Here is a 144,179-nt window from a genome sequence, read left to right as displayed (position 1 = left end):
AGAGCTAGAGGCAGTTGCAGTTCCTCTGCTAAACTCTTCTTCATTTATAAGAGGCCTACTTCTATATATTCTTTGGTTAGTTGTATTGGTTGTAGTTACAAGGTGAGGGGTGTGGGAAGTCTTTGTATTAGAATCGAGAATGGCTCCAAATAAATTTCGGACCTCCTGAGAAGCTTTCCTACAAGGTACGGCATCTCCTCCCCGACAAGCCAAATGTAATTTGAGTCGATTTGTTTTGTTGACAAACTGTTTTCCACACAACTTACATTTCAACTTTATCTTTCCATCCTAGGAGTAGGTTTCGACTCCATAATCCCAAATATCCGCCGATGCATCATCTTCCGATGACGTATCTACTGTATATCTGGTTAGCTTAGGATAAAAAAAAGAGTTATGAATGAACGCAATTACCTAACAATATAATAAAAGATTTAAACAATATTATCTAGTTGAATAGTACTAATGAAAAAAGAGAAATATTCATCCACCCATAAAACTTCAATGTAATTGTTTTAACAAAATTACAAATAACATGATATAACAAAATTAGAAGGCATCAAAATCATATTGCAGCTGCAGGCACTGTCTCTTCAATCTTGTCACTCTCCTCTTCATCGAACTCCTCATCAATAGAGGTTTCATTCCCCCACATCGGACGCAGCCAATCCTGAGTACAAATGAGCGCTTCAACCGATTCAGGTGTAAGTGAGCTTCTATACTTGCTTACGACCCTACTCCCCATATTAAAAGCGAATTCTGAAGCCACAGTTGAAATTGAAATTGATAATATATCGCGTGCCATTGACGAGAGCACAGGGTACTGCAACTTACTAGATCTCGTCCTCCACCACTCCAAAATGTCAAAATCATCGCCCTTGTTTAGAACTAGAATATCCTCCTTGAGATACTCTTCAAGTTCTGATCTATGCATCTGTGCTTGAGTCCCTTTCAACTGTGTATAGTAAGACATAAAATCATCTGTCGTGTCTTCTTGCGATTCATCAACAGCAGAACTAGAACCCACATGAGGAGATTGTTCTTTTGCGGCACACGCATGCAAATTGTATAATTCACTGGCTGCACTAGAAATCTTTTCGGCCTCAGCAACACCCATGACACCAAACAACCTATTACATATAAAACCAACCATAAACATCTTGTACCGGGGATCAAGAACAACCGCAACACCCATTAACAGACTACACTCAGACCAATACTTATCAAACTTTACTGGCATACCTATGGTCATGAAGTGTAAAAAGTCTTGTCCACTACTACTTTTACACAAGGCATCTTTTACCTTCCAAAGTTCAGGCAGAAATATATTTGCTGTTGGATACTTGCAGCCTAAAAATTTCTTCGTGCTGTTGTAAAAAACAGAAAGGAACTTACGAACTGATTCAGCTCTTGACCAGTCATCTTCAGAAGGTAGCCAAATATACGCACTATCATGCTCCGCATAGTGAGAGAAGGCAGCTCTAAAAGCTATCGCTGAATCCAACATGTCAAAAGTTAAACTCCAACGTGTCGTGACATCTAACTTCATTGTTCTTTGAGTTAACAAATTCAACCGCTTCACGATCTCATTCCATGCATGTAATCGTGAAAGTGACCCCCGTATGTACTTCACACTCTCTCTTATATTTTCGATCGTGGGATCGATTGTTTTAAGGCCTTCTTATACAATTAAGTTTAGGATGTGGGCACAACACCTAACATGAAATATCTTTCCACCAAAATACAAGTCACCAGTGGCCTTAAACTGGTTGCGCAAATTCATTATCACACCATCATTTGCAGAGGCATTGTCTAGTGTAATTATCGAAATCTTCTTCTCAATTCTCCACTCCATTAGACATCTGTGTATGCAGTCTGAAATCATCAAACCACTATGAGGAGGAGCAAGATAACGGAAGTTTATTATTCTCTTGCAAAGCTTCCATTCAGCATCAACGTAGTGAGCAGTTATGGACATATACCCCTTTCGTTGATTGGATGCCGTCCACAAATCTGATGTCAGGCTAATTTGGGAAATTGTGGCTAACTCTCCTTTCAACTTGACCTTCTCGCCTTCATACATCTTCATACACACCCTCCTGATTGTTGTACGAGAGACCTTCTCGTATCTGGGGTTAAGGCATTTGACTAGTCCAACAAAAGCAGCACTCTCTATCATCTGAAATGGTCTTTCATCTGAAATAATTAACTTAGCCGTCTACTCATTCACTGACTCTTTGTCATACTTGTAGATGGACACTGATGGACCCCCTGTAGATTGCGAAAATGAAAGTGTTTGTTGCCTTAGCCCACTTCTTGCTTTTTTAAGACACTTTGCTAGATATTTCTTCAATGTTGTGGTCGAACCATTTGCTTGCTTAGCGTACTGACTCTTGCAGTGTTTGCATTGCATCTTCACTTCACCGTTCTTCAGGGTTACTTCTTCAAAATCTTCCCATACTGCCGACCTCTTTTTCGTATTTCCCGCAACATATGACTGTGTGGTACTAGTATCAACCATATCGACGGGCACCTCTTCATGTTCAACACCTAACCCTTCATGTTCAAGGATCATCGGTGATGTAATTGATCGACCACTAGGGGCCGGGGACAGGGTATTGGAAAGACCCTCGCTTTCCATCTAATAGTTGAAATATACTAAATCATATTAGCATTAGCAATCTAATGCTAACAGAGTTATACTAAATCCTAAATTAGTTACCCATCCAAGGTTGGATAGATTGTAATACTTTCATATTCTCATTTAAACATCCACGCCAAAAATCTGGCAGCATCTCCCCATACCTCTCTAGATAAGGTGATCTTACGTTACATTCCGATGTCAAATATCTAAAGCAATGTAAAGATATTTGGCATTGGATACGAAACGAAAGAAACATATCCAGAGAGAAACGAGGAGATGGACCGCAGATCAGGCATGAACATTTAAATAGGTTATATGAAAGCATACTATCTAACCTTAAACTATCCAAAAAGGGACAATTTGAGCGATTTCTATGTCACCAAAAACACACTATATCTATGTATGGCCACATAGAAATTCTTAAACGGATAACTAATTATCTAACTTACAAGTAACAATTAAATCCTAAATTAATTACTCATTCAAGGTTAGATAGATTGTAATACTTTCATATTCCCATTTAAACATCCACGCCGAAAATCTGGCAGCATCTCCCCATGCCTATCCAGATAAGTTGATCTTACATTACATTCTAATGCCAAATATCTAAAGTAATGTAAAGATATTTGGCATTGGATATGAAACGAAAGAAACATATCTAGAGAGAAACGAGGAGATGGACCGCGGATTAGGATGAACATTTAAATAGGTTATATGAAAGCATACTATCCATTTAACCTTGAACTGTCCAAAAATGAGACAATTTGAGTGATTTCTATGCCACCAAAAACACACCATATCTATGTATGGCCACATAGAAATCCTCAAACGGGTAACTAATTATCTAACTTACGAATAACAATCACAAGTCATAACTATAAACCAACAAGTCACAATAATAATTTAAGAAGAAAAATGTAATACATATTAAGCTAACTATATAATGAGAAAAGCGAAGAAGCAATGTAATACAATTAGTTAATTATACAATTGTTAGCCCTACAAGTACCTTTAGACATGCAAGTTATATAATGTTTTCATGATTTTGAAAATGATTTTACCTGGCCCATTTGAGCAGAGTATCAGCTTGATTTTTGTGCTTCTAAGAAAATTGAGTAGGGGTGAGAAGTCACTGAAACCAACTATTTGGGGTCAGCCCCTAATCTACGGTATAACACCCAAAATGCACTGATGAAGCTGTATTTGGTCAATTCCCTTATTAAAAGCCACTAGAAATTAATTTAATAACCAATTGGCTAAACACTAGTTCCTTCACAAGCTTGTTCAATTACAAGCATTCAATTGCATGGTGGGTGCACCACAAAATCCAAATGAATCCTTTGATATGTATATTTAATCTATCCCTTAATCTGGTCCAAATCACCAACTAAGACAACTGGGACCCTTCGAAGAGATCCAGATCTACAGTATGGAAGGCAGGAATCTAGACATATGATTTAGACAGGTGAATTTGATCAGGACAGTTGGATTATCCTAATTTGCACCTGATATCTGATCAAGTAGCGGAGCTTTGATCTAACAGCATTTGTAACCATCTGGTTGCATTAATGGGCCACGACACAACAATTCCAACAATTCAATGATCTTAATCATGCTCAACCTAGTGACTGCTACCTGTGAATGTGGAACATTGTACATTTTGATATGCCTTGGCACATGTACAACCCAGGAATTAAAATAAAAATTCTCTAATAATGTTGAAAAGCTAACACTTCGAAAGAGAAATCAATCCACCATGAGAAATTGAGCATTGCATCTGAAAATTTCACAAATTTCTTCAAGAAAGTAAAATTTTCCTTAGTCCTGAGATAAATCTATAGCACTAGCAATAAACTGAGTCCATCACTGAAACTTGGAAAATTCAAAGATTCTAAAGAAACATGACAAGATAAAACATTCAAAGCTAGTTTTCAGATATATCAACTGCAATCATTGCTCTCACTTTACCTCAGCTGTAACTTAAAACATTCAAAGCTAGTTTTCAGATATATCAACTACACTACAACTCTAATAGATATTTCATAATCTATAATCAAATAGGTAATTGCCATAGCCATAATTCAATTTTAGTGACCAGCAGGCAAAAACCTGAGATGCCATTGACTAGAATACAACCCATATGATGTGCTTCCACGAAAAACCAAAAAACAAAACAAAACAAAAAAAAAAAATAGAGAGAGAGAGAAAGAGAGAGAGTTTTCATGTCTTTTTCCATGAAACAAACAGAAGTGGAAATAGCAATAATAGCAAAACAAGGCAATCATGTCTTATCAATTATAATGATTGGCAATAAGACCCAAAACCCTGCATGCATAAACCAAATGAAGTGATGAAAATTCTATGGTTGTTTGCCTCCTTGGAATCTAGGAATCATTCTATGAGAAAGATATTTTGCTAATTATGTTTAAGTATTGAGAAACTAATAATCTAAGGATTTTGGACACTGTGTTTGGGTGTGGGGAGGGAGGGAATTTTAAAAAATTAGACCGTTGGGAGGGAATATGTTTCCCTGGAGTTCACAAGCTAGGTTTTATGGAGAAAACAAAAAACACCTCTTTTTCTTGAAACCATTTCTAAATACTTCCACGGAACCAAACACAAGAAAAGATCACAATTACGGATCCATTTCCATATGGGCTACTTTTAGAGTAGCTAAATAATTAACAACTAAAACAAGATATCATCTTTTGGAATTGCTCTTTATTTTATCTTCTAAGCTAGTCATATATGCCGGCCAACCACTGAATCATCATTTTTGGAATCATGCCCTAAAATGATCTGTAAAAACTGATGGACGGCATGGATACAGAATAGATACATCAAGGTGGGCCTCAGGGTAAGGGCAGCACCGTCTTGGGTGAGGTCGGGTCTCACCTAATCCACTCACCTTTCTCATACACTGCATCACACCCCATGAATGGATTGACCTGATTTTTTGACCAGATCATGTTCATGGGTGGGCCTATCTGATGAGCGACACATGCGAGATGCCAATCGCGCATGTGCCACAAATACTTACTCAATCGTTCTCAGAACAGATTCCCCTGAGCACCTGCCTATATTTTATAGCCACTGATTATTAATTTATCTAACTAATGCATAATGCCCTAACTAGACTGATAGCCTCTACTTCCAATCATGTGTCTGCCATACACCACAAGTGGCCGAGATTAACAAACCGCTCAGTCGTACCAAAAAAAAAAAAGAAAAAAGAAAACGAGTAGACACTTTGCGCCGTATGTCCTTTGACACTGGTGTGGATAATAAAAGGAATTTTATCCCTAACTTGGACACCGGTGTGTCCTTTAAGACTGGAAGAACGGCGTGGATATCTGTCAAAACAGATGAACGGCGTGGATATAAGGCAGATCACATGCATCAGATTCACTCCACAGTTAGGGATTTATTAGAATAAGAAGAAATAAGAAGAGGATTTATAAGAAAAAACTATTAAAGATTCAAAATAGAATCCTCACCAAAACCTGATTCAATCAAGGAGGAGGAGAGGAGACTGGCGTCGGGCGACGGGCAGGTAGCAGAACGAACGTTGAAGAAGAAGATGAGAATGGAGAGGAAGAAGATTGTCCATCGGGCAAACAGCAGAACGTCAGGCAGCAGCGCTCGTCCGTCGTTCGGGTGCGGTTAGGGTAAGAAAAGAGGAGAAATGGAGAGGCAGTAAGAAAAAACGAGGTTAGATAAGTTAGGGTAAAAAAAACTGAAAAAGATCTTTTATAGCACCCACCCGCCGTTCGGGTCGGGTCTGGTCGGGTCGGGTCGGGTACATTCGGGTCGGGTATACGGGTCGGGTCAGTCCGGACATAGGGCTATCCAGACCCGACCCAAAAAGAAACGGATCTAGAAATTCCAACCCGATCAGGGCCGATCTTGACCGTCGGTTCTGTTCGGAACGAGCCTAATCGGGTCTGATCGGGTCGGATCCGCCGGATCGGGTCAAAAATGTGCACCTCTAGTTCATTGTACAAATGTTCATTAGTCTCTGCTCAAACAAGATGTGTATTGGTTATGGCATCAGGTGGGGTCCCTTGTGATGTCCTTTCGGGGGATCCATTCCGTCTATCCTATTTGTTACATCAATTTAGGACACTGTCGAAAACGGAGTAGTTTAGTTAATCAAGTGGATTGCACAGTCCCACTGAGTAGCGAGAATACTCACGGTTAAAACTTAAATTATAACTCTTATGGTGTTGCCTTATTTACAATTCTACCCCTTTTCTTTTTTAAAGCTTTTGCCATCCGTAACTCATGAGTCTACCGTCCAAATGTGATGAAATTTGACAGGTGATCTTTAATTTTCACTCTCTTTCCGTCGCCTAAATTTGAACCCTGATCTCTCAAGGATGACTAAGATTCTTTTTTAATGGATAATATATTTCAAAATTTTAAAATAATATTTGTACTCCTCTAATTAACAAGTTACCAGGCAGTTTATACCTAAACCTTAAGATCTCCGTGATGATCGGTTTGCCATGATGTTTACATGGCCCGTTTGGTGGATCCAAATATGATGGATGGTCAGATGACTTGTTAATAATAAGGGGACTTGATAGTTAGCTCTCTAGCCATGTATGTCAGTGGATGTACGGTCAGTTTCTAAATGAATAGTTATAAGGTGTATTTCTGGAGTGATTAGGGGTATGACACGTATACTGTTAGATTTAAGTAACTTGTTCACGTGTGTAAGTTCTTCAGATTATAATTCTAATGGTGGGTTAAGCATATGCATGTGGGGTGAGCAAGATGAACGGGTCGGAATCTCGATCTAATAAGTGTATGGATGGATGTAGAGGCCAAGTAGCTAATTTACTATAATCTAAGGGCTGAAATTCGACATTTATGGTTAATTTATGATAATTAGGCTTGATATAAAATTTCACATGAAACGGATCATGGGAACTATATGATTTAGAATTCGGGGGTCTATGTTAATGGTATTTTCGTTATTATCGTTGATCCAAGAGTTTTGTGAAATCTAATGGTTCTACATGGTCCTATGCCCATTTATAAACAATTCTTACAAAAGGACTTACATCTAACTCATTATAGATAAAGAGTTATTCACAATTTAGTCAAGAGAAAGTACGTATACCAGACCACATGATCAACGGTCGGATGACTTGATTTATGGATGGAGATCATTCTTAATTGGTCTAATTCATATTAAAGGATGGATGTAGGGTTAGGTTGGCTACATAGGTACCGTATATGTGTACATAATAGGTTAAATTCATTGTAATACTCGAGTACTGAAAGTGCGGGGTGTTACAATCTACCCTCCTTAAAAGAATTTCATCCCCGAAATTCAATACTTCTACAAATGGGACGAAGACAATCTGTTTTCTGTGTCTTTGAGCGTTCACGATCAACTGTTAGGACTAGGGTTGTGTACATACTCACTGTAGATTATGTCTCCAAGTGGGTTGAGGCAATTCCATGCTAGAATAATCACCATCACACGGTAATTACGTTTTTAGAAGAAAATATTTTATCTCGATTCGGAACACCTCGAGTTATTATAAGTGATGGAGGATCTCAGTTTTGTAATAGACCTTTTTAAATCATTAATGAAGAAATATGGTATTTTGCACAAACTGAGAACCCCCTATCACCCTTAGATGAGCGGTTAAGCTAAAATATCCAATAGGGAGATTAAACAAATTTTCAAAAAAATAGTTAACCCAAATCACAAGGATTAGTCACTTCAACTGACTGATGCATTGTGGGCTTACTGTACGGCATATAAAACTCCTATTGGTATGTCACTTTATAGACTTGTCCATAGGAAGGCTTGCCACTTGCATATAGAGTATGAACATAGAATGTATTGGGCTATAAAAAATCTCAACTTCAATCTTAACAAAACCAGCTCACCATGCAAGTTACAACTGAATGAACTTAAAGAAATCCAGAGCGATGCTTATGAGAACTCTAAGTTATATAAGAACATGATGAAAGTGCTTCATAGTATGAACATTCTTTTAAAAACCTTTGAACCAAACCAAAAAGTTCTCTTGTATAATTCGAGAATTCATCATTTTCCTGATAAATTGAGATCTCGTTGAACCAGTCTCTTTAAAGTTAAAAAGGTTTATCATTATTGGGCTGTCGAGATAGAAAATTTGATGAATGGTAATATTTTCTAAGTGAACGAACATTGCCTTTAAACCATTCATTGAGAAATTTCATTTAAAGGATATGTCAATCCCTCTGAATGATCATATCTATCAAAACTGACCTTCTAGTCTGATAGAGGTCCATCTATCGATTTATTGCTTTCTTAGGATTAGATAAGAATAGTTTAGTTTCATTTTTAATTTAGTGTTAACCCCTTAAGATGGTAGAGAATTCATGCTTTTACATTGATCTTCCTAAGGTACTCTCTCTCTTGCTCATCCCCTTTTATTTTTGTTATCTCATGTTATAATGCATTGCATATCTTTTATATTGAGGACAATGTAGATTTTAGGTTAGGGTGATATTAGATAGAACTAATTAGGATTTTTTAATTTTGACCAATTTTTTTTTTAAAAAAATCAATTTTCAGATTTCAAAACTCTTTTTGAAGATTGGTATTTTGTGTATATGAATATATTTGAGTGTACAATGATAAGATATAAAGACAATTTTCAAAGTCTAGAATCTAGTTGATTAGTAGATTTGTGAACAAAGTTCTTTTCTATGAATTAATTAATAGAAAATTACAACATCAATTGATCCTAGTTCAACAATTCACATTTAACTCATAGTCTTTCAAAAGTTAACTTGAACTCTTAGTGTTTTAACTTGATAATTACTTAAAAGTGTTAGAAACCAAGTTTGGAGATCCTTGTCTACCTTGATATGAAAAGAAGTAAAAGAACCATCTTTTTTATAAAAAAAAATAGTTAGAATCGAAAATGGCTACCTATTGCATGATCTTAAATGAGAGAACAAAGAAAAGCAATGAAAATAAAGAAAAGAAAAGGAAGAAGAGATGATAGTGTGAAAGTCATAAATGAAAAATAAAAAAGCTAGAAAAATAAATGAAAAGGAGATGGGTTTCGAAATCAATAACTTATGTTGATCTCTCCCCTTTGAGGTGATCATCATAGTTAACATTATGGAGAGAAGACTAACTTTTATGGATTATAAGATGAAATTCACTGTGCATACTAGGAACTTAATGTTTGGATGCATTTTATTAGTTGATTGATAAAGAAAAACTTAGCTTAATGGTTTATTAGTGATATTAGATTCCATACCAATATATTTCATCCTTGTATCTTTGAATCTGACTTACATATGTATAGGATTGTACAAAATGTTGTTTTTCTTTAAAATGTTTGAAATTTGGGTTTTGGAGATCAGTTATTTGCATGTTTTGCTTAGGACTAGCAAAATACTAGTTGGGAGTGTATTAAGTGTGAAATATTGTATATTTTTTCCTTATTATGTATTGGTTTTTATAAGCATAGATGCGCTTAATTTATCTAATTATATATGTTTTCCTATGCGAGGTGATTTGGAGAACTAAGATAAAAAGAATTATTAAAGGGAAGATTTGATGCTCAGAGAATGACCAAAAGAAGATTTAAAGATTTAGAGGTAATTAATGAAGATTTCAAATGTCAAAGATCCAAGAAAACCAAGTGCAAATGAGAAAGAAAAGACTGACGAAATCACAAAGCATAATAACAGAAAAAATAGACTGTTTGATCCCACCTAAGATTGGTTCAACCCAACCAAATGTGTACAGAATAGTCAAACAAAAAACTATGATTATTAGACATTATTCACCTAGACTTTAGTTGTGACGAAGCCAGGTTTGATGCCACCTAATGGAGGTTGTTACGAACTAAGGAAGATAGAGACTTCATATGAAAATTGGAGAAATTCGGTTGTAATCGAGAGACAAATTCAGTGCGATCAAAGGTTAATTCGGTATGACCAAAGGCCTTAGTTGGCTACAACCGAAGTGTAACAAAAGTGTGAAAATTAAAATTGGTTTCAAGTTGATGTAAACTTTTTCTATATAAATGGGTGATTCTAGGTTTTTTAGATACGAATTAGGGTAGAAGGGATAGAGCAAGGAATTGTGGAGTTTCAAATGAATCTTCATTCTTGTCAAATCCTTCGATTCTATTAGGTTTTTATGTTATTCTTTTTTAGTTTTAGTTAAATCATGTTTTTGATTGGCTAATCTCTACACTATGGCTAAGAGGTGAAGCTTGTAGTTATTCTTAATATTTTAGTTTACTTTGATTCAAGTATTTGATTTGAACGTTGAATAATTCATTGATATTTGGTTTGAATAAAGATTTATTAGTATTTTATTTTGATCCATTGTTGACTTTAGACACATTAGATGCTTAGGAATAATAAGAGTAATTTCTTATTTATTTTACAAGGAATTGATCAGTAAAATCCATTGATCTATCGTAGACTACAGGCACAATTGATGCTTTGAATTCCCTACGATCAATATTTTGGTATATTATATGGGAACTATTTCAATTGAAGTTCAAATCTATTTTTATATATGAATGATGAATTAACTGCTCTATTATCCGACTAGATAGCATACGACTTCGGTTCCAGTTGAGTAATCTAATTGAATTAAGTAAATTAAACATTAAGATATAGTTATAAGTGAATCCTTAGTGTTTTATCTCTATTTATTTCCTTCACAATTACTCCTTAAATTCATATACCATTAATTAGTTTAGTTGTAGTTCTAGCTCTAAAGTATTATAGAAATCGCACAATCATAAGTCCATGTGGGTACGACCTCGGTTTCACTGAGTTATTACTACATCGCAACCATGCATTGGGGTTAATTCGATTAGCCATTAAGACATGCAAGTGACTAAGGTTTTTAACACTAGAGGAGTCTTCTGAAGTAGATTCAGACTCCTTCGTATCATCCCACATTACTGTCGTAGCCTTGCCTTTAGATGTTGTTTTGCTAGGGAAATCGGGGTCAATATGTCTATAACCCTCACAGTTGTAACATTGGATAGGCTTATGTTGTTTAATAGATTTTCTCTTTTGTTTCTCAACCGTTTTGTCTTTCTTATCACGACACTTCCATTTACTCAATTTGAGGATTTTCTTAAATTTTCTTCCAAATTCCTCATCCTCATCATCACTGTCACTTTCAAATTTAACTGTCTTAAGCCTATGTAAATGCTTATGAGATGTTTTGAGGACGGTAAGTTTCTTTGCTCTAGAGTGGGTTTTAAAGTATAGTTCATATGTTTATGAGGAACTTAAGAGTTCTTCTACTTTCATCTCATCTATGTTTTTACACTCTTCTATTGAGATTATCTTCAGAGTAAACTTATCCGATAGGGATCTAAGTATTTTCCTACATGTAATCTCTTCTAGAATCATCTCTCCTAAACCCTATATGTAATTGCAAATGCCATTTAATTTAGAGTAGAATTCCATGAAAGTTTCACTCTTCCATTCTAATATTTTCTAATTGGGTCATTAAGAGTTGAAGCTTTGATCTTTTTATTGTGCTAGTTCCCTCGTGGGAGACTTCAAATATGTCTCACACTTCCTTCCCCGTTTCACATGTGCATATGCGTTTAAATTCTTTGTGAAAAACTGCATAGTAAATAGCATTGAGTGCTTTGTCATCATAGGTATACCATGTTCTCTCATCAGCACTCCATTTTGATTTATCTTTAGAAGCGCTAATGGTTCTACCATCAACCACCACTTTTATGTGAGCATCATCCATCCTTGTTATACAATTGCCTAAACCATAGGGTCAAGGGATCTTAGAAAAATCATCATTCTAGCCTTCCAATAGGCGTAGTTAGACCCGTCAAAATATGATGGTTGTGTGATGGCACACCTCTTGGGTAAACATGACTCTTAAGCCACTTGGATCAACTTAAGGCAGTTAAGCCCTTAAAGAGATACCCTCTTTGATACCAATTGAAATTATGCGTGGTGGGCCCATAAGCTATGCGCTTGGAAGCTTGGCAAAACTAAGGAATGATGGTTATGTCTTAGAGAAGAGGTGATTAGAACCAATTTAAAAATTATGCCTTTTAAACACGATTGCATACTTAAACTAATATGCAATTTAGACTATGACAATTAATACTAAGGCTTCAAGCCATTAGAGGGTCCAATTACAAAGACTATAAAATGATATGGCAATTAAGTAATTAGTCTATAGATATGATAGTGTACATGTGTGTGGGGGGGATGAGCTAACTATCAATACCTAACATTCATCTAATCATGTATATATATAATTAAACATTCACCACATAAGTATAATTAAACAAGTGCTCAAATAAAAATACAAAATACAAGATATATAGTGGTTCAGTTTTATACTCCACTCCCCACGGACGCGTTCAATCAATGAGTGTATTAGATTTACTATCGAAGGTTTTAAATTAGGTTCACCTCTAACCTTTATAACCCTACACAAGGACCCTAGTGTACACTGCTGTTGGAGGCTCCCATAAGAGACTTTAGTTGGTTTTCTATAAGCTAATCAACAACATCGGTTCTAATCTAAGGACTTACGTTTACTCCCACTGGATGCTCCTTCAGAGATTAGTACATACGCACTCGTATCCGGTGACTTACATATGGACTTTGATTTATGCCCTACACAAGAGCCAAGGTCCTACACAAGAAATTAGATTTAGGCCTTACACAAGAGCTAAGGTCCTACACAAGAGCCAAGGTCCTACACAAGAAATTAAATTTAAGCCTTACACAAGAGCCAAGGTCCTACACAAGAACCTGGTCAAGTTTAGAAATTCAAACTCTTACACTCAATCCTACATAAGAAATGACTATATACAAACTCTTACACTTGACAACTTACTTGTCGGACTGAGCCCCTTTTGCAGCTCCTTCTCAGGGTGGTTAATCGATGCTCTTCCATGCTTTAATTAGCTCCCCTTTTCTCTCCCGATCATGATGCCGATTTTTTTCCAAGAATTCAGTTCCAAGATCAAACACATTGCATGTGATACTCCAATGCGGTAACCAAGGTGATAGGACATTGGGTAGAATGTCCTACAACTAATGGGAAGATGTAAAACCGATGGGATTCTACTTGATGAAAACTCTAGAGGTTGATAGACACTTGGGTTTTCCAAGAAAAATGGTGTATAAACTCTAAAGAGGGCTTGAGATCATGATCTTCTTGTAAAGGAGCTTAGAATACTAATTAAAGTAAATAATCACTAAGAAGATATCATGTATCTCATTAGGATAGAGCTTAGGAATTTAGGTAGAGCTTGGGATGCACTGAGGTCTCTAAAATGCCAAAATTCATCATCTCCACAAAGATCCGGGTGCTAGATTTATAGGAAAATCTCCAACGGATCTATAATTGCTAGTCTTCAGTCGCACCGAGGTGTGTTCGGTCACACCAAATTTGAAGTTCGGTTGAATTCAATTAGGCAGGAAAGTTGTTGGATAGTTTTAGGCTCTTTCAGTCACACAGAGGGTGGTCTTCGGTTGCATCAAAAGTGATCATCAGTGAGACTGAAGGTGGCACTCGATTGTAGCCTAATTATCCAAAATTTCACCTCAGATCGCTATCCTGTTTTAGTTGTTTTCAATCGAATCGAAGGTGGGTTCGGTGGGAACGAAGGTTGCTGAAATTGTGCAATTTTACCACCAACACAGGACCTTTAAAGTTAATTTAAGGATGTTGAGGCATGAAAATTGATCAGAAGCAGAAAGAAGATTCTTGAAGAAAATAAAATTCTACACCATTTAGTTGTCAGCACATAACAGAAGTTACGTTGTGTGGCACACAACAGAAGATAATTTAAGGTAGCATTGTGCGGTGCACAATGGGCATATCCGCACAAGAAGTGTGTGTGCACAATCAATCTTTTATAAAGAGCCCACATGTGCAGAAGGCTATAATTACACCACTACCCCCATAGATCGTTCGTTCGAACAATACCAAAGTAGTAGAGAGAGATCCAGACTTCAGAAGAATTCAAGTACTGGAAGTACCTGTTGTGCGTCTCACAACCAGTTGTCCACACAATAGGGATGGAGCACACAACTAATTGTCCACACAACAAGGATGGGGTGCACAACCACTGATCCATGCAAGTGGCTCGCACAACAGCCATGTGCGCACAATAAGTCCACTGTGTGGACAGTCAGCCTAAGAGAAGCATGAAATCGATCAGGATGAAGGGATGAATATCTTTCTAGCACAACGATATCTCCATATTGAAGATCATGATGCGATTTGAAATACTGTAAAAATTAATAATAAAATTAGGACATTTGATATTTGTATTGCATTATGTAAATACCTTACTTTGGAATCAAAGGAGAAAAAAGATGTAAACGAATTCAGAATAAATAAAATATAGTAATTGTTCTCTTCATTCTTCTTTTGTTATTATCGAGTAAAATAATTATCTCAAATTAAATACATTTGTTTCTTGTTGAAACAAAATGGCGACTCTGCAGGGGACTTTTATTTTATTTGATATTAACATAGGAACAATACAAATAATTTTCACTACTATCTGGCATCGTACAGACACCAAAATGATGACTCTTAGTGGGAACATCCTCCCTTTCATCTCCAAAGTAAAGTATGTGTTTATTTAAATACTGATCTGCATTGTTTTTTTTAAAAAAAAAAAAATCAAGAAAGAGAAAAAAAAACTACAATCAACTAATGGCAATCACCACGAATAAGATGGTCTTTTATCTTACATCGACTGGATTTGTTATAAAATACGCCGACAAATGAACTTTACACTGTAAGGAAGAGTTTACGCCAGTCAAATGCAAGGAATCTCGAGCAACTGTCGCAGTCGTGACCGCCTCACCATTGGCGCAAGAGGATGGGAACGATTAGATCATCATGTCACACTAAAGATCAAGAGCCCGAAACACCTCGACCGCCAGGACGAGTCCATCGACGCAAAAAATCAAAGGGCCAGTGACACGAAACGCAGACAGAAAGAACCCCGAGCTCAATCCGCTGACAATATACCCCAGGAAATCCATTCCTTCGCTAACAACGCGTGATTTCTCAGCTTTGCCTGCTGTAGGAATTCAATGGACAAAGAAACAGAAAGGTAAGTCGCTACTAACAAGCCCATCAGTCCCCTCATCACCTCAATCAACCGAGTGCTATGGAAGTACAGGAAAATTGAATAAAATTCCTCTTTCGGTAAGCCCCATTATATTAATATATTCATGTTACACTCCAACGATAGCTTCATTGGGGAACAGAGAGGCCGTCGTATGTATGGGTAGAACAAGTCAAGGCCTGTCGTTAACTACAGAGGATCGTATGACCGAGATTGCACAAGCACGGAGAACAATGATGGAGGAATGCAGAAATCACTGGGAAGCCTTAGCTACTCTCGCGCACAATATAACCCAAATGACGGCTCCTTCGATGTGGGCACCACGAATGGATGAGAACAGCAACATGAATGCTCCCAACCACCGAGAGCAGGATCACTTGGGTCTGCTCCTACAACAAGGGCAATAACTCAAGAGGAAGTGTGACAGGTAGTTGAAGAAGCCGTTAGAACGAAAAAAGAGCACGAGAACACCGGAAGATTTAGATATCAAACGCTGTGCCCAAGAGAGGTGGAAAATATTCATTTTTCAGTTAATTTTAAGCATCCAGACTTTCAAAAATTCAACGAAGACGGATTACCAGAGGAGCATCTCATGCATTTCATTACCAGCATGAGAAACTTCTCTACGGTGGCGCAATATTACCTTCGGTTGTTTGGTTCTTCTTTGACCGGTAAGGCGTTTCGATGGTACTCTGGTTTATCACCAGGATCAATGCGGACTTGGAAGTAGATGTAAGATACCTTCATGTCAAACTTCTTTTCGTCAGAGCGTGATGTCAGTATCAAAGAATTAGCTTCGGTACAATAAAGAGAAGGAGAGCCCGTAGAGAAATTAGTAGACAGGTGGAAAACATTAGGAGCTTCTTGTAGACAGTTGCTAGAGGAGAAAGAACAGGTGAAAATGTGTTTGAACTCTATGGAGATAGGAATTGCACTTGGCCTCACCAGTGCTGATATCAAAACTTTCCGTGACCTAGCTACAAAAGCTTACTCTTTAGAGCTGATGACTAGGAAAATGCCAGCATTTCATTATGAAACAACCAAAAGGGGACCTAACAAGTTGATTATAAATGTAGTTGATCATGAAAAGAAAATTAATGATACGAGGGAAATAAGAGGAAAGAAGATAGACAGGAAGGAAGAATCGAATCATCCAGAGGCAGATTCAGTGATGAGAGACCCAAGTCGCTTAATTCTCATGAGGGGTTTGCATTCGAAAAAGATGTAGTCCCTATGATGAATCAATTGCTGAAGGTCAGCACGATAGAACTACCTCCGTCCAAACATTCTGAAGAAGCAGCAAAAACAAGAGAAAGAGACTTTTATCGCTATCATCGTTTGATAGGACATCCAACAGAAAATTGCTTTACACTAAAATGCATAATACAAAGAATGATAAACAGAGGCAAGATAATAATTGGAAAAGAGAAAGAGAGAGAGAGATGCAAAAGCAGTAGTGAATGTATTAACTACCCGAGAAGATACTCATGGAAGAGCAGGGAAAGAACATCACAAAGCAAGCAGTGATCACGACATGATTAGGAAAAAGGGTAATGAATCCCCCGAAACAGAAAGCTAAAACAGCAAAAGGAGAAGCAACCAAGGATTATTTTGACATCGACAGGAAAGAAGAGAAGAACGAAACAGGGAAAGTGACTTATGATGTGATAAGTCATCTAAAAGGTATACCGGCTCGATTAAGCGTTTACGACGTTAAGATTGTCAGAAGACTCTCGGCAAAGCTTGATTCAAGCCCTATCCGACAGTGATGTTAGAAACGCATTACTTACAGAAATGGAAAATGTGGAGAGCAGGGAGCAGGGGGATTGCATGCCAATAGTTTCCTTCACTGACGATGATTTAACCTGCGATAGAGAGCATAATAGACCGTTGATGATCGTAGGTCATATTCTTGGTAAGCAGGTCAAGTGACTAATGCTGGATGTCTACGGTGAATCTGTTACCATTAACAATGCTGAATGAATTGGGATACCGGCGCTCTAATTTACGCCTCAGTGGAATGATGATACATGGATTTAACCAAGATTGGCAATGCGCACTCGATAAGATTACAATAACATTGAAAATATGAGAGTTAGCTAAAAATGTTGTTTGCCATGTTATCAATGCAGTGACGACATATAACCTCATCTTGGGAAGACTGTGGATGCATCAGGATGACATTATACCATCTACCCTTCATCAATGCTTCAAATATTGTAAGGATGGAATACAACATAAAGTAATGGTCGATACAAGGCTGTATACAGAAGCCGAAACCTTCTTCGTCGATGCTAGTTACTATGATGGATTCACCAGATAGGAAGAAAAGGAGAACAATGAAAATGAAGCCCCAAGAAACACTCATATGAAGATGATAGGAAAAGAAGCTGTAAGGGCAAAATTGTTTGGGATAGCGAACTTGAAAAAGAAATTTTATTTCATACCGAAACGCGTGAGACAACCGGGATAGACTCCGTTAACATTATTATCACTCGAACAACTAGAAATCTTACAGTCAAACCATACAATGCCACTGCCATATGCTGAAAGGAACAATCCATTTCTGGCCATTCTGAAAAGATTTCATGTCGAATCTAGTGCGAGATATCCAGAGTTAATTGAATTTTATGCCCCTTCGGAAGTAAAAATAGAAGAAAATGTCGATAACAGTACAAGTGATGGGAAACTGACATTCGAAGATCTTAAGAGGTATTGTCCGGCTAACAGAAGAATCATGAAAAATATGGGTTTTGATTATGAAGAGACAACTGATATGAATTACGGGAAAGGAGTCCAAATTCTAGTCGAAGTCAATGAGAAAAGACAAGAGAAATTTCAGGGATTGGAGGCAGAATCTTCAGTAAATATGATTATGGCTGACTCAGTAAAAGAAATATATTCTGAAATAGTCAAACATCCTGAAAAAGCTCCGAAGCAGATGAACACGGGGGGCAACTGACAATTGACAGTTTGCGAGAAATAAATCTGGGAACGGAAGAAGAGCCATATAATACATTCATAAGCGCCAGCCTCCTTGAGTAGGAAGCCGACTAGTATATCAAGCTTTTGAAAGAAAAAAAGATGTATTCGCTTGGACATACGCATAAGTGCCGAGCCTAGAACCATCGGTAGCAAGGCATCAGCTGAACATCTCTAAAGATAAGAGGCCGATTAAATAAGCACAAAGGCGATTCCATCCAAACCTAATTCCTCTTATGGAAGAAGAAATAAATAAACTGATAGGAGAGGTTAAATATCCTAAATGGATATCGAATGTTGTCCCAGTAAAGAAGAAAAGCGGACAGATCAGGGTATGTGTTGATTTTAGAGATTTAAATGAAGCTTGTTCGAAAGATGATTTCCCGTTACCAATAACGGAGTTGTTAATTGACAGTAAGACAAAATATGTTGTCATGTCCTTCATGGATGGTTATGCCAGCTATAATCAGATAAGGATGGCTCCTGAAGACGAAGAAGCCATGATATTCAGAACTTCATTGGGAACTTATTGCTATAAAGTTATGTCGTTCAGTCTCAAGAATGCCAGCACAACATATCAAAGAGCAATGCAGAACATCTTTAGGACATGATGCATAAACATGTTGAATATCATGTAGAGGATTTGGTAGTCAGATCAAATAACCATGAAGAACATCGTGAACATCTGACTTTAGTCTTCCGTCGGCTCAGAAAAAAATAGTTGAAGATGAATCTGGTCAAATGCGCGTTTAGAGTGTCGTCAGGAAAACTCCTCGGCTTCATCATTAGACACAGAGGAATCGAAATCGATCTGGGGAAAGTTAAGGCTATCCAAGAAATGCCACCGCTGAAAACATTAAAGGAATTAAAAAGTTCTTTCAATGGGTTCTAGATCATTATTGTCTTTAACTTCCTTATCATCAACTTGATGGGTCAGATAAAATGGAAAAAAATCGATAGATTTCATGTTCTCGATTTTGTCAACAACTCAATCGTTTGTTTCCTTCACCATTTTTCACTTGAAATAATAGCATAAGGGAGGATGCTTAGGATTAACATAAGCCTTCTTGGGATCATTATATGTCCATGGAAAATATATTCCTAACCAGCTAGAAAAATAATGTTATGGGGTGAATGAAGATGTGGCCCCGACTGCCAAACTTAAGCAATGTGCAGCAATGTTTCCAAAAGCCCTATACAGGGAACATAAAACAGGAGGAGCTAGAGAATACTTCTTCTTGCCTTCCGCCATAGCTCCCGTAACAATGAATAAAGTAGGACGAATAGAATCTGACCATTTGGAACTAGGCAAGACGACTAAACTTAGCTAATACGCGAGAAAAGAGGCTAGTTCAGTTCAAGACTAAAAGTTGCAGGGCCTCTTATCCTTCATTTAGCAGATTCCAGCTATGGGGAATGACTGTCGAAAAATCTGAAAAGAACAAGATAGAGTATGAGAAAACATGTACATGTATGAAAGAATAAGAGAGAAGAAAGGAAAAGGGAAGGAATATCAAAATCATATACTGCAGATATCTTGAGAAGTGTGTGAGCCACTGAAGTGGAGATAGTTTGTGCACATCTAGAAAATGTGACATCTCTCTAAAGGGCTCGATAGTAGAGACAGAGATGTGAGGATCTCTTCCAGGAGTGACATAAGCGAATTCTGCATTGGTAGGGATGAATTCATCAAGGAAGAACCTGTAATGAGAAAACCAGTCATTCGATGAAGATCCCATAAAGTGATGCTTACTTCAACAATCGGTAGATGGAAGGAGTCTGTTGTAGAAGACCAGTGTTTCAAAAATCTTTTATAAAATCATAGTATCTTTATGAAAGAAGTCAGAAGTAGCTTCTATGGCGACGTATATGTTCATTGTGATAAGGACTTCTTTGTATTTCTGAAGGATGGCCTTGACCCACGAGCTGTAGAATTGACAATGAGATAGGAGACCATGTGTTCTGAATTCTTCTTTCCCCTACAGAGAGTCTCGATCATGGAAACGCTGCTAGACAGTTTCAAAGTAGTGAGTGAGATATAGAGTATGAGGATTATAACATGGAGTGAGGAAGCACATGTACAATATTTGTCCAGTCTTCTATACTAAGCATTTTTCTGCGAGATAACTTTCCAAAATCTTCGGTTCTTTTATGACCCAATTCGCTACGTATAATAGTCGGTTTTGTGTCATATGATCAGAGGGCTCACTCTGAATCATGAAAAGATGACATTGAAGATTCAAGGGAATGATGATAGTCTCATCCTTATAAGGATTCTTGAATTTGATCACATCTGCTTGAGATTGATCATATCCCAAACGTTCTGATAGTGTCTCTTATTATGATCTCTTATCTTTTCCTAAAAATTTTCATCTTTGCTATTTTTCTTCTTGCTCTTCGAAATGGAGGGAGAAGGGGAAGATTCGACAAGAGCAGGGTGAGAATTGTCAGTTTGAAAGTTAGCAGCAGACTTCAGCTGGTTCTCCCAGTCAGATTCGTGACCCTCTGTTGGCGGTCCCTCCAGCTCCCTCATTAATACGGCATGACAAATGGGATCAGCAAGACGTTGGATTCGATCAGCAAAATTGATAACTGGTGGATCTGGTACCTTGAAGAAGAAAGAGTAATTTTCAGTTGATCGAGACCTTTTCTGAGGACGATCTTCTGATGGTTAAGGGTTTGAAGATTCAACAACATAATCGTCAGGGGAAGCATGTGGTCTTTTGGAATGAGCCATTGAAGAAATAGAGAAAATTCAGTGAAGTTCGAACACTTAGCAAATTTTAGACAAGAAGTCCTGATTGTACAGAATTTGTTGTGCGCAGAGATGAGTTGTGTACGGGGGCGTGTCGTGCTCAAGGATGCATTGTGCGGAAGAAAGTAGCACACAGAAGGGATTAAACGCGAATTCTGAATGGGCAGAATGAGGCCAAGTCCTATTTATATAGTAATCATAGACCTCAGTTGTGTGCAAAGGGTCCTATTGTGCGCAAAAGGTCTGGTTGTGCACAAGCGGTCCAGTTGTGCGCAAGAAGGGAATAAAGCAATATTTGTCAAGATTGATCCTACGTTTTCACTTTAAAGATAGAAGAGATAAAAATTCAGGATCAAGGGGGCATCTGTTGAGGCATGAAAATTGATCAGAAGAAGAAAGAATATTCTTGAAGAAAATAAAATTCTACACCATTTACTTATGCAACGCACAACATAAGATAATTGAAGATTAGTGTTGTGCGGTGCACAACAGAAGTTACGTTGTGCGGCGCACAATAGAAGATGATCTAAGGTAGCATTGTACAGCGCACAATGGGCATATTTGCACAAGAAGTGTGTACGTACAATCAATCTTTCGTAAAGAGCCCACACATGCAGAAGGCTATAAATATACCACTACCCCCATAGATTGTTCGTTCAAACAATACCAGAGTAGCAGAGGGAGATCTAGATTTCAGAAGAATTCAAGTACTGGAAGTACCTGTTGTGCGGCGCACAACTAGTTGTCCACACAACAGGGATGAAGTGCACAACCAGACAACTAGTCGTCTGCACAACAGGGATGGAGCGCACAACCAGTTGTCCGTACAACAGGGATGGGGCGCACAACCATTGATCCATGCAAGTGGCTCGCATAATAGCCATGTGCGCACAATAAGTTTGCTGTGTGGACAATCAACCTAAGAGAAGCATGGAATTGATCGGGATGAATATCTTTCCAGCACAACGATATATTCATATTAAAGATCATGATGCGACCTGAAATAATGCAGAAATTAATAATATGATTATGACATTGATATTTGTATTGTATTATGTAAATTCTTTACTTTAGAATCAAAGAAGATAATGGATCTAAATGAATTCAGAATAAATAAAATATATTAATTGTTGTCTTCATTCTTCTTTTGTTATTATCGAGTAAAATAATTATCCCAAATCAAATGCATTTATTTCTTGTCAAAACAAAGGATGGTCAATAAAGGTTTTACCTATTGGGTTTAAGATCATGTAGATGTTTAGGTTGTTTTGAATCAATAGTTAGGGTCACCAAGGCACCGTATTTACCTCTTCCTTTCTCATTAATGCTCCACCTTTACTTATGTCTTCAGTCTTTAGCTTCCAAGGACTCAACCGACTACATGACATAAGGACTCACGTGTTTGACAAATAGGGTGCATAAATCAATGCACTGACAAATTGAAACCTTGTGGCTATGGTTAAAGTCTTCGGTGAGTGTAAGAATTTGTGGGAATATGATTGTGTAAATCTTTACCTGCATATGTACTAGATTAAATGTTATTTATTTTTTTAAAATTGGATGTGCTAATTTTTATTTTTATTGGATGTGCTGGTGTTTGCTTGTACCTCAAGTGTAGGGCTACGATGTGGTAATAATCTCAATTAGACCGAGGTCATACCCACATGGACTATATGTGTTGTGATTTCCTGAATTACTTAGATTTATAACTAGAGACTGAACTGAAAATTGTAATAAAAAGAGATGTTGTTGCGAATTGAACTATAAATAAAAGAAACACTAGAGCGCCAAGGATCCAATTGTACTCATTTTAATGCATTTTTACTTAATTCGATTAATACTTCAACTGGAATTGAAGTCCTAATCTATCCAGTTGGGTGATAGAGTAGTTAAAACATCATAATTAATTTCAACATAAATATGGGCATTCATAACATTGGTTCAACATATAACTGTCTTATTGATTTGATTGTAGGGAGTTCAAAGTATCTACCATACCCGTAGCCAATGGTAGATCAAAGAGTTCTATAGATCAAACAATCACAAATAGAGAAGAAAGCATTTAGAGAGTTCCTAAGCATCAACTGTGCCCGAAGTCGACGATAGATCAAAGTAATAATCTAAATACTTCTTAAATTCAACCCATAAATTATGAAATATCTAACATGAAATTCATAACTTGAATTAAAGTAAGAAAAACATTAAAATAAACTACAAGATTTACCTCTTAGCTCTAGCTAAGAGATTACCCAACCAAAGACATGATTGAAACTAAAACTCTTAAACAACAAATGGAAAACTAACTAGAACAGAAGATTCAGAGAAGATAGAAGACTCCTTGAAGTTCTCTAGCATATTGCCCTCTTCCTTCAACCATAATTCATGATCAGAAACTCTCAGAAGACCCCTATTTATAAGTTTTGCCTGAACCGATTCTGAAACCGCCTCAATTTACGCAGTCGGGTTACGCTTCAGTTGCAACCGATCGATTTCATTTAGACCGAACTTAGAACTTCGGTCGGATCGAATTATCCCACAATTGAATCGAATTAACTGCTTTTCACATCTGAACTCTCTGTTCACCTTTAGTCGTACCAAGTTTTCCTTCAGTTGCATCGAACTGGGATTTGGTTGAACCAAATTAGCTTTGAAATCATCATTCATTGCTAGACTATTTTGTACAACTTCAGTCAGACCGAAGGTCAAGCTGAACTGTCCGTTTCTTCTGTTGCTCCCGTGGTTTTTTTAATCTTTTCTTTCTCCTTTACACTTGGTTTTCTTAGATCTTTGGCATGCAATTTCTTCATTCTTGCCCTCTAAATCTCCAAGCCTCACTTTGTTAATCTTTTGAGCATTAATTCACCACTTTTAGCTTCCTTTTCTCAAAAGCTCTTGAAATCACGTCGTAAGAGAAAACAAGTATAAATAAATCGATTAAACACTATTATGTTCATAAAACCAACGATTAAATAGGAAAAAATATGCAATATTTCACACTCAACAGCTTGGTAGTTGTATGCCCCCTTAATGCAAGAAAACATCATTGGTTTATTGGTGTGGTCTACTCAATAAAGAAAGGTGACTTTGTTGGACAGTGCACACGGTGATTGGCAAGGCAAAAATGATTTATATGTTGCAGCACTGACAAAATGAATAAGATGGTTGTTTTATATAATTGACAAATGGAATTCTTTTTGGGAGCAACAGTGAGGTGTGAAGATGATAAACAATAACCCATAGCAAACAAATGGGAATGACTGTGGTATCTTCATATTGAAATATATAGACTTCTTATGTAGTGATAAGAAAATTGAATTTATATAGATTAAGTAGAAATTTATGTAATGTTATCAATGAAATGTATATTTAGTGATTGCTTTTAATCTTGTTTCATTGTATTTTATCCCGAAGGAGGATATTCCTAAATTCCTACGTACCATCTCATATGACTATTTGCAACATGTTAGGTAATATGAAATTTAAAGAAATCAAAAGCCGATGGAGAAGAATGTTGAAGAAGAAGAGCATGAGGTCCAGGAATTAGAAGCACAAAAGGGGAAGAAGACATTGGCAAAATATCTCGTATGAAGATATTATCCTAGAAAGAAACAAAAATAACTTTACTTATTTCATTGTAAAACATTAGATGATGTATCTAAGGCTGGTGGAGAAGAATGTTGAAAAAGAAGAGGATGAGGTCCAGGAATTAGGAGCGCAAAAGGGGAAGAAGACGTTGGCAAAATATCTCGTATGAAGATATTATCCTAGAAAGAAACAAAAATAACTTTACTTATTTCATTGTACAACATTAGATGATGTATGTTGTATATATGTTGTAAGGAAATACAATCTTTTGTACATGATTATGTATGAATGCAAAATAGAGGGTGTGGACGGATGCATGTGTACGAATATAGGATGAGTAATGTAAGCATGTTAAAAATTCCCTGAGTCAAAGTTCCCTTCGGTGTTGAAGTCTTATCTCTTATATAGAGGAAGAACTGTTGGAATTTATCTCTCATTGTATCAACATTATCATCCATTATGTTTAGGTCAAGGCTGTCATAATACAATAGCGACACATTTATTGAATATGAAGATATCATTTTCACATTCACAATACCTACAATTAAACAATAAGCATACAATTAAGTGGCCTAAAAGTTCCAAAGCATGTGAAAGTATAAAAATATAAAGTCACTTTAATATTGAAAATACACAATATTAATTTTATATGCCTATATAAAGAGTCAATGTTATTATCCATTATATAATGAAACAGACTCTTAGCCATTCTGAAATGGTTAACATTATCATCCATTATGTTTAGGTCAAGGCTGTCATAATACAATAGCGACACATTTATTGAATATGAAGATATCATTTTCACATTCACAATACCTACAATTAAACAATAAGCATACAATTAAGTGGCCTAAAAGTTCCAAAGCATGTGAAAGTATAAAAATATAAAGTCACTCTAATATTGAAAATACACAATATTAATTTCATATGTCTATATGGAGAAATGTGCACCTGATCCGATTGTGACCTGTTTGCTTGCTCTTGACCATCTAACGGTTGGCCTATTTTTGCTTGATATGTAATTTTAATCTTTCCTAGTCTTCCTGCAAATGTTTTTTGTTTTGGGAGTTCAATCATTTCATTTATTGCTTTAACTTCATTCGGGGTGTTCCATTGGCTCTTGTCAAGCACTGGGTAGGCCAACTCTTGTAACGATTGAGCCAATACTTATCACAAGCCACGATTACACATAGACAAGGCATCATCATCAAATTCAAGTCACCACATGTACACTTCATGTCTCTTATGCAAACTATGTCATTAATACCCTCTGTCGGGTGTGGACGGATGCATGTGTACGAATATAGGATGAGTAATGTAAGCATGTTAAAAATTCCCTGAGTCAAAGTTCCCTTCGGTGTTGAAGTCTTATCTCTTATATAGAGGAAGAACTGTTGGAATTTATCTCTCATTGTATCAAGAAGTTTGGTCACAGGGACTCTCTTGCATTTATGAATAGTGCATTCATGCTCTCTACAATGTTCGTAGTTATGATGTTATATATCTTTTCGTATTAAAGAATACAAATGCCCATCTTTTCTTATTTGTACTGATAAGCCACTGATATGCGATGGAATTTACTAATTGAATGCATTGCATCATCTCTAAAAAAATAGATGTCTTGAATGTCTTAACCACACTCCAAAAGTAATATTCTTTTACTAAATTGTCCTTACACGCTTTCTTCACGTTTTTCAAAATATAGTGCGCACAATATCCATTTATTGCATAAAAGAAGATGGCTGGAACTTCACTAACTAACCCCTTGTGATGATTTGACATAATAACAAGGCCTGACAGGATTCCGATTGCTCTTTATAAATTGAAGAGAAACACCTCCAGCTACTATTATTTTTCGATTCTCCAATCATGTATGTTACTAGATGGATGTGATTATTTTCATCCAATGTCGTAAACCATGAAGATAACACCTTTGTACATTCTTATTAAATGTGCTACATAAACACACAAAACCTTTCCAACCATCAGTTGGACACTTCAGATGCACAATCCAATTGCAATAAAGCATCTCTCAAAACTGTTTGTTTCTTTGTTTACCTGCAAATTCATCACAGTCCCTATATTTGCATTTCTCAACTCATGAAAATTCACCGGAAGCTCATTATAAGATTCCTTATAAGATCCTGAGACTTTTAGGAAAATCCTGCTTTCTTGCATCCTGATTGGTCCATGTCATCACTAACGTTATCAACATTGCTGCATTAATGCAGTGTATGATGATGTGGTCCAATTAGATTGCAACAAATAGGATTTTTCTGCTTGTTGCAAGCAGAGGATCCGAATTCTTTATTAATGTATTTTTAGTGTTGCAACTAATAATTGAATTGTTATAAATATTATGTTACATATATAGCATATTAGTAGTCCGACAGCACTGTTATTACACTTGAGATTTTCTGCTATTAAAAGAGAGTTTTTACTTAGGTGTATCGCAACACTCTATGTAGTTTCAAAACACATCAGAAGTAATTACTTCAAATGCCTCCACTTCAATTTACCTCCAAATTCAGCTGCCAAATGCAAATATTAGCTACTTGAATTCAAAATAAACCCATTGACCTCCAAATCTAACGCAGGAAGGACGTGAGGTTGATCACCATCTTCCTCAAGAAGATAACTATTTCGAATCCACGAAACTTATCTATACTCTTCATGGAGACTTCTCGAATCCACGAGGAAAAGAATAATAAAATTTAAAATAAATTCTATAAAATTCAGAATTGATTGATCAATGTCTCATTTTCATGTGTCCCTATTACACCATTAATATAAAAAACAAAAAAAACAAAAAACCTAAAATTTGTAATTACCAAAAATAGCAAAATTCTAACCTTAATAAAAATCCTAATTCTAATAAAACCCTTATAAAACCTAATTTCTAAAAATAAAAAATTTAAATAAACTTTTGTTAAAAGAGTCCTATCATAAAGTTATTTCAAAAGAGGAAGAAAATCTAAAACTATGAGAATATTAAAAAATTCAGAATGACTAAAAATAGTAATATTTTCCTAAAAATTTCTTTTTGAGCTGAAAATGTGCATTTTCCGATGAACCGGACAGATAGGACTCACTTTGTGGGTCGGTTTACCTCGGATGACCCATTTCAATAAAGATTGATAGGTTGTGCGGCCAGTAATAATACCTGATCAAAAGTTACAGTGAATTTACAGTACACCTTCTTTTGGCCGAACCATGCTAGGAATGTATTTGTTTCATTTTCTACATCAAAATCTGGGCTGCCAAACAATCCTTCACAGAAATCCCTGCCTGAGCACTTCAAATGGACGGATTGGATGTCACACCGATACACTTCCGTGGCCCACTGAGCTTCGTCACAGGGCTGCTTGTAACAGGGTTTGCAGGAAATTTGCGTCCACGTTGATCCCCACCAGATTCATGAAATAGATTTCTCAACGTGTGCAAGTTGATACGTGTGTCGCGATTGCCCTTTACGAAAATTAAAACAGTCGAGAATTCCCGCAGTCTCTCTCCCTTCTTCTCACTCGACATTCGAAGAGGAGCGCTACTCTGCACACTCAGTGCTCCGCTCATATCCTGCGCCCTCCCTCTTTCCTCAGAACGGTAAAAAAGCGAAAAAAAACCTAATTCCAGCCCTTCGAAAACCATTTTTCTAGAAAAGAATGAAAAATCGCTGGATCGTCATGAAATCGTCGAAGATTGGAGGCAGCGAAAAGAATCGCGGTCTCACCGATCACGTGCTCAGGCTCCATCAACGCCTTTCCAACGCCCTCAGCCTCGGGATCAAGTAATTTCCTTGAATTTCTTGACCATTTTCCCAAAAAATAAAAAAATAAAAATTCTGCAATCACGTTTTCGATGAAATTCGATCTTTTCATGTAAATTTCGTTATTTAAGGATTTAGGCATCTTCTCTTCTGGGAATTATGTAAAATTCATTGGGTATGGATGGACAACGTTTATCTTCCTGATCTTGGCCGTAGATTTGACTGTGTATGATGATCTGAACTGTCTAAATGGTTGGCACACCACAGATGGGCTACATCCTGGAAAACACACTGGTTCGATGGTCGTAGCCATCTCTGCGGTTGTTTTTTCGCCCTTCAAATGTAGACACTTCCATTTACCATGTTTCTTTTCAACCATCACTTTGCAAGGAGTCATGTAGGCTGCTTCTAGCCAGTCTGGGGCTAATTGAAGCTGGTCCACTTATTCTTAGGGCTTGAAAATGAGAATGTGATAGATGACGAGCAGGAAGGAGGCATAAAAAATGATCTTGACCTAGATCAAGAAAGTGGGGAGTCTCTTGTAACTCGGTGACTTGTGAGTTGTGACAGCACCAATAAAAGATAGCAGAAGAAAATTGGGTTCAAAGAAACATCATCATACCCAGGTCCAGTGTGGGAGCAAAATATGGTTTCAAGTTATCAAACTTAATGAAGAAGAAAAGTATGAGGTTGCATGGTGAATAAAGAAATGATCTTCTCATCAATGATATCTTGTTACTGAATTTCTTGAGTTTTAAGAACTCTGCCATAGCTAGTTCCATCGGAGAGAGCAAAATAGGGTGGTTGATGTTTGGTTAGCATGTGAAGCATGCCAATGGAGGGGTTTGTGGGGTATATAGGGTTTTGCTAATGTCCCCACCTTCATCGGGACGATAGCAACGTCTCAAATGCTTTTAGGTGAAATGTATTGTGGTGTGTCCAATCGTTGATCTCGGCCGTTCATTCATTCCTACAATTGGGGGCTAGCCATGGTGAAAAAAACTTGCTGATTGGATAATCATAATCCTTTGAATGGGACCAACTTGTTACAGCCATCTGTTTTTACAAGCTATAGATCATGCGGTTATAATTATCAAACCAAAGTGCTACTTTGGAATCATAAGCAATGCAAAGTTGGATCTATTGAAAAGATGTACAAGATGATGTTTGGACCTATTTTGTTTCTCTACTCAATCTTGTTTGTCCATTTGCCACATTATTGATCGCGTGTTTAGGATCGTCAATCTGCCTGATTTTTTCACCATGATTTGCCCCCAATTGCACGAATAAATGAACGGCCTGGATCAATGATTGGACACTCCATTTGTCACTTAAAAGCATTGGGGATGTTGCTGGCGTCCCCATGATGGTGAGGATGTATGCTGCTGACTACTACTAACAGTAAGGGATTCAAACATTTCACTGTGACACTACCTATGGATGCATGCCCGATGTTACTCAGAGGCACTTGGCTATACAATCATGAAATGATTCACACATCAAAAGGGCAAACATATATGTATTGAAAGATGGAATAAATTTTTCTCTAAAGCTATCGAGGGATTGTGAAACATAACAAAAATGTTGAGCATGTTGAAGGAACTGATGACAATTGTAATCATAATGATGGTATCTAAAACGCTGTTAGATGAATTGAAGTACCCAAATAAGTTGATGCACAACATGAAGAAGGCTGACATGACTAGTTTGGATGAGGTTGGATTACTTTTTCTCCTTTTTCTTTTTAACTTGGTTCAATAGGTATTGTTGTGTAATACAGGTTTGGAAAAAGTCGATTCATTTCAAGAAAATAATATTTGATTATATTGAATTCATTTTATATAGTTCTTTTGCCTATACTCTATTGTCCTCGCCATTTAGTTAGTGTGATTATTCAATCCATTGCAGACTCTAACTGCTAGGCGGTCTACCACCGGATACTTTATGTTTGAGGGAAGAAATTTGGTTACATGGAAGAGTAAAAAGCAGAGTGTTCTAGCCCAATCAAGCGCTAAAATCGAACTTGTGAGTTCGTGTGGATTAAGAAGTTGTGCAGGAAATGGGTTTTACAATGAACCTACTAATGCAATTATTTGATGATAATCAAGTAGCCTCCCATATTACAAACAATCTAATCTATCACGAGAGAATTGAGCATATTGAAGTAGACTGTCACTTTATACATGAGAAGGTTAGTGGAGAAGTCTTTACACCATACGTTTGGTTTCAAGATCAATTTGCTGATGTGTTCACCAAGGCTCTTAGTCGCAGTTAGTCTACCTGCATCTATTCCAAGTTCGCCATCGATGGCATCTATGCTCCAGCTTGAAGGGAACTTTTAACGAACACGAGTATGGGTTGTACAGCTATACGGCCCACCTAGTCTTGGCATTTGGTCTTATATACGTGTGTTTTTTGAAACTGTGATAATTTTATTGCCAAAGGCCAAAGGCCCAAAGAATTACAAAAAACAGGAAAAAAGGAAAAAACTATCATCACAAATCTGCCCAACTATCAGTGAACTGGTCTGCAACTATTGCCTTCGCTTCGATTGCCCATTCCATAACCATTCCCTTTGCCATAAGAAAAGTCTCCATCGAAGATCTTTTCTGATTCCTAAAACAGCTGTTATTCCTTTACATCCATATCACCCAAATTTCAGCCAAAAGACAAACACCATATTTCCTTCTCTCTCTTCCCTTTTCCCCTTTCATGCCAAGACAAAAAGAAGCATTCTATTGAGCCTGGCATAACCCAGTGTACACCAAACTTAACAATAAAGGCTTCCCATACTTGTTTTGCAAACTCACAGTGGATGAAAGATGGCTCACCGACTCCAAACGTCCCAACATATAATCTAAAAAACTCCAATCGACACGATCACACGCTTTCTCGATACCCTATTTGCATAAATCCCATTTTCTTCCTTTTCTATTATGTGGATCAATGACCTCATGTGCTATGAACACGCTATCAACTATTTGCCGACGTTCAACGCAAGCCCCTTGCAACTTGGATATTACTTTTCTGAGCACTGATCGGAACCTTGATGCTAGAATCTTTGCCAATATCTTGTAAGGGCTCCCCGAGAGACTAACCAGCCTAACAACCTTCAAGCTTCCCGCCCATTTTTTTTTTTTTGGGATTAGAGCAATAAACGTTGCCCCTAATTCTGCTACTAAAAATCCTTTTTAAAAAATAAATAAATTGGGTATCATATACGTGTTAAGTCTTATTTCTTAATGTTTATGGGCACTTTGGTCTCTCTTTATATTAATCTACATTGTCAATTTTTCTTGGTTGTCCACATGTTTTATAAATGGGCCACCAAATTTGTGAATCAATGTGATGCTATGGGACCCACCTAAGGGATGGCTAGGATCGTATCACTCATACGGGAACCACTTTTTTACTCTCTCATTCTCACTCACACACACACAGAGCTTCTTAGCTATTTAGGGTAAGGGCTTGTTCAGTCCCTACTGGGACCAAGGCTCTTAGGCCAACCCCTTCCTAGGCCTAGCCTGTTCCATTTCCACCCATGCCAATTGAGATGCCATCTCTGATTAGGGACCTTTTCTTGTGTTACTCTCAGCTACTTTTAATAATCCAAAATATGGTAATGGAATGGACAGCTATGAACTTGAAATCAATGCAATTTGGTTTGTAGATCGTCCAAGTGGGTAGCCCATTGAATGGATGTCCAGATTCATCATCATAGGTACCAAAGAGTGGTTCATAGCATTGGTACCATTTACTAAATGCTCTTGGCATGCTGGTAAGGCCCCACTATGCTATTGAGGGGATTCACAATTTCTAGATCATGATGTCTTTGTGGAGTTGTAACTCTTATCAATTTACAGCATCGCTGGATGCCCATTGCTTGCCTCCACATTCCTCCTTAATTGACCAAAATTCCCTTTGGGCATAGAGCTAGGTGTGCGACCCCATACTTCAACCTAGCTGGCAAATCTAATGCAGCTGGATCTTGGGTATCGTTGTTCCTTACTTTTTGCTTAATTTTCTGTTATTCATTCTTCTGCTATTTCAGCTTGCTTATTTCCATATATCTTGACGGATGTTAGCTAACAAGTAATGAAGCCCATGCATGTTGTTGCTGGCCCATTGCTTTCATCTGTCCTCTGGTGGAGAGCTATATTGATCACATTTTGACTGAAATGCCCATGTGGAGGCAAGCAATGGACACAACAAATTTGATTAGCATTGGTAGCAATCCTCATGTTGAAGGCTAAGTGTCATGATGGACTTGTACCTCACATGTTTTTTGATATATCTTGGAAATATACTTCCCTAAATCTATTTCTGAGCTTTGCAGAGCGGTTCTTTTGCATTTGCAGATATTATGATAACAAAGAGAGGAGGTGGCAATGCACAGATGTGGAGATACAAGGGCTTGCAGTTCGCACAATGACTGCATTTATTAGTTGCATTTCATCTGATATGTCCCAACATCCACTTGTGGAGGTACTTGTTTTGGTAGATATGTGAACAGATATTGTCACATGTAGTGTCTTACTTGGAATATTGAACATTAGTTGTGATCTTGTGAAAGAGGAGGGCGGCCAGTTTCTACTGCTTAGGCTGGGTTTGAAAATATTTTGGTGGCTATTTGAACCTAGTATTAGCATCTAAAGCATCCATGCTATTAAAAAGGAAAACCTTAACATTTATTTACCATTGAACTGCAGAGTCCCATCTGGAAAAACTGCATGATGCACGACATCATGACATTGTTGTATTGAGACTTGCATCACGACATTTTATAATAGATTGATTTCAGCTAAATACAAATGTCCATCCCATTGTTCTGATTAAATGGACAATAAATAAACATGTCTTTCGTTTCTTCTGGGCTTTCTCCATCCATCCCTTTACTGTGATAGAGATAAAAGGACGATCATCTTAGCTAAGGAAATTTTCCAGAAGGAAGACTTTCACACTTTTTGGGCAAAAGCACTATGGAAAGGGAGATGGAATGCCTTTTAAGCTGATGCCTCTTTGAGAACGTGAGCATGCAATGATAGTTGATCCTTCACCAGCTAATTGCTGATAAAAATGTTGGTTGATGTAAGAAGCCCAACCTGTGATGCCCAGATTTTAATACACATGCAGACGGGGTACAGTGAAGCGGGATACAACTCCATATATCAGCAATGAAGGATGTGGATACAAGTATCTCATACAATACTTCTATACAATGAAAAAATTAGCAAGAGTTTAGAGATAATGAAACTAATATTGTTTGATAATGTTAAATTGCATATGAGAATAACCCATACATCAGTCAATACTTGTATCATTAGTCATATGGTATGAGCCTATGCCTTGAGCATATGCAATTATTCACATATCTTAGGGTGTATCTGGGTAACATGAAAATTTTAAGTTAACCAGTATTTTCTAAAATTGATATGTTTTACTATTTAATTTTAAAGATGACATATTTGGTCTTCAAGGGAAAATTTTGCAAATTTTCTCTCATAATAAAGAAGAAAATTTCAGAAAAAGTAAAATTATCCATTGTTATGATTTGCAAAATCTTAAGTCTCTCTCTCACCATCCGATCAAAGTGGTTTTTTGAGAGAATGTAGATTCTAAGGTGGGACTGTATGATGGATTGTCCAAATCATTGATCGACCCAAGTGACTTTTAAGAGGGACATGCAACCAAAGGTGGGGCTCACACGATGGACAGTCCATATTAATGATTGCACCTCTATTATAATTAATGAAACCATCACGTTATTAGTCAATAGTCATTGATCGGATTGTTAAGATCATTTGATCAAAGTGATCTTTAGGGTAGGATGGTCAATTAAAGGTAGGCCCCACATGATGGATGGTCTAATCAATGATCAAGCCTTCCTTTGTTTGCTTACTAATTAATGAATACATCGAGCCATCATAGAAGGTCTACCAAAGGTGGAGGAGGAGCCTGACTGCAACCCTAGCTTCACTTTGGATGGATGACATTTACATAGGCCCCTACGGGTCACTTTGAAGACCCCACATGCATAGTACGTGCATCTGGAAGACCCCATAATGGGAAGATGCATGTGGGCTACAATCAAAGGAGTTTTCGACCATTAGATTGCGACTGTTGGCCCATCTGACTGTTAGATCATCATTTGCAGGCCATCGGATTGTTGGTCCACCTAGATATTGGACCACATGGGTCCATAGTGTAGGCATTTTAGTTTTATTTATATTTTGGACATTATTGATGGTTTAGATTAGGATTCGATGTTTTTGATTGCTTATTTGGTTTATGAACATTTTTTTAAGACTTAACAAGGTATTTATAAAATTTAAAATTTGAAATATAAATTTGTCTCTCCCCTTCGAACTCGAGCCCACAATTTTGAGAAAACAAAAATAAAGATTTCTTTCTTCCTCCTCATTGCATGTGACTTACAGGCGAAGTTCTACATCTTTCCAGGGATTGGAGAGAGGGTGCGAAGCCCAGACGGTGATCCTCAACTATCTTCTTCTTCTTTTTTCCATGGTATGTTTCTATAATTTCTTCTTCTTCCCATCCAAACCTTGAATCCCCATTCTTTTCTTCTCTTTCCTTCTTCCTTTTCTTCTTTCCTTATTTGAAATCCACCCAAATAGCAAACCCATCCAACCCTAGTTGTATGGGCCCTCCACTTACACAAGCACGCACGTGCAAGCATGTACCGTTGTCCATGTGGACAACCCTTTCTCCTTCCTTTTCTTCCTTCCCCCTGTTGTTCTCTCTACAAAACCCTGGCTATAATCCCTCCTTTCTTTCTCTCTACAAAACCCTGGCTATAATCCCTCCTTTCTTTCTCTCTAAACCCTAACCCTAGTTTCTCCTCAAATCACAAACCTAATTTTTCTATTTTGGTTCCCTAATTCCCAAATTGATTCCAAAACTCAAAATCACAAATCTATTGGAATGTTGGAATGATCCTATGCTAGAACGGTATTCCTGCATCTCATTGAGACCTTCCTTTCCTAAGTTTATTTTGATTGAGCATTATGGGATGATAATTTTGATTGGAACCAAGCTAATTAAATCTGAATTTTCTGTTTTGTGGTAGAATGCTTGATTTTTATGCTTGATTTCATTGTAGTAATATGAAATTTGGTCTCATCTAGCATATTAGGCTAGAAAACATTCATCCTATGTCTAGGATCACCTGATCAAAGTGACTTTTAAGAGGAACACGCAATCAAAGGCGGCCCCACATAATGGACGATTCAAATCAATGAATGGACCTTCTTGTATCCATTTTCCTAGCCATTGATCAAGTGTTTAGGATTGTCTGATCAAAGTTGACGATTTAAAGGTTGCTTCCACACGATGGACAAACCAAATCAATTATTCAACCTTCTCTATTATAATCAATATGTACTTTCCATTTTAATAGCCATTAATTGGTTAGTTAGGATCGTCCCATTAAAACAATCTTTTGGGAGGGATGGTCAATTAAAGGTGGGACCTATATAATGGATGGCCCAAATCAATGATTGGATTTTCTCTATTGCAATTAATATGGATTATCATTTGTCTTGGACATTGATCGATGGCTAGGATCATTCAATCAAAGTAGTTTTAAGAGGAAAGGGTAGTGAAAGGTGGGTCCCACATGATGGACTATCCAAATCAATGAATAGATTCTATTATAGTCTATATGTATTATGTAGTGTTTATTTCTTAGCCAATGGATGGTTTAGATCAATGATAGGACCTTCTCATTTATACAATATAGACTATCCATTTTTGTGACCATTGATTATGTACTTTGGATAATCCGATTGAAGTGATTTTGTGAATTGACAACAATGAAAGGTGGATCCCACATGATCCACAATCCAAATTGATGATAAGATTTAGGTGGAGGACTACATTGCTCGTCATCTGGCTATAAAGAAACAGTTGTTGCTTCCATAAACTAAGGGGTTCAATAGTGGGGGTTTGTAATCGGGTGACTTTGTATATCAAGGAGCGAGCTCCTTCAATGTGTGTGTGTGTGTGGGCTTTATTTGTTTGCTTCCTTTTGTTTTTCTTTCTTTTGTGTTTTATTCTCTTTCTCGGCCTTCGACCTTAGTAAAATTGCTTCATCTTTCAAAAAATAAAAAATAAAATAAAAAAACCAATGATTGAACCTTCTCTATTATAATCAATATGAACCATTCATTTTCCTAGATGATGATCACATGTATAGGATCACTTAATCAAAGTGAACTTTATAGGGAATGGGCAAAGAAAAGTGGGCCACACATGATGTAAAATAAATTATTGGACCTCCTTTATTATAATAAATGTTTCCCATCCATTTTCCTAGCCATTGATTTGGTGGTTGGATCATTTGTTTTTGGGATAGATGTGCAATCGAAGGTGGGCCCAACGTGATGGTCGACCCAGATTGCTAGAATTGGTCCAAGCATTGATTTCAATTGTCCATGATAATGAGTCCACATTTGGTTGCGTTTCCCTCAAAGAACAACTAAATTGTTTTATATATAAGATATGCAATTTATTAAAAAGAAGCAAGGAAAAAAATATCTGCCACTCACACATAAGAGCATCCATTGACTTAGGCATTGCCCATGCAATCCTTAAGAGCCTCAAATTGCTCCACCAAATATCTGCAGAAAAGGGAAGGAGACTTGGGGAGCCCAATCCCTAAACATAACAAGGACCCAGGAGAAGACTCCAGTCGCAGCAACCGAACAAATCCTAAAGTAGCGGTTGTTTCTTTCCAACCAGATCACCCACAACACGACGAGGAATACTACCTTCCATTTTCTTCTACCCATCAGTCCTTCAGGGTCAGTGGGCCACTCACACATAAGAGCATCCATTGACTTAGGCATTGCCCATGCAATCCTTAAGAGCCTCAAATTGCTCCACCAAATATCTGCAGAAAAGGGGCAATGGGTGAAGAGATGATCAACTGTTTCTTCAGAGCAAAATCATAGGAGGCAAATGCTAGGGATGCTCATACCACGTTTGTGAAGTTTGTCAACAGTGAGGACTTTGTTTCTTCCCACCAACCAACCAAAAACTGCAGGGGGGGGGGGGAGGAGCCTATTACAAAGGATTTATAGAACTAGTGCACAGAAAAAGCTCCAGATGGCTGAGGGCCCAAGCCCTTTATATTAAGCTCTACACAGAGATGGATGAGCCCTTTAATATTTATATTAAGTGACAAACATTGATAATGAATTAATGATAAAAGTTTAATTAAATTGTGATTTTAGTAGGTTGGCTAAACCCACATTTGATCATTGACCTATTCTCTTAGATGTTCAGGAAGATAGCTAAGGGCCTAAGCCCTTTCTCTTTGAGCTTATGTGGTTGGAGGTGGATGGTTTTTCTAATCTCATAAAAAATTGGTGGCACTTCTTAAGCGTTTCAGGCACAGCTGGTTTTTGATTTTTGGTTAGCTCGAAAACTCAAAGTTACTGAAGGGGAAGCTAAATGAGTGGGAAAAAAAAAGATTTCCTTCATCACTGGAATGATGCAGCAGAACGTATTTTGAATGATCTTCATGAGCTGGACACTAGGGAAGAGGGGGGTGAGTTAACCGACTAAGAATGCCAAAGACATGCTTCCTTGTTGGCTGAATATTCTAATTTTTTGAAGTAAGAAGAAATGAAGTGGAGGTAGAGATCGAGAGAAATATGGTTAAAGGAAAGGCGACAAGAACACTCAATTCTTCCATAGCATTGCCGATGTTAGGGCTTGAAACAATCACATCTGCAGCTTGGAGGTAAAAGGTAGTCAGATTGAAGCTAAAGATCAAGTTTGTTGAGCAATTGTGCAATTCAATGCCAAGTTACTATCTAGCGAGGGGAGGTGAAGACCTTTGTTGGACTATTTATCGTTTGATTTTGATTTTTATTTTTTCCAGCCGCGGATAGGGATTCTCTTGAAAAACCAGTGATGGAAGAAGAGATCAAAAGTGCGATCAATTCATTGGGCAAAAATAAGGCCTCAGGTCCATATGGCTACCCGATGCCTTTTTTTTTTTTCTTTTTCTTTCATGTTTTTGGGAGATAATCAAGAAGGATGTAGTGACCTTTGTAGTAGAGTTCTGTGAGAAGGATTAGGTGTCCAAGAGGATGGAGGCCTCGTTTATGGGAATTATTCCAAAGCAGGGGCATAATCACTTGGAGATTTTCGGCCTATTAGTCTGATTGGAAGTCTTTACAAGATTTTGTCCAAGATTTTCGCATCAAGATTTAGGACAGTTTTGGCTTTTGTCTTATTTGAGAATCAAGGTGCTTTTGTGGCAAAGAGACAAATATTAGATAGTGCTCTACTAGCTCACGAATGTATAGACTCAATGAATAAAGAGAAGAAAGGTGTGGTATGTAAGCTCGACATCGAAAAGGCCTACGATAATGTCAATCAGGGCTTTCTTGGGTACATGCTAAAAAGAATAGGGTGTGGAAACAAATGGATTCGTTAGATGCATGAATGCGTATCTTTGGCTAGTTTCTCAGTCATTGTTAATGGTTTTCCAAAAAGATTCTTTAAAGTGTCGAGATGTCTAAGGCAAGGAGATCCTCCATCCCTGTTCTTATTCATAGTGGTAGCAGAAGCCTTGAGTAGAACGTTAGCAAAAGGGCAAGAAGTGGGCCTTATTGCTAGATTCCAAGGAGCAAGAGATGGAGTTTGGATTTCTCAGATGACACAATTTTATTCTGTGATACTAATATGGCAATGATGGACAATCTAAGGAAAATTTTTGGGGTGCTTTGAGGATGTGTCAGGTTTTAAAATCAACGTAAGGAAAAGTAAAATGTTAGGTATCGAACTCTCAAAGGAGGAAGTGTCATCATTTGCTGGTGTATTCGAGTGTGATGTAGGGTCATTTCCTTCTTCTTACATGGCCCTCCTACTATGCATAGGGAAACCGGCGAAATATCTTTGGCGTGAAGTGATTTAAGGTGTCCCAAATCGGTTACGTAACGGTAATGATGGCTATCGTTATGTGATATGGGGCTGAAACGGCGGGGTAAAAAAAAGAAGAAATGTATCGGTTGTTACGGGGTCGTAACGGCCGTTGTAGGGCATAATGGCCGTTTTGGTCCCTGTAACTGTCGTAACGCTAAGTAACCCTAAAAGAAAAGGGAAACAAAAAGTGGAAAAAAAAAAAAAGAAAAAGAAAAAGAAAAAGAAAAAAAAACATACCCGATTTTCTTCTTCTTTTACTGCTGTGGGGCTGTTGCAGCTTCTTCTTCATTCTTCGTTCTTCTTTCTTCCCTTTACACCCCACACACACACACACACTCTCTCTCTCTCTCTCTCTCTCTCTCGATCGAAAAACAAATGGACAGCGTGGTTGTTTTTTTTTTCTTTTTTAATACACTATGGTGTACGTCCCTTAGTGCACATGCACGTTCGCTGTTTTGATATGGGGCCCACCTTGATTTATGTGTTGTAGATCCATGCCGGCTATCGGTTTTTTCAGTTCATTTTAGGCCATGGTCCCTAATGAAGCAGATCCAAATCTTAGGTGGATCGCATAGTAGGGATTGAATGTCCATAGTTAAAAACTTCCTAGGGTTCACTTTAATGTTTATTTTCCATTAAACCTGTTGATAAGGTCACATAGACCTGGATGAAGGGAAAACACAAATAACATCTTGATATAAAAAAATCTTTTGGTCCCAAAAAGTTTTTAAAGGTGGGAATTCAATCCCTACTTTGCAATCAACTTGAGATTTGGTTTTGCCTTATTTTTTGACCATGCCCTAAAATGAGTTGGCAAAAAGGATGGATGGCATGGATATATAAGAAACGTGTCGAGGTGGGTACCGCATTCAAGGCGTCGCTCATTATGGCCCACCTGAGATTTAGATCTGCCTGATTTTTGGGACCATGCCTTAAATGAGTTGGCAAAATAGATTAACGACATGGATATAAAAATACATCGAGATGGGCCCCACATTCAAGGCCTCACCCACTAGTGGTCCACTTGAGATCTGGATTTGCCTCATTTGTGGACCATGTCGTGTAAAATGAGTTGGCAGAATGAAATGGACGGCATGGATATACAATACATACATTGAGGTGGGCCTCACATACGCAGCCCTAAAAAATCGTACATGAGGCCAAATAGCACTGTACGTAGCGTAGCTACATAGCGTACGTTATAGCTCCGTAGTGTGTAGCGTTTGTAACGTACACTACAATGTATTTTTGTTGTTGTTAAAACTGGTGTAAAACTCACATTATAAAAATACTTAAAATGTAAAATTAAAGCCTAAACTTTTTTTGTTTACTTTCACTTAAAATGGTGGTGATCCTTTGTTAAAGTTTGTGTGAAACTCACATGCTAAAAAACCTTTAAAACTAAACTTAAAAGAAAAGTTTCGAAAGAGGGTTTATGAAAACCCCTCTTTGTATACATGACATTTGTATTGCACTTAATAATCTTAACCTGTGGGATTTTTATTTCTTTTCATACTTGTGAGTTGTGACTTGTTGTTTCAATTAGACATTATTAATTAGAGTAGTTTGCTTAGAAAGCTGATGTGATAATTATTTGATTCGGTTTATGACTTTATATATGGATTAGCTTTTGATAAATGATAATTAATAACTTGTTTGAACATGCTTATACTAGAGAAAATGAATAATCTGTTTTTATATATATATATATATATATGCTTTTTTCTTGCTATTCATCATATTTTCTCATTTTTAAATTAAAAAAATAGAAGTATCATGTAGCTTACGCTACACGCTATGCTATTTACGCTACACGCTACAGAGGGCTGAACACTACACAACATGCTATCGTTATTTAAAGCACCGACTGGCACATATTAACTTAAAATTAATTAATTAAATTATGGACTGTTGTTGCTAAGTTACAGTCTAAAAAATTAATTATTTGAGTGATTTTCACCGTTAATTTGTATACACTTGTTTTTTGAAATAAGACCATTTGATATTTTTTTCATTCTTTATTGTCCAATAAATGTTCACCAATCCATTAGTGGGATAAGTATCAATAGATTGCATGAATTTAAGGCTGATTTGGGACATTGAATGGTCCACCAAATTAGCACCAAATCGACAACACTATTCACCTTAATCTATTTCAATTTTTTCTTAAGATCTATTGGGAAAATACTATCAAATTGTTAGGTATATGAAATACATAATAGGACACAAAAGTCCATAACCTCTGTATGTTGAAATGAAATGTACGAGAGTCATAAGGTATGTAATACACCAATACTATAAATAATAATAAAACCTACAAATATGAGATGTTTTGGTATTACATTCTTTCTAATAAATTTATATTGGTATTATTTAGTTAAATAATTAAATATAAAAGATTTGAAGTTAATTCCAAGTTATCAGGTTCATAAATTCATCAGACAACTCAATATAACATTCTCACTAAAGATTGGACTGTTACACTACCATAAACATGTTCAAAATTATAAGTGAATGCATATTTGGAATATTTACAATTTTTCACATTTTCTGGATATTTTTTCTAATTTTTTGAGCAAAAAAAAAAAGGAGATTGATGCAAGGGCGTATCGGCCCTTATGCCGATTCAACGTATCCATAATGGTGGGCATCGTTACCGCTACGGGACACCTTGGAAGTGATTAAAAGGTTTGAGCGGAAGTTGTTAAGGTGGAAAAGCTGCCATATATCTCTAGCTGGTTGAATCACCCTAATCAAAGCAACTTTATTTAGTCTCCCCCTATATTTCATGTCTTTGTTTAAATGCCTAAAATTTGTGTTGGAAAAATTGGAAAGGCTAAGGCGAGATTTCCTTTGGAGAGGAGCCAAAAAATGCAGAAATTCCACTTGCTTAAGTGGGAAGAGGTTTGAAAACCTCTATCCAAAGGGGACGTAGGTATTAAGGTTTTGGAATCTACGAATGTGGCAATTCTTGGTAAATGACAGTGGCGATTTGGGTCTAAAGAGGGTAAGCTGTGGAGAGAAGTTATTGCGGCTAAATATGGTCTTCAAGAGGGAGGATGGGAGGTAAAAAGTTCCTCTCACTACCAAGCTTCGGGGATTTGGAAGGCCATTAATTCAGTGGGTTCCTTCTTCAAGCTGGGAGTGTTTTTTTTTCTCTTAGTAACAGGTATTGCATTCACTTTCGGGAGGATCCTTGGAGTTGAAATTCCCATCCCTTGCAAGCTTAGCCGCCATGAAGAATATTTCAGTTGTTTCTTGCTTCTCCTTGGCCCGTGAGAGAGGTGTGTGGTGTCCCCCGTGTAGGAGAGCCTTAACAGATGTGGAGGCTGATGACTTTGTTCGGTTGTTGGCGAGACTTCACTACTACCACCCTGTTCCAGATCATGAAGATTCTATGGCTTGGAAATGGTTGCCATCAGGCACATTCTCGGTTAAATCCTTTTATAGGATGCCTCGGGTTTCTTCATAGCAAAGAAGGGAAGAGTATTTTTCACGCCTTTTGGTTATACGGGGCTCTAACTAAGGTTGCTTCTTTCACTTGGCTAGTGGGACGAAAGCGTATTTTGACCATATACAATTTGCAGACGAGGTCTATGGTCCTTCCTAACATGTGCCTACTATGCAAGAGCGATGCAAAGTTGGTTGATCACCTCTTCATCCATTGCCCTTTCATGAGTCATGTCTGGACCTCTTTTCTGGCATCCTTTGGCATTGGGTGGGTTATGCCTCAATCGATTGTGGACTTATTTTGGGCCTGGCACAGTTTTCCCATTCCAAAAAGGCGACAAGTGGCATTGCGGCTTGTTGTATTAGCTATCTTATGGAATACTTGCCAGGAACGTAATTGCCGTTGCCTCCTCAACAAACAGGGGTCGTGGGAAGAAGTTTTGTGGCTATCTAAGATAGATGTCTTAGATTGGGTATCTGGGGATAAAGATGTTACCATTGATGATATTCTAGTTATTTGGGATGTAAAGTTTGGTTTTTATGGGGCTGTTTCCTTGGGTTGTATTTGTCTGCTTAACAGTTTCTCATTGGGTTGTATTTTGCTGTTTTGACGTTTGTCTTATCAGTGAGTCAATAAAGCTTTCTCGTTAATCTTCAAAAAAAAAAAAAGGAAAAAGAAAAAGAAAAAGTAGGTTGGCTAAACAGTTAATAAAACATAAAAATGGAGAAAATGTTATTAAATCAAGAATTTGTTATTTTTTGAATTATAGAAAATTGTAATTATGAAAGGTTTGCATGCCAAATGGACCCTTGGTATTCTATTCCACAACGTACTCTCGATTTATATTCTCCAGACCTTACCATCATTTAGAAGAGTAACATCCCATGTCAATGTATTTTTGTCTCTGCTATTTTTTGGCCAATATTTGTAGGACTTGAGATATGAGTTGATCTGCTTTGATTGGAAACCTTAATTTCATCCAGTTAAGTGTAGGAATTTCTGTTTAGATAACCCTTTTGATACTAAACTTGCCTATTTGATACCTTTTCAGGACTCAATTACCGATATGCTGGTTGCACTGGAAGGAATCCTTCAATCTGGAAATGAGAACGTATTGAGCATGGCAGTGAATGCAACAACAAAGTTGGTTGAACTTTTAGGCAATTCCCTACTCCAACGTCATGTTTTGGAGCTTGTTCGTCCTTTGTCACGCTTGTTATCACTGCGTAGATCATCAATCACAGTTTCATGTGCAATTGCTTTGAATCGCATCCTCTCAAAGCTAACACCTTTGAGACTTGAGAAATACAAAGAGGTGTGGGAAGTTGTGGAGGAAACAAATGCAGTTGGCAGCATCGTCCGTTGTTTACAGGATTACGTCAACGGAATTCAACCAGTTGAACATTTCACAGAGATGGCATCTCTTTTAAGGACAATACTGTGGCGGTGGCCTCCCTCTAGGTATCTTGTTTGGAGTAATTCTGAACTAATGGAAGGGCTAGGTGATGCCTGTGCAAAGCCTGATTCTGCTGTTGCAACTGCTGTTTTGAAACTATATTCTGCTTTAGGTACCCTTTCTTTATGGTAAATGTCTTTCCTTAGTCCATATTGTGATGCAATCATGCTTTCATTACTTTAGACATTGCTTCATGTTATTATGAGTGGAAAGAAGTGCTAAATTTTACTTAACAGCTCTATGTGGTAATGGGGCCATGAAGCTTATTCAAAATGGAGAAAAACTTCTGCCTATGATAGTGCACTGCATGGGAAGCTCACAGCCACGCCATATTCGGATGGAGGCCTTTACACTCTCTCAACATTTAATGGTAAGAAATGGAAAGAACTTATTCTCATATGATTATTTTACTTTTTTGTTTCTGTTTTGTATGAGAAAATACTCAATGCTCAATCAAGTATTTGTAATCGGACAAACGGTACATGTGGTGGCCACATTTTGGTCATCCAAATTGTTTACCTGGTGGTTGCACGGTCTATGGGAGATAAGCTGAAACTCTCCATTGCCAAAATGTTCAGAACTGTCTAGGTGGGTCACCGTTACGTGGAAATATTGTCCATTTTTATCAGGTGGCTAGGATCATCCGTAGGAAAGGTATCAGGTCATGGCCCATTCTTAGGTTACAAAAAGGTGGGCAGACATATGCCGTTGTTGTATTGAAGGAGAAAACACCTTTTCTTTTGACTGACATCATGTAAGACCTCATATCTTTATCTAGATAGCATCCATCTCAAGGGCTTTTCCATCTGTACAGAGATCTTCCAAAGGGTGTTCTGAATTGTCCGGGAAATGTTATGAGCCTATTGTCAGAGGCATAATTAATGCAATGAATGACTGGAGATCACCATGTTCTGAGAAGGTTCCTCCTGATCTGGTGCCTTTGGTAGTGGAGGCGTGTTGCTCAGCATTATTTACTTGTTGGGCCAGGGAGCATCATTCTTATTTTTGGAAGCTTGGGATCGACAGAATCCTTCTTGATCTTCTTGTAAACAATTTCAGCAAAATTGATCAATCTCCAGCTTGTGGTCCATTGGAAGAGCTGATAGCTGCACGGAAGGGCCTTTATGCTCACGGTCTTCCGGTTATAAGGCCTTACATCTGGGATATACTTGGATTGCTTGCAACAAACTGTGGAGAAGATTTTGACCCAACCATATACGGAAATAGGCGTCACCTTAATGGTCTTATTGCCTGTGCATGGTAATATGTTTCTGTCATTTCTTTCTCCTTGTCTTAATTTTCTGAAATTTGTCAAAGTGATTATTATATTTGGCTTTGCTAAGCCTAAATGCACCTATACATGCTGGGATAGCTTCACATGTGTGGTACATCAAGCTGCGCATGGTGTGGGCTGTGCCTTCTAGATGATTTGGCATAAGAATCAAGCTGGTTAACTCATTAGGTGGGCTATGTATGGAATATATGCAAGTGGCCCTTCGGATGAGTGTACCCGTGCAGTCTCTATGCCAGGTGATCTATATGTTGGAGCCCACTTGGTGCACACTTCACATGTACCACGCATGTATCAGGTTTGTGATAGGTGTGGCCTAGAGGTGTGTGTGGGCATAGTGGTACTCTTCATAATTCCAGTTATTTTTGGCCTTCATCATTTAATTGACTCAGTGCATATTTTTGTCTGTATGAACTGATGCTCATGTTTGTCAATAGTTCGGTGGCTGCGGATTCAATTCGTGGAGGGCCTCATTCTTCAGAAAAAGATTTCCCAACCACATCAGAGCGTGAACCAGCATGCAGAGCAGTTTCACTGATGGTGTATTCTCCCTGCAAGTATATTGCATCACAGACTAGGCACTTTCTATCATTTGCATTAATGCCCAATGGAAATGAGTATCTGGAAAACATGCTCGCTACCCTTAAATCAGCTGCCATTGGGGATACCTTTGCAGCATCCGACAACAGCCGACTCGTCATTAGCTTAATGAGTTTCACATTTTATTTGAGCTTGCCACAGTTTCAGAACCTCATTGTTGAAGGTGAAGCTGTAAAGACGTTATCATCCTTTATCAGGGTGTGGGTGGGCAGTGATATGAGAGTTCGAAGGACGAGCATCGCCCCACATTTACATAACACATCAAGTGTGAGAAAGTGCTGCTTGTTCAATATGGAAGATTGGGAAGGCGGAGATGTTGTTTTGTTTTTCAGCCTCCGAGCACTTTCCAAATTGATACAGCATTTTGATTTCAAATTCAATCACCAAGTGATAACCTCACAGCATATTGGCATTGTAGAGTTGGTGGATTCTCAAGATGGAAATTTAGTTGTCTGGCTAAAGGAGCTCTGCAATAATAGCACCTTGAGTCCAGGACCTAGATGGTATGCCGCATACAGTCTTAGTTTTTTTGGCTTCTATGGTTTTCAGAGTAAGCTTGGCAAGAGGGTCGAAAAAGCACTAAATGAGAATGAACTTGCTGACCTGCAACTTGTTCTTTCGGATGGCCAAAGTATAAGAGTTCATAGCATCATTCTTAAGTTTAGATGCCCTTCTTTGTTGCCACTGCTGCCTATGGAGAAAGCATCGCTTGATGGTTCTAATGAACAGCAAGATATCAAGCAATTGTGCAGAAAGTTCCAGCGGGAAGTTCGTTTATCTCCTCGCGTGGACAACTGTGCTTTGATGAAGTTGCTAGAATTTGTTTATACGGGAATTTTATGGGCAGATGATGGCCTTGTGAAACAGTTGAGAATGCTTGCAAAGCGCTGCAACTTACAGTCATTGTCAGATATTCTTTACAGAAAACAACCAAAGTGGGGCGCTGGCATAACTGGCTTTGACTTCACTCCTGCTCTTGGACCAGCTGGATATCCTTTCTCGTAAGGGACTTGCCTTATCCATTCAATCATCACTGCTTTTTTTTACACGCATTCACACCCCACACACACCCACGCGTTCACACCACAGTGGGAAAATCTGTATATCTTTACCCTGATTGTTTTTAAAAAAAACATCTGTATATTTCTCTATCTTTCTAGACGTTGCATGAAGTGTTGTCCCCACCACGTGCATGTATGCATGACAAATATGAAAGGTGGTTGCGACTGTTGATCTTGTTAGCTACAATTTGATTGGTAAACTTGGTCCTCTGATTGGTGTAGGTTTTGCCCACTAAATGTGGACATTTGCTCTTTTTTTAACTGCTCCTATTTCACACCACTGATTGGATAGCTAGCTTGACCTGATCATTTTTCGGATGTGGCCCATCAACCATGGTGGCACACAAAATTAATGGTTATGTACAAAAAATACCACTTGTACAGCAGGGATATTTTGTGTGCATTTCATGGAAATCCCTGAAACAGCCGGATCATAGTATAATTCCTCTGCTGCATTATGTTCACTCAGCTTTTAGAAGTAAATTTCTGTTTTAGTTTCCAATACAACTTACTGTTGATTTCAGTGACATCATCCTGGAAGCTAAAGAAACTGGGGCAATGCTTTGGACTTGCAGTGTTTGCTTGCTATCAGCACCGCATGTGCATGCCCACAAAATCATATTGTGGTCAAGCTGCGATTATCTTCAGGCACTATTCCAGTCAGGAATGCAGGAGAGGTATCGCACGAAACTATTTTCTCTTTGGATATTTTGAGAGGAGGTACTCTAACCAGGATGTGATAAGCTTGTTCATGACTGACTGATATCTCTACGAATATCATGTCCTAGAGGTTTACTAAGCTCACACATGTCCATATGTGTCATACCACCGACTCTGGAACCATGATTAAGACTAACCTTTGCCTCGGGTTAAGCAATGTGATTTGGGTTGAAGTATTAAACATCCATATTCATCATTCACAGCCATACATTCACACAATGCCATCATAGATATTATAAAAAGACTTTATTCCAAATTATTCAATAAAACATTTGTTCCATCAACATCATTCATCAAAATATCTAAACTGCTGGGTTCCAATCCTTACCCGAGTGGTAACCTCTGAGGAGTTTCACCATGAGGTCTTGGGTTTGAAACTCATCGGTGGTGAAATCCCACTACAACATGCGTCGGTGTGGGTGTGTGTGTGAAAAAAAAAAGAAATCTAAACTGCCAATCTGCGTGGCAGTGTCTCAAGTAAATAAGAAATTCCGAAGTAAATGATCAGTGCTGTAAAATTTATCTGGCCAGTTCCTGAGCCTTTCTATTGTCTCCTTATCGTGTAAGTCAACAAGTTGAATGGAATAAGCTTTCCACAGGTCTTTCAGATAATTCCGTAACAAGAGCATCAAATGATTTTCAGTGTTTAAAACAAGTGGTACATTGTTAATAATATATGAAGTATGAATGCATGATATAGATGCATGTTTATTCTTCACGATTCTCATATAGTTTACTGAACACTAGGGCCAAATCTCTCACAATTGGCCAAGCCAAGTCACTCTCAAAATCTTATACTTGCATTTTTTTCCAGATTGACAGTCAGGAGCTTTATAACTTAACAACCTGAATTCCACAAAGGAGTTCATCATCAATCCTCCTATTAGGCAATCAGAGGTCAATCCCAACATGACCCACATCTTGGATTCCAAGGGAGACTCTAATTGGTACCATTTAGGAACAGGGACTTTCAACCCTGGGGAACTCTTAATGTTCCCCTCTATTTCAAATCACTCAAGTCACTCAACCAAATCCTCATTCACTCTAATTCAATTCTCACCCCCTCAACTGGTGTTCTTAATATGTCTATGATAAATGCAAAATGGAAATACGGGTGCAGTTTCATAAACATTCCAAGAATAAACTTCCAAAATAGCACTTTCTTAATAAGAGACTACTTTCCAAAAATATAACTTTCTAAATTGGATACTTTCCAAATATAGAATGATGTATGAATGCAGTTGCCTACTTGGATTAGAACCACTCACCCAAATCGATTCAAAAGTGTAGGTAGGACACCCTATGCTATGTTTGTGGTGCTTGACATGCTTCTCTCTTTTTGTCCAAGACTTTCTTAGGTGTAGGCTTGGGAAGTTGAGTCTCCTCACGGTGCTCTCGGCCTACCATTTTCTATTTCAAGAAATTGCTATAAATAGACTTTTCTAACATAGGCTTTCCTATTTGAGATAACCTTCCTAAAATAGCATTTTCCTAGCTTGGATCCGAATCCGGCACATAGATAGGAAAAAAACTTTATTTGGGTGAAATCGAATAGACCAACTATCGACAAAGTGGGGCTAATCCAACAATCTATCCGATCTTACTTGGTCACACTGGCAGCCCACTTAGGCATGTAATTTCCAAAGGTTATCAGGTAAGTGTTGAGTTTCAAATCAATTATCTCACATGGACTGTTCATACGTCCAAGTGCGGTCTAGTCTAAATTATCACATGGGCCTAGATTGGGCCCAATAGTGATGGGGTCGATCAAGGAGGAAAACTTGGGTCTTAACAAAACAGATGCACACCAAAGATGGGTGATTGGGTGGTCTTGATTGATTGGTCCAATTGTTGACAAATTTGACTATTCTAACGGTCCGATTCTTATACCGAACATCACACGAGAGACAAGTCATTAAAGAATCTAAGACATGGGCTTACTGAAGATTTATTTCACCCTTAGTGGGTCCCATGTCTAGGCTTAAAAGATGGTCTAAGGGCGCCACATACTGGCCCCAAATTGATCTTTCCAAACCAGTTCTCTTAGTGGACCGTAAGTGGGCCCCACAAGTTGTCATAATGTGGCGATGTGGGCCCCACTTGCTGGTCTACGCTAGACCATTAATTTGTTCCTAGAATGATTTAAAAGTGGGTCCCATTTTGGGTCAAAAGTGACATCCAGTTCAGCCCCATTATCATAAAAGATCAACATTTATGATTCAAAAATCGGAACATCAATCATATGAAGAAATTTAGACTAAAGTTTCTACAAATCTACAGACTTCACATAGATGATCTTTGGGGTCATTAGTAGGCCCCACGTTTGATCCAAAAAGAGGGCCATCAAGCCCTTCACGCCCTAGGCCTAGGATGGCCTTGATCAAATTATTTGTAAGAGATCACAAGTGGGCCCCACTTGCCGCCCAAAATGTGGCAGCACGGGCCCCACTTTAGTCCCAAGTTACATCATTAAACCTGTTTTACAAACACAACACTTTAGTTTACACGCTGTAATTTTGTGATCACAAAAAGATTGATCCTTTAGAAGCACTTTTGTATGTGACCAAAGCAGAGTGATGAGGACATCCAAGCACCATACCAGAGGAGGGTTGAGCCGGTCTTCTTATGGCTAGACGACCATTACATGGGGCCCACTTGACCCAATTTATATTTCTAGCCACGTTGAAGACCCTATGCGCATGTTTATGTATCTTTGAAGACCCTACACTCGGAAGATGCACGTGAGTTGCATATAGGAGTTTGATGGACACATCAGACCGTTGGATTAAGTGGACACAATGATCAGACCGTTGGATCATCATCATCAAACATCTTGATCGTGGATCCCCTTAAGCCACAAAATAGTTTAGGTGTTTAGATTGTTTACATGCTTCATTATTTTTTAGTATACCTTATATTTGTGTTGATATTAGGGAGTTAGGAACAATTTTTAATTTATTAAGTGTCTTTATGTTAAGAATCTTATCTGAGAACGCCTTTTTGTAAAAGATCTTTTCTGAGACTATAAAAGAGAAAGATGGGTGTGAAGCCCTAATGCCATTATTTTGAAAAAAAAAAAAAAGCTCTGTGTTTTCTCTTCTTCATATGATTTGAAGAATACTCCATGTGATTTAGAGCTTGGGTGTGGGGTGATTCCGTTCCCCATTCAACGGAGGTGCGAGGCTTCCATTTATCATCTTCCTTCTCTCTTCCTTTATATCCAAAAGATGTATTTTTACAAAAACTTCATCTGTCTTCTTCCCTTCCTATTCAAAACCATCCAAATCAAATTTTTCTTCAACTTTTCATTATCCAACTTCAACACCAACCGAAATTAACCATTGAGGATCCCAAAATCCATAACTTCCCTTTGTCCAAAACCTTAATTTTCCTATACCAATACCTAAATCCATCAATCCCCTTTAACCAATTCACCCAATTTATTCCTAATTTCATATTTTCCCCAAATTCTAAAAACCCATAATTTCAAAATCCTCAATTCCCATGAACCCTAATTTTCTCGACTTCAGATTTTCCCCTTCCTAACACTAATTATAGAACTTACAAGTCAGTCCCTTGAGTGTGGGATGTGCCTATGCTAAATTGAAAGTTCTATCCTTCCACCGAGCCTACTTTTAATTGATTTATGTGATTTCTTAACATGCGGGCATGTGATTTAAATTAAATCAGATTTTATTTCCTATTGTTTACTCTTAATTACGTGGTGGGTTAACATCTTTTGTCAATTGAATTACTTTATAGACTTTTTCATAATCTCCATGTTGCATGCTTGCATTAAATCATGTGTCTTGCATCACTGAGTGGGCCCCACATCTGATAAAAAAGGTCGCCAAAGATGGCCCTAAGAGTCCATCCAAAACTGCCACAAGATCGGGCCCAACTGGTCTCTAAGTGTCACCATGATGTGGGCCCCACACGCTGCCCAAAACATAGCAGCGTGGGTCCACTTGCTAGTCCCTTATGGACCATTATTCCATGGTTTGAAAAAGGATGATTGGGCCCCACATCTGATAAAAAAAAGGTAGCCAAAGATGGCCCTAAGAGTCCATCCAAAAATGCCCCAAAATTGTGTCCAACCGGTCCTAAGCATGACCACGAGTGAGCTCCACATGCTACCAAAACGTACCAGTGTGGGCCCACTTGCTGTTCCCTTTTGGACCATTATTCCATGGTTTGAAAAAGGCTAGGTGGGCCCCACATTGGTCCCACAAACTCCAGTAAAACAGTTTTGATACACAAACCAAAATGACGATCCAACAGCTAAGATTTCACACTATACAAAGAGTCCAACAAAAAGGGAATATACACTCTAATTTACCAGAAGATTGTTGGGGCCATTGGCGGGCCCCACAACTGAACGAACATGGCCCTAAGGCCTTCCCCACGCTGGTCTGTTTTGGGCCCCAAACAGGTCCCTGGTTTGGACCATGAGTGGGCCTAGCATGTGCCTACCTGCTGGTCCATTTTGGACTGCTATTCCTTGACTCTTTTGAGGCTTAAATGGGCCCCACTTCGGTATCAATCATTCCAGCTAATCAGATTGCTATACACAAGTAGTTCTGCATGCAATCGGCCCGATCTAGCCATCCATCAATGTGATCATTGAATGGATGGTTTGAGGTGCATTTTTGCTATCATCCAGGTCATCTAAGGGTGTTGATTCCACCCTTGACCATAACTCCCTGATTGGTTAGATCAGTCCATAGACAACTAGATTGGGCCGAAATCAAGACCCGATCAAAACCATTCATTGTTACATAGCAAAAAGAAAATAAAGGAGGATGTTAGGGGTGGGATCCACTTACTGAAGGGGCTGATTAGTGGCTGGATTGAAGAGGTGGGTCCGACATGTGATCAAATGTGGGCCACGCCTATCTCCTTTTCTCTCTCTTTCTCTCTCCTTACTAGGGTGCTCACGTCCGCTCATTGAGAGGGGACATGAGCCCCTTTTTAGAGGGCTTTAGTCCCTCTCATGCACCATTGTGCCTCATGTGCCTGAGTTGTATTTTGTTAAATTTAGGAGAAAAATCTAGATTTTGGTAAGTTTCGAGAGGGCATGGTGTGCCGTAAAGGCCGTTACGTAAAGGTAATGGTGGCAACCATTACACATATGGGGTCGTAAATGCCATTAAAATAATAATCCGTAAAGGCCATTACAGCCCCGTAACGGCCTGTTATGCCTTCCGTAAAGGCCGTAAAGGCCCTATAACGGACTGTTATAGGGCTGATACAGGGTTTTCTTTGAAAAAAAGAGACCATTACGGAGAGAGAGAATTTGTTTTTAAAAAAAAAGGTTTTGTACATGGGAACCCTTGAACCCTAGAACCTCATTCCAAGCCTTGTTCTTGTCCTACTAACCATTTGATCTAAGTGCTATTATTTGGTAAGGGAGGAAAATAATATTATATACTTAATCCTTACGAGTCAGAGAAAAACTAAATAAAAGAGTAACTAAAATGTTATAGCTAGGATTTAAACAAGTGACCTTCCTCTTAACAAACATGCCTTCCTCCACTCGACTACTAATGTATTGGTGACAATGAAATGATAAAATATGAATATGAACATGGGAAAATGTATGTGATGTATCATGACACATGTGCATGTAAGATGAATTAGTGTACTTGGCAATCTAATGGATCAAGTTTTCATGCAAGTATACATGAGTGAAGTAAGCATGCTAGGCAACTATGGAGTGGGTTTCCTAATCCGGTGTTATTTATACATCAAATAACCAATCTGTCAGATCCTTAAGTAGATCGATGGTAAAAATACTTTTCTAATAGTTAGTTTGAAGATTTGATGAATGGACCATCACGGGTTTATAAATCCATGGTTAGATGGTCCCATACAATCACGATGGTCAATCAAAGAAACCAAAATTAAATATACCAAATTCATGTTTTGATGGCTAGGATCACTTGAGGATCTCTACAGGGTGAGATGACATATGAGTTCAAGTTAGGCAGGCTTGTAAAAATATCAGGTTCCAAATATAGCAGGTTCCATATATGGTAGGTTCCAAAAAATAAAAAATAAAAAATGTACCCCCAAAATTTACTAGGGATATTGCAATATGCACCTCTACCTTTGATCAGGGATGTCAACATGTGTTGGGCATCCAATTCGTGCATCTGGTTGGTCCTCCCCATAGATGACATGGCCCAAGACAGGCAACTCTACTCTCAGGAGGGTGACGGGTGTACACGAATGCACACCGCTGCCCATCTTTTTCAAACCTTCCATTGTTTCTTTACATGTGCCGCACAGTTGATGCCTCCCACACATGTTGGCACATGTGGGGTTTAACTGATCTATGGTTGGCATTTCTCGTTGCATGTATGGATGAATGCTTTGGTGCATCTAGAATTTGCAGAAGTCCTTTCCTAGGAGAGTACATAAATTGATCATGCCATGCATCTTGGAATTGCCTGGTCATCATAACTGCTCTTCTTTGTTCAACGTTTGCTGGGTAAGCTAGTAAGGTAGATGTTATGACATCATAAGCTTTGGCAGTCAGACATGGCTAGGCTCTCCTGATACAATCCTATTGGATAATGTCTATACCTGACAAATTGAACACAATATTTTGGGTGTACTATTCCCATGATTAGTCTGATTCTTTGAATCATTCTCCACAGACTAAAGTTTCTTTTAGAAACCTGTCTTGTGATGTAAAAATCATTTCTTATGAAGAGAAATCAACACCTGGCAACTGTTTAAACTTCCTACTTCAATTAGTGTAGTTTTGATTCATGCAGTTGCAATTTTGAAACTCAGTAGAAACCAACTCATCCTGGAGTTTTTATCAGTCTGTAGTATCATTGTCCACTAGACACAATCCCACTTGCTATATCTTAAATTGTACCATAAGTTTGTAAGGATTATCTTCCTTGGTGTCTATGCTTGCTGTTGGGGCTCATTCCTCTAGGTTTGCCTGGATGTTTTCTTGAATTAACTGGTGTAATTGCCAACTAAATGTTTTGGATGATCTGGACTGAGCTTTGAAGATTCTAAAAGGGAATTTATTTCTACAGTATTTGGAGTATGCAATATTCTATAATCCCTAGCTCAAACCACCTGCTTTTTTTTTTTTTTTTTTTCTTTTGGTTGTTGGTTCGGGCCGGTATGGGAGTGCTCTTCATCCCATCGAATAGATTATTTTGTTTTAGCCATCAAGAAGCCATCAAGACTGGATCATAGGAAGCACGCTTGGATAAAATATTGATCCAACTCTACACTTTTTTGGCCTGGGCATTGCATATTTTCTCGGAATATTTGGTTAACATGGGTTTGCTCATTGATGCATGCCTTTTGTACCAGATATTTTTACGATCATTCTTTGTTGATGTACTTGTATCGAATATCTTTATGATCATTTATGTCCATCTCCACTACATTTGCACTCATGCTACATCCCGTTTATGCCTGCAGTCGTTCACAGAACTTGAAGATTCCTTTGTGTTGGGAAGCACTAGCCAAATTAGTCAGTTGGTTCTATTCAGGGGAGTTGCCGAAACCAAGCCAAGACTGCTTGTGGAATAACATGGACATGGAGCAGCAGCTATGTGAGCTGCAGGCTTACATAGAGCTTTCTTCACTATCCGAATTCTGGTTTTTGGAAGATGTCCGGAAAGAGAGCATTGATGTAGTTCTGTCTTGCCTGAAATCTAACCATCAGTTGTGCCTCAAGATCATCCAGTTTGCTGCGACCCTTGCTCAGCAGGAAATAGTTGAAGCTGCTGTAAGTTACATAGCCCCTCTGTATCCTAGGATGCGTGACTCAGGTGATCTTGAAGTTCTAGATGAAGAGCTGCGTGATGTTGTTCGGGTTGCATATGTTCGTTTTTGTCAAGAGGGTCATCAGCGGACTGATTGAACATGCTGAAGGACTGCCCCCATTGGAAATCTCTACTTTTTAATAGCTGCTAGCTGACATGCTGGTTTGCATTTTGCGGGCCCATGTTCCGCAACTTGTTGATTGACTGGTTCAAATCAAGAGAGGAACGGCCTCCTTTCTGAAGGATCTGCTATGGTCCATGGCGTTCATTTTCGGCAGGGTTGGAAATACAGATTCTAAACAACATTGATGACAATCTATTTATACTGGATTGCTTTTTGGGGAGTTGAAACTAAGAAAAAGCTGGCGCAGAACATCTACTGATTGATTACTTGGGGTACAACTCGGGTGGGTGGGTTCAGGTTTAGGATCAACCCGAGCCCAATCTGACCTCAAGAGGACCCAACCCGCAACCCAACCCAACCCAAGGTGCCCAACCTGTCCCGACCCAACCTGACACGGCCTGACCCAACCCAACCCAACCCAACCCAACCCAAGGTCCTCTATACTCGACGCAACCCAACCTGGCCCAAATGAATGCAACTCCTCCCAACCTGACGTAACCTGGCCAAAACTCAACCTGAACCAGACTGAATTCAGATCAGGTTGGCTTCTTTACAACCTGAACCCAACCTAAGGACCTAGACAGCCTGAACTGAACTTATGTTGGGTCATTCGGGTTTGGGTTGATCTGAATCAAGTTGCAGCTCTATTGCTTACACATATCTTCCTGAATTTGCATTTGGTCTTTTCTCTTTCTTTTCTCCCTGTAAGTTCAAACGTGTATCTTTAAGTGAGCGTGTATCTTTAAGTGCAAAACCTCTGTATAAAAAAGTCAAAGAAATAGGTTTGATGTTTGCATACTGTGGTTGTGTTCATTTGACTTAGGGTGTGTTGGGGTGCCTTATTGAATTTATCTGTTATTATTAATGTAATAAAATGGGAATGGATCAAATTATAAGTTTGTTTCTCGGCGTTCCCATTGAAGGTCAGGCTGCCAAATGGCAATTACATAGGATTTTCAAGTTGAACTTGGAAGAAATATCATTGCTATTTTGCAGGCTGTTCTTCCAGTAGATACTGTAAAGCCTTATTTTTTTGCCATTTCCTCTTGGTTAAACAGAATGTGTGCAATTCAATTTGCTTATGCATTGAAACACAGCCTATAGCAATTTACAGGGTAAAATAGCGTTTCCAAATGCCATATAGCCATTATTTATACACACAATGGGTCTTGTTATGATATTGAATTTCATGAGCATTATTTGGGGAGAAAAGCATCAGTACATTCCATGACTTTGCATTTATATTCAAATTTATTGTTGATGAGATTATGCACAGAATACTCTCTGATACGCTGCCATGCTGCATCAGGTTCATCATTGCCAATCTCTTTGTCCCATCTATTTGGGATCAACGTTACAAACTTGTTTTGCCAATTATTTCAATCTAAGGTCACATGCTGCAAGTGAACAAGCTCTCAGATCCTTTCTCACCGTCCTAACATTGGGTTGGTACAATGTGGGAGTTTGGGGGTCAATCACGTGCGTATATAAGTAATTTTTTTCTTTGTTACAAACTATAAGATAGAAGGAATAAAAAATAAAAATAAATAAAAACTTCTCCATCTCTTCTTTTCCTCTCTTGTCCTTCTGCTTCTCAAAAACTTCTAACCTGTTTCTTTTCCATCATTAAAAACTTCCTAGGCCCACTGTAATGTTTTTTTTCCATCTAGCCTCTTGACAAGGTCAAGAAGACCTAGATGAAGGGAATAAAAAATACAAGGATCATATTGATCCAAAACTTTTGTGGTCCACAGAAAGATTTTAATGGTTATTCACCACTGCTTCCAGTGGTGCAGACCACCTGATTTAGATTTGCTTAAGTATTGGGTCACATCTTAGAATGATCTAAAAAAACAAATAGCCATCGTTGCTATACAACAGGAAGGATTGGATTAATCCAAGTGTCATACATTTTGGAGCCAATGGTGGATATTGTAGGATTTATGGTGAATTTTTAAATCCACTATATTTGTGGGCCGTATGTTGATGCATGTGTTTTATCCACATTGTCCATCCATATGTGCCCTTTATACATGACATTTAAGTTGCATGCGTTAATGTGATTAACATCAATTGTGAAATGTGGTATGTTGATTATAATTCCATGGACCACTAAATGCAAGCTTCACTTTTAATACAATATATTTCCTGGGGAATTAATTGGTACCAAATGTGAGATTGGACAAAATATCACGGTACTCTCAAATATGCAATTATTGTGCAATAATGGCGTTGATTCCATCTAATGCAATTTCATACCATTTAATTTTGCAGGCCAAAAATGTAGAATCGAATGGATTTTACAAATAAACTTTGAGGTAAGATGCAAAAAAGGCTCTCTTAAGAGATTTAGGAGGAATAAAAATATATATTCTTCAAAATCCTTGCCACCAAATGGCCCGAAAATTATAATCCCCACAAAACCGAAGCAAGGTTGCCAAATGACCCTTAAATAACATTTAACCTTTCTTCTTTTTAGTCTTAATATTATTTTTGATAAAAGTTTATTCCTGTTTCCTCTTTCCTAGCTCTTAATCAATCACCTGCTTATCTCTTAAATATATGAAATGATTTAACGTTAATCAGCCTGGTAGAAATTTCTGTTTGAGTGGTTTTCCGTGCTAAAATAAGCAACTTACACAACTGTGAGGCAGAAAAAATCATAGTAGTGCCAGGTCATGTGGACCCAACCATTGGAGGGTATTGGTTTAGCATGTATAATGTTTTTCGTTTTCCTAATCCGAAATTGCTCCCCTAAATTCCTATAATGACAGCGCCGCCGTAGATGGAGGGTGGCGAAGAAACCTCCTAAACTGGAAGATCCCAAGTCTATCTAGTTGAATGTGTATCATTCCACTAATGTTTTTCTTAGCCATTTTGCATCTGATATCAAAGGGTTTGGAACACAGTGAGAGACTTTTTTGGGTGTATTCTCCATCTATGGTGTTCAGATTATTGAAGACTAAAATAATCATTGACCAGAGGATTCCTTTTGCACAATTTCTGTCCATGGTTCGGTAATCCAGATCAATGATCGGTTGAGCCACACCTTGAATGGGCCATACCCCCAAAATTCTCCTTCATGCAGCAATCCTATCCTTTCAATTCATGGCTTGTAAGAAGATAGATATCTAGCAATGGTTCACATTCAACTAGAAAAAGGCCCCAAGGCTGGCGGATAGAACAGGGCATGGCCCATTAACGGTGGGACCCGACAGATTTATTTTCCGGATTAGCGGACATGGGCCCCACTTTTATCTTTGAAAACGTGAGTATTCTGGGCATATTCTTGGCTCCAGGATCAAACAATAGTTCCGTAGCAATGCGTGCTGCATTGGGAATGGATCTGGTGCCAAAAGCTCGTGTATCCAAGTTACTTACCGAGCACTCGATCCATATACGCGGCGTACCTAAATGAGATCAGGACCATTCATCTACTGGGTCTTAGAATGGATGGACCGTAGCTAAAAATCAAAACGTTGAACGAACGAACAGCAAAGCTAGAAATCATACCTTAAAGTGTAGGGCCCCAGTATCGTCTGTAAACCTGTGGGCTAGACACGTTGTATCCTGTCGGAAGGGAGAGTTGCCATGAAAACCTCCCACATCAAATGATCCTAACCTGCGATCAACGGCCTACGAATGCGCAGTCATGAAAAAACACGGCGACGGTCCACATTCAACAAGAAAAAGGAGTATAAAGATCAAGCGATCAGGGCCATCCCTCTGGGATATATTTACACCATCTCATAATGCACAGAGGGCATCATCGGATTAACGATCCAGATAAAGAAAGGTTGGCCACACATGTACGGAACTGGGTGGTGTGTGCTGCTGGCATCCCTGGGTGGTTACCTCCACAGCAAGATATCTGTCTCCTTTCCATGAGATAGCTGCAAAACAAGAATCCCATCTCTCATTTGGGGAAAAGAGGGGCCAAACCTCTGCTTAGGGGCTTTGAATCTCTTCCATGCAAAACCAAACCCACTAGCAAATATATTAGTACATAGAGTCAGAGAAAAGAGAAAAAAGCCTTTTGAGGGTCTCTCTCTCTCTCTCTCTCCTCATTATCTTTCCGAGGTTTCATCTCATGATTTTCTCTGTTGGGTTGAACCCTTTTGATTTCCAAACAGAAATCGGTTTCTGGGTTTTGTAGATTCTGTTGTTTTCTTATCTTGGTCGTTTTCTTTTCGGGAGATTTTGGTTTTGTGGGGTGTTTTTGCTTGGTGTTAGATCCGTGAAATCCCCACCGTCGGCTACTTTTTTCAGGTTAGGAATCCCAGTTGCTTTATCTTGTTCGTTTGCTGTTGTTTTGTTTCCATTTCTTTTGATGTGTTTGATTGTTTCTGATGTGGGTTTTCATTGTTTTTTTTTTTTTTTTTTTTGTTTTGTTTTGGTTTCTCTAATTAGATGGGTTTTGTAATTTGAAGTAAAGAAGGCATTTCTTGGGGCCTTTTCTTCTGATTTTTGTATTATTTATTTATTTTTTGAGATAGGATGTGGATGATTTTTCTAAAATTATTTGAAGATTGTCAGATCTATTTCTACATTCCAATGGTTTCTGACGGGTTAGAGAAATCGAATAATATAGTGTCATTGAGTCTGGTTCATCACAGCAACGTTATACTATATGCTGTACTGAGTTGTTAAAGAGACTGTATTTTATATTGACATTTTCGTTTACTTATGGGCATTGTTCTACTTGTATTGCATGCTTACACCATATATACATCTAGTTCATTTGTGTTAGTAAGACTGTTTTAGGCTCTTTTGGAAGATTGATTAGGCACATCTGCTTTGTTTGCTTGCTTCAAGCTTTTCATCATATGGTGCCAGTATCTAAAGCATGCTTGTTTACTTAGAAAACGCGTGTGTTGCTCTCTTCGCTTTTCAAGGAGATGGACCATAAACTTGGTTAGATTGTTATTTTAGCAACCCGAACCAAAAAGGGAATTCGAGGAATACCACTTGAACTCATACTTTTGTGGTCCTTGACTCCAGATGCTCCACACACCAATATGGCATGTGAGTGCAAGATCCATATCCTTGCTTGGTAATCAGGCATGCCCCACTAGTCATGTACCCGGGCTAAAAAGTAGGTCAGTCTGGGCCATACATGTACATTGAATGTGGACAGTTGGTTATATTTTCTCAACTGTTCCATCTATTCGTACATGTGTGACCTACCTGATGAGCAGACTGCCTTGATTCTTTGGCAGGGCATAGAAACTCTCGGGCCCTGCTGCCCACCGATGAATGATCCAGATCTCACACATGTGCCAAGTTGGCACGTTCAGGGTGTTTTGATGAGTTCATATGTGTTACTTCAAGGAGCATTCTTTTGGGGGCATATATCAGAAAGAATATTTGTTTACAATATGATAAATGAATTGCTATTCTTCATTTCTTAAAAAATTCAAATCATCTTATTTAAAAAGTTATTGTTCTTCAGTCCTTTGGTGGTCAGTTTGTTCAGGAGTAGCGGTTCTAGGAATGCCATCTCTTGGGTTTCTAGCAAAATGTACAGCTTATGGAAGCATTTTTTTTCAATGTAAATGATGTTAAAGGTGTTCATTACTGGTTACTTTTGGGTAAAATTTCAAGGGAGGCTAATACTCTTGTCGATGTGCCAAATAAGGAGGTTCATCTTGTGTATTTGCAATCAACATCCTTTGACTTGATAAGTTTATCCTGTTTCTTTTTAATGTAAGTTTATCCTGGATGGAGTGTATTATTTGGTGGACGCAATGTTTGTTATGGATGTATATGTATGTTCTATGCCTTCTCGTTTCATGTAACCAAAATAAAATAGTTCATTGAGATAAATAACAATTCTTACCAGCACAGGTAGTTGATTGCTAGAGTGGCACTTTGCTACAATGCCAGATCATTCACCATGTTTGGAAACCATGGATTCCATGCCAAACAATGGAAAAGGTGAAAGGGTTTTCCATTGATGTGACAATTTGTGTTGTTTGGATAGCAAAGAAAAGGGTGGATTCCACCAAGCAATCATTACACTTTTCTATAATTTGTATTCTTGGCATAAGAAACTGAGTATTGTGAGAGGAATATGAGATTTCCACTTGCAATCCAAGCAAGAACTCAAAATTGGAATCCATGTTTTAATAGTCCTCACGGAAATCATCATTGGATAATTGTGTTTTTTTTCCCCCCCCTTTCCCCCCCTTGGATTCCACGTATCCAAACTTGCACTTAGTTACAAACTTATGACTACCTTCTACACAAGGTGCTGTGCCACCCCCCGTCCCGCTCCGACATCTTGGGCATTTACACTTGCTAACATTTTGACTGACACTTCCTGCTTCCCAACTGATTCTACTTCATGTTCCTCCTGTGCTTTGTGCACTTAAGATACACTGCTTTGTTTATTGTTCTCTTGAACGCTTAAAAAAAGACCCTGTTAAAAAAGGATAAAAACTGAGATTGGATTATTATTTTTGAACTGAACTTGGGTATCATTTAAATGTCATGTTTGCTTAACTGATTTCTTTTACTTTATTGTAGTTTCTGACATTTTCCTTTGACCCTTTATGCAGGAAAGGTTGATTTAATTCTAATCTGTTGGGGTATCCGTGATAAAGTTTCTGCTACTTTGCTGGAGTTTTCACTATTGGTGTGTTAATTATATATGGGCTGAATTTGGGCATTTCATGGGAGGTGTAGATGATGATGAACCACCCTTGAAACGCGTGAAAGCATCCTCAGGAGAATTGAGGTGCCACTTAAACGACCTGTCTCTTACAGAGCCCGTTGGCTCTCTAGGAGACATAATGGCCAGACCCCTACCTTCCCAAGGGAACGAAGAGATGGTTGGTTCTAAAGGAGTTATCAAAAGGGTGGAATTTGTTCGGATCATAACCAAGGCCCTTTACTCTCTCGGTTATGACAAAAGCGGTGCGCTTCTTGAAGAAGAGTCTGGGATACCTTTACATTCTTCTGTTGTTAATTCATTTAGGAAGCAGGTGCTTGATGGGAATTGGGATGACAGCTTGGCCACATTGAAAAAAATTGGTCTGCCTGATGAAAATGTTCTGAAGTCGGCATCTTTCTTGATTTTGGAGCGGAAGTTTTTCGAACTTTTAGGAAAGGAAAGAGTCATGGATGCACTGAAGACATTGAGGTCGGAGATTTCTCCACTTGGCATAAACGAAAAGCGAGTCCACAACCTTTCTGGCTGCATTGTATCTCCTTCTCAGTGCATGCTGCTTGGTTTTGCAACTTGTGAGATTGTGACTGCAAGCTCAAGATTGAAGCTTCTAGAGGAATTGCAAAAACTTTTTCCTCCAACAATTATGGTACCTGAAAGAAGGTTGGAGCATTTGGTCGAACAGGCTCTCAATGTACAACGGGAAGCTTGTTTCTTTCACAACTCTTTGGATAGCACGCTGTCATTATACTCAGATCATCAATGTGGACGAGACCAGATTCCTTCTCATACTCTACAGGTTGGAACTTGTATTTGAAATGTAGGGTTGTTATCTACATGTTTTCATTTATTATTTTTATTTTTTATTGTCGTATGGCTACCACCATTGTCTTTATCACTTTATTTGTTTTCGGCTCAGTTGATATTCGATCGGCAATAAGAAAAGGGCATATTCAAGTTTTGAACTGTCACATGTTGGAAAGTGATTTTCAGAATTCTGATTCAATACTTTTAGTACAGATTCAAATTCTATTGCCAATTCAATTACAGATGGTTCAACAATAAACAACTGCATATTTCTAGCAAGAAGGGTGCAAATGGGTCGGGTCAGGCATGATTGCGTGTATCCGCAGGGATTAGTCTCGCTTCAAAAGAGGTGGGGACACCCTGTGTCTTTAAAATAAAAAAATAAAAAATGGGTCGGGTCAGGTTGAGGAGAGTACCAAATCCAACCCACTTAATTGTCATGTCTTTTTTTTTTTTTTGCCCCAAAACCAAATGGTTAAAATCTTGGTTGTGTCCAAATCAAAATAATCAAGACCATTTATTTAATGAATTAGGTTTGGACTGGGTTTGAATTGAGCCAGGGCATTCCCATAGCAATCCCTATGTGATGGATGGCCATATTGTACTGCATTAGTGGTATGCATGTCATGAAGTCTCCCTCCACACAATTACCTAGACCTAGCAGTAGCATTCTTTGGGATGGTTGTCTTCTTTTTATTTATTTATTTGTTTTTTCTTTTTACCCATTTGATAGCTAGATGAAAAGTGATTGTATGTGAACTTTCAAATCATCAACTTCTTTTATTGCTTATATGTCACATGCAAGAACTTCCAATTCCACCAACTTTCACATTCATCCACTAATTAACTAGTTATAGTTTCCCAATGCTCACTTTCCCTAGTTAAGACTTAGTAAGTTTCCTAGTTCTTGTTGGGAGAAAGATCCTTTCTTGACCATATACACAACAACATTGAAATCAAAAGAAAAGCAGAAAGAAGATGCACACCACAACACATATTTATGTCTTTCCCTTTTGGTACGTCCATAGATTCACAACGATCCACTATGCTTAAAGGCCAAAAACGAAACAGCTCTCAATACAATACAGTACAATCTCTCTCTCTCTCTCTCTCTCACACACACACACACACACACACACACACACACGAAATCAAAAGAAAAACAGAAAGAAGATGCACACCACAACCCAGATTTATGTCTTTCCCTTTCGGTACGTCCATGGATTCCCACTGATCAACTACGCTCAAAGGCCAAAAACGAAGCAACTCTCAATACAATACAGTACAATCTCTCTCTCTCATACACACACACACACAACAAGCTATATATACTACCCAAATGCATTAGAGTTTACATAAAACATTGTGCTAGCTGGATGAACGGGACATCTTTGATGATCAGGCTCCACATAACCTAACAATTCCGACTCTCCCTAGACTTGGAAAACTACTTTCTTGGGTTTAGGTCGGGTACATTTTAGGATGGCCAAATTGGACCCATTTAAAAATCAGGTTTGGGTTGGACGGATTTTGGGAGGTCCTTGATGCAAACCATTTATTAATCAGATTAAACATTTGGACCTAGACCAGTGCCATGATCCAATTTTTTTACATCAGCAATAAAGCATGCCTTTTTGTTAATAATGTTTATCTTAGAGGCAGGGGCCTAAATTTCATTAAACATGAAGCACACCTTCCCAGGCTTGAAATTTCTCTAAGTAGGCCAAAAGATAATGCTCAACGAGCCTCCTACCACTATCCCTTTGTAGTTTTTAGAGAAGATCCTGAGTGGACCTTAGCTTTAGCTTCGAACGCCTCTCCCTAGCCCCACATGCCTCCTGAATATGGATTACACCCCGATCATCCTTTTAGGCCCCACCCATGTTGCAATTCCCCAGGTTTGCAATAGGAAAACTTTCAAAATTGAGCTTTCACATGCATTTGGTAGGGTTGTTCTTGTTCCATCTGCTCATCACTCTTTTCTAGGCTTGCTATTGATCACAATGAATATTTTCAGTATCGACAATAACGGCCAATGTATCTCACGATATATCTTGTATCTCACTCTTGTGATATGAAACACATAGGTAGTGCTGATATATCCCACCTGTTTGATCCAGTGAGGATTTTCAATTTTCGATCCATTCTTTTTGTTGTAAATTATGTTAGATAAATGTCAAATGGTTACAAATCCATGATTTTTCATGTTTTGTATGGAAAATCATAGATTTGGAGCTTTGATCTCGAGATTTAGGAGAGAGGCTGAGTTGTGGAAAATTGGGAAAAATAAAATGTTTTCAATTTTCACAAATGGGTTGCAATTTGTGTCCAAACACAAAATCAAACATTTATGGGAAAAATTGGGGATTTTTTTGGAAAAAAATATTTTTAATAAAAAATAATTAAAATGTTAATTTTTTCTTTTCGAAATTCCACTTTAATCAGCGGTCAATTGGCCCCGATTTCGTAGGAGTGTTTGATGAAATCATCATAACATGCATTCTAATTTTGGGATGTAGGGGAAGATGGGTTGATTTGAGGAAACTTGGGAAAATTTTGAAAATTTTCTCAAATTGTAGAGGATGAGTATCAATGATATGTTGGGGAGTATTTTTGTTGGTATCATTCTACTATGACCTAGGTACAGTATTATTGGTTTGTGGAGCAGCAGTACTATGCCCAACACTATCGAGATGGAGATGATTCTGAGCCACTGTCCAGTTTTATGTTGGTATGAGCAACAACCACACATTATTCATAGGTATATTTCTAGTTTTCTACTTCTTTTGCTTTTGAATGTATTACTTGTGTTTTCATCAAGGTATTTCGTAATGGTGATGGTGGCCATAACGGCCACCAATGTTACCTTTACGATATTGGGTATAACGGCAGTTACAGGGGCTGTAATGGCCATTACAGTTTTTATTTTTTTTATTTTATAAATAAAAAAATCCAAAAAGCCTGTATCGGCTCTGTAACAGTCCATTACGAGGCCGTTACGGCCTTTATGGGTGCATAACGGGTTGTTAGGGGGGCTGTAACAACCTTTATGGGTCATTTTTTCCATAATGGCCATTGCAGTCATTATGACTTCGTAACGTGTAATGGTTGCCACTGTTACCTTTACTTAACAACCTTTAGAGCCTTGTAACAGCCTTTACCACACACCATAGTTTCCATACACGTCTTCTTACTTTATAAATTATATGAATAGACTTTGAATATTCTTACATTAGTTTAGTCAGACAACGCATAGATTATGACCCCATATAAAGGAAACCTATTACGCATACTTGTTTTTTGTGATGTTTTGATTTTTAAGTGTGTATTGATGTCTTTTTTCACAATCCTTGAAGTTTTATTGAAAAATTCGACCAATTTCTCAATGTTTCCTCATATTTCCCAACAATATCAATACATTACGCGATATGATTGATATATCCAATGTGGTAACCGATATGTATCCGTATCCTAAGAGCGCGATACATTACATGATAATGATACAAAAAACATTGTTCACAGTATCCCCTAAGAATGTCTTATAACGTTATCACTTGAAATTCTTTTTCGATGAGTGAGCATTTGATGATATTGATTTTGATTTGTTAACAATCTTAGGGATAGGACAACCCACTTCTTTAGATAGGGTTATTTCTCTCCTTGCAAATCTCTCAATGGAGTGCAAATGAAAGCATTCGCCTTGCGATCTTGTTTCCACGAAGGGCCTGCTCCCCGACTTATAAAGACTTCTCCTAGACACCTTTGGAAAACCCATTGAATGTCAATTAAAGAAAGAAATGCTCCATATGGCTTTTGCTGCCTCTTAGTCCATGAAGAGGTGGTGGGCGTCTTCTTCTTCCTTTCTACACATAACAAATGCTGGGAGTTGATGATTTCTACTTTTAAGGTGGTCCAATGTAAGGATTTTGTCTATAGTGGCCACCCATGTAGATGTCTCAACCTACGGAGGCATAGAGGTAGTCTTAACTCTTAACTAACACACAAAGAGGTTGATCCTCTTTAGGTGACAGGGCAAGAAAGAATGATCTTATGGAGATGCTATGTTTCGGATTCCACTTAGACATTCCAGAATCATCACCGGTTCTATTAATGAAAACCTCCAAAAGCTGGCTGTCTTTAAAGTTTAGCAAAATCCTCACCTGGCTGTCTTTAAAGTTTCTTAAAATGATATTGTTCTTCTCTACTTTGCCTCCAACTCTTTATAGAATTTCTCCTCCAACGTTTTTTTTTGCCACCTTGAATAGCTTTGGAACGTATAAGTGAGGGCTTCCTCTCCCAACCAAATATCATCTACGCATCAACTCTAACACAGTGTGCTCTTACTTTGAGGATATTCATAAACTCTATTAGTTGTTTGGGACCTAACCTTGATATGTACACAAATTATATGGAGCTCCTTTTAAGATAAGAAAATCACTGCAATGTAATCGATGCGTTAATAAAAGTTGATCATTTAATGACTACATTTCAAACATGCACCCTAATCGTACTGTCCAAGGATCATTTATGTGTAGTTGGGAATTGTTGGTACAAATAATTCAAACTTGGATTTGTTTGAAGTTCATTTGGAATTAATAATTACTTGTACAATTAAAAATTATTGGAAAATATCTAAAATGTATTGCAGAAGTAATACATTAACTATTAATGATGAATCATGGAATAATCAGTTTGGTAAGATCTGAGAAAGCCTATGGGTTCATGTTTTCATCATTCCTTGATTTTCTCCTTTGATAGTATGTGTGTGCTAGCATACTTAGCAGGCTTGCTTGAAACTACATGCTCCAGACCCTAATTGTTTGCAAACATCCCTTTATGGGTAGCACTTAATAGTTGGGCTAACATGTAGCAAGGGGCATGACTAGTTGTCTTGTAACTTTTTCAGTGAAAATTGATCTTTGGGCTCCTTGATATTCTGTGGAGTGAACCACTTGAGCATGACCCTACATGCATGTGACTCATGCTCAATGGTATGCCTAGTAAATGCCCCTTTATGGCCCTACTTTGCTTGCTTGCCCTTTTGGGGGTGTGTAAAGTTGGGCTGGGGTTAGTACCATGTGGGACCATGTTGGTGAGCATAGGGACATGAAAAAGGGGATCCTATCAACTTGTTCCGACCTAGGATAATAAGCTCATGAGCTTGGTCTTACTTTACCGTCGAGAAACAAAAGAGGACTTCCATCTCCAAGCTTAGCTCAGACGTAGCTCGCTTCTTTTTGTGTGTGAAGCAGTGTCAAACGAAAATATCCAACAAGCATTAGCTCTCCTTGAAAAGGAGGTGATCCTGCCGCACCTTCCAGTATGGCTACCTTGTTACGACTTCACTCCAGGCACTAGCCTTGCCTTCGGCATCCCCCTACTTGCGGTTAAGGTAACGATTTAGGGCATGGCCAGCTCCCACAGTGTGACGGGCGGTGTGTACAGGCCCGGGAACAAATTCAACGCCGTATGGCTGACCGGCGATTACTAGCGATTCCAGCTTCATGTCAATGCGAGCTATGCCATGGACGATATCCAAGAGTGGGGGTAAAAGAGGAATATTGACATTTAGTGGGCAGCCTATTGTCAAACTTTGCCAATGTACCATTTAGCCTTCCCTAGATTGCTTGGAAAAGGCTAAGAAGATGTTATACACACACATACTATTCTTTAATTTGTTAAAAGCATTGCATGTTGTCGTAGTTATCTTCTTCCTCAAAGTTCTTGAATGCTTGCTTGAATCAAGATTCATCAATTATAGCTATAATGGTGAATTATTTCTAGTGTATGCCATTTTCTAAACTCATCTCATTTGACTTAAAAAAGTTTCACTTTCCCCACATTTTAGGAACTAATGAAAGTGTTGAAAACTATGCATTATGATAATCAAGTCATATTTGACTTTTCATCCTATTGACTTTTTTTTGTATGTTTTAAGCAAGTTGTTATAAAACAAATACTCATATCTTTAGCATTTACATTGTTTTGTTTTATTATTTTCATTTTTCATATTTTTTATTTTCTTTTCTTGGACTTTTTAGTTACTCTTTTGTCCATCAAGGAAGATAAGAACCATGTGTTTCATCAAGAACCAACAAAAACATTGTTGTGGTTAGTGGGTTTGATGATTTTATGGGTGGGGTGGCCTTGAGGTGGGAGATGGAGCCAAAGTAAGATTGTAGTAAGACATTACCGAACCAATGATTTTAGCAATATGCCGCAAGTTTTTTTCTTCAAGTTTAGAGTGGGAATGCCTCTTTTTGTAGGGACTGAACTAGTCTTTATGCTGTGTTCTCCAACCCATGGGCAACAATTGCCCAATCCATCAACCTGACAGGAGATAGGCCATTGTGATCTCCTCATTTTCAAAGGAATTTGAGGGAATATGGGTTCATGTCTCTATTCAAATGTCCGAAGTTAGTGCTTCATAGACTAGAAAAGGTGAGGTGCGACTTTTGTGGCAAGGTTTAGAAGATGAAGGGAAATTTCGGCTTCTTAGTTGGAAAAAGGTTTGCAAGCCGATTGTGGAAGGTGGAGAGGGCATTGAGGACCTTGAAACCACAGACATGGCGCTTATTGGGAAATTACTCTAGAGGCTTAGATTTGAGGAGGGAAGGCTTTGGAGAGAAGTATTAGTGGAAAAATATGGGCTTAGTTACGATGTATGGAGATTGAATCAGTTGTCCTTATATCGGACTTCTACTGTGTGGAATGCGATTGGTTTGGTTGAGCATCGCTTTTGCGAAGGCATTTTCTTTTCCTTGGGGAATGGTAGTTGGATCTGTTTCTGGACAGACATTTGGTGTGGAGTCCGCTTTTGTCCATTCTTTCCTTGGTTTAGCTCGTATTGTGTTATATAGAGATTCTGGTGAAGGATTGCTATTCGCTTTGTGGCTGTTTAGTGGTGTGGTCTCCTTGTAGGAGGAATTTGTCAAATGATGAGATTGTGGAGATGGCGGAACTCCGCAGTCTCTTGAGGGGCAAAATCCTAGCGGATCATGAGACAAACTCTTTGGCATGCCCACAGTTCCAATCCTTTCTCGGTCAGATCCTTTTATCATCTGCTCCATGCGAAGCCTTCTATTTGGTCATTCCCTTATTCTTGTTGGTTTTATGGAGCTCCTCGAGCGACAACGTTTGGTTGGTTAGTGGGAAATAAGAAAGTGCCCCCTATCGATAACATGCAAAGAAGATCTCTTATTTGTCTCATACATATGGAAGCGACATAGTTAATGGACAATCTCTTTATTCATTGGTCTTTTGTTCACAAGTTTGGGAGCATTTTGGGCTTGTTCCATATGAATTGGGTGATGCCAGGATCAGTTGTTGACCTCATGGGTGATTGTGTCACCTTGAAGTAATTTGGTGCAAGGATGGCTCCTCAATGTCCCCATGGTCTCCCTCCGTTGTTTCCTCTAATTTGTTTAGTATAATAAAGTTATAGTTACTGTTAAAAAAGGGAAGAAAAAAAGAAAGGAAAATGTGGTTTGCCTAAGGCTTCTTTATAATATATCTTAATGACACATGTTCTTTGGATGATGTTTTATAGTTCTGGGTGAGAATGCCAGAAAAAACAGAAAATTACCTGGAAGGTAAAGGCATTAAAAAAAAAACTTTACTAGGGAGGTTTCCTCTTTCGCTACGGTGCTGGTTTTTTGTCAATGAATTTGGTTGCCCTTCTTGTTCATGAGTTTGCAAAAGTGACGTCTTGGTGTTCCTCAATGGTCATTGTAGATCTGTTCTTAGTTTTGAGTGATGTAGGAATAATTTCGTAGAGGATCTGCATTTAATGAGAGAAAAGTCTTTTACTTGGATCATGCTCATTTGGTAGGGGAAGATGGTAGAGCTTGTCAACTTGGGGATGCTAGGTCCTTTTTGGAGAGGGGATCCTCTTTCTATTAAATCCGAAAGCTTAAAACTCAAGTTTTTTTGTTTTTTTTTTTTTTTTTTTTTTTGTGTGTGTGGATAACTAGAACTTTCTATAGAAAGAGATATTAAAGCTTCCAAATAAGGGTCTAATCCGTGGTACAAGATGCAAAAAGCCTATCCATCTCCTTTGCCAGAGAGGGGGCTAAACTAAAGCATTGGCTTCACTTGAAACCAAGCAAAATGAATTGTTTTAACCCTGTGTGAGCTTGGATCGTGCTAGTAATCAACATTGGCACCAACCAAGCATATCCAATTAATCCTGCTCAATGATTAAAAGACAATTGCATTAATGTGAGATGATACGAAAACCTCGTCAAAGGGCCTTATCTTTTTTCTTCTACATGTTTGAGCTTTGTTGCATATCCATAAAAGTGGATTTCAATATGCCCATGTGAATCACAAACAACATCACCAATACCGCCATTTACAAAGAAAGATTTGAAGGAGAGCAAGCCATTATGGGACAATTCCTAAGCCTTTGTCTTCCTCATCCCTTAAAAGTGCACTTTTTTTTTTTTTCAAACTAGGTATCCTTTGTGCTCCACAATTCGTCAACTTCTGAGTTCATATGGAATGTAAGCTACCAAGAGATACCCTCTCTAACACTTCATGGCAATCTTTACTAGTGACTAATAAATACGTAGGGAAGTAACTGAAGGTCTTTACCATTGATGTCATTTTTTTTTTTTTTTGGTTAGCTTGTTAGTACACCCATTGTCAGTTCACACTTCACTGTTAGCCACCCCCACTAGGGAATCGATACCAAGACCTCAATGTTGTCAGTTGTGCGATGGCATATGCCAAATGGCTTAGGAATATTGCATATGCGATTTTGAGAGTATGCGGCGGCATCCTTTTGTATGCGATTGAGTATGCGATGGCATAATGCCCAAGAGTCATATTTTTTGCTGTTGGGTGTTGTGACCATTTTTTTTTTGGACAGGCATCACAATTTATTAAAGAAAAGAAAAGAAACAACAGAACAACAAAAAGAAAACAAAAAACAAAAACCGAGGCGCCGAGGAGTCGACCCTGCTACATCTCGAGAAAAAGAAGATTACAATCTCTGAGGAAGGGAATGCAAGAGGCCCATTCAATTACAAAGGAAGAAGCCCTTCTAGAAATTCCTTCCGTTGGATTGCTTTCATTGATGAAGCATCTTGCATTCCTTTTCACCCAAACAGACCACCAAATTGCTAGGAGAGACATTCTCCAAAGGGCCTTCCTCGCCTTTCCAAAGCCCACGCTATATCACGCCAGCAAGAAGTCAGAAACTATCATCGGGAAAATCCAAGAAACTTGAAAACGTCCCAGAAAATCTGCCCATATCTTTCACAAAAGGGGCAGTGGATGAAAAGGTGGTTGATGGTTTCCTCGTTACTCATACATAATAGGCAGACATTCGGAAGAACCATTGCACTCTTCTGGAGATTATCAATGATCATAACCTTTTTCTTGTCCCACCCATGGTGTGTCGTAAAGGCCGTTACGGGGCCGTAAAGGCCGTTATGTAAAGGTAATGGTGGCAACCATTACACGTTATGGGGTCGTAACAGTTGTAACAACCGTTGTGGAAAAAAATGACCCGTAATTGCCATTAACGGCACGTTACATCCCCTATAAAGGCCATAATAGTCCCTTAATGGTCTATTACAGAACATATATAGGTTTTTCATACTTTTTAATCAACATTACGGGGCAGATACAAGTTTTTCGGGGGTTTTTTCAATAAATAAAAAATAAGAAAGAGAGACCGTAATGGCCGTTACGAGGCCGTAACAACCGTTATGCCCCGTATCGTAAAGGTAATGGTGGTGGCTGTTACGGCCACCGTTACCGTTACGGAACACCTTGGTCCCACCAACCAGCCGAAAGCAGCTATATTTGGCAGAACATTGTAGCTCCAAACAAATTTGGTGTGCCTCACCTGTTCTCGACAATTGGCAGCATGAATGATGGAGTGGAGAGAACAAACTGCGAAGGATCCAAATTTATCAACCTTCTAATGCATTCTATCTGGAGAAGAAGGAGACTGAAGGCAAACGTGAATACTGTCTAGTAGTGCCGCATACTTCTCCACTTCATTGTCATGAAGAAATCTCCTGCATGGGGGATTCCAAATAACCATATTACCTGAATAGGAGAAGCATCCAACCACCAATATAGAGGGGTCCGGGGCTAGACGATGTATCCTAAGGAAATCGACTTTGAGGGGCGGCGAGCCAACCCAAATGTCGTCCTAAAATAAAAGCTTGTTTCGTGGAGTGAATCCCTTTGCACAAAGCCTACAATCTGTAAAGAGTGGACTCCGTATTCCACCAATCTCCAATCAAACACCCATACTTACTTCTGATTACTTTCTTCCAAAGTGCTTCATCTTCATCATTAGATCTCCATAGCCATTTTCCAAGCAACGCCTCATTCATGCATTTGAGGTCTTCAATGCTAGTGCCTCCTTTATAGGATTTGCAAACTTCGTTCCACCCCATTAAGTGAAACTTCTTATCTTCCGCCCTTGCTATAAGAAGTCACGTATGATTTTCTCAAGTCTCAAGAGGACTAAGGCCAGGCATTTGAAGATGGACATGAAGTAAAGAGGGAGATTTGACATGGTTGCCTTTATAAGAGTGATGCGTCCACCAAGGGAGAGGTAGCGGCATTGCCACCTTGCCAAATAATTTTGGAATCTCACCACCATCTTGTACCAAAGGTGCTTCGCCGGTTTTCCCACACAAAGGGGAAGCTTCATGAAGGTGGATGGAAGAGCACCGCCCGTACATCCGAAGGATTCAGTGAAAAGCTCTACTTCTCTTGTGTCCATTTGCACACCAAATAATTTGCTTTTTGCAATGTTGACCTTTCAGCCGAGACAACTTCAAAGCAACGAATAGTAATTTTCAGATTATCCACTGTCCATGGAAGCGTCATAGAAAAATAGTGTGTCATCCGCGAATTGAAGATGGGAGATGGGGGATGACAAGCCTTCTACCTCGAAACTGCGAATGAGGCCCCTCGTTTGACCCTTGGCGAGCATAACCCCCAAGGCTTCAACCACAATAATGAAGAGGAGGCAATAAAGGGTTGCCTTGCCAGAGGCCTCTAGAAGATTTGAATAATCCTTTGAGGAATTTGTTGAGGAGCACCAAGAAATGGGCCGAGCTAACACAAGAATGGATCCAGGATTGCTATTTTTTGCCACACTCGATACGGAGATGCATATAGTTGAGGAAGTCCCAATCGACATGATCAAACCCCTTTTCCAAATCCAACTTGCAAACGATACCCTTTAACCCCCTCTTATGTGTAGAGTCAAGGCACTCATGAGCAATCAAAGCACTGTCAAGGATTTGCCTACCTGGGACGAAGGAATTTTGATGATTCGAGATGACGATTTTGATGACATTACGAAGGCGAGTTGCCAAGACCTTCACTAAGATTTTGTGAGGCCCTCCAATTAGGCTAATAGGTCGAAAGTCCCTTAATGATTCAACCCCCGAACATTTTGGGCTTATGGCAATGTAGGATGCACCAATATCAGTCGATAGTTGACCTTTGGCGAAGAATTATGACATGAAACCCATAATGTTATCTTTGAAAAATTCCCCGAAGACCTGAAAAAAAGCCATCGGGAAGCCATCGGGCTCTAGGGCCTTGTCACTTCCCGAAGAGTTCACTGCCACTTTCACCTCTTGTAGAAATGGTAATTCAAGGGAGTGAGCGTCTTCAACCGAGAGCCGCTTAAATGGTAGATAATCAAGATTTGGGCATCTCAATTCCTCCTTCGAAAGGAAGCGCTTATAATACTGGATAACCTCCTCAAAGAGGCTATCAATATCATCGACCCCGTTACCATTTATAAGGAGACTGCTGATTTTACTGGTTCTAGCTCGCGCTCTTTCAATGCTATGAAAGAACTTTGTATTCCTATCCCCTTAATCAAATGATTACTTGAACATTGTCTCCATTTGATCTTGTCTTTTGTGATTTTGGCTGCATAGTCTTGGATGAATAGGTGTGGGCCACACCACATACAACAATTTAGAGGGGTTATCCTCCCATTAAAACATTCATAATCATTTATTGGGCCCATCGAGATGTGGTTCATAATCTTGTGTCCACTTGGATGAGGGGTCGGACCAATTTTCAGCTGCATCCAAAACTCAGGTGGGCCCCTCCAAGTGCTTTTATATGTTTTAGGCATGTCATCACATGGTTTTAGATGGTATGGCCCACCTGAGATCCATATACGGCTGATTTTTTGGATATCCTATAACCTAAAGGGGACCCATCAAATGCACGGTGTTGATGTTCAACACACATCACGGTGGGGCCCACACAGCTTGACCTCATGGGTAGTTCCCATGAGGTCGATCGGATAATACCATTTCCCATTATATATATATATATATATATATATATATATATATATATCAGAAATTTTCTTTAGTAATTGAAGTATCTGTGTGTGTGTGTGTGTGTGTGATTGTTCTGGTTTCTTCCTAGTGTGATAAGCCCTTCAACAGGCCCCATTATTTATTCAGAAATTTCTCCTCTATTTTCCCTCAACAATCAACCTCATGTGTGTATATGTTTTTAACAGTTGCAGTTTCCACCCTCATTTGCAAACTGTAGTTGTCTTTCTTCTAACTTGTTTCGCCTATGGAACAGGTACTGCAAGCACACCTTGATGAAGTATGGTTTTTGCAGTTCTCAAATAATGGGAAATATTTAGCTTCATCATCTAATGACTACTCTGCAATTATATGGGAGGTAACCCTTTTGTCCTCATCTCTCAAAAAACTCTTTTTCCTCAAATGTTCTTAAGGAACTCTTCAATCTTCTGTTTATTTTTTATTTTATTTTTTGTGTCCTTAAACTCAGTCACGTTCTTGTTCCTTCGCTTGCTATTGGATGCACTTTTGCATTGTAGACGCTGAAGTTTTACTCCCTTTGCTTTCTTCCCGTGCTTTGAGGTGACATGTCTACTTGGGTTTTGATTCTCTCTCTCTCTCTAATAGTTTTTATATAAGAGGTTTGCTAAACCTAACTTAGAGACTTGTATTGACCTGCCCATCTAGGCACCAAAAACACATGCCAATACAGCACATGTGCTCCGAGCAGTCCTTAGGTGATTGACTCTGTGTAGATGCTCTTGCCGAAAATTAGAATCTATCAAGTGACAACAGTGTGTAAACAAATGTACCTCTATAGAAAAATTTGTTTAAGGCATTCGTTTGTTTCATACACCTTGGCCCACATGATGTTTAGACTTGTTTGGGATAGAAAATCATCATTGTGGTCCACCAGATGGACCGTTCTAATCCTGCACATGTGGGTCAAGGGAGTAGATGAGCAAGGTTATACTTGGACTTAATGAACCTCTATATACAATTCATCACCATCATAATAGCCTTCTCAAATGTCTATAATTGATCACCTCTACTTCAAAAAATAAAAATAAAATAAATAAATAAATAATTGATCGCCTCTCATAAACTTGGATAGATTGTTTTTCCTCATGTTGGCAAGTTTTGTGTAATTTATTCTCAGTCATTGCTTTTTATTTGCAATGATAAATAAAATCTATTAGAGGAAAATGAGAGAGCTTCATAATATAAGGGCAGAAACATGCATGTGGTGCTACATTAAGTGATAGAATCTGACTAAAGAATTGTATTTGCAAAATGGTAGGAAGACCATTCTGCTGTACCATTTTATTGTTAAGGCTGTCAGTGAATGAGTTTATTCTCCATGCTCATGATAAAACTGAAACATCTCACCCTGTGCATAAGATTGAATGGAAAACACACCTATGATTGGACCCACAACTGATCATATGATTGTGTTTTGGGAGTCCTTCAGGATATGTTTGGACACTACCCTGTACTAAGGATGGAATTAATGATGGCAGGCTGTTACCCATTTTGTTGAAGGAGTGAAGCAGAGCCATCTGGTGCAGCCCCTTAGGTGCAGTGGGAGCAACTGAATGCCGCCATCCACACAATCCACTGCAAAATGAGAATTTGATGATAACTGGTAGATCCATTATCCTTCCATTTGCATTTGGATGGATGGATGGACACCAGCGCCCATCTGCATCTGGCAGATGTCCCAAACAGATGATTAATCCACAAGGGAGTGAGAATGACTGTGCCACTAGTGGCTTTGAGGCTATATTCTCTACCAGTGTCAGGTTCTGCTCCCAACATCGATGCTGGGAAAAATACAAAACATACTATTAGCTCAAGGATGATATAACTCTGCACTGTAAAATCGCAAGGAAATTGCTTGGATGCCACAATAATGAGAGATGTGGTGAAGTTTCCAATCCAAGCATCATCAAAAACATAAATTGTTCTTCAAGGTTGATTGCTTGGTGGTTTTCTTTTGCTTTAACATATGCACAAAAAAAAAAAGAAAAAGAAAAAAAAGAATAAGAAAAAAAGAAAGAACAAAAAATGAATAAAATTGTTGTGGATAACTCAGTCAACCATTAGCTCAACCAAAACAAATAAGTAATTCTACTATCTACTGTTAAATGTCTCATTGAAAACAAACCATTGTAAGTTCAATAGGGGTGTGGCAGGTGCCTGATGATTACCTATAATTAGAGCTGGGCATGGGATGACTTGACTCGACTTGACAGACTCGATTCGTTCAGACTAGACCCAAACCGAGAGGGTGAATCGATCCGAACCAAGTAGACTTCGTCCAATCTGAACTCAAACCGAGTCGAGTTTGGATCACCTAGTAACTTGACTCAACCCGAAAACCGACTTGGTACTGACTTGACTCGATCCGAAACCTGACTCGTGCATTAAAAAAAAAAAAAAACCAGATTTGACCTTTCAAATCTAAGATGTCATATAGCTGATGGAGAAGCTGCAATTCCGGCAGGTGCACTTAGGTTCTGAGCTGTGATTTCAGCCCATGGATACCTGCCACACCTGACCCGACTTGGTGCTGACTCGACCCGACTCGGTACCTGTGACCGGGTCAGACTTGGTCCGGGTTAGTCTTGGTCAGACCCAGACTTGGATCGGGTCAAGTCTACCTTGGTCTGACTCGACTCGATACCCAACTCTTAACTTGGTCTGACTCAACTCAATGCCCAACTCTACCTATAATACCTAGTCGCATATGCTCAACATGGTATGTTGGACACAACATGATAACGATACTTGTACAGTTGTACTGGATACTCATAGGAAGTGTATTAACTAGATCCTAATGTATTAGTATTCAATTCATCATCATCGTCATCATCTAAGCCTTATCCCAATTAGTTGGGGTTGGCTATTGAATCCTGTTCTGCCATGCCATGCTATCATATTAGTATTCCAATGATTATGGAACAAATATGAAGAAAAACTTGGATTCTTGGTAATTTGGTCTTTTTTTTTTATCTTTATTGGATGTTGAGGGGTAGTGTAGGTATTTTATGTTTAATTTTGGGGGTAATTTAGCTATGTTTCTTCTTGGGAGTCGTTTGGCACCATCCTAAATTTTGGGCATTTGGGAATTGAAATCCAGGATTTGTAAAATTGGGGTTATTTGGCACCCTTGAAAATCCTGAATTTCAATTCCAGGGTGGTTCAAAATCTAGGATGTTGATGTTCACCCTTTTCCAATTCTAAGGGAGACCTCTAGCTTGCAAAAGTCATCTCCAACAACCATAACTACAATTTTCTCCTTTCTTAAGGTATTCACATTCAGTCACACTACTGATTTTTTTTCGGTCACTTTCACTCCATGATGATAGGATGCTACAAAAATCAAGGCTATGCAATCATTGTGCGCCACTCCATAGGAAAAAAAATAATTACCCAAAAAAAATATATTATTTAGTTTTAAATATGAAATTAGTGGGCCCATTTTTGTAGGCCACCAAAAGCTTCGAATTACCTTATTTTTGGGCCAAGGCTGTCTTACAATGGGCTTAGTGCAATAGTTGTCTTATGTTCTGTAGGTATGCTTGTGTACATGTGTATATATGTAAATGCATGATCGAGTGTACGAATGTGTGTATGAATGCACACAGGTCATTTGGGTCACTACAAAATTCAGTGGTTTCTCTTTTAAATCTGTGATATGTGTGAAAATGTGAGTACATGTGTAAATACGTGAGTGCATGCGTGCTCGAGTGTGTGCATGCGTATATGAATGCATACAAGAATTTAGGGTCGCTATAGTTGTTTTGGAACTATGCTAATTATTGGGTGGCCAAACCTTTGAGGTATGTTTTTCATCTTAAAAAATATGGATTGATTCATAGTTTTTAGAGAAAGGATGTATCATTCTTTATTTTGAGAGATGAAAAAAAGAAAGGGCCCTCTGACCAGATGGTATGCAAATAGATATTTGGAAGTGTATGGGAGATGTTGAGTCGTTTTGGTTGACTAAGTTGTTCAACAAGATTATAAGATCAAAGAAAATGAAGAGTATAGTGATACCAATTTATAAAAAATAAATGAGATTTAAAAAGCTGTATTGGGCTTGTATCTAATCACAGACAAATATTGTTAGAGGCTATGAAGGAGAGTTTTTTTTTTTTTTTTTTTTTTTTTTGGGGGGGGGGGGGTTTTATCGTACTAATGTGGTTGGAGATAGGGCTTTTCAGAGCTTGTTAAGGAGTGGTGGAAAAGCCCTTTGAGCCTACTAGTTAACACAGGCTTCACTTTGTGTCAAAAGCTAAAGTTGCTCAAGGGGAAGTGAAATGCCTGATAATAAGACAAGCGTCGAAGCCGAGAGCATCCTAACTGAAATACAAGTGCTCGATCTAAAGGAAGAAGGGTGTGGTGACTAATGAGGAAAGGCAAAGGCGAGTGAAGTTGTTGGCAGGACACTCGAGTCACCTTAAAATGGAGGCTGTTGAGACAAAAAAATGATGAAAGACTGAAGTGAGGAAGATTGAAATTAAGAAAGAGAATTGAAAAAGAAGAAGGATGAAATGACTTAAGGGTGGTTTGCGCGGGTCTGCGCAACAGATATCCGTTGCGCGGGACCGCGCAACCAAAACAGCCGTTGCGTGGGTCCGCGCAATGAGTTTTAGGAATGATTCTTTACAAAAATGCCTTAAACACTGAAGGGTGGGTCCCCTGGCTCCAAAATCGAGATATCACACGTGCGAGGGCCTATAAATACCCCATCCCCTCCTTCATTTGGAGGGATTAAAGATTTTTGAGAGGAAGCGGAGCAAGGAGAAAGATCGAAGGTGAGAGAGAGAAGGCTACGGTGGTTTGCGTGGGTCCGCGCAACCGACATCCATTGCGCGGGTCCACGCAACCAGACTGCCCTGCAGTTTGTGAAGATAAAGGGCTATTATGTTGCCGAAATGGTTGAAGTATTCAAGTTCCCTTTGTTCAAGTCTAAAGGAGAATAATCAGCAGAAGAGCATATTCCTCCTAAGTCCTAGGAGATGACTGAAATCACTGACGAAATGTTGCCGAATTTAATATTTGACTATGATAGTTGAACTCATAATAATTCCTTTATTCCGAGTAATCTATCTTAGAATCAAGGGATACTAGAAGGGTGTAAATGAACTCAGTATTAATAAAGTGTGATGATCGTTTTAAATACTCTTTCTCTGTTGTGTTTAAATAAGATAATCTCCCAAATCAAATGCATTTGTTTCTTGTTCGAAACAAAATGGTGACTCTGCTGGGGAATTATTTATCTTGTTTAATATTAGCAGTGAAATCGTTATGAAACTTTCATCATAGTTTGCGACTCCACTAGGGATCGAACCCAGAATCTCTGGTTTCGCAGACCACTGACTACAATCATGTTTCGTGTTTGAAGGTCTCCGCATCTGATTACAACCTACTACTCATGGCAACTTCCGTAAGAAAGGTGAACTTCCGATTCACTCCGACCGGGTTCGTGATAGAATACACACCGAATCAAATTCCGAAGCACATGACTCGAATCCCTACGAGTGGAAATAGCATGACTCGGCTAACAACTGGGGTTGTATCTGCTTCGCCTCAACCATTGGGGGGCGATGAAGGCTGGACTATTGTAACATCTCGTAAGACGAGAGCACGAAATGCAAGAAGCTCTAGAATGAATCAGCCTTTGCTAAGAGTCAGAGGGCCGATAACACGTAATGCAGTCCAAAGGAATCCCGAACTCGCTCCTCCGGCGATATATCCCGAACGAATAACCCCGCAATTGACAGCGCATGACTTCCCAGCTTTGAGCGCCCCAAGAGTCAAATGGACGAGAGAGCAGAAAGGAAAAGCGCTGGTAGTCAGTTCACCAATGTCCGTGCCGCCCCAGACAAGTTCGCTAGTATCAGTATCGCCCCAATCGATTAATGATGTTGGGAGCATAGAAAAGTCCAATGAGACCCCATTCTCTCCCCTCTTCGTGAGTCCCATTACATTAGCATATTCGTGCTCTACTCCAACTACTGCTTCGTCAAAGAGTGGAGAAGCTGCAATATATATGGCCGGGACGAACCCAGAATGTAGAGCGACTATGGAGGATCGTATCAATGAAATGGCAGAATCCCAAAGTGCATTAATGGAAGAATGAAGAAACCTCAGAGAGGCCCTGACGACCCTTGCACATAATATAGCCCAGATGACGGTCCCCTAGAGTACAATGAATGGACAAGAAAACCAGCCTGATGGCCTCCAACCACAGGGGGCAGGGTCACTGGGGTCCGTTCTAGCAGCAAGAACTGTGACACAAGATGAGGTGAGACAAGTGGTTGAAGAAGCTGTTAGAGTAGAAAGAGAATGCGAAAATACTGGTCGTTTTAGATATCGAATGCCGTATCCAAGGGAGGTAGAAGATATTCCATATCCATCCAATTTCAAGCATCCGGATCTTCAAAAGTTTAACGGGGAAGGATCTCTAGAGGAACATTTAATGCACTTCATCACTAGCATGGGAAATTTTTCTACAATACCGCAGTATTGCTTACGATTGTTCGGGTCCTCACTAACACACAAAGCATTTCGATGGTATTCTAGTTTGGCACCAGGGTCGATACGTACTTGGGAACAAATGCAGGAGGTTTTTATGTCAAACTTTTTCTCTTCAGAGCGCGATGTCAGTATTACGGAGTTGGCTTCCGTACGGCAGAGAGAAGGAGAACCGGTAGAAAAGTTTATAGACAGATGAAAAACATTGGGAGCCTCATGTAGGCAGTTATCGAAATAAAAAGAGCAGGTCAAAATGTGTCTGAATTCTATGGGGATAGGAATCGCGTTTAGGCTCACCAGCGCCGATATTAGAACTTTTCGCGACTTGGCTACTAAAGCTCACGCTTTGGAATTGATGACTCGTAAGATGCTAGTGTTCCACGATGAGATAGCTAGGAGGGTATCCTGCAGAATGGCCGTAAATGCTATCGATCGTGACAAAAGAGGCAAAGATACAAGGGACTTGAGGGAAAAGAGGCCGGACCAAAGAGAAGAATGGAGCCAGTCAAGGAGTAGATACAGTGGAAAGAGACCCAGGATGCTCAGTTCTCATGAGGGATTCGTGTTTGACAAGGAAGATGTCGTCCATATGATGAACCAACTGTTAAAAGCCGGCACGATAGAATTACCAGAGCCCAAACGCCCTGAAGATGTGACAAGAACCAAGGAAAGACATTTTTGTCGCTATCATCGCTTGGTGGGACATCCAACAGAGAATTGCTATACACTAAAATGTACAATACATCGGATGATAGATAGGGGTGAAATAGTACTTGGTAAAGAAAAAGAAAGGGGTACCATGGCGATAGTAAATGTGCATACAATCCGAGGAAAAGCTCGAGATGTGAATGAGAAGGAAGATTGTAAAACGCCAAAGAAGGTAGCAATGATTACATTACGATCGGGTAAGAAGATAATAAGTCCTGTGAAGCAGAAACCAGAAATTACTGGGAAATAAGTCATTGAAAGGCAGAACAATGATGGCGAGAAAGAAAAGAAGAGCGAAGTGGCGAAAGTGACTTATGATGTAGTAAGTCATTTGAAGGGTATATCGGCTCGATTAAGTGTTTATGATGCACTTAAGCTATCAGAAGAATTTCGACAGAGCTTGGTTCAAGCATTGTCCGATCACGACATTAGAGAAACTTTACTAGCAGAATTAGAGCATGAAGAACACGATGAACAAGAAAACTGTCTACCAGTCGTTTCCTTCTCTGATGACGATTTGATCTGCAAAGCAGAGCATAACAGGTCGCTGATGATAGAAGGTCATATCCGTGGGAAGAAAGTCAAGCGGATCATGATAGACAATGGGTCTACGGTGAACCTCTTGCCACTCTTGATGTTGAGTAAATTGAATTACCGTCGTTCAGATCTACGCCCTAGTGGAATGATGATACAAGGCTTTAATCAAGATGGGCAACACGCACTTGGTAAGATTACAATAGTGCCGGACATAGGAGAACTGACTACCGATGTCGTGTGTCATGTTATAAATGTAGCAACAATACAATCTTCTGCTAAGAAGGCCATGGATACATCAGTATAACATTATACCCTTTACTCTGCATCAGTGCTTCAAATACTGTATAGATGGAATACAGTATAAAGTAATGGCCGATGCAAAGCTGTATACCGAGGCCGAGTCCTTTGCAGACGCCAGTTACTATAAAGGGTTTGCTATAGAGGAGAGAGAATGATGAAAGCAAGGTCCTAAAGGACATTCAAGTGAATGTGATCAAAGAAAAAACAAAAAGGGCAGAATCATTCGAAACTGCAGAAGCAAAGAAGAAATTCTACTTTGTGCCGAAACATCTGAGGCAGCCAGGGCAACCGCCATTAACCTTGTTTATCATCCGAACAGTTGAAAATTTTACAGTCTAATTACACAATGCGACTGCCGTATGTTGAAAGGTATGTTGAAAGGAATAAACCATTTTTGGCCGCTCTAGGGAGATTTCAGGTTGAGGCGAGCATAAAATACCCTGAACCAATAGAATTTTATGTTTCAGAAGAAGCAAAGGCAGGAGAAGAAACCGAGAATAATGTGTGCCATGGTAGGCTGACGCCATAAGATCTTAAAAAATATAGTCCGGCAAGTAAGAAGATTATGAAAAACATGGGTTTCGATTATGAAGAACCCACTGGCTTGAACCATGGGAAGGGAATTCAAATCCCTATTGGAATCGATCAGGATAAGCGAAGAAAATTTCAAGGAGTGGGGGTAGACTCATCAGTGAATATGATTACAGCCGTGTAGTCTTTTGCGGCAATGCACAGCTTCAATGTCTCTAAGGAGAAAGAGTTGATTAAACAAACGCAAAGGCAATTCCGTCCGGACTTGGTTCCCTTGATAGAAGAAGCAATGAATAAGTTGATACAGGTCGAATTTATCAGGGGGGGTCAAGTATATGGAGAGTGCCACATTGATCCTATGGTGCGTAAGCATGGATCCTGATTGAAATAAAAGTAACGTCAGTACATCAGTTTGTAACAGATGATGATAATGTGAAAATAAGCCTGGGAGAGTTGGATTTGCTTGATGAAGAATACTTGACCGCCCAACAGTAATCGCAATCATATCAGGGGGCAAATTCAAGTCTAAATAGGACAGGCTGTACATCATAAAAGAGGTATACTCCAATAGGGAAAACAGAATCGTATATCGATCAATGCTCGCCTTGTCAAAAGATATTGTTCCTGAAGACACTACTGATTTTGATCCAGAATATCATCAGAATAATGATTCTGAATCAAAAGGGGAAAAGAATAGATCATGGCCATGTATCATCTGATGAATGAATAAAGAAGAAGTTCGCAAGCATATCAAGACTATGTACTAGCAAATATTGCAAAAGGGAAGTGAACATCACCATCATCAAGCGAGCCCTACAAAATTCTGTCTGAAATTGATACCGTCACCAAGCCGGTATATTAGGAACAACACAGACGGACAGATGGGTATAATCGAAGATATTAGTAGAAGTGGTGATGTATCAATTTCAGACAGAGATGTCTATCATCCTTACAACAACTAATCATACCTATCATTGTCTTCTAAGGCATTTTAAGGCAGCCTAGTCAAGCCAATGGCCAATCGCGCATAAGGCCTATCAAGATCGCCATTCGGGTAGCGGTGAGAAGCCAGTGGCCCTAAAAAGCCGTGAAGGCCATCGTACGCATACTCATGCGGGCAGCTGACGGAGTCAGTGACCAAAAGTCTAAGAAGGCCAAAAGTCCTCAATGACCAGTCACGTGTAACTCCCATGCCGTCTATATAGCTTTCCGGCAGCGTCACGAGGAATGGAGGAAAATGCCCTCCCGTGAATGGGCTCGACCTTGCAGACGAAGAAAATGAGGGCCGCAGTGTGAGCTTTAGATAGGCCAACCGTGCGTAAGACCCCCCAGATCTACGGCTTGATTTCAGTACTAACTCATGAGGAAGGGCTTAAACTTACTCATTGACGGACTGGCGGCCCTAGATTTGGTACCCCAAAGGTCGCCTTGTGCGCCCCGTGAACTCTAGAGAGTTACTGCGGCCAACCCTGTGCGTAATTCCAACCGAGTTCACGGCCCCGGTAGCTTCATTGGGCCCCTCTGATGGATCGTGGTTTGTGAACTCCATAGGCTGTGAGAAGTCCAGTGAACTCTTAAGAGTTACAGAGGCCATCACGTGAGACCCGACTCCACTACTCAAGAGCTTAAACTGTTTAACTAACTGAATTAAAATCTAGCACCGCCAATAAAAAAATATATAAATAAATGAAGTCACATAGGAAATCCCGCACTAAAATGCATAAAATACTAGTGTTTATATTAATCCATCAGTCAATAATTATGCTAAGATTACTGCATAGACAACATGTTCGGAATAATGTGTGATGTAGAAATGCATGAAAGAGATCACTGAAAATCATCACTGAAAATCAAAAGAGATTACTTGTTCAAAAAGCATATATACAAAAGGAATTACGTGCTTAAAGTTCTTCTATAATTCCCACTATCCTCGTATACTTTTGCAAGTCTTCTTTTAATTGCATCTGAGCTGCAACGTGCTTTGACTTTTCCTCGAGTATGATCTTTGCTTGGTCAGGAAGACCAGCCAGTTTATCTTCCAAGGATGCAATCATCTCTTCGCTCTTGAGCAGCTCTGGATTCTCAGTGTTGATAGACTGAATATTGATTTGAATCTTTTCCTCAATCTCCTTTATGGATAGTTCCTTCTCGTGACCTTTCAATTCTAGCTGCGAGATCTCTTCCTTCAGAGCAGCGATGCGGTCTTGAATAATCACTCTGTCATCAGTATAGATCTTCAGTTGTTCTTGAAGAGCTAGTTGTTCCTGGTCAAATTTAGAGATAGTGGAAGCAATGAGAGAAGCCTTTTCCTTAGACAGAGTTAATTGCTTCCCATACTCCAGAATCTCGGGAGCAATTGTAACATTCTCCACTGATGCCAAGGAGATTATTGAATCGCGAAATTTGAGAAGGGAATTGCACAGAGCAGAGATGTTGATTTTTGCCATTCTCACAGAACTTTCCAGAATTTCAATGGCAATGTCCAGGTCTGACCACTGTTTAGGATCTTTAAAGATGTGAATTATCGCTGACAAAGAATTCTTCATTAAAAGCATCTTGTGGACGGGGATCTTCGCAAGAGATGACAGCTCGGAAGCAATGGCCACGGACTCAGAACATGCCGCTCCACTGCGAGGAGTCCCTGTAGTATGAAGAAGGAAGAAGGAAGAAAGCTAAGATAAGCAAATACAAATTAGAAGATGTACAGTTCCTAAAAATCAATGTATATATACTTGCCGCAGAAATGTGACTAGCGAGAGGAGGGATTTCTTGGACTGTAGAGGGGCCGACTCCTAACATGTCAGCGAAAGAAGGCGCTCTGGCCTCTATGCTTGAATCTCTGGTAGTAGGAGTAGGCCTCTATAGGGAAGATAATTTCACGGGCTGCCCTTTTTGGTGCTGTCAATGGAATTGGAGGGACCCTTGGTGAAGTCCCTGGTGCAGTTGGAGGAGGGTTTAAGGAAGGAGTATCGCCCATTTCAATATTAGCAACATGAGCGCCTGAAATAAAGATACGGCAATGATGATGAGATAATAATCGCTAAATATGCATATAAGTATCTAAAGAACTTAAAAATAAAAATAAAAAAAATCCATTACCAGGTGAATATCCGTATTCCTCATAATCTAAGGGTTCTTCTTCTTCCTCAATTGTTGCAGTAGACTTTGCAGGAATGTTGGTACTGGGAAGGATTTCGGAAGCAATAGGAGGGTGTTCTTTTTCAAGATTTTCAGCAATTACATCCTCCTCATCTATATTGACTTCTCCTTCCTCGAAATTATCATCTTTGTCCTTGTCGCTCGCGTCATCTTCATCATCCTCATATTCTATAGAGGCGGTACCCTCTGATGAAGAGGTCGAGCTTTCATCCTCTAAGTTCTCTTCATCCACTTCTTCAATTACGACTTGCTTTCCTTTATAAGAGGCAGCCCGACTACTTGCTGGTTGAGGCTCTCTCTTTGTGGGAACTGAAGGGGATGTAGATGTTGGCCTATCGCCTTCTCGAGGAATAGGTGGTGACGCCTGCAAGTGTGTACGTGATCTGGTCATAGGAGATGATGAGCTGGGAGGAGTAGGTTGTGCAGGAGGAGCTGGTTCATCTTGAACTGGTCCTTCCTGAGCTGTTGCGGTTTCTGCAAGAATAGGAGATGTTCCTTCAACATCTTTTGTGGCCCGACCGCCAAAGTCACGAGGGACTCCTTCAAATTCTGTCAAGACCCTGTGAGCAAACCAGCCATCCAGGGTATTAATGGGCTTCTTCTCACGGATCGGCTCTTCTATCGATATTTTTCTGTAAATCTCACTGTGATGAGATGCATGGCTCTTCTCCGGAATAAAGCCAATTCCGCCCTCAAATTTTCTGCCCCTCAGACTGGGTGGATGAAGAAAGATGGGGGAGTCCACTGGTAAACATTTGTTGATCAAGTACGACTGATGATCCCACCACCGCATCCAACTATATGAAGTGGGAACTATGCGGTCGCAATTGGGAATTATGAAGGAAGAATTAATGCGACCGCCTAGTAATTGCTTCCATATCGTGGCCCAATTGATAGGACCAGTTCCGTAGCAATGCATCTTTTTGGTGACCAATCCGCAGTCTTCCGGCACGGCTTGGTCATATAGCCGAATTGGCGAGCAAAGCGGTTGGGGTAGTAAGGCTCTAGCCAGAATTCTGTCCCTTCTCGGAGAGGTAGGCTGCAGGAGCGAATAGAGAGAAAGAAAGCTCTTTCCGCTACGGTAAGTGTTCCCTGATCCACCATGTCAGTGTCCTCAATGTAGCAATGGAGACGGAATTGGAAGAAGTCTATTTGATCATCATCTCGAATTTTATTGGCCACCCATTCGTATGACCTTTTGGCCATAGCCCTTTGCTGAAAGAACTAGAGTGGGAGACGCATAGGATGAACGTATGCCTTCTCTGGTGCTTCGAAGGTCCAGGGGAAGTAAACTCCCAACTAGTCGGTGAAATAGTGCCACGAAGTATATGTCGAGGAAGATCCACTGGTGGGGTTCTTGATGTGTGTGGCTATTTCTCCAAAGGCTCTGTAGATAGAGCATAGCACTGGAGGTGCAAGGGAATACTTTTGCCCCTCTGCCAGAGCACCGGCAACAACAAAGACTGGGAGGGGAATAGCATCTGCCCATTTGGAACTTGGAAGTGCTACGATGCTTAGCCAATAAGCTAGAAAAGCTGCGAGTTCCCCAAAAGAACTATAATCTGCTCTCTCCTTCATGTCATCACTCCTTGCAACGGCAGTTACGGAATCTGTAGGGAAAGATAAAAGGTTGGTGCGAAGGAATGTGTAATAGAAAAGGGAAAGTTGATTTCTGGGTTTGGAAATACCCGAGCATTCTAGAGAAGTGCGCCAACCACTGCAAAGGAGAAAGCTTATGGAAATTCGAAAATTTCCTCATCCCTCTAAAAAGTTCAATGGTAGTTTCAGAAATAGATGGTTTGCGATCGGGAGAAGATACAAATGCCAGTTCTCTATTTGACGGAATAAATTCGTCATAGAATTTGCCTGTTAAAGGAAGGCCTGCTATTCGATGCAGTTCCCAAAGTGTGATGCTCATCTCCCCAAATGGTAGGTGGAAAGAGTTGGTAGTAGGTGACCAGTATTCAAGAAAGCCCTTGATCACAGTGGGCTCCTTATAGAAGTATTTAGATGTAACTTCTATGGCATCGTATAGGCCAACCTTGGCAAGTGTACTTGCATGCTTCTTTAAGACTGCTTGTGCCCAATTGGAATAATAGTGTCGAGAAATCAACAGACCTCTTGTTCGGAAATCTTCCGGTCCCCAGAGTTGATCGCGATCTCTGAAGTGCTGTCTGATGGTCTCGTAAAAATACGTAGGAAAGAGGTTATGTGGACTATGAAAAGGGGCCAAACAGATCATGGGGTGGCCTTCCTCAATACTTTGTCGTGGCTTGTGCGCTTGTAATCTCCCCTCGAGAATGCGCGGTTCTCTCGTCGCCCACGAAGCAGTGTACATCAGCTTTTCTCCATCTATGTAATCCTTCGGCTCGCAGTCAAGGATGGATTGATGGCGATGCACATTGATGGGAATCACCGTCATACCTTCTGAGTGAGGGTTGTCAAACTTCATAATACCCTCAATGACTCGAACCGAGTCCCACGAATTTTGGAGCTTCTTCTTATTGTGCTCCTTCTTCTTCTCTTCAAATTCCTTTGACTTGTTTCGGTGAGTCTTCTTTGAGCGTGAAGCAGGAGGAGTATCTTCTCGGGGAGGGGGCCTTTGGCTATCTGTGTGGATGTGAGCGGTTGTCTTCAACCATTCATCCCAGTCATACTCGCGACCATGCTTCGGAGGCCGCTCTAAGTTTCCCATTGTAATGGCTTGATGAATAGGAGATGGTAGTGATTCAATTCGGTCAATAAAATCAAAAGTTGGAAGCACTGGTTCTTTGAAATATGCGGGATTGCGGGCTGTGGTTTTAGTGTGTTTGGCAAGTGGTTGATTCGAAGAAGGAGAGGGGCGGAAGGAAGATGAATCTGGTAGGTCTTGATGAGAAGGTTGGTCAGTAGAGGGGTCCATAATGCGGTATGTTCGCTTAGTACGGGCCATATTGATCAGAGAATTGGGGACTTGAAGGTAATTGAAGAAAAGTTCCAAAGGAAACTTGTCTATGTTCTGGGAAAGATTAAAAGCAGAAGAAATGTTAAGCCCTTGGTTGCGCGGGACTGCGCAATGGAAGTCACTTGCGCGGAGCGGTGCAACTCTTGAAGGCCTTGCGCGAACGAGCTAGTCGTTGCGCGGAGCCGCGCAACGAATATTGGTCGCGCGGAAGAGAATTGGAGTGACGAAGGTTCGCTACAGGCGGAGGCAGAATGCAAATAAAGGAGGATTCGGAGTATTTATATACCCAGGGGCCGAGTATGATGCACGGGTTTCCTTTGCGTAGACCCGCGCAAACCCTGTAAAAGGGGATTATTTTGATCCTCTTTCTTTGATTTTTGGGGAAACAAAGAAAGGATCAAGGGGGCGTCTGTTGAGACATAAAAAAATGATGAAAGACTGAAGTGAAGGAAGATTGAAATTAAGAAAGAGAATTGAAAAAGAAGAAGTATGAAATGACTTAAGGGTGGTTTGTGCGGGTCTGCACAATAGATATCCGTTGCGCGGGACTGCGCAACTAAAATAGCCGTTGCGCAGGTCCGCGCAATGAGTTTTAGGAATGATTCTTTACAAAAAAGCCTTAAACACTGAAGGGTGGGTCCCCTGGCGCCAAAATCGAGATACTACACGTGCGAGGGCCTATAAATACCCCCTCCCCTCCTTCATTTGGAGGGATTGAAGATTTTTGAGAGGAAGCGGAGCAAGGAGGAAGATCGAAGGTGAGAGGGAGAAGGCTACGGTGGTTTGCGTGGGTCCGCGCAACGGCGCGCAACCAACATCCGTTGCGCGGGTTCGCGCAACCAGACTGCCCTGCAGTCTATGAAGATAAAGGGCTGTTATGCTGCCAAAATGGTTGAAGTCTTCAAGTTCCCTCTGTTCAAGTCTAAAGGAGAATAATCAGCAGAAGAGCATATTCCTCCTAAGTCCTAGGAGATGACTGAAATCATTGACGAAATGCTGCCGAATTTAATATTTGACTATGATAGTTGAACTCATAATAATTCCTTTATTCCGAGTATTGTATCTTAGAATCAAGGGATACTAGAAGGGTGTAAATGAATTTAGTATTAATAAAGTGTGATAATCGTTTTAAATACTCTTTCTCTGTTATGTTTAAATAAGATTATCTCCTAAATCAAACACATTTGTTTCTTGTTCGAAACAGAGGCAACGGTTAAGGGCTGTTTAGCTAAAAGAAGACGACTAGTAGCTAAAAGAAGACGACAAGAATACACAGTTCTTTCATAGTATCGCTAGTGTGAGGGCAAGAAACAACAAGATGGCTTGGTGGTGGAAGGAAAAAGGGTTGAAGACAAAGATTGGGTTAGTGCATCTAGTGTAGTTTTAGTCCAACTTGCTAAGAGGAGAAAAGTAGAGAAGACCTTGATTGGACAATTTGCTGTTTGAATAGCTCATGGATGTGGATGTTTAGTCTCTTGAAAATTTGATATTCAAGGAGTAAATCAAGACAACTGTTGATTCCTTGGGTAGGGACAAGGCACCGAGTCCAAATGGTTATCAATGATGTTCTATTAAATCTTTTAGGATGTAGTAAAAGGCTATGTGATGGACTTTGTAAAAAGAATTCTTCGAGAGAGGTCAGCTATCATTAGACATGGTGGCTTCATTCGTCCCTGTTATCTCGAAGAAAGGAGTAGAGAACTTAAAAGACTTAGGCCTATCAGTTTCATTAGAGGTCCTTATAAGATCCTTCTGAAAATTCTTGCATCCAAATTCAGGGTGGTATTGGCAAGCGTAATTTCAGAGAATTAATGAGCTTTTGTCACGAGTAGGCAGATTTCAGACCACATTTATAGCACACGAGTGGATCGACTTAAGACACAAGGAAGGTAGCACGGGAGTAGCATGCAAATTGGACATTGAGAAGGCATATGATCACGACGATTGGGGGTTTCTTGACTATATGCTAGAAAGAATAGGATGTAGAGGTAAATGGAGAGGATGGATATGAGAATGTGTAACGTCGATTGCAATTTTTGGTGTTAGTAAACGGAATGCCGAAAGGATTTCCCAGGGCATCAAGGGGCCTAATGCAATGGAACTGGCTTTCACCGGTCCTGTTTGTGTTGATAGCGGAGGCTTTAAGCAGAATGGTAATAAAAGGGCAGGAAGTGAACTTAATTAGAGGTTTCATGGGGGCATGTGAGGGTGACTGGATATCCCATCTTCAGTTCGCATATGATACTATACTGTTTTGTGATGCGGGTGTAGTAATGGTGGGCAATCTTAGGAAGATTTTGAGATGCTATGAGATGGTGTCAAGGATGAAGGTAAAATTTAAGAAGAGTGAGATGCTAGGAGTTGGTTTATCTAAAGAGGATTTGGCTAGCATAGAAGACATTCTTGGGTGTGAGGTTGGATCTTTTCTGTCTACTTACGTGGGCCTTCCCTTGTGTTTGGGAAAACTGGCTAAGCACTCGTGGAGCAAGGTGACTGAAAGATTGGAGAGGAAGTTCTCTAGATGGAAGAGTCATCATCTCTCGATGGGCGTTTGAAATATGATTATTAAAACACTATCAAATTTGCCACTCTATTTTTATGTCCCTATTCAAATGCCTAAAGTTTGTATTGGAGAAGTTGGAAAGAATGCGGTGGGATTTCTGAGAGGGGTTGAGGGTAAACGGAAGTTTCATCTCCTAAGATGGGAAGAGGTATGCATGCTTGTAGCTGAAGGGGGAGCAGCTATCAAGGTGTTGGAATCTATAAACCTGGCCTTGCTAGGTACATGGGTGTGAAGGTTTGACAATGAAGAGGGGAGATTATGGAGAGAGGTATAATAACCAAGTATAGTGTCGAAAAGAGTAGGTGGCAGGTAAAGGGATTTTTAAGACACATGGCATCAGGAATGTGGAAGTCAGTCATGTCACTAGCCTCTAAGTTTAAAGAAGGGGTATCTTTCTCTCTTGGGGAGGGAAACTGAATTCGATTATGGGAGGATGTCTAGCATGTGGAGGAATCGCTGCAAGTTCAGTTCCTGAGGCTTTCTCAGTTGGTTCTAGATAAGGGTGTAACAGTAGCTTGATGTTATTTTCAGTCACCAGAGCTGGGGTGTGGTTTACCCTTTGTTGCTGGGACATGACAAAAGAGGAAGTGAGTGACTTCTCTAGGCAATTGAAGTGGCCACAGAACTGCTATCCTTTTCTAGCTAGTAAGGATGAGATGATTTGGAAAGCTCACCAATTGGGTAGATTCTCATTTTGGGCATTCTCTACTTTAATACGGAAGGTTGATTTTTCCGAACATAGGTTTGATGTGCTTCCAAGATGAGGAATCAGTGAACAGATCCATCTGTTCATTCATTGCTCATATGCTAAAAGTATGCGGGATTGGTTTTTCAACCAGTTTGAAGTGGATTGGGTGTCACCAAACTCCATCGACCTGTTCTTTTCATGGTGGAGGCAAAGGGAAGATTGGGAAGAAAGTATGGCATATAAGCTTGGTAGCCGGTATTTGGTTTCTATGGAAAGAAAGGAATGGTTGATGTTTTAGGAACCGGAAGAGATAGGTGGCGGTGTTTAAAAGGGCCAAATCTCAAGTTATGGGGTTGTTTCCAAGCTTTTGTCCCAGATTCCAGACAATTGGCTAGAATTGTAATTTTAATGTTTTGGTTCTGGTTATTGTATTCTATAGACTTCACCCCTTGATTAATAAATTCATTACATTTCAAAAAATACGGACGATAGGTATATAGGTTGCGGGATTTGGGCATGCTTGTTATTTTTTGTTCTATGGCACACCCCCCAAGGTAGTGGCTTTTGTGTGGTTGGTGGGATGGATGATGATTCTTATCATAGAAAACCTACAAAAGAGGTCCAAGATTCTGCCTAACATTTGTGTTTTGTGCATGAAGGATGTAGAGACAATGGATCATCTATTTATTCACTGTATGGTTGGATGAAAGGTTTGGGGGGAGCTCATAATGTCCTTTAGTGTCAATAGGGTAATGCCAAAGTTGAATACCTTTTATGGGCTTGGCACATTGTAGGAATAGGTAAGGGGACACAATTTGGAGCCTTGCTATGATGGTGATGATGTAGAACATATGGGGGGGGGGGGGGGGGTGTGGAGGGGGGGAGCGGTGTGAACGGAATAGGCACTGTTTTCTCAATAGGCAAGGAGAATTGGAGGAGCTAGTGTGGAACGTGAAGAGGAAAGTAATGGAGTGGGCATTTGGTTTGAAGGATGTAGATGCTTGTAACTCAAGTCTTTGTTCGCATTCTAGTTATCAAGGCTATATTTTTTCGGCCTTGGCTATTATCAAGGTTATATTTTAATAAAGAATAGTTATCCTTAAAAAAGAAGGGAAAGTTGCACCAACTATCATGGGAATGAATGGATGAGCCATGCTATGAAAATTTGGGAGAGAGTGATTTAACAAAGATTGAGGCATGAGAGGAATGTATCAAAAAATCAGTAAAGTTTCATCCCTGGCAGGGTTATCGCTGAGGTTACTTTCATACTTAGACAATTGATGGAGAAATATAGTGTGAGGAGGATCTCCACATGGTCTTCATTGACTTAGAGGAAGCATGAAAGAGGGTCCCTAGAGAGTTAATGTGGTGGGTGTTGGTAAATAAAGGGATCCCATGTGTATGTTTGCAGCTGAGAACTTTGATTGACAAGACAAGGGAGTGTGTAAACACAATGCTAGATTTATAGGGGGATGCTTTAGAATCTAAAGGATTTTAAAATAGTTGGACTAATACAGAGTATATGGAGTGCAGTTTTAGTAATAATAGGATTGAAAATGAGGAATTAGTTAAGATTGTTGGCTAAGAAATTTCCCAAAATGACCACATTCAATGCCTTTTGTGTCAATAATTCATGAGAATGGAGCTGGGTGGAAGAAATGGAGATTTGCCTCTGGAGTTTTATGTGATTGTTGTGTACCACTCAAATTGAAAGGGAAAATTTTATAGGATAGCTCTATGACCAGCCATGCTTTATTGAACATAATGTTGGTCTGTTAAGGAACAACTTGTTCATAGGATTAGTGTAGCTGAAAGGAGGATGTTGAGAGGGATGACTGGCAAGACGAGGAAGGATATAATTAGAAATGGATGCATTTTAGGGAACTTGGGAGTAGCACCAAAATAGGTAATAAGATGGGGGAAGTAGAATTAGTTTGATCGTGTGGAATGGAAACTGATAACCATGCTGTTTAGGAGTGGCAAGTTGTAGGCTCTGAAGGGGCAAGGGGAAGGTCCAAAAGGATGTGGATGGAGGTAGGAAGAAAAGATTTGATGACCTATGGTCTAACTGAAGGTCTGGCCCTTGATAGAGGGAATGACAGAATGAGATTCATGTGGCCAACCCCAATTAATTGGTATATTGCTTAGATGAAGATGATGTATCATACTTTATTTCATGTTTGCATTCTGAGAAATCAAATGGGATTTTTCTTTGTTTACTGTAACCATGGTATTTATTTATTTATGATGGATAACCATGGTAGTTATTTTCCAATGTTATTGATGTCGTGAGATTACATTGCTGGATGCCTATGTCTGAGCCGCTGCATCTCTATCTTTATTTGTTCCTGGACAAGAACCAGTACAACTTTATTGCCAATCTGAAATGCTCTATACACAAATCTATAATATTGACTTGCTTATTCCTGAATGCTGGTAGATATTATTTTCAGGGAAATGTTTGTATCTTTTACGATGGGATATTATATGTGACATTATCCCAAAATTATAGTAGTCTTTCTTAAGAAGTAAAATCATGCATGCCCCATATTTTAGGTTAATGAGGATGGGAGAGTGTCATTGCGGTACACACTAACTGGTCATCAAAAACCTGTCTTGACCCTATCATGGAGTCCTGATGATCGTCAGCTTCTCACTTGTGGTGCGGAGGAGGCTGTTAGACGCTGGGATGTTTGCTCAGGAGCATGCCTACATGTTTACGAGAAAGCCGGTCTGGGACTGATTTCCTGCGGCTGGTTCCCTGATGGGAAACGGATATTTTCTGGTGTGACGGACAAGAGCATTTGCATGTGGGATTTGGATGGAAAAGAGCTGGAATGTTGGAAAGGGCAGCGCACACTTAAGACCTCAGACATGGCCATTACAGCTGATGGGAAGCGGATTATAAGCATGAGTAGGGAAACTGCAATTTTGTTGCTGGATAGGGAAGAGAAAATTGACAGGCAGATAGAAGAGGAGCACACCATCACTTCATTTTCTTTATCAAGAGATGATAAATATTTGCTGGTGAACCTTATCAACCAAGAGATCCATTTATGGAGTATAGCTGGTGATTTAAAACTTGTCGGCAGGTATAAAGGTCACAAGCGGACTCGATTCGTAATTAGGTCTTGTTTCGGGGGATTTGAGCAAGCTTTCATTGCCAGTGGTAGTGAGGATTCACAGGTATGGAATACTTGTTTTTATTTGTAACTTATGCTAAGCCCAAATGCACCTCTACATGCAGCTTCATGTGCATCATGGGCCCCACTCGTGTAGATGACCTGGCACAAAGATTGAGCTAGTCCACCAATTAGGTGGCCCAGCCACACTTGTATGGTGAAGCTGGACTTTTGGCAATTCAACTATCCATTATTTTTGCGAATGTTTGGCATTGAGTTGACTGGTCTTAATTTTGAGCCAGGCCATCTAGATGGTGGCCTGATGCAGGGTCAGATTCCCAAATACTGCCTGGTGGAAGCCGTGTTTAGGTGTATTTGGATTTTCGATAGCTCATCTTATCTTTTCCTCTCTCTCTCTCTCTCTCTCTCTCTCTCTCTCTCTCTCTCTTTTCCCTTATCAATTTGAGGAATGAATTAATAACTTGAGAGAAATATGAATTTGAGCTGTACCCTTTAACCCCTTTTGATGGATCGGGTTCTAAGTTGCAATCAGGTTACTTTCAATTTGGAGTTGAAAGAAACTGGAAATTGATCCTGGGAACATCATTAAGTTTTGGAATTTCCTTTTGACTAAACTGAATGTTTGAATTTTTCTCACATTTTCATCCAAAAGACAACCTATGCATATAGAACCTGTTTGTTTCTGGAAAATCACAATGGTTTATGGATTCTAGACCACCAAAGACATGATTTTTTAATTCTATTTGTACTTCTAGGAATTTATGAAGACCAGATTTTTTTTTTGTAGGTTTCATCACATCTTCTATTACCTATTAATTCTGCAGCTTTTATTTTGCATGGAGGAAAAGACTGTAAAATTCCCTCAAGTGACCGTTAGGGGTATTCATTGTCATTTTCCTTCTAGCTTTTAGCAACTATCAATGGAAGATTAATTGTTCCTCTCCATCGGCTACAAGCAATATAGTGGAAAATCTCTCTTTCACTTTGTAATTGATCATTGCATTTTGAATTAGCCATGTCATCAAGGAAATATTTCTCATTTCTAAACTGAGGGATGGATTTGCATTGGAGTAAAAAAAAATAAAAAATGCAAGCACGATCTATAATATGAGATTTTGGTTCTAGTCTGATCTTGCACAACCTGGTTTACTTGCAACATGCAGCATTTCTTGACCAACAATTAGAATACGTATAGTCACCCATTCCTCCAACAAACACAACAATCCTATCTACTTTTTTCATTCTACAGTAATATGAAGTTTTCTAATGCATTACCAAAATTGTAAAGGATGGGCGTGTTTATTACTTACAGTGGGTGTAGGTGGTGGCTCCCCTATGAATAGATGCCCATCCTTTAGAATTATTGTTGCCTTCTACGGGTTAAGTGATTGTTTGCAACCAAAACCTTTGATGCTGTACCAAGGAGTGCATCATCAACTTGCCCCAAAAGGCCTTTCTGCGATGAACTAGTATTTTTATCTGCAACTTGCACTTGAAATTGAAATTTACCCTCACTCCAAGAGATCGTTTTTTTTTTTGTTCACTTGATTGAGTCTTTGAGCCAACCTGACCAAGTTGGTCATTGAGTCGAGTCGATGTTTTGGGTTTTTGAACTGTGACATGTCCTATCGTTTTTTTAACAGTGTTGAATATATCTGTCGAATTTTTTCTTTTTGATAAACTTTATAGTCATGGGAAAGATTTGAATCCTCAACCCTTTCAAGAAAACCAAGGTCCTTAACCAGTGGAATACTAGTTCAATCGTTATTTGGTTTAGATATTTTATTCTATATGCCAAGATTCAGAACATTTAATGCTACTACTTCTATCTTAATTTTGTATTAATTATCGAGTCAAGCCAAGTAAGACTCAATCAAGTCTTCAAGCAAACCTGACCCAGCTGGACATCGTGTTGAGTCGAGTTTGAGTTTTCGGGTTTTTGAACTTTGATATGTACTACCACTTTTAACACTAGTGAATATATCTGATCATTCTAGGAATTTATATGAAGATATCCCAGCCAAAGCCAAGCTGCATAGTTCAAAATACTGGTTAGGAAACTGATTCAGTGCATTTATTGTATGTATTGCTGAGGTGAGACTAAATTGGTTGAAATTTATTCCCATGTGGTGGATATATAGTGTGTGTCCATCTCATTTTGGGAGCTGGCCGATATGTGCTCTGATGCCTATATTTTGAAACAGTGTTTTAAATAGTGAATAGCATATAGTGTAGTGTTTACCCCTCTGAAGTATTAGGTGTATGCTACCAGCTGCTTCTAGATTTTTAATCAAGGTTATGCTTGGTGGCACCAATTTCTTGATATTCTGTACCAAGTTAGGTTGATTAATAGTGAAATGTAACAAAATATCATGATATTTGGTGCAACTGAATGCAACCTAAAGTAAGTGGAAAGAGTAATGATCAAGTATAAAGGTAAAGAAAGAGCAATGAAACTGATTTAATATCGTTTCTTGTATTATTTTACTGAAAGCATTGAAAAGATTAACTATTTTTTGTTTTAAAAATTGAAAATAGAAAAATGTAACAAATCATCGAAAACATTATTTGATTTTAATATGTAGAGAAAAATAACTTGTAGCGTGTAGTGTGTAATGTTTGCAAATTTTCATTTAGCGTATCCTATACATGACTGAAGCTATTTTCATGAGCTACGTACTGTTTAGGCTAAGCTACGCTACTTAGCATAGCTGTTTAAAACACCGCTTTCCTACAGATGTTAAGAAAGTAGCAGCGTGTAATTTGAACCTTGCTTGGTAGCTCTTGAATGCAGCATATGGTAAGAGAAAGGAAACAGTCTAGCCTTTTCCTTTATGTCCATGTTGATGTCGTCCCTATTCACCTAGACCAATTAAAGCTGGCCAGTTCCTCCCTAACTGGACACATTTTGTCTCAAAATAGTAATGTGGACATGAAGTACATGGATCTCTGTTCTGGTTTGCTTTTTTCCTTGACCTATTTAACCACCTGCATCTGCCATTTCTACTCTGCTAGGATAGACTTGTTATCTAAATAGAGAGGATTTAGGATTCCTTCTAATGTTCCTCAGAATTTCATTTGGAACCTAGAGTGGGCTGCTTCTTCCTTAATCATGTGTTTTCTTTCAACTTTCAATCGTCACCTGGAGTGAACAAAGTATTATTTTCGGGGGTGGGAAGGTTGAAAAGCATAATCTGCATATTCATTTCATGTCTGCCCCAAACCTGCAGTTTGTACAGAATGAAGTCACTCTGCTGACACTGCCAAAAAGCAATTTGGGTGTAGTGCCAAATGCAGCATTACAAATGTTTTTTCTTCATTTTCTAGTTTATGTTCTAGCCCTTGTCATGGGAAACTTGTATTGGCAGGTTTACATATGGCACAGAGGGACAGGCGATCTCATACAAGCATTGCCTGGGCATTCCGGCGCTGTTAACTGTGTTAGCTGGAATCCGACAAACCCACACATGTTGGCATCAGCCAGTGACGATCGTACAATCCGTATATGGGGATTAAATAGGCCGAATCTGAAGCGGAAGGACAATTATAGCAATGGTGTGGTCCACCATTGCAATGGAGGTACCAAATGATGAAAGACACACAGCAGTCAGGTATATGTTCTCTCACTCAGTCCTCCTCCGATGTAAATTCTTTTCCCTTTTCTTCTTGGCGCATACAGCAAACAAACGTGTAAATCAAATGCTCACTATCCGCCAATAAAACTGTCTACTGTGACCATTTTTTTACAATTTATTTCCTTAATTGAAGTTGTTTAGAGAATTGGCTGTTCAGAACTTTTACTTGCACATTCTTAGTAGATTATGTGTTTGTGTGCGCCATTGTATCTGAATTTGTTTCATATGGGAGCAAGGTGTTGCGAAGCTGATTTATGTCAGCTATTATTATGTTCCTGCTTTCAAAGCCTCCTCTCTGACCCCACCAAAAACTGACTTGATATGCGAGGAGTTTCTCAACTCTTCAAGGTTCGCCGATTTATGTCAGCTATTATTATGTTCCTGCTTTCAAAACCTCCTCTCCGACCCCACCAAAAACTGACTTGATATGAGAGGAGTTTCTCAACTCTTTTAAGGTCACAGGCCGCCAACCCCCTTGCAGACAAGCTGTAATGACATACTCCTTCCCGTTTTTTTATTTATAAGAAACCAGTCCCAAGTCCTAAACAAATTAGGGAACTGGACATGGAAACTAATCCCAAGTAACTTTTGAAACCGACTCCAACTAAATGAAACCAAACACAAATAAGGGCCTGTTTGGTTTTCCAATTTCCTATGAAATGCAAAGTAAACGAGCCATGTAAGCAAAATCATTATTACAGTCAAATGTAAGTGATGTCACTACACAATTACAAGTGTAAATAATCAATACCCGTTTACAGCCATTTGTTATTGTAATTGGAAAACCAAACGATACCACCAAATAAGTTACTTTTGTCTACTTACAGGCTACAGCAGTAGATAAGTAACTTATTTGATACAAGTAAGTTTGTTTTATGATCAATTATAAGTAACTTTTTTTATTTAAAGTTACTTAATCACTTTAGTTTAACAAGTAGAAATCAAGATAAGCTACTTGGGGGACAAGTAGCTTAAGTAACTTTCGATCCAAATGCCCCCTAAAAGGCATGTTGTTTTGTGAAAATTATTTGAGTAAGATATAACTCTTGTTGAGGATATGTCCAGGGCTAATCTAACTCAGAAATCTTAATTCCCAAGGGTCGCAATCCAACAACATGTGTGGTGCTGTACCATATTTTCCCAACAACATGCAACTTGTGTAGGACATCAGTAACATGAAAACAGTTGGCTCCAGTGTGAAGAAAACCTCGCACAAAAATAAGGATGGTCCTCTCATCAGGTATGCCACAAAGTTGGGATCAATGGACTGACATACTTGATTCAAAAAACAGGTGTGGCCCACCTAGTGAGCCAATCAGCATATTTTTGAGGGGGGTAATTTTCATGGTGGGGCCTACCATTTTCGTGGTATTAATTTCCTATACTAGTGACATTTTGGAAGTAAAAAGGATGGTACTGTACCACAGGTTTCCTGTAGATGATTAGTTCTTATTTGTAATTTGGCAACAGCTTTAATTGTTATTATCCCTAACATGTATAATTCTGAGGCTGTTAGGAAGGCGATTCAAAAATCTAACCATGAGTTACATGGCCAAACTTCTTGAAGGCTACTACTATCTGTTGCATGGTGTGCCGTAAAGGCCCTTACGTAAAGGTAATGGTGGCAACCGTTACACGTTACGGGGTCGTAACGGCTGTAACAGCCGTTATGGGAAAAAAAAGACCTCTAATTGTCGTTAATGGCATATTACATCCCCTATAAAGGCCATAATAGCCCTGTAATGGTCTATTACGGGACATATACAAGTTTTTCATACTTTTTAATCAACATTACGGGGTAGATACATGTTTTTCGAGGGTTTTTTCAATAAATAAAAAATAAAAAAGAGAGACCGTAACGGCCGTTATGGGGCCGTAACAGCCGTTATGCCCCGTATAGTGAAGGTCACTGTGGTGGCTGTTACGACCACCGTTAGATAACTCCTTGATCTGTTGTCATGTGGGGGATATTTCCAACGGACCTTTACGGCTGACATTGCTAAACATTTTTAACTATCCAATCTGTTTCTAATGTTGTAGTCCATGTGATGAGTGGAGCAGCCTTAAATTTCACGATTAGGTATTCATTGGGTTCTGCCTAATGGGGCAGATGCTGTGGCATATACGTGGGCTGCTTTAAAACCTTGGTGGCTCATGTAACTTTTATATGATCTCCCAGTTGTGCATTGACATACCCACCCCCCGCCCAAAAAAAAAGAAAAAAAGAAAAAAAAAAACCATGAAACCCGGATTGCCTGGAGCATTCATGGACAACTTCTCTTTAAAACCTGACTGAGAAAGATTTTGTAATCTTTGATCTCCTAACATTGCATCACGTTCACAGTATTGAGGTTTGCTAGCGAGGTTCAAAGTATCGTCTGTAGTCAGCATGTATAGCATGATACGTACCCGTATTATTCCTTAAATGATTCAGTTGTATCAGTAAGTGAAAATGGGGCGGTATCAGTGGTGAATGGCATGATACCAGATACACCGATTTTAAACTTTGTTTGCTTGCCCCACAGGCACCCTTGAATGTACACTTGACTTGGGTCGGGTTACTGAACTCAATGAATCTTTCCAAATCGAGACTGAGCCAGCCTGGGTGATTTTCACAGTGACTCGCCTAGGTATCTCACCTAGTAGAGTCGACTTGTTTGGGCTTTTAGTCTTGTTGACTTGGCTGGGTTTTCAGTCTCTGAGTTGAGCCAGTTTTAAGAACTATGCACCCAACCCATGTATCAAGTGGGCACCAATCCTATTGATGACGTGGCCCAAAATTCAGGCGTTTTAACCATTAACTAGATATGTTTTCCTTAGCCAGTTCCAGTATGTGTCTGTGACCTACCTGATAGTTAAACAGTTAGTTTTTGGATCCGTTATCTACACGGTCGCACATGATTCCCGGCTTGTGTGTCCTACACAAGGCTGCTCTTGGCACGTGTGGTTGAATGTGGGAATCAGGATCCGTAGCCAATGGGTAGTGCTATACAGGTCTTACCTGAGGAAGCAACAACAAGACAAACAAAATACTTGTCACGGAGAATTTCTATACAGATTCTACAAAATTCTCGGGATGTGGATGGCCCATGCTGTAAAAATCCCCCGGATGTGATGATATTGGGTCTTAGTCAGGTCCATGAGGCTCTGGCCTAACCCGCCATGTGGGCTGGGGTTAGGTATGCTTTTTTTTTTTCCTCCCTGTCGCATGGACAGGGCTTCGACTCCTAGGCGAAAATTTAAAAAAACAGTCCTATGCTGCAATTTGATGACATTCTAATCTTGAGACCTCAAAGACCAAAGCCTTTTTTTTTTTTTTTTTTTAAAGGGTTATCAAATTGGTCACTTTCGGCCTATAGACCCACATTTTGATAGATATATGTGCCATCAGCTTTTTTCTACACGGTAGGACCCATATGGACGGCTTGGATCTTGCACATAGATAAGATGTAATGGGCTACTTTAGTCCTTTGTTCCGTATGCGTCTTAGAATTGTTGGATTTTTGTTTCTTTGGGCTAGACTCACACCATTTACAAAATGACGGTGGCTTGTCATCGCATGTTGCGCTCTTAATGCATATTGATTAAAAGATTAACCATCCAACTCAAGTAGTGACCGACCCAAATTCTTAGGGTAAAATCAGATGGTTACTATAGTATCGCAATTCTCAGATAAACTTTTAATTCATGCCCCCACCCACCGTTCGATTAGTAAGCTGGACGGTCTGGATTGTAATACAACTATACCCTGGTAAGCTTGATGAATCATGGCAATTTTTAAACAGGTGATGAATTGTCACACGTGTCTATCCCGTATCTGATAGTTCAGGTTGGTTGAGTTCCAAACTTAATATCATAGGGTTGGGTGACAGTAGTCAATCAGCCAATAGCCTGATTCTTGAACCAAAAAGCTCAATGCTGGGGTTGCCTCTGATCAACGGCTTGGATTCTGTACACGTGTGCCATGAGCGATTGAGTGCAGCCGCACCAATGCACGAGCCGAGCTCAGAAGAATTGGGTGGGGCCTATGGTAACAAATCTACTGCCCAAATAGAAGATGGAGGGATCTTGTCCGCTCGACGATCGTAACAATATCTGTTGTCGACTATTGGCCGTAAATTTTCATCTCATTGAATGAATAGGATCATTTGGATGAGGGGATATTAGGAGATGCCCCATTCTGCCTATGAAATCAACCATTAAGATTTCTAGAAATTGGGCCCCACCTACACAATTGTCTTTTCTCTTGTACCATTATCGAATTATACCTATCAATTCCAACAACTGTCGTCCACCAACTAAATGGACCAGATTTATTCTTTTGTCAAGAACATCTACCGAGTCAGAGACTCACTTGATGGACGGCATAGCAATTCTGTTGGCCACGCAGGCAGATGTGAGTGTGTAAATGAGTGGCTCTGTACACGCTGGGCTTGGGCTTACCAAAACTAATTCCAGCAAACTTAAATAGCCTTTAGTTACCAACGTGCATGTACACAGCAGCTTATCTGCATACCATTACATGTGCCAACATGGAAAGTGGGCAAGAGATCCAGGCTATTATTCAACATAAGGCTCTTGCTGTGTTAAGGCCCAGGCCGAAAAATCATATCTGTCCACTATTCATGGTGGGCCACAGTTTAGAACACAAATGTGCATATTATAAAAACTTTGCCAAAGTTTTCTAAACACTCCACAAATTACTAACTTGTGGTCCATTAGACAACCATATTTATTTGTATTAAAAAAGTCCAATCAATGATATCGATCGTCCATCATGTGTATCTCACCTCTGATTGTTGAGCCTCTTAAAGTCACTGTGATCTAATGATCCTAACCATCCAATCAATCTAAAGAAAAAAATGGATGGTCCAAAATAATATAATAAAGTACATTGAAAGGTCAAATAATGTTTATGAACCGTTCATCATCTGTGGCCTACTTTTGATTGTTGATCCCTCCCAATAATCAGTTTGAGTAGATGATCCCAACTATCCACTCAATGTGAGGTAAATGAATGCTCCCTATTTACTAAAATACTGGATCAATCATTAATCTGGATCTCTCATGATGAGAGTCCCATCTTTGATTGTCTACGCCGTCCAAATATCACTCCATCTAATGATCCTAACCATTTGATCAATGGATATGAGGTGGATGGAGGAAAGGTCCAACAAGTGATCGTAAAGGTAATCATGCCAGGCCTACCGTTATTCGATTTGGGCCTTTCCTAGTATGATAAATATTCATGAATTTCCTATCCATTGATCAAATGGTTACAAGCATCTGATCTCAGTAATTTTTAGGAGGAGCCAGTAATCAATGGTTGGAATCACACCGTGAATGGCCCAAATCTCCTGGATTGGAAGATCTCATATATCAATTTCAACAACTTATGCCATTCATTCTACTATCACAAATTCTAAAAATAGTTAGTAACCAAATAAGAAAAAAAAAATAATTCTTTAAAACAATTTTAAGTAGAATAACCAAATAACCTATAATATATTTATTAGAATGAAATATTTGTATATTTTTGTAGTGGGATACAAATGCCAACATGTTTCCAAATACAAAGCAAAAGAATAGCACATTCCCCATATCCCCCCTACAACTTGACATGCCTCGTGACCCCAAAAGACCCGACCAAGGACTTTCTATCCAAAATGATACAAACGATGATTAATTCTAATACACTACAAGACTACAAACCACAAAGTAAATAGGTAAGGTGCATGCAAGGTGGGCCATCATGGGCTAGTGGTTGATGGGGGTGGAGAGAGGAAAGGGATAGTGGGTATTGAAGGGATATTTGGAATGGTGGGGATTGTAGGGATTGTTGGAATACCAGGGATGGAAGGCAATGGTGGCAATGTGGCCTGAGGCGTGATAGTAGGGATGGTTGGAATGGTTGGGATGTTAGGAATTTCAGGCAAAGGTGGCAATGTGGGGTTAGGCAATGTTGGCACGGCGGGCTGAGTCGGCAACTGGACCGCAGGCAATGGTGGCAATATGGCCATAGGCAACGTTGGTATGGTTGGCAGAGTGGGCACCTGGACCGCAGGCAGTGGTGGCAATGTGGGCTTAGGCAGAGTTGGCAAGACAGGCATTGGTGGCAAGGTTGGGACTGTGGGTAAGGCAGGGGGTGGAGCCACTGCTACGGGAGTGTCCAACAAATGGCGGGCAGCATAGCAATTGTGGCTACCGATAAACGCAGCAGCTACAAGAAGCACACATAAGAAGTTGGTGTTAGAAGCCATGGTAAGTTGAGAGCAAGCACTGGGAAGATTTTGATGCGGAGACGATCTGATGAGTGATTGAGATAGAAACCAAGATGGGGTTTATATAGTGGAGTTTAGATGATAAGATTGTTTAAGTTAGATAATTTCATGTGTTGTTAGGAGAACATGGAGATGTTCCGAAGGAGTTGTTAGTTCACCTTCTCACCCATCATTCATTGAAAATGTACAAGAAAAACTATAGATTAGGAAACACAAGTGAAGAAGTCACACACGTCTACCTTTTATTATAGATGGAGTTGAATATTTTTTAAAGAACCCGCTCCTGTGTCCATCCGTTAATTGGTTGATCAATTATGGGTGAAGATGTGGACCGTCTATCTGGCTGAACTTGCCATGGATGGACAACTGTATACCAATATCACATTTGTGGGGCAATCCTATCCACTCAATAGGTGGCCTTCAACGGACAATTAATAATAGAAAATGGGCAACGGTCCATTTTCAGCTTCAAGCATCAGGCAGCTGGGGTTGTTTTTAGATGAAGTACAATTACATGGCCCCATCATGAATCGGCATTGGGAGATGGATCTCAAGCGCTATAAAGGAAAAGTTCTTTGTATAAAGAGACTAAATATGATCCAAACCGTAGATTTTATGGGACTTGCTTTCGATGGTGAATTCCACAGAAGTCGCTGTAATGGAACAATCCTATCCCTTCGATTGATTAACTGCAAATAGATGGCTAAGATAAAACATGCATGGTGACATTCCACATTCATTCCAAAAAGGGACAATGATTGCATGGCTAATTGGACAAGCGTGAGATGTTTTGGCAAATATCCTTCTTACGTTCCACGTGGAGTTGATGGTCTAATATCCTCCCTACGGCATATATAACTGATGCATGTGATTCGTTGAAAATGAATGTTCCTTTTTCATTTTTCCATGCTTAAAAGAGTTATTTACAAAACATGTATAATTTTCTTAGGGCAACATTCTGCAAACATGCCATATCTTGAAATCAATGAGTAGCTTTGTACATGGGATGTTTCCGGAAATAAACAAAAAACAAAAGCATCCTGCATGTTGGTAATCCATGGAATACTTATGGGTTGCAACTGATATATGGAGCCTTAGTTGAATTATGATATTAAAGATGTTAACTCATCAGTCATCTTATTAATTTTCCTTTTGAAAACATTGCTAGGATTATATTATTTATGGATGTAGATTGCATTTCATGTTCATGAAGTAAATAAAATATTAATTAATGTTAATGCAGAAATCTGGTTAGCCCTCTTTGGACCTGCGTACCTGCATAAGGAACAGATAAGGAAGACCCTGGCTATAGCAGGGACCCTCCGATGCCTAAGTCAGGAAAGAAATATGGGTCTAGTTGAGTATTGAGGGTTTAAGGGTAAAGATTGTGCGTACCGTTAATCATTAGAGGTGTCTCTATTTATAGTTTAAGAGAGGAGGTGATATAGAGGAGATCTCCCTATTTAGTAGGTGTGTATTGTAGTGGGATTTAGATTCCGAACTTTTGGAGAATCTCCTGAGATCCTTGGTGAAGATCTAGGGATCCTAAGCGTGTCGCAGATATCCTCTAAAGACCTCGGGCAGATCTATCGCGATAGGCTTCTTGGATATTCAGCTAGGATCTTGGGTGGATGCGGTCGGGCCTTGATAGGAGGTGGGCTATGCCAACCTGAAGTGTGTCGAATTGGGACATGCCGACCTGGGCCATACCGACCTGCCTCCTTAGTCGAGTGGTTGAGCTTTATTGAGGTTTGTGGTCCTTCTGGCCTGCTGGCGGGACGTTGAGCTCGACCTCATCTTATTCTCGGCTTCGGATTCGCTTGTTTGGTTGAGATGCACAACAGTCACTGTTGTCTTCCTCATCGTCATCGTCATCATTGTCCGACAAAGGAACAAAGCGTTCCTGATAAACTCTATAGATCTTGTAATCGATGGAGGTGGTGCTCTTGCGGGCATGTTCCTCGACCAAGGACTCTGAGTAGGAAGCAGACTCCCATGGCGATTGAGCTTCTTCTTTCTCTCCTTTCGTCTCTATCTCTTTGTCGGAGCTAGCTGTATCGAAGTCGAAGGCAATTTCTGATGTTGGAGAGAGGAGAACGGAAGGGCTTATTATTTGCTTGGTTAAGTGTGTAAGGTTTCGACTTGACCTTTTCCCATAGGTCAGTCCGTTTTCCCCATAACAGTAAGCCTCCCTACTCTCAAGTCTACGAAGCAGGCTTGAGAAGTAGGTCAGACCTGATCAGGTCAGATTATTATTATCTGGGGTGTTGAGTCAGTTCCTCATTAATGTCGATTTTAGGTGTCGTGCATAGGACTCAGAGCGTATTTACAATCATGACACATGGTACTCGAGACGGTATGCTTGTGGCTCGAGGTCACGTGTGCTGTCAGAGAGCCTTTTTGGTGTCCGACCAGTGGGGCAACCACGTGTGGCGCATGCTTTGGTCATGGAGTTGTATGACAAATGACGAAGCTCCACTTGTTCGGGCGCGAGTATCGAGGAGCTGTTCTGGTTGCAGTAATGAATGCGGCATTTAATGGTGTATGGACGTTTTCGCTATAAAAGGGGAGAAAACCTAATCAAGCAGGGCTCACTTTATGTTGTCACTCTGCCTGTTCGCCCATTTTCCTGCGCTTAACAATTCTCGGTGTGAATTCTGACAATCTCTAGAGACCTTCTTCCCCGATGAGCTCCGTTCCCGTATTCTTGTACTTCTCTCCTTTTTTCTTCTTTTCTTCTGGGTTTTCCAGCATTTTTTTGGGCCCACAGCCATGTCGGAAACCTCAAGTCCTTGGGAGGGGACCCCCCGATTGTCATGTTAGGTAGATGACCTTCACCCCTTGTCGAACCCACCATCACCATTGATGATGATAAGCGACAGGGATTTTCATGCATCCCATATGTCGCGGGCAGTTGAATGGTCACCGATAGAGCGGTCGGAGGAGGCGGAGCTAGCGAATCATCGTCGGAGGCGGAGAAAAGAGGGCCAGTTGGATCCGTGTTGACGGAGGCCGACCTGGTGAGGATAAGGTCGGGGTACCACATTCTAGACTCTGTGGTACTCCGAGCTCCCTCACCGGGCAAGCTTTCTAACGAGCCCCCCTGAGGGCGAGGTGGCCATTTTCTAGGTCGCTCTCCAATACAGCCTTAGGCTTCCCCTCTAGAGGATAGTGAGGCGGGTGCTTGCACACTTGGGGATAGCCTCTGGGTAGCTGATCCCAAATGCCTGGAGGGCATTGGTGAGGTCGTTCATCCTCTGGTCCGAGCTTGACCAGCCCATACTAACCATGGATGAGTTTCTCCACCTATACCAAGTGAAATCTAACCCTCTTCATAAGGGTTGGTATTTTTCTCCTCATAGTGGGGATCTGGCAAGGCCCTAATCACGAACGTCCTGACATCGAATAAGAACTGGAAGAATAAGTGGTTTTGGGTGTCGGGGGAGTGGGAGGCGATAAGGATATCTGGGCTTTGTTCGTTGGTCTTGATCTCCTTTTGCGTGACAGGTCGATATGTTCGGGCTTAGCTTTTTTTTTTTTTTTTCTTCGTTTCTCTTGGTCATCACCTTTGTTCTGACTTGTGTTCTTTTTTGACAGTTGTTCCCAAGTATCCCACGTGGTGGGTGTAGAAGCTCTTGTTCGGATTACTAGAGCTAGGTCCATAGACGCCGACTTGAGATCTTGGAGGGAGCTCATCACGCCCGAGCTTATGCTTAAATTAGGTCTTGATCTAGTCTTGACAGGTATAGCTTTTCAGTAGGTTGCTCAGGATTAGGCGTACTTCGCAGATTTTTTTGCTAACTCGTTTTACTGTGTAGACATACCAAAGTCAAGGCCATCAAAATGCCCAAAAGAAGAAGAAGCCGACTTTCAAAACCAAAGGGAAGGTCAGACCTTCCGTAGCCCGAGAGATTGTGGAGGATGTTCCGTCCTCGGCTCATACTACCATTGTTTCCGAGGTGGTTGTTGGATCGAATTCGCTCGCCGAAGCTTAGCCTGCTGGGGGCCGGGTGGTTGCGGAGATGGCTACCGAACTCCCCTCGCCCCAAGTGGAGGGCCCATTCGGTGGCCACGGCGGAGAGGGTTAGAGGTCTCTTGGGTCGGCTTAGGCTATAATAGAGGGGCTTCTGCCTTAGGCAGATCGGCACGTCTCTGATGTCGATTTTACCAGTACGATGGATATGCCGCCAGATGGAGTTCTAGGTCAGGTGGCGTGGCTCTTCTTTAGGGTAGGTTTACCTTTCTTGAGATATCCTTACTTCCTTCCTTTATTTATTTTTTTTGCATTGGTCTGATATTACGATTTTTTTTATTTTTTATTTGTAGTGCACCCCCTCCCTGCTTAATGTGCTTCACGAGATGTCACGCCTCCAGGCGGAATGTAAAGAAGCGAAGGCGGCATTGTTGCAAAAGGGGGCTAAGGCCGAGCGACTTCGCATCGAGGCTGGGCAGTCCTGCACTAAAGCTGGGCGGCTTTATGAGGAGGTCGATCAACTTCGTTCTCAGAATGTTGCCCTGAAAGCTCAGGTAGAGGGTTCGACGGTCGAGCTAAAGGCATTGAAGAAGCTACTTGCCGATGCCTTGAAGAGAGGAGCTCGGTGGAAATCAAAACTGAATGAGCTGAAGTGGTCCTTTGATGTGAAGATCAAGGAGGCCCAGGTAGCTGTATCTTTGGCTTGGGTGACATCTGTGGAGGAGTTTAAGTCCTCCAAGGAGTATACGGAGGATAGGGACACCCTATATGGCCTCGGGTACGAGAAGTGCCTTGAGGACATCAAAGGGGTGCATCCCAAGCTTGACCTCTCAGCCTTTGAGAAGATCGACTTCGATTCTGAGGCGCCTCTAGAGGACTCACCCTTTGAGAGGCCTCCGCGACATCATGACTCCTTCCTCTCCCCTTCTTGTTGTAATTTTTGGCTTTTTGCAATGTACCCCTCTAAATTATTTTTAATCAAAAGATACTTTTTGTTCATTACAATGATCGTTTTGAGTAGATTGGTAGGTTTTGCGATGGGTAAGTCGGTGTTTTGTGCCAAAGTTGAGCCCTTAGTTGTTTTAACCTTATGAATCTATGATTCTTGGTCGAGCACTTCCGTAGGTCGGATACTTCTGTATTTTAAGAGGATCATCTTTACGGCAAATTGCGTGACCCAAGTAGTGACGATAACTCATGGCCCGACCTCTTCTTGAAGGGTTGACCCATTAATGAGGGTTGTTCTTCCCTTGTATTATAGGAAGCTCTTAGTAGATTTTTAGTAGATGTATTATTTGTAGACATGGAAGTAGGGAGCGAACTCGTCCCGACCTCGGGATTTTTATTGCAATGGTTCCAATATTGTAGACTTAAAACAGCGAGAAAGTAACTTTTGTGCTCAGGCCAGGTTAGTCCCTATGCATAGTAAATTTTAAGATGCTCGGCGTTTCACGGATATGGAAGGAGTCAACCTTCTAGGTCCTCGAGTCGGTATGACCTTGGTCAGCTCGTGCTTGTTACCACATAGGTTCCTTCCCAGTTTGGTCCCAAGATTTCTGAGTCGGGTTCCTTGGTGTTCTGGAAGGTTCTTTGGAGGACTAGATCTCCAGCTCAGAACCTTCTTGTCTTCACTCTAGAATTGTAGAAACGGGCGACCTGCGACCTTGACTTGGGCTTATTCCCTTCTCTCTTCGATAAGGTCAAGATCTAGTGCCATTTGTTTGGCGTTCTGTCGTTCGTTGTAGGAGCGGGTCTTAGTAGTTGGGAGCTCGATCTTGACTGGGATAATGGCCTCAACACCGAGGTCCAGGGAGAAAGGGGTTTCTTCCGTGGCTGTCTGAGCAATAGTCCGGTATGCCTAGAGGACGTGAGGAAGCTCTTATGCTTAGGATCCTTTGGCCCTCTCGAGCTTCATTTGGAAATGATTTTTGATGATCTTGTTGACTGTTTCGATGTGTCCGTTAGCCTGTAGGTGCAGGGGTGATGAGTAGACATTTCAAATCCCGAGATTTTTACACATACCTAGGAATTGCTGGTTGTTAAACTGTTTTCCATTATTCGAAATGATCGTGTGGGGGATTTCATACTGGCATATGATATTTTTCCAGACGAAGTCCATAATTTTCTATTCAGTGATCTTGGCCAGGGGCTCGGCCTCGGCCCATTTGGTGAAATAGTCGATTGCGATGACCACAAATTTAGTCCGCCCTTTGCCAGTTGGTAAGGGGCTGATGATGTCAATTTCCCATTGGGCGAATGACCATGGTCTGGTCATATGAGTTAATTGCTCAGGAGGCTGTCAGGGTATCGTCATGAATCACTGACATTTGTCACATTTTCGAGTGTATTACTTGGCATATGTCTGGATGGTCGGCCAAAAATATCCCTGTCGGATAACGTTGTGAGCGAGGGCTTGACCGCTAGAGTGGTTCCTTCATGAATTTCTTTCAAAACGTATTTTACTTCGTCAGATCGGATGCATCTGAGATACGGGAGCGAGAATCATTTTTTGTATAGAATGTCTCCGATCATGGTGTAGCGGACTGCCCTAGATTGAAGTCTCCGTGCCTTTAGTCGGCCCTCAAGCAGCTTTCCTTCCTTGAGGTAATTGATTATAGGATCCATCTAGGTCGGTCCTGAATTTATCAGGATGACAGTGCTCAGATCGGGTTCATTGATGCTTAGTTCAGTTAAGAACTCGATCGGGATTGGTTTCGGGATATCGTCTTTAGTTGTTGTTGCTAGCTTTGCGGCATGTCTGCTTTAGAGTTCCCTGACCCAGGGATCAGGCTAATATTATACTTTGAGAATTTACTGATCAGTTCTCTGGCTTTCTTTAAGTGGTCCTCCATTCATTCTTTCTTAGCATGGTATTCACTAGCTATTTGGTTGACGACGAGCCGTGAGTTGCTACGAATTTTCAAGTGCTGGGCTCCCATGACAGCTACTAGCCTGAGCCCATATAAAAACGCTTTGTATTCTACTGCATTGTTTGATTATAGTGCTTCATATTCCGCCACATTGTCCGATTAGGAGCCTCAAGGACTATCCCGACCCCGTTGCCTTTAGAGTTGGATGAGCCGTCGACGTACAACATCCATGTTGGCAGTTCTGGCTCGACTGTCTGATTTTTGGGCAGATCAGTATTGTTACTTGGACTAGCTTCCAGGTCGTTCCCGCACACGAGCTCGACAATGAAATTTGTCACTACCTGGCCTTTAATGGCAGTTCGGGGTTGGTATTCAATTTCGAACTTGCTGAGCTCGATCACCCATTTTGTCAGTCTACTTGATACCTCAGGTTTTTGGAGTACCTTGCGGAGAGGTTGATTGGTCGGGATTACTATGGTATGGGCCTGAAAGTAGGGTCGGAGTTGTCGTGATGAGATGATTAGGGCTAGGGCGAGCTTCTCGATGCTCAGATGGCTGGTTTCTGCTGGGATAAGGCTCTTGCTGACTTAGTACATAGGAAATTGTTTCCCCCCTTGTTCTCTGATAAGGACCGAACTAACAGTAGCTGACAATACTGCTAGATATAAAAGGAGCAATTCCCCTTGTTCGAGCTTTAAGAGTAGTGGTGGGGACCCCATGTACTGCTTGAGCTCCTAGAAGGCGAGCTCGCACTCTTCCATCCATTCTGTCTTTTGGTTCCCTTTTAATTACTTAAAAAATGGGAGCCATTTTTCGATAGCTCGAGATACGAAACGGTTCAGGAAGCTATTCTTCTTGTAAGGCATTAGACTTCTTTTATCGTCTTGAATGAGCTCATGTCGAGCAGAGTGTGAATTTTGTTGGGGTTCACCTCAATTCCTCTCTAACTGACCAAGAATCTGAGGAATTTTCCCAAGCTGACGCCGAAGGCGCATTTGCTCGTGTTCAATTTCATCTAGTATTCATGTAGGATTATAAACATTTCTTCGAGGTCAGAGATGTGGTCCATAGCCTTAATGCTTTTGACAAGCATGTCATCAACGTAAACTTCCATGGAGCATCCGATCTGGTGGGTAAACATTCTGTTGATGAGCCTTTGGTATGTAGCCCCGACATTCTTTAGTCCAAAAGGCATGCATGACCTTATAGCAGTAGAGTCCTTTGTCTGTGATGAAAGTCATCTTCTGCTTGTCATAAGGATGCATAGAGATTTGATTGTTGCCTAAGTAGGCATCCATAAAGCTCAGGAGTTTATGTCTGACCATGTTGTTGACAAGCTAGTTGATCTTGGGGAGAGGAAAGCTATCCTTGGGGTAGGCTTTGTTCAGGTCGGTGCAATCAACATAGACCTACCACTTCCCATTGGACTTTTTAACTAAGACGACATTGGTTATCTAATCCGGATAGTAGATTTCTTCAATGAAGTTAGCCTTGAGGATTTTTTTGACTTCTTCTCCTATTATGGTGTACTGTTTAGGCTCGAAAATTCTTCGCTTCTGTCAGATTGTTTGATAGTCAGGGTTGACATTCAACCTATAGACCATAAACTTCGGGCTGATGCCGGGTATGTCTTGATGAGACCACATGAATATATTAGCATATCATCAAAGGAGATTCATGACTTCGTCTCGCAATGGCGGTGTTAGGGATAGCCTGATTTACACCATTCGGGTCGGGTCAGAGTTGTCGAGTGGGATGAGTATGAGGTCTTCCATAGGGCGCCCTCTCTCTCAGTTGAGACTTCTTGGGGATCGAGAGAGGTGATGGCCATTGCCTGATGCTAGGTCCTCAATGCCATAAAAGAGCACTATCGAGCTTCTTGTTGGTCTCCCCTGACTAGTCCGGTACCATGTTCGGTGGGAAACTTCATCGCTAGATGGTATGTTGACAGTACGGCCTAAAGAGCGTTGAGTGAATATCATCCTAGAATAACGTTGTAGACAGAGGGGTAGTCTAACACTAGGAAGTCGATGATGGTGGTCGTCTAGTTTTGCCATCTCCATTGGTGACTGGGAGTTGGATTGACCCCTCTGATATGACCTTATCTCCCGCGAATTTGAGTAGGGGAGTTTTGACAGCTCGAAGTCGAGGCTATCTAACTCCTGTTTTGTTGAATGCTTTGGCGAAGAAGATATTAGTTAAGCTTCTGGTGTCCACCAAAATCTGAAATACTTTGTGGTTAGTTATAGTCACAGTAACCATAAGTGCATCATCATGGGGATGGTGAACTCCTCGGGTGTCCTCTTCAGTGAAAGTTAGATCGCAAGGTGTTACCTTTTACTCTTTCGGGGGCCTGCTGGCAACGAGGACTTGATGCTTCGAGCTGGAGCGACTGATACTTTTGGTGTGGGCTTTTCAAGCTCAGTTTGAGTCACCTCCCCTGGCAGGCCCTTTGAAGATTGTGCGAATTTCCTTACTTGGTTCATTGTTGATGGGTTGCTCATTCTTCAGGTCAGCTCGTTCTTCCCTTATGTTGACATATTCACACAGGTGCCCGTTGCGGATGAGGGCTTCAATTTCCTCCTTTAGGTCAAAATGGTCACTAGTTGAGTGGCCATGGTCTCGGTAGATGTGACAGTATTTTCGCTTGTCTCACCTATCTACATCGAATTTCATCTTGTTTGGCCATTTGAGGATTCGTTTGTCTCAGATCTCCATGAGGACCGACTCGGGTGTCGTGTTGAGAGGGGTGTATGAGATGAACCTACTGCTAGGTCGTTTGCTCGAGTGCTTGCTCTTAAGGGGCTCGTCGTCTTTCCTTCTTTTGTAGTCGTGGGCTGAGGTCGGCTCCTCCTAAGGTCATTTTTCTTTGGTCGATCCTCCCTTATTCTGAACAGCTTTTTACAAAGTAGCAATTTTCTCGGTGTTAGAGTGTTTCTAGGCATTGGCCATTGTTGTCGGAGAATTTTTATCGAGCGAAAAGAGGAATCTTCCTTCCTTGAGGCCTCCCATCATGACGGTTAAAGCAATTTCTTCTGAGTATGCATGCACTTGCATGGTTTCCAAGTTGAAATGCTTGATGTAATCCTTCAGTAGCTCGCCTTCTTTCTAAACTATATTTAGGATGTGGGAAGTGGGTTTAAGGCTCTCCATTCCCTGATAAAGTTGGTAATGAAAGCTTTGTTGAGCTATGTGAATGAACTGATTGATTACGGTTTCAATTGTCAGAACCACTTCCAAGCTGCTTCTGCCAAGGTTAGCGAAAATGCGACACATGACTACGGTTGATGCGCCATCCAACTCCATTCAAGCCCTGAAGCACTCTAGGTACTCGGTTGGGTCGGTGGTTCCGGAGTATGGGGTGATATGAGGCATGCGGAACCTCGGCGGCAACTGCGCCTGCATGATGTCAGTGGTAAATGGAGGCTCGGTTTCTTCCGGTATTGCTTCCACTGGGGTTGGAGCATTTGCACGGTAGGCCTGCCGTATGTTGCCGATCCGATGGCGCAGGTCCTTCAGCTCAGCTTCCCATGGCCCGCCGCTTTCGGCCATAGCCTCAATGGCTATCTCGGGAGCCTTGTCGTGCTTCTTCCTGTCCAGCTCATCATAATTGTAAATGTTATCTTATCTAGCTCCTACATTTTTTAAATTTTGTAGTGCCAAAACCTCTTGGAATCTGTATCTTTTGTAGTGTCAGAACCTCTTGGAATCTGTGTCTTGTGTAGCTGTTCTATAAGATCAACTTCATCATTGCCTACATTCAAGTACAAGTTCAAGAAGTTCAAATTCAAGTTCAAGTACAAGATCAAGAGATTCAAGAACAACTTCAAGAAATTCAAGTACAAGATCAAGAGATTCAAGAACAACATCAAGAAGTTCAAGTACTAGCAAGCTTCAACTACATCAAAAGAATGATATATGATGATTCCATCTCACAAATAAGGTTTGTTTGACCTTAGATTGACCTTAGGATAGGTCATACAATTTGCATTTATATCATAGGTCATTTGATAATTTTATAGGTCATATTTTGACTAGTCCTAGTCATGGTTCGACTAGTCCAGACACTGGCTCGACCAGTCTAAGAATTTCCTCGACCAGTCCAGGGTTTTGTGAATTTTCAGAATTTCTTTTGAACCCTCGACCAGTCTTGGAGACTGGTCGACCAGTTGAGCAGGCTCAACTCAAAGTCCAGCAACATTTTTGGGTCTCACTCGACCTGTCGAGTGCAGGGCTTGACCTGTCGAGCAAGCCACTCAACCAGTCGAGTAATGATCTTATCTTATCGCGTTCGAAATTTTGAATTATTGTTGGTCCTTCGACCAGTCGAACCGACCACTAGGCTAGTCGAGTGAACAGTATTTTTGCCTATAAATTAAGGACGATTTTCAGAGTTTTTCAATTCATTCCAAGATCTTCAAGTCACAACTCTAAAAAACTTGTTCCCACATTCGAGAAGCTAATTGGTTAGTATTTAAGATTCTTTTAATAGCTTTTTGCATTTGATTTTGTGATCTCTATTCAATTCTATTTCTTTTTAAAATGGAATATTGATTTTACCCTTTTTAAGATCAAAATCAAATCAAGTTAGGCCAAGTTAATTTATTCTAAAAATCATTTAGACCTAAGAACCCTTTCATATGTGAGATTGGACATTGAACATCTATATCGAATTGATTCTATCGGGCTTCATCAGAAGGAGAATATTCAGATAAGTAATTTCAATTTTTTATAGAAAATTTTTTATTTTTTGTTTTGAATGAGATAGCCAGAAAATCTCAGTGAGTGAGGTTTTAATTGTGGTAACCCTTTGAAAACACAATTGTAAAGGTTTTGGGTGAACCTTGGAAAATCTATTTCATAATGAAAGCCAATATCCCGTGGGTAAGGATATTGTGAGTGGAGTAGTTGTGTGGCTGTTTTCTAATAGTTGGGTGTACACATAAGCAAACCACTATAATTGCTGGCATTTTGGTGAATGTTTATTATTGTGCATTTATGGTGAATGATTGTAATTTATGTTCTGCACATGTAGTGAATGTTGTAATAGCAGTAGATATTTATTTCTAATTTATTCTTTATTCCTCCGTATTGGTTTGGGATTTTGATACACAAACCATTCTAGAAATTAGGTTGTCCTACCATAAGCTATTGGTTTTTGATGTAAGGTTGTCCTTAGAACAACATTTGTATCAACCTCTCAATACTTGTGCATTTGAGGTTGCTATTCAATTCTACTATTTGGAATTTATAAGTGCTATCTTTATTTATTTCTTTCTTTCTTATTCCGCATTAAAATTTTTAATTTGGCATAGTCCTATTCACCCCCCCTCTAGGACTCTTAGCTCGTCCTTTTCAGCAGGTTAGAGGCGGCCACCGCGGCGGTTCTGGCTCTTGCGGGAGACAACAGGTACATCGAATGGTTCGGGAAGCTCTTGAGCCATCGGTCCTGCTACTTACTTGGCCCCTTATGCGGGATGGGGTTGTAGTTGTTCCAACAGGTGCTTCATGGAGTTCATATTATTTTTCAATGCCTCGACTTGTTTCTTGAGGGATACGAGTCATCCTCCCCGACTATGGATTCGTTGCATCGACCCCACAGGTGTGGAATTAGCCTGCAGCTGGGAAGAGGAATCTCGGTAGCAGACGGACTATTCTGGTGGCGCGAGGTCAGGTGCAACCGAGGTGGCCAGAGCTTTGTTCTTTCCTTTTACCATTGTTGAACTTTGTTGAGATGAGAACGACTTTCGATGTCGTTTCCACAGATGGCACCAAGCTGTTGATACAGAAATCTAGTTAGCCCTCTTTGGACTAGCGTACCTACATAAGGAACAGACAAAGAAGACCCTGGCAAGACCAAGGGACCCTCTAATGCCTAAGTCATGAAAGGAATCTGGGTCTAGTTGAGTATTGAGGGTTTAGGGTTAAAGATTGTGCGTACTATTCACCATTAGAGGCGTCTCTATTTATAGTTTAGGAGAGGTCGTGACGTAGAGGAGATCTCCCTATTTAGTATATGCGAATTGTATAGGGATTTGGATTCCAATATCCTTGGCGAAGATCTCAGGATCCCAAGCATGTTGCGGATATCCTCCAAAGATCTCGAGCGGATCTCTATCGCAATAAGCTTCCTGGATCTTCGATTAAGATCTCAGGCGGATGCAATTGGGCCTTAATAAGAGGCGGGCTGGGTTAACCTGAAGTGTGTTGACCTAGGACATGCTGACTTGGGCCATACCGACCTGGGTCATACCGACCTGCTTGCAAGAGTCAAGCTCAACCTCATCTTCTTCTCGACTTTGGAGTCGCTTGTCCAGTTGAGATGCACTGTAGTCACTGTCTTCTTCCACATCGTCGTCATCATCATTGTTGGGCAAAGGAACGGATTGTTCTTGACGAACTCTTGAGATCTTGGAATTGATGGAGGTGGTGCTCTTGTGGGCATGTTCCTCGGCCATGGAATCTGAGTAGGAATCATCGGAGCTGGCTGTATTGAAGTCGAAGGAAATTTATGATGTTGGAGAGAGGAGAACAAAAGGGCTTATTATTTGCTTGGTTGAGCGTGTAAGATTTTGACCGAACCTTTTCCCATAGGTCGGTCCATTTTCTCCATAACAATTAATATTTTGATTTTATTTGTAGTAGCAGATGATTTTTTATTTATTTTTGCTTTCTAGCTTTGTTTTCTTAAAATAAAATAGCTACTGCTCTAGTCCGTAGCCATTACTACTTTCCGTTACAAATTTAATCTTATTTGAACGAATTTGTTGGGGGACCACGGAAGCACACAGAAGAATCAAGTAGAGTATTCCAATGGCACAATCAAGCACAACCACAAATACTCCAACTTTAATGTGGAAAAACCTTTACAGCAAAAAAAAAAAAAAAACCATGGCACAAAGCGACAAATATCACTATGAAAATAGAAATTACTAGAGATATAGAGAATACTCGATTCGAACAAGCCTCGAATCTCCCCTTACAAGCCATTGAAAATCCTAAGAATGAATTAAAAAGCTCTAAGATACACCCCAATCCCAATTATGCCCTTATATATAACTTTAGGAAGAATCACAATCAAAATCGTAAATAAATCCTATAGATATGCAAATTTACATAACTCTACGTAACCCGTTCGATGGCACTTCGATGGGAATTTGATGGCATCGACAAACTAACACCAAAACATTCCAGCAACGAAACATGGATATTCTGAATTTTTTCGATGGCATCGAGCAGGCCTTTAATGACATCGAAACTAACTTCGATGGCATCGAGTAGGACACCGATGTCATTGAAAATAACTTTGATGGCATCAAATAGCATTCGATGACATCAAACATGACACCAAAGCATCCAGCGACCAACAAGAGAAAATCCAGAATTTCCCGATGGCATCGAGCAGGACTTTGATGGCATCGAAGTTTGCTCAATGACATCGAATTGTCATTAACAAGCATGTTGAATTATATATTTAAGACATCAATTAACAATCTCCACCATGTCTTTAATCGTCGTTCTCTGTAACTCATTTTCTCTCATCTCTAATCATGCCTTGCATCATAGCTCCACCATTGCTTCTCATGCATCCTTTATCTTCCTTTATGCCTTTGCCAAGCCCAGAGAAGTTGCACAGAACTTGAACTTCTCTGAGGGAATCACTTTAGTGAGCATGTCAGCCAGATTCACGCTCGTGTGAATCTTCTTCAGAGACACGACTCTTTCCTCAAGTACCTGTCAGATAAAATGGTGATGAACATCAATGTGTTTAGTATGTGAGTGATAAATAGAGTTTTTAGCCAAATTAATAGCACTCTCACTATCACAATTAATCGACACGGCCTCTTATTGAAGCCCCAACTGATTTATCATCTCTCTTAACCAAACACCTTCCTTAAACGCTTGTCTCTGTCATATATTCTACTTTAGTCATGAAAAGAGCCACCACAGACTGAAGCTTTGACATCCAACTAATTGCTCCACCTACTAGTACAAATAATTATCTTGAAGTTGACTTTCTGGAATCCACAAACCTTACCAACTTTGCCCATCTTCTTAAAAGTTAAGACGTAGTTTTTTGTACCTTAAGTGTATCGAAGTAGCCATTTCACCACTTCCCTATGTTGTTTGTCGGGGTTTGACATGTATCTGCTCACAACACTGACTGCATGTGAAATATCTAGTCTCATACAGACCATGACATATATTAAACTGCCAACTACATTTTCTCATTTGATTTTCCCGGTGTTGCTTTTCAAGGTTAAACATATATTTTCTAACAATGCCAACCACATGTGAAATATCTGCTTTAGTACAGACCATGACATACATCAAACTGTCAATTACATTCGAATAAGTCACACGAGACATCTCTTGCTTTCTTCATCTATTTTAGGACACTGTTCAGAAGAAAGCTTAATATGAGCCACATGAGGAACGCTAACTGGCTTTACCCTGTTGATCCCATACTTCACAAATACCTTCTTAAGGTAATTCTTTTGAGATAAGTAAAGCCTGCTCCTTTTCCTATCTCTATGTATATCAATGCCGAGAACTTCTTTACAGCCCTTAGATCTTTCATCTTGAATGTCCCTGATAATTGAGTCTTCAGTACATTGATTTCAGATATGCTATGACTGATGATCAATATGTCATCAACATACAATACTAGGATGATAAATTTTTTATTACTCAATGTCTTGAAATAGACACAATGATCATACTCACTCATTGTAAACTTTTGACTCAACATGAAAGAATTAAACTTTTATACCACTGCCTAAGTGATTGTTCCAAGCCGTACAACGACCTCTTTAACTTGCAAACATTGTTCTTTGCCCCTTTTATTTCAAAGCCTTTTGGTTGCTTTATGTAAATCTATTATTCCAATTCCACATGGAAGAAGGCAGTCTTCACATCCATTTTTTCTAGCTCGAGATCGTATTGGGCAACAAACGCCAACACGAATTTGATAGATACTTGATGAATTCAATCTCCTCCACCTCAGTGAACTTCGAGTTTTGTAATGATTCACATGGTAGGCGGCTCATCATGAGTTGCTTGCATTTTGGTTTGTACCCAATTTTTACCAGGAGTTCCAGTAGAACCTGAAATTGCAGTTAAGCCACTACAAGCGAAGGTTGAAGATATGTCTATTGTCCTAGATGGGGGTGAATAGGACTATAAAAAAAATAATTAACCTAATTGCATGCACTTATTTCTAATCAACCAATTAAAGAAATTTAAATAAGAAGAAGTGTAAGACCCGTATCTTAGTATGTACTATTCCGTAGCATTCCGCGGTCCTTCCGGTCGCAGAAAATAAATATAGAATAGAGATCAATCAATCAACACAAAACATGAATCAAAACATTCAAAATGATGCATAATGATGTATAATGGTTTGGCTATGTTCCTACTCCACTCCTAGATGACCCACTCTCTCCTAGAGTGTGCCACATTTCATATCCAATGGTTTTAAATGCGGTTAACCATAAACCTTTACAACCTACACAAGGTTATAGATTGCCTACATAAGGTCTTACCAAGTTCTACACGATAACTTAAGAAGTCCTACACAAGGATACAATATATGTATTCTCATGTCAAAGGCCCACACAAGGACTTAGCAAGTTTGAAAAAAACAAACTTTGAATTCCAATCCTACACAAGAAAATGTTAGGTGGACTCTTGTACTTACCTACAAGCGAGTGAGCCCCATTAAGCACATTTGATGAAGATCTTTCAGGTTGTTGAAGGGTCTTCAGCTCCCTTGAACTACAACCGAGTAATGATCCTCCAATGTTGATGTCGAGGTTGATGGGTCAAGGGTTTGGATAAATCCTATCCATGTATTGATGAGTCTTAAAGAACTAGAGAGGATCCCCAAGGCTAACCATTCAATGCTTCCTAGCATAAGGATTTTCCAATAAAGAATGTTATTAAAGCATTAATGAATGTTGGAGTTCATTGATCAATCCAAGCTTAAATATGATAATGATTATCTTTAAGACAAGGATAAAATGATGAACTCCATGAAGAAAGAGGGCTTAAGAAGATGGGTATTAACTCCTAAAATTTACTTTCTCAAAGCTCTCTTCAATCCTCACCAAATTGCCACGAAACAAACCATATCGATTTATAGAACGAAATACCAATGGTAAAAAAAGGGCAGAAAACTATCAGATTCGATGTCATCGAAGGGTCTTCGATGCCATCGAAGTTACCTTTGACGCCATCGAACCTTCTTCGATTCCATCAAACCATAGCAATAGGATTTTTAAATAGTTATTGGATAGTTTCTATTGATCCCATCGACCGTCCTTCAATGTCATCGAAGGGGACCTTCGATGCCATTGAAGGATGGCTAGATGCCATTGAGAATTTTTGAATTTATGACTTGAGGTTACTAGACAATTTAGGTCCATTTATGATGCCATCGAACTGACCTTTGATGTCATGGAAAAGTCATTCGATGCCATTGAAGGGTGTTCAATGCCATCACTGTAATTCCGATTTTCTTAGACAACTCTCTGGACTATTTGAGCACTTCTACGATGTCATTGAAGATGAGTTCGATGACATTAAAGTTTGAGTTCTGGTTGCATCGAACATGCTTCAATGCCATTGAGAAAATTTGGATTTTCCTTGTTAGTTTGTTGGATAGAATGTGATGTTTTTGATGTCATTGAACATAAGTTTGATGTAATCAAATTGGGTTCGATGCCATCGAAGATATACTGATTTTCCTTGAAAGCTTACTGGAGTGTTTGAGCCTATTTTCGATGTCATCGATCTAAGTTCAATGTCATTGAAACTTAAGTTCGATGTCATCAAACTGGTCAAGATTTTTCAGATTTTCTATGTCTAGTTGCTGGACTGTTTTGGCTCAAGTTCGATATCATCGAGCTATCTTCGATGACATCAAAGGTAGTTCGATGGCACTTCGATTCCATTGAACATGGCTGTTTTTCAGGTTTATCTTTTAACTCCAATATCCAACTTCTTAACTATTTAGCATACCTAAAAAAAGGTTTTCCTAGATGTTTTTGGTCAAATATGGGCTATGTTTTGAGGGGTTTAGGGGTAAGGTTTGGTGAGATTTGTGAGGCTAGTTTACTTGCACTTGAAGCTTCTAACCCTTTGAGTGTTCAGTCTTGGGTCTTTTTTGGGGCTCACTTGACGTTAAGACATATACTACACGCTAATTGACAAACCAAGGCATTTTCAATCTCCCCATTTGTCAATTACGTGACAAAAACCTAACAAACCCTATACAACTCAATGTATATGACTTTCAAATTGGAATTACATTGCTTTACAAACATGGACAAACTTGTCTTGAATTCTTTTGTTGCTCCCCCTAACTTCTTGCATCACCATTGTTTTAAAAAAGGCACAACAAGCCAATGGTGGTGGGAGTTATGCTTCTCCCCCTTTTTGTCAGTGATTGGCAAATGATGTTAGCATAAAAACACAATAGATCACTGAAGTTGAGTAATAATCATAAGATGAATTTAGAGAGAAACAAGAATAATTATATTAAACACATAAGCAAGATAATCATATTAAGAACAAGCCCAATATACTATCATTAATATGAAACAACAAACAACCCTAGAGTGGCTGAGGATATAATATCCAAAAGTATAAGTCAAAATAACACAACCATAGTAAAAAAAAAAAAGAAGACATATGTGAAATGTATGACATGACACACCATCTTGGGCATCCAAAAAGATATATATGCCCAAGATGATCGCTCTAAGCTCAACATGCATAAATTGAAATCCTAGCGCTCACTCCAGCCTTCGGAGGGACGGACTCATCGCGAGGGCCTGTGAACAATGCAACGAGCTCCTGGGTTGTTCGCTGCAATGACTCTACCCTGTGCTCAGGTCACATCTAACAGACTTACCCCTGAATGATAACTTCGAGCCAGTCCCGCTATCGAAGGTGGCGTCTAATAGTGGCCGAGTTAGCTGTAGGAGGTACGGAGGGCTTTGACAATTGCATACAGCAATTGCTAATCTGTCCTCCCTCTGGAACAACAGTGTTCGGTGTGTCTATCACGGAGCCTGCTGCAGGCTGTGGTCGCAGCATCTTCTTGATGTTCTTGTGTATGATCTTAGTTGCCAGCCTCGATACGTCAGTCATGGGTAGAAACCCACAATCTTGAGCAAGTAGGCAAATTAGGTGACCAAAGGGTAGATGAGTTACATGAGTGCTGCTGACTAAGAGAGCAATCTGATATAGTATGACTGGTGGTAGACACAACCTAATGCAAGTGGCGACATTATAGACAATATCAATCATAAAAGGAGTGAGGTATTTCAGAGTTAGCTAGACCTAAGACTTGTATACGTACGACTGCGCCGTCATCAAGATTTTGACGCCGCGTATTACGTGCCAAGGCGATACCCGGGCCAAGAGATGTGGGCCCACGTTTAGTTCGAGAAAAATACCGCGCTTTGTAAAATTCAAGAGAAATATCCCATTAATCACCTCACATGTCAAGTACAACACCTATCCCCAAAGTCAACTCTCTCTCTTACACATCCCTTACATGTCAAGTACACTCCCATCACTCACTCACCTATCACTCACCTTTTCACCCATCACCCTCTTACATCACCTCTCTCTCTCATCTCTCTCTCATTTCAAACTCCATCTCCCAAGCAACCATGAGAGAGGTGGATGTCCATGGGAGAGAGCTAGGTGTGGCCCACCTTCCTACCACCCAATCCCACCATCCAAAGTCCATCTTGACCGTTGAATCGCACCCCTTGGAGCTCTAGATCGCATAGGCGGAAGAAGGAAGAGGAGATCAAAGGTGGGTGTTCATCATCTTTTTTTTTTTTGGATTTAGGGCCCACTTTTAATGGGACCCATTTCGATGTATGCATTGTATAGGGAGGGCCCATAGGGGCGGGGTCCCTCCCCTTCTCACGATCTCTCTGTCTCTCCCTCTCTGTCTCTGTCTCTCTCTCTCCTCTTTTTCCTTGATTGCATGACCAACCTTAAATGTGCATTTGCATCTGCACCGTCCATCTAGATGGTGCTATGTGCGGCTCCACCTTGATGTATGTATCTGGATCCACACCGTCCACTTGGACGGTATGGTATGGGGTGCACCGTGATGTGCATTTCATCCATGCCAACCATCTTTTTCATATGGACCATTCATGTTTGGACCCCACCATGATGCATGCGTTGCATCCAGACTGTCCATCTGGACGGTGGCCAGCAAGCCTGGATCATTTAAATAAATAATATTATATAGTATAATATATAATATATATGTATATTACATATATCTGGTGGGACCCACCTGCTGGGCTAATGGATTGGTTGGTGTATCTCACACCAGCTATACAGCTGATGTGATGTGGGACGTCAGCAAATGCTGTAGGCCCCACCATTTCGTGTGTTATATCAGGGCCGTCCATTTGCTAGATGGCCAGTAGCCCCACCATGATGGATGTGTTCCATCCAAGCCGTCCATCTATTTAGCAAGCTTGTTTTAAGGCTTGAGATAAAAAATGAAGTAGATCTGATGATCAGGTGGACCACACTGCAAGAAAACAGTGTTGAGTGAACGTCCACCATTGAAACCCTTTTTGGGGTCACGGAAGTTTGGATCAATATGAAATTTATTTTTCCTCTTAGGTCAGGGCCATGCGACCTTATGAACAGAATGGATGGAAAATAACGTTGTGGTGGGCCCCACGTGGGACCCACCTGCTGGAGGGAGTGGGTTGGTTGGTGCATCTCGCACCAGCCACATAGCTGATTGATGTCAGCAAATTCTGTGGGACCCACCTTTCGTGTATGTGATGTATATCAGCACCGTCCATCTAGACGGTGCCATGTACCCCCATAATATATGTATTTTATCCAGCCGTTCATGGGACCACCATGATGTATTTATTTCATCCACACCATCAAGATTATGATGGACAGTGCTGGACAATGTTTGGACAATGCTGATTTACATAGACAATGTTTGGACAGTGCCTATTTACATAGGCAATGTTTGGACAGTGCTAATTTACATAGATAATGTTTGGACAGTGCTGATCATCATTAGTGGCCATGTGCCCCATAAAATGATAGTGTACAGTGATACATATGTTACACCTACAACTATTAAAATGATTTTTGGTGCGGTCCAAGCCCACTTAAGGCCCATTAGTGCGGCCCATCCATGAGGCCCATCATGATGTATTTTTGGCTCATGTGCGAGGCCCACCTGTTTGTATTTTTGACCTATGTGATGGGGCCCACCTGTTTTGTATTTGAAGCTCACATAATGGGGCTCGACTTGATGTGCACGAGGCTCATAGTGATGAGTGTTAGGCCCATGAGATGCGGCCCATAGTGATGTGCATCAGGCCCGTGTGAGTGCCCTATAGTGATGTGTATTAGGCCCATGTGATGCGGCCCATAGTGGTGTGTGTTAGGCCCATAGTGATGAGTGTTAGGCCATGTGATGCGGGCCATAGTGATGTGTATTAGGCCCGTGTGACCGGCCCATAGTGATGTGTATTAGGCTCATGTGTAGGGCCCACCTATTGTGTATTTGTGGCCCATATGATAAGGCCCATTGTAATGTATTTCTGGCCCATTTGGTAAGGCCCAATGATATGTACTTCTATCCCATATGTCGTGGCCCATTGTGATTGTAGGTGGCCCATTGAGACTTGTATGTGGCCCATTATGATTGTATGTGGCCCATTGAGATTATATGTGGCCCATTATGATTGTATGTGGCCATTGTGATTGTAGGTGGCCCATTGAGACTTGTATGTGGCCCATTATGATTGTATATGACCCATTGTGATTGTATGTGGCCCATTGAGATTGTATAGGGCCCGTTGTGATGTATGAGACCCTTATGTAAGGCCCATTGTGATTGTATGTGGCCATTGTGATTGTATGTGACCCGTTGTGATGTAATTTTGGCCATTGATGAGGCCCGATGTGATGTATTTATGGCCTAGTGTAATATATATTAGGCCCTTGTGTAAGGCCATGGGCCCACTATATGTTTGGCTCTATGTGGGCCACTCTTTGGGAGCAATGATTGGTTAAATGTCCACATTGATAGGTAATGACAGTTAAATGTCCTCATTATGACCTTCCCTTAGGCCATTGTTAGGCCCATTTTCATCCTTCTCATAGCATTATGATACATGCCCATACACATCATATGCATATTTGATTATGAGATATGGTTGGCCATTGCATATGGTAGGTTGTTCATGGGACTCCTTGATAGGCAGAATTGCCCCACATGTGCGCACGGTATGTGCAGGATTGATGCATGATTGGATTGTGTGACTCATGCATCTCGCATTTATGTGACATGACCACCGTACGCCCTAGCGACACAGGGTTATAGCCTTCACAGGTATTTCGTGGATGGCCAGGTGGGACACCAAAAATCTGTTCTACATGGGGTGCTATAGATATCCCTGGGTGAAAGTCCCTAAACCCTCTTGGTTCCAGAGGTTGCTCCAATATCTAGACCGAGTGGATACATGAGGCCACGAGGATCATATACCGTTAGGTCGTGTCTCCCACTATGCCGTGGTTGGTTGGAAGGGAGTGTGACTTTACCCGCCTGAGTGAGGGGGCAATGTCTAGGTTGATTTTGACCAGCTTGAGGAATGGTTCGCTATCGACGAGTGGGGCCCGATATTGGTAGGTGAATAATGAGGTCTCTTCTACTCACCTGGTTGCGCGCGATGGGTTGAAAATCTGGTTTAGAGTGTACCAGACCCCGATGATGATCCCAGAGAGGAACCGTACTGATATGTAGACTTATTGAGTAGGAGTTGCGTGCTCATTCATTCATTCATTCACTATCCACTTGGGCTAGTGGTGCCCAACTAATTATTATGTACCTTCGCAATGGTAAGGATTTTGGTTGGGGCACGTGACTAACCTAAGATCAGGAGTCTACTACATTGAGTTTGGCTATCCAAATTTAGGTATGGGATTGGTTTGGATAGATGTCCCTTGTGATGGACCCCATAGCCTTCGATACTACGCACTATCATCTCGACTTTACTCTAGCTTGGTCATTTCATTCGTATTGCATATTGCATTGCATCCGCAACATTTAGTATTTTGGGTTGCCATGTTTCTACATTGATATGGTCGTTAGCATTTATGCCTTACATCGCATAGCCTTGGTACGACTGATGGCACTTATGCACTTACCAGTATATTTCCGCTTACTCTGATATCGTCTGATTCATGATCTTTCCAGTATATTTCTGATTACTCTGATATCGTATGATTCATGATCTTGTATTGCATACTTGACACTTACCTTATGCACATACTTTCACCACCCTCTAAGCTTTCTATAAGCTTATGCACGATAGATGCGTGCAGGTGGCGTTAGGTCGTAGCGGCGTTGAGCTTGGAGCGTGCGGTGGACTTCTAGCCTTGATTTTATATGTATTTCCCTTTCAAAAACTGTATTCAAATGTTTATATTAGTGGATATGTGATGATGATGTTGCCTTTGTGATTTGGGTAAACTTGTGGTTATGCTTATTACGAGTTAAATATACATTGAAAAATCCTCCTTGTAGGATCCCAGGATCGGAATCTGGCGTATGGACGCTAGGAGCCAAGAATGGGGTACTACGGAGGCTGTTGGCACCGGATTCGGCAATCGAAAATTTTATGAGCCTGGTTTCTGAGTTTGGGGCGTGACACTGGACGACAAGGGCAATCTAATGTAGTATGGCAGATGGAAGACATAACTAAATACCAGTGGCGATACCGTAGAGGACATCTAGCATGAAAGGGGTGAGGTCGACTCAATTTGTACGGTGTGGATAGAAATTTGTTGAGAAAATGGAATGGAGAACCCTATACTGGTTAGTCATATAGGAGGAGTTGTGCATTGCCCTATATCCATGATGCGTCTTGCCCGTTGAACAGAAATTTAATGATTGTAGAGCATACAACAGGGAGTCTGTGTCATGGTCTGGCATACCAACTGGAGATAGGGAAACTCCTAACAAATGGGCGATGGTGCCCAGAGTATTATGGACTTTTGTTTCCCTAACTTGAACATCAATGGAGGGCGGATCAATCGAATGAGAGTGGCAATGGGAGAGAAATTCATAGACCTAGTCCACCCGAGTCATTCCCCCAAATTCGAGATGGTCATCATTGTGTCAATCCCAAATGGCGGGACACATGTGACTTCAACCTACCGCTCGATGATAATCTTCCTACCTTTGTATTGTTTTAAGTAGCTTATTTTCAGGGTGGGTTGTGGAGCCTCTTATCATGTGACAGGAGGCGAAGGCATACGTGAGGGTGACGGTGTTCGCAGTCAAGGTCTATTGGCATGTCGTGGGGTGAGTTTTTTTTTTAACTTTACGGGGTCATGATGACTCCACCATGATAGATGCTTTCCCTTTCTCTATTGGCATGATAAAACAAGGATAAATCAACAAGGAATCAAAGGAAATGGGCAAGAATCACATAAAGACAACGATACTTGATGGAAAAATGAAAATGGAAGGAAATGAAGCACAAAAAATGTCTTACCGCTAACTATGGAGAAGAGAATCCTAAGATTCGAGGAGGTTTGATTACCAAAATGCTGCTTTGGAGGTGATAGAGAAGTTTGAGGAATGAGAGGGGCACGTGGGAGCGAGTGGAATACGAAAAGATTGAAAATTTCCTTTTGCATGCCCAGTATATATCGTTTGCCTTGATTGTTCGATGTCATCGAATGATCTTCGATGGCATTGAGGCTGCTTCTTTGATCCCATCAAAGGTCCCATCGAAGACTGAACAGACTGCCTAAGTTTCCAGTTTTTGCATGCTTCGATTCTAAATATGAGATGTACATAAATATTTACCTTTAATACAAAATTTGTACACTCAAATAGGGACACAAAAATAATAATAAAAAATTAAAAATACACAAACACATTTTGTACACAAAAAATGTTTAATGAGGCCAAGAATCCTTAGATATGATAGTGATTGCAATTTTTCCGATAAAATACATATATCGCTCATACCCCAATGGACTTTTGAAGATCTCCAAATCTATTAGCGTCTAAGGGTTTTGTTAATATATCAGCAAGTAGTCTCTCTGTAGGCACATGATCTAACAATATGATATTTTCTTCAACAAGTTCACATATAAAGTGATGTCGGATATCTATGTGCTTGGTTCTTAAATGTTGAACCAAAATTTTAGAAATATTAATCACACTAGTATTGTCATAAAATAGTGTCATAGTGTTTTGCTCAATTCCATAATCCATCAACATTTGCTTCATCCACAAAAGCTGGGCACAACAGCTAACTGTTGCTATATATTGGACCTTGGAGATTAATAAAGATATGGAGTTTTGCTTTTTGTTGTGTCAAGACACTAGGCAATTCTTGATATAAAAAACAACCATTGCTGGTCGATTTGTGATCATCCATATTCCTAGCCCAGTCGGCGTCTGAATACCCGGCAATGGTTGTCAAAGTGTCAAACGGGTATTAGAGGCCAAAATCAGTGGTCCCGACCACATATCAGATTATTCTCTTTACAATGGTTAAGTGAGATCATTTTGGATTGGACTGGAATCTAGTGCAAGCTCCTACGTTAAATGAAATATCAGGCCAACTCGCCGTGAGATATAGTAAGCTCCCTATCATACTGCGATACAGGTGTTGGTCCACACTCTTACTAGTTAAGTCTTTAGATGTAATGCCCTGAAAATAGGGGGTCGAGCAGAGGCTCAACTCCCGAGTTCCAACGCATCACTTATGCAATATAGATAATGATGTTTGAATGTTGTTTGTATTAGTGCATTAAACATGAGTGGGATTAAACTAAAAAAACATATCATAATCTAGAGATAATTAAGTTAAGCAAGCGGAAGACTGAATTTAATATGTGGAACCAAATACAATATCATCCATGTAAATCTGGGCAATGAGTAAGGCATTCCCGGTCTTTCCGATAAAAAAGAGTCTTATCAACACTCCCCTTGAAAAATTGGTGAATAATAAAAAATTGTGTCAATCGTTTATATCACACACGGGGTGCTTGTTTTAGACCATAAAGTGCTTTCCTCAATGTGAATACTTGATGATGATATTTGGGATCAACAAATCCCTTAGGTTGTTCAACGTATACTTCTTTCTCAAGTACACCATTGAGAAATGTACTATTTACATCAATTTGAAAGAGTTTGAATTTTAGTGCATACGCTATGGGCATAAAGTTCTTATGGACTCTAATCACGTAACTGGGGCAAATGTTTCATCAAAATCCGTGCCCTTGATTTGTGAGTACCCTTACACGACAAGTGTAGCCTTGTTCCTCACAACATTTCCAGATTCATCGGACTTGTTTTTGAATATCCATTTGGTTCCAATGATATTTGTGTATTGTGGTCTCGGGACAAGTTCCCAACATCATTTCTCTCAAATTGTTGTAGCTCCTCTTGCATTGCGGCTATCGAAAACTCATTCATCTTGTAGGGCTTCTGCAATATTTTTCAGTTCTATTTTTGAGGTAAAACAAAGATGATTGTTTATTGCCTCAAGTTGCCATCGGGTTTTACCCTGATACTCGAATCTTCAACTATTTGATTGAGAGGATGATCCTTGATAACCGGAATGTCCCCCAAAGGTTGAGACACTTATGGGGAGGTGGGTTTATCATCTGATTTACCTATTGTGTTCAGATCCACATCTACATTCACATTAATTTTAGGACCTACTTTGTCATGCAGTTGGTTATTAACAACTACATTAATTGATTCTTGTATTGCAAGGGTCCTAAGATTATAAACCCTATATAAGCACGACTATTTATTGAGTATCCTAAGAAAATACCTTCATCGCTTTTAGGGTAAAATTTCCCTAAGTTTTCCCAGTCTCTAAGTATATAACAGTTGCTATCGAATACCCAAAATTACTTAACGTTCGGTGGCTTCTCATGCCACAATTCATATGCTGTTTTTTCAAGCCTGCTCTAAGATATACTCAGTTAGTGATGTAGCAGGTTGTATTCACGGTTTCGGCCCATAAAGTCTTTGTTAAGACTTTACTGTTTAACATTATTGAGCCCATCTCTTGAAGCTTTTTCAACTACTCCATTTTGTTGTGGAGTTTTAGGTGTCGAGAATTCATGTCGAATTCCAATTTCTTCACAAAATCTCTGAAATCGATCACTTTCAAATTCACCTCCATGATCACTCCGGATCCGATCAATCATATAGCCTTTTTCATTTTGGAGTCGATTTGCAAGTTTTTTATACTCATCAATTGTATCAGATTTTTCTCTCAGACAAGGGACCCGAGTAAAGCTGGAGTAATCATCTACTACTACCAAGAAGTGTCTCTTTCCATGATGACTCTGAACCCTGGTGGGACCAACAAGGTCTATATATAAAAGTTCAAGTGGTTTTGAGGTGGCTTGGGTGGTTGTCTTCTTATATGCAACTTTAATTTGTTTTTCTTTTTGGCAATCGCCACACACAACCCTTACCTTTTCCCAATCTTGGGAAGCCGTCTCATAAGGTTCTTTGAGCTTTGGTAAGACAAAATTCAGTAGTGAACATGGCCGAGTCTTCGGTGCCACAATTCAGACTCGTTATCTCTGGCCATGTGACATCTAGTGTGCGAAACAATTTCTCCACTGCTTTCAATCACATATCAGTTGTCATTAGTGCAAACACCTCTCACAATTAATTTTCCTATTGGATCTGAGATCTCGCACTCTTCTTTGGAGAACTTCACAGAGTGTTCTTTGTCATAAATCTACGATATACTCATGAGGTTATGTTTCAAACCTTCCACGTAGAGAACATCCTCTATTTAGGGCATGCCTCACCCAATAACTGTCCCACGCCCAATGAGCCTAGTGGAGCTACCATCACCAAAGGTGACTGACCCACCATCAAAATCGATGTAATAGCAAAAATGGGTCTTGTCACCTATCATATGCCTTGAGCATCCGCTTTCTAAATACCATTTAGCAATATTGCCTGCTTTAAGAGCGGTATGTATTACAAAGCGTTTTACTTTTTTCTTAACAACCCATTTGGACACAACCTCTTTAGGAGATGTAGAATTCCGTTTAGATTCTCCTTTAGATGTCTGGTTGTTCCTAGGGGATTTGGATTTAGGGGCCAACTGATCATTTTCCATATTTACCTGGTTCATCATTTCTTTGGTCTTTTGATTCAGTTGGGAGACTTGTTTCAGTAGCTCCTCCATTCTTTTAGTCTTGGCTTCCTGAAGCCACTCGTTTCTTAGCCACGAGTGGTGCATGAGTGGGACTAGTATTTCTACTCTCATATCCTAGTCCTCTCCTATCCCTATAGTTTTTGCCCAAACCCAAAAGTCTTTCTAATTTTTCTTCACTTTGGGTAAACTTATTTCTAAATTCAACATGATATTTGGATTTTTCTAAATCTAGTTTTATATTTTGATTTTCTATTCTTAGTTTGCTAAGTTATGATACTAGATAGTCAATTCTTTTAGTTGACTTTTCAAACTCAAATCCTTCATCTACTACTTCTCTTTCTAGTTTGGCATTGTCAATATGGTATTCTTGTAATTCATCGGCCAAGTATTCATTCACAACTTTAGCTTCTTCTAATTCTTTAAGCAATTATTTGTTTTCGGCCTTGACTTGACCAAGCTTTTTGTGCATTGTCAAACTATGAGTGTAAAGCTGGTCATAGGCATTTTGTAGGCCGGTGTTGTCATCTTGTTCATCTTCCTCTTCAGAAGAGGCCTTTTCTTCTTGTTTATCTTTCTCTTAAATGTCCCTTTCATTTAGGATGACTGAGATGGTGGAGGCCATAAGAATTTTCAATGAGCTTTGGTCTCCATCACTTTGAGACCCATCTGAATATGAATCTGAGTATTCAGTATCATCTCATGTGGCAACCATTGCCTTTTCTTTTAATTTCTTTAAGGGATACTCTATATAAAGATGGCCGTACTTTCTACAATTATAGCATTGGGGTTCTTTTGACCTTCTTGGTGATTTGCCTATTTGGTGCATTTGGTCAAAGTTCTTCCCCTTTTCATAGAAAGTCTTTTCTCAGTTTTTATTAAGAAATTTCTTGAACCTTTTGGCCAGAAATGCCATTTCATCATCATCATCATCATCATCATTCTCATCGTTGTCCTCCTCAGATTCATATTTTTTAATGTGAGGTTTTGAGGGCAGTGTTTTTGGATTTTGTGGGTGTTTGAAAAGGTAGTTCAAATATTTGTAGGGAACCTAGAAGTTCTTCTACCTTCATCTCATCTATATTTCTACATTCCTCAATGGCGGTAACCTTTGAAGAGAAGCGTTCCGGTAGGGATCTTAAGATTTTTCTACATATTCTTGGTACCAAAACTTTTTCTCCTAGTCCCCGCAGGGAGTTACAAATGTCACTTAGCTTAGTATAGAACTCCATAAATGTCTCATGTTCATCCATCTTGATATTTTCAAATTGAGTGGTAAGGAACTGAAGCTTAGATCATTTTACTGTATTGGTTCCTTCATGGGTGGTTTCCAACAAATCCTATGCTTGCTTAGATGCTTCACACATGTATATACATTTAAATTCTTCTTGTGAAACAACACAGCAAATGGCGTTGATAGCTTTTGCATCACAAGTGACCATTTGCTTCTCATAGTCAGTCCAAAAGCTTTTTGTTTGGGTCTAGATGTGGTGACACCATCATCTGATATAATTTGTTCCATAGGTGCCACTACTTCATTTTCAAATACGTCCCAAACTTCATGATCTAAGGATTTCAGAAATATGCACATTCTCGCCTTCCAATAAGCACAGTTGGATCTATCAATTAGTGGTGGTCGTGAGACTGAAGTTTCCTCATTCTTAAACATATTTTCAACTTCAGCAAGGATCTCCCTCTAGGTTGTTGAACCCTTCATGATGAACCCTCACTGGACAAACTGGGTGTTATTTCGATGCCATCAAAGAGTGTTCGATGACATCAAAGGATAAGTTCGATGCCACTAAAGAAAATCCGATTTCCATGTTTTGTCTTTGGACAATTTTTGTATTATTTCGATGACATCGAAGTGGGTTCGATGCCATCAAAGGTTAAGTTCGATGACATCAAAGTCCCGTCGAAGGTGTCATCGAACATATCACAGAATTACGCAGAGTCGCGATTTTGCGGGATTTGTTTCCTATTTCGATTGTGATTCTTTCAAAGGCTATATATTTGGGTGAAATCAGCTTTGGGATATATCCAAGGCTTTCTAATTCATTCTAAGGCTTCAAGGGTGTAACTTGGGTTGATTTGAGATTGTTTGGATCGAGTAATATCTCTACTCTTGTAATTTTCAGCTTTCATAGTGCTATTTGTCGCTTCGTGCAGTGGTTTTTTCCTACAAGAGTTTTTCCATGTTAAATTTGGTGTGTTTGCGTTGTGCTTCCTTCGTGTGATTGGATTACTCCACTTGATTCATCTCTGTGTGCTTCCGCAGTCCCCCAACATAGTAGATGTCTGCTAGATGATCATAAGTCTGTTGTCAACTATTGGCCATAAATTTTCATCTCATTGAATGAATACAATCATATAGATGAGGGGAAATTAGGAGATGACCCATTCTGCCTATGAAATCAACCATTAAGATTTCTAGAAATTGGGCCCCACCTAGACAATTGTCTTTTCTCGTGAACCATTATCGAATTATACCTACTAATTAATTTACAGCTTTTGCCTTAAAAGAGAAAACACCGCTACAAAACCAAGCACTCCAAACGTTTGGAAGTAACACATGTGAATAATCATATCTATTCATGAGGTGGGCCTTATTATGAATGGGACGCTGATTCACTCCAAATCTTAGTTTAGTTTACACTACTGGTTACCTGTGTTGATCCATTCGTCATGAAAACTGTTCACTTCGTGAACAGGTTAGCATAAATTCTTGGTAGACGAACATCCATATTACGTGCTACTTGATGCATGGACCATGTCTGCTACGTGTCAGATAACCCGTGTGAAATGGATAGCTTGGATCTCATGCAATGTGCTATATATATTGCCATGTGAAAACTGTGGTCCACTATTACCATTAAAAAAAAGAAAAAAACTGTCGTCCACCAACTAAATGGACCAGATTTATTCTTTTGTCAAGAACATCTACCGAGTCAGAGACTCACTTGATGGACGGCATAGCAATTCTGTTGGCCACGCAGGCAGATGTGAGTGTGTAAATGAGTGGCTCTGTACACGCTGGGCTTGGGCTTACCAAAACTAATTCCAGCAAACTTAAATAGCCTTTAGTTACGAACGTGCATGTATACACCAGCTCATCTGCACACCATTACATGTGCCAACATGGAAAGTGGGCAAGAGATCCAGGGTATTATTCATCATAAGGCTCTTGCTGTGTAGAGGCCCAGGCTGAAAAATCATATCTGTCCACTATTCATGGTGGGCCACAGTTTAGAAAACAAATGTGCATATGATAAAAACTTTGCTTTAGTTTTCTAAACAGTCCACATATTACTAACTCGTGGCCCATTAGACAACCATATTTATTTGTACTACAAAAGGTCCAATCAATGATCTCGATCGTCCATCATGTGTATCTCACCTCTGATTGTTGAGTCTCTTAAAAGTCACTAGGATCTAATGATCCTAACCATCCAATCAATCTAAAGAAAAAAAATGGATGGCCCAAACTAAATATAATAAAGTATATTGAATGGTCAAATAATGTTTATGAACCGATCATCATCTGTGGCCTACTTTCGATTGTTGATCCCTCCCAATAATCAGTTTGAGTAGATGATCCCAACCATCCACTCGATGTGAGGTAATTGAATGCTCCCTATTTACTAAAATACTGGCTCAATCATTAATCTGGATCTCTCATGATGAGAGCACCATCTTTGATTGTCTACGCCTTCCAAATATCTCTCCAACTAATGATCAATGAATATGAGGGATGGTCCATACACTAGGAAAGGTCCAATAAGTGATCTTAAAGGTAATCATGCCAGGCCTACCGTTATCCATATAATAGGGAGTCCAAATCACTAATTGGGCTTTCCTAGTATGATAAATATTCATGCATTTCCTATCCATTAATGGGATGGTTACAAGCATCTTATCTCAGTAATTTTTAGGAGGAGCCAGTAGTCAATGGTTGGAATCACACCGTGAATGGCCCAAATCTCTTGGATTGGAAGATCTCATATGTCAATTCCAACAACTTACGCCATTCATTCTACTATCACAAATTCTAAAAATAGTTAGTAACCAAATAAGAAAAAATAAAAATAAAAATCTTTAAAACAAATTTAAGTAGAACAACCAAATAGCCTATAATATATTCATTAGAATGAAATATGTGTTTATTTTTGTAGTAGGATACAAATCCCAACATGTCTCCAAATACAAAGCAAAAGAATAGCACATTCCCCAGATCTCCCCCCTTCCCCCCCCCGTACAATGCATCATGACCCCAAGGACCCAACCTAGGACTTTCTACCCAAAATGATACTAATGATGATTAATTCTAATACACTCCAAAACTACAAACCACAAATTAAATAGGTAGGGTGCATGCAAGGTGGGCCATCATGGGCTAGTGGTTGATGGGGGTGGAGAGAGGAAAGGGATAGTGGGGATTGAAGGGATGTTTGGAATGGTGGGGATTGTAGGGATTGTTGGAATAGTAGGGATGGAAGGCAATGGTGGCAATGTGGCCTGAGGCATGATAGTAGGGATGGTTGGAATGGTTGGGATGTTAGGAATTGCAGGCAAAGGTGGCAATGTGGGGTTAGGCAATGTTGGCACGGCGGGCTGAGTCGGCAACTGGACCGCAGGCAATGGTGGCAATATGGCCATAGGCAACGTTGGTATGGTTGGCAGAGTGGGCACTTGGACCGCAGGCAGTGGTGGCAATGTAGGCTTAGGCAGAGTTGGCAAGACAGGCATTGGTGGCAAGGTTGGGACTGTGGGTAAGGCAGGGGGTGGAGCCACTGCTACGGGAGTGTCCAACAAATGGCGGGCAGCATAGCAATTGTGGCTACCGATAAACGCAGCAGCTACAAGAAGCACACATAAGAAGTTGGTGTTAGAAGCCATGGTAAGTTGAGAGCAAGCACTGGGAAGATTTTGATGCGGAGACGATCTGATGAGTGATTGAGATAGAAACCAAGATGGGATTTATATAGTGGAGTTTAGATGATAAGATTGTTTAAGTTAGATAATTTCATGTGTTGTTAGGAGAACATGGAGATGTTCCGAAGGAGTTGTTAGTTCACCTTCTCACCCATCATTCATTGAAAATGTACAAGAAAAACTATAGATTAGGAAACACAAGTGAAGAAGTCACACACGTCTACCTTTTATTATAGATGGAGTTGAATATTTTTTAAAGAACCCGCTCCTGTGTCCATCCGTTAATTGGTTGATCAATTATGGGTGAAGATGTGGACCGTCCATCTGGCTGAACTTTCCATGGATGGACAACTGTATACCAATATCACATTTGTCGGGCAATCTTATCCACTCAATAGGTGGCCTTCAACGGACAATTAATAATAGAAAATGGGCAACGGTCCATTTTCAGCTTCAAGCATCAGGCAGCTGGGGTTGTTTTTAGATGAAGTACAATTACATGGCCCCATCATGAATCGGCATTGGGAGATGGATCTCAAGCGCTATAAAGGCAAAGTTCTTTGTAGAAAGAGACTAAATATGATCCAAACCGTAGATTTTATGGGACTTGCTGGTGAATTCCACAGAAGTCGCTGTAATGGAACAATCCTATCCCTTCGATTGATTTACTGCAAATAGATGGCTAAGATAAAACATGGTGACATTCCACATTCATTCCAAAAAGGGACAATGATTGCATGGCTAATTAGACAAACGTGAGATGTTTTGGCAAATATCGTTCTTACGTTCCACGTGGAGTTGATGGTCTAATATCCTCCCTACGGCATATATAACTGATGCATGTGATTCGTTGAAAATGAATGTTCCTTTTTCATTTTTCCATGCTTAAAAGAGTTATTTACAAAACATGTATAATTTTCTTAGGGCAACATTCTGCAAACATGCCATATCTTGAAATCAATGAGTAGCTTTGTACATGGGATGTTTCCGGAAATAAACAAAAAAAAAAAAAAAAAAAACAAAAGCATCCTGCATGTTGGTAATCCATGGAATACTTATGGGTTGCAACTGATATATGGAGCCTTAGTTGAATTATGATATTAAAGATGTTAACTCATCAGTCATCTTATTAATTTTCCTTTTGAAAACATTGCTAGGATTATATTATTTATGGATGTAGATTGCATTTCATGTTCATGAAGTAAATAAAATATTAATTAATGTTAATGCAGAAATCTGGTTAGCCCTCTTTGGACCTGCGTACCTGCATAAGGAACAGATAAGGAAGACCCTGGCTATAGCAGGGACCCTCCGATGCCTAAGTCAGGAAAGAAATATGGGTCTAGTTGAGTATTGAGGGTTTAAGGGTAAAGATTGTGCGTACCGTTAATCATTAGAGGTGTCTCTATTTATAGTTTAAGAGAGGAGGTGATATAGAGGAGATCTCCCTATTTAGTAGGTGCGTATTGTAGTGGGATTTGGATTCCGAACTTTTGGAGAATCTCCTGAGATCCTTGGTGAAGATCTAGGGATCCTGAGCGTGTCGCAGATATCCTTTAAAGACCTCGGGCAGATCTATCACGATAGGCTTCTTGGATATTCAGCTAGGATCTTGGGTGGATGCGGTCGAGCCTTGATAGGAGGTGGGCTACGCCAACCTGAAGTGTGTCGAATTGGGACATGCCGACCTGGGCCATACCGACCTGCCTCCTTAGTCGAGTGGTTGAGCTTTATTGAGGTTTGTGGTCCTTCTGGCCTGCTGGCGGGACGTTGAGCTCGACCTCATCTTATTCTCGGCTTCGGATTCGCTTGTTTGGTTGAGATGCACAACAGTCACTGTTGTCTTCCTCATCGTCGTCGTCATCATTGTCCGACAAAGGAACAAAGCGTTCCTGATAAACTCTATAGATCTTGTAATCGATGGAGGTGGTGCTCTTGCGGGCATGTTCCTCGACCAAGGACTCTGAGTAGGAAGCAGACTCCCATGGCGATTGAGCTTCTTCTTTCTCTCCTTTCGTCTCTATCTCTTTGTCGGAGCTAGCTGTATCGAAGTCGAAGGCAATTTCTGATGTTGGAGAGAGGAGAACGGAAGGGCTTATTATTTGCTTGGTTAAGTGTGTAAGGTTTCGACTTGACCTTTTCCCATAGGTCAGTCCGTTTTCCCCATAACAGTAAGCCTCCCTACTCTCAAGTCTATGAAGCAGGCTTGAGAAGTAGGTCAGACCTGATCAGGTCAGATTATTATTATCTGGGGTGTTGAGTCAGTTCCTCATTAATGTCGATTTTAGGTGTCGTGCATAGGACTCAGAGCGTATTTACAATCATGACACATGGTACTCGAGACGGTATGCTTGTGGCTCAAGGTCACGTGTGCTGTCAGAGAGCCTTTTTGGTGTCCGACCAGTGGGGCGACCACGTGTGGCGCATGCTTTGGTCATGGAGTTGTACGACAAATGACGAAGCTCCACTTGTTCGGGCGCGAGTATCGAGGAGCTGTTCTGGTTGCAGTAATGAATGCGGCATTTAATGGTGTATGGACGTTTTCGCTATAAAAGGGGAGAAAACCTAATCAAGCAGGGCTCACTTTATGTTGTCACTCTGCCTGTTCGCCCATTTTCCTGCGCTTAACAATTCTCGGTGTGAATTCTGACAATCTCTAGAGACCTTCTTCCCCGATGAGCTCCGTTCCCGTATTCTTGTACTTCTCTCCTTTTTTCTTCTTTTCTTCTGGGTTTTCCAGCATTTTTTTGGGCCCACAGCCATGCCGGAAACCTCAAGTCCTTGGGAGGGGACCCCTCGATTGTCATGTTAGGTAGATGACCTTCACCCCTTGTCGAACCCACCATCACCGTTGATGATGATAAGCGACAGGGATTTTCATGCATCCCATATGTCGCTGGCAGTTGAATGGTCACCGACAGAGCGGTCGGAGGAGGCGGAGCTAGCGAATCATCGTCGGAGGCGGAGAAAAGAGGGCCAGTTGGATCCGTGTTGACGGAGGCCGACCTGGTGAGGATAAGGTCGGGGTACCACATTCTAGACTCTGTGGTACTCCGAGCTCCCTCACCGGGCGAGCTTTCTAACGAGCCCCCCTGAGGGCGAGGTGGCCATTTTCTAGGTCGCTCTCCAATACAGCCTTAGGCTTCCCCTCTAGAGGATAGTGAGGCGGGTGCTTGTACACTTGGGGATAGCCTCTGGGTAGCTGATCCCAAATGCCTGGAGGGCATTGGTGAGGTCGTTCATCCTCTGGTCCGAGCTTGACCAGCCCATACTGACCATGGATGAGTTTCTCCACCTATACCAAGTGAAATCTAACCCTCTTCATAAGGGTTGGTATTTTTCTCCTCCTAGTGGGGATCTGGCAAGGCCCTAATCACGAACGTCCTGACATCGAATAAGAACTGGAAGAACAAGTGGTTTTGGGTGTCGGGGGAGTGGGAGGCGATAAGGATATCTGGGCTTTGTTCGTTGGTCTTGATCTCCTTTTGCGTGACAGGTCGATATGTTCGGGCTTAGCTTTTTTTTTTCTTCGTTTCTCTTGGTCATCACCTTTGTTCTGACTTGTGTTCTTTTTTGACAGTTGTTCCCAAGTATCCCACGTGGTGGGTGTAGAAGCTCTTGTTCGGATTACTAGAGCTAGGTCCGTAGACGCCGACTTGAGATCTTGGAGGGAGCTCATCACGCCCGAGCTTATGCTTAAATTAGGTCTTGATCTAGTCTTGACAGGTATAGCTTTTTCAATAGGTTGCTCAGGATTAGGCGTACTTCGCAGCTTTTTTTGCTAACTCGTTTTACTGTGTAGACATACCAAAGTCAAGGCCATCAAAATGCCCAAAAGAAGAAGAAGCCGACTTTCAAAACCAAAGGGAAGGTCAGACCTTCCGTAGCCCGAGAGATTGTGGAGGATGTTCCGTCCTCGGCTCATACTACCATTGTTTCCGAGGTGGTTGTTGGATCGAATTCGCTCGCCGAAGCTCAGCCTGCTGGGGGCCGGGTGGTTGCGGAGATGG

The 144,179-nt window shown here is 40.0% G+C and overlaps 4 protein-coding genes across 5 annotated transcripts; 2 read left to right on the top strand and 2 right to left on the bottom strand.

Moving 5' to 3' along the window:
- The first annotated feature begins 28,596 nt into the window (after nucleotides 1-28,596).
- LOC131246658 (BTB/POZ domain-containing protein At1g04390) lies at nucleotides 28,597-57,248 on the top strand. Of its 2 annotated transcripts, XR_009171460.1 has the most exons (9): nucleotides 28,597-28,886; nucleotides 33,224-33,350; nucleotides 44,324-44,840; nucleotides 44,965-45,098; nucleotides 45,543-45,988; nucleotides 46,457-47,620; nucleotides 48,205-48,357; nucleotides 55,856-56,690; nucleotides 56,760-57,248. XR_009171460.1 is itself a non-coding variant. In XM_058247011.1 (8 exons), the coding sequence occupies exons 1-8, from the start codon at nucleotides 28,762-28,764 to the stop codon at nucleotides 56,298-56,300; spliced, it is 3,111 nt and encodes a 1,036-aa protein (XP_058102994.1). In that variant the 5' UTR covers nucleotides 28,597-28,761; the 3' UTR covers nucleotides 56,301-57,248. The 2 variants fall into 2 exon arrangements, 1 of the variants encoding a protein (XP_058102994.1); XM_058247011.1 differs by having other exon boundaries at nucleotides 55,856-57,248.
- Nucleotides 57,249-60,001: 2,753 nt separating this feature from the next.
- LOC131246644 (WD repeat-containing protein 26 homolog) lies at nucleotides 60,002-101,076 on the top strand. Its single transcript, XM_058246988.1, has 5 exons — nucleotides 60,002-60,368; nucleotides 62,887-63,795; nucleotides 76,401-76,502; nucleotides 96,656-97,285; nucleotides 100,611-101,076. Exons 2-5 carry the CDS (start codon nucleotides 63,001-63,003, stop codon nucleotides 100,830-100,832), a joined length of 1,749 nt encoding a protein of 582 aa, XP_058102971.1. The 5' UTR covers nucleotides 60,002-60,368; nucleotides 62,887-63,000; the 3' UTR covers nucleotides 100,833-101,076.
- A 5,551-nt stretch (nucleotides 101,077-106,627) lies between these two features.
- LOC131245654 (protein PELPK1-like) lies at nucleotides 106,628-107,137 on the bottom strand. Its single transcript, XM_058245253.1, has one exon. The coding sequence runs from the start codon at nucleotides 107,135-107,137 to the stop codon at nucleotides 106,628-106,630; it is 510 nt and encodes a 169-aa protein (XP_058101236.1).
- A 32,435-nt stretch (nucleotides 107,138-139,572) lies between these two features.
- Nucleotides 139,573-140,174, bottom strand: LOC131240911 (protein PELPK1-like). Its single transcript, XM_058239479.1, has one exon. The coding sequence runs from the start codon at nucleotides 140,131-140,133 to the stop codon at nucleotides 139,624-139,626; it is 510 nt and encodes a 169-aa protein (XP_058095462.1). The 5' UTR covers nucleotides 140,134-140,174; the 3' UTR covers nucleotides 139,573-139,623.
- Nucleotides 140,175-144,179: the final 4,005 nt, after the last annotated feature.

Source organism: Magnolia sinica, chromosome 1, assembly GCF_029962835.1.
Source record: "Magnolia sinica isolate HGM2019 chromosome 1, MsV1, whole genome shotgun sequence".
Lineage (NCBI taxonomy): Eukaryota > Viridiplantae > Streptophyta > Magnoliopsida > Magnoliales > Magnoliaceae > Magnolia > Magnolia sinica.
Note: the sequence above shows the minus strand (reverse complement) of the source record. Positions and strands in the feature narration are given on the sequence as shown.

Bases quoted from the DNA above. Each gene is read 5' to 3' on its own strand.
- LOC131246658 (XM_058247011.1), top strand. From the start codon at position 28,762: ATGAAAAATCGCTGGATCGTCATGAAATCGTCGAAGATTGGAGGCAGC. The intron at 45,099-45,542 runs GTAAGAAATGGA...CCATCTGTACAG, and splicing joins CACTCTCTCAACATTTAATG to AGATCTTCCAAAGGGTGTTC. The intron at 45,989-46,456 runs GTAATATGTTTC...GTTTGTCAATAG, and splicing joins GGTCTTATTGCCTGTGCATG to TTCGGTGGCTGCGGATTCAA.
- LOC131246644 (XM_058246988.1), top strand. From the start codon at position 63,001: ATGGGAGGTGTAGATGATGATGAACCACCCTTGAAACGCGTGAAAGCA. The intron at 76,503-96,655 runs GTAACCCTTTTG...CCCATATTTTAG, and splicing joins ACTCTGCAATTATATGGGAG to GTTAATGAGGATGGGAGAGT. The intron at 97,286-100,610 runs GTATGGAATACT...TTGTATTGGCAG, and splicing joins GTGGTAGTGAGGATTCACAG to GTTTACATATGGCACAGAGG.
- LOC131245654 (XM_058245253.1), bottom strand. From the start codon at position 107,137: ATGGCTTCTAACACCAACTTCTTATGTGTGCTTCTTGTAGCTGCTGCG.
- LOC131240911 (XM_058239479.1), bottom strand. From the start codon at position 140,133: ATGGCTTCTAACACCAACTTCTTATGTGTGCTTCTTGTAGCTGCTGCG.